The 116,231-nt window shown below is 26.9% G+C and overlaps 24 protein-coding genes across 25 annotated transcripts, besides 2 other annotated features; 12 read left to right on the top strand and 12 right to left on the bottom strand.

The window, feature by feature from the left end:
- Nucleotides 1-3,776: 3,776 nt before the first annotated feature.
- Nucleotides 3,777-4,271, top strand: OCT59_008045 (uncharacterized protein; the record flags this gene model as incomplete). Its single annotated transcript, XM_066142204.1, has 1 exon — nt 3,777-4,271. One exon carries the CDS (start codon nt 3,777-3,779, stop codon nt 4,269-4,271), a length of 495 nt encoding a protein of 164 aa, XP_065999107.1.
- A 2,687-nt stretch (nt 4,272-6,958) lies between these two features.
- OCT59_008044 (uncharacterized protein) lies at nt 6,959-7,480 on the bottom strand (the record flags this gene model as incomplete). The annotated part of the gene is made up of 1 exon (XM_025315117.2): nt 6,959-7,480. The coding sequence occupies one exon, from the start codon at nt 7,478-7,480 to the stop codon at nt 6,959-6,961; it is 522 nt and encodes a 173-aa protein (XP_025183625.2).
- An 8,245-nt stretch (nt 7,481-15,725) lies between these two features.
- Nucleotides 15,726-17,631, bottom strand: OCT59_008043 (uncharacterized protein; the record flags this gene model as incomplete). Its single annotated transcript, XM_066142202.1, has 3 exons — nt 15,726-17,143; nt 17,269-17,507; nt 17,598-17,631. 2 exons carry the CDS (start codon nt 17,629-17,631, stop codon nt 17,281-17,283), a joined length of 261 nt encoding a protein of 86 aa, XP_065999106.1. The 3' UTR covers nt 15,726-17,143; nt 17,269-17,280.
- A 1,966-nt stretch (nt 17,632-19,597) lies between these two features.
- Nucleotides 19,598-20,378, top strand: OCT59_008042 (uncharacterized protein). Its single transcript, XM_025315116.2, has one exon. It carries the CDS (start codon nt 19,729-19,731, stop codon nt 20,047-20,049), a length of 321 nt encoding a protein of 106 aa, XP_025183624.1. The 5' UTR covers nt 19,598-19,728; the 3' UTR covers nt 20,050-20,378.
- A 4,145-nt stretch (nt 20,379-24,523) lies between these two features.
- Nucleotides 24,524-27,120, bottom strand: OCT59_008041 (uncharacterized protein; the record flags this gene model as incomplete). Its single annotated transcript, XM_066142201.1, has 8 exons — nt 24,524-24,588; nt 24,665-24,735; nt 24,808-24,850; nt 24,923-25,217; nt 25,617-25,677; nt 25,744-25,943; nt 26,015-26,616; nt 26,973-27,120. 8 exons carry the CDS (start codon nt 27,118-27,120, stop codon nt 24,524-24,526), a joined length of 1,485 nt encoding a protein of 494 aa, XP_065999105.1.
- Nucleotides 27,121-28,708: 1,588 nt separating this feature from the next.
- OCT59_008040 (uncharacterized protein) lies at nt 28,709-29,042 on the bottom strand (the record flags this gene model as incomplete). The annotated part of the gene is made up of 2 exons (XM_066142200.1): nt 28,709-28,803; nt 28,865-29,042. 2 exons carry the CDS (start codon nt 29,040-29,042, stop codon nt 28,709-28,711), a joined length of 273 nt encoding a protein of 90 aa, XP_065999104.1.
- A 10,130-nt stretch (nt 29,043-39,172) lies between these two features.
- On the top strand, nt 39,173-40,426 carry OCT59_008039 (uncharacterized protein; the record flags this gene model as incomplete). The annotated part of the gene is made up of 4 exons (XM_066142199.1): nt 39,173-39,198; nt 39,261-39,459; nt 39,536-39,647; nt 40,083-40,426. 4 exons carry the CDS (start codon nt 39,173-39,175, stop codon nt 40,424-40,426), a joined length of 681 nt encoding a protein of 226 aa, XP_065999103.1.
- Nucleotides 40,427-44,680: 4,254 nt separating this feature from the next.
- Nucleotides 44,681-45,224, top strand: OCT59_008038 (uncharacterized protein; the record flags this gene model as incomplete). Its single annotated transcript, XM_025310310.1, has 2 exons — nt 44,681-44,891; nt 44,974-45,224. The coding sequence occupies 2 exons, from the start codon at nt 44,681-44,683 to the stop codon at nt 45,222-45,224; spliced, it is 462 nt and encodes a 153-aa protein (XP_025183621.1).
- Nucleotides 45,225-49,426: 4,202 nt separating this feature from the next.
- On the top strand, nt 49,427-50,369 carry OCT59_008037 (uncharacterized protein; the record flags this gene model as incomplete). 2 transcript variants are annotated; one of them, XM_066142198.1, is made up of 4 exons in its annotated part: nt 49,427-49,480; nt 49,570-49,757; nt 49,826-49,950; nt 50,032-50,369. In XM_066142198.1, 4 exons carry the CDS (start codon nt 49,427-49,429, stop codon nt 50,367-50,369), a joined length of 705 nt encoding a protein of 234 aa, XP_065999102.1. The 2 variants fall into 2 exon arrangements, with proteins under 2 accessions (XP_065999102.1, XP_065999101.1); XM_066142197.1 differs by lacking the exons at nt 49,427-49,480; nt 49,570-49,757; nt 49,826-49,950 and adding an exon at nt 49,960-49,973 and having other exon boundaries at nt 50,051-50,369.
- A 2,240-nt stretch (nt 50,370-52,609) lies between these two features.
- Nucleotides 52,610-53,053, top strand: OCT59_008036 (uncharacterized protein; the record flags this gene model as incomplete). Its single annotated transcript, XM_066142196.1, has 1 exon — nt 52,610-53,053. The coding sequence occupies one exon, from the start codon at nt 52,610-52,612 to the stop codon at nt 53,051-53,053; it is 444 nt and encodes a 147-aa protein (XP_065999100.1).
- A 464-nt stretch (nt 53,054-53,517) lies between these two features.
- On the bottom strand, nt 53,518-54,301 carry OCT59_008035 (uncharacterized protein; the record flags this gene model as incomplete). Its single annotated transcript, XM_025310309.1, has 2 exons — nt 53,518-53,588; nt 53,656-54,301. The coding sequence occupies 2 exons, from the start codon at nt 54,299-54,301 to the stop codon at nt 53,518-53,520; spliced, it is 717 nt and encodes a 238-aa protein (XP_025183620.1).
- A 1,050-nt stretch (nt 54,302-55,351) lies between these two features.
- OCT59_008034 (uncharacterized protein) lies at nt 55,352-55,804 on the top strand (the record flags this gene model as incomplete). The annotated part of the gene is made up of 1 exon (XM_025310308.1): nt 55,352-55,804. One exon carries the CDS (start codon nt 55,352-55,354, stop codon nt 55,802-55,804), a length of 453 nt encoding a protein of 150 aa, XP_025183619.1.
- A 2,155-nt stretch (nt 55,805-57,959) lies between these two features.
- Nucleotides 57,960-60,056, bottom strand: OCT59_008033 (uncharacterized protein; the record flags this gene model as incomplete). The annotated part of the gene is made up of 9 exons (XM_066142194.1): nt 57,960-58,148; nt 58,221-58,278; nt 58,388-58,416; nt 58,472-58,489; nt 58,597-58,762; nt 59,062-59,091; nt 59,159-59,319; nt 59,385-59,524; nt 59,774-60,056. 9 exons carry the CDS (start codon nt 60,054-60,056, stop codon nt 57,960-57,962), a joined length of 1,074 nt encoding a protein of 357 aa, XP_065999099.1.
- Nucleotides 60,057-63,193: 3,137 nt separating this feature from the next.
- OCT59_008032 (uncharacterized protein) lies at nt 63,194-63,646 on the top strand (the record flags this gene model as incomplete). The annotated part of the gene is made up of 1 exon (XM_025310307.1): nt 63,194-63,646. One exon carries the CDS (start codon nt 63,194-63,196, stop codon nt 63,644-63,646), a length of 453 nt encoding a protein of 150 aa, XP_025183617.1.
- Nucleotides 63,647-66,038: 2,392 nt separating this feature from the next.
- OCT59_008031 (uncharacterized protein) lies at nt 66,039-67,895 on the bottom strand (the record flags this gene model as incomplete). The annotated part of the gene is made up of 1 exon (XM_025315115.2): nt 66,039-67,895. The coding sequence occupies one exon, from the start codon at nt 67,893-67,895 to the stop codon at nt 66,039-66,041; it is 1,857 nt and encodes a 618-aa protein (XP_025183616.2).
- A 773-nt stretch (nt 67,896-68,668) lies between these two features.
- On the top strand, nt 68,669-69,852 carry OCT59_008030 (uncharacterized protein; the record flags this gene model as incomplete). Its single annotated transcript, XM_066142193.1, has 6 exons — nt 68,669-68,764; nt 68,853-69,020; nt 69,087-69,151; nt 69,393-69,609; nt 69,671-69,740; nt 69,809-69,852. The coding sequence occupies 6 exons, from the start codon at nt 68,669-68,671 to the stop codon at nt 69,850-69,852; spliced, it is 660 nt and encodes a 219-aa protein (XP_065999098.1).
- A 344-nt stretch (nt 69,853-70,196) lies between these two features.
- OCT59_008029 (uncharacterized protein) lies at nt 70,197-71,692 on the top strand (the record flags this gene model as incomplete). The annotated part of the gene is made up of 6 exons (XM_066142192.1): nt 70,197-70,284; nt 70,386-70,547; nt 70,639-70,653; nt 70,731-70,869; nt 71,146-71,161; nt 71,570-71,692. The coding sequence occupies 6 exons, from the start codon at nt 70,197-70,199 to the stop codon at nt 71,690-71,692; spliced, it is 543 nt and encodes a 180-aa protein (XP_065999097.1).
- A 2,275-nt stretch (nt 71,693-73,967) lies between these two features.
- Nucleotides 73,968-74,357, bottom strand: OCT59_008028 (uncharacterized protein; the record flags this gene model as incomplete). Its single annotated transcript, XM_066142191.1, has 1 exon — nt 73,968-74,357. One exon carries the CDS (start codon nt 74,355-74,357, stop codon nt 73,968-73,970), a length of 390 nt encoding a protein of 129 aa, XP_065999096.1.
- Nucleotides 74,358-78,139: 3,782 nt separating this feature from the next.
- Nucleotides 78,140-78,179: a sequence feature (Short protein (OCT59_008027, UZO16646.1) was converted to a misc_feature.).
- Nucleotides 78,180-81,459: 3,280 nt separating this feature from the next.
- Nucleotides 81,460-81,464: a sequence feature (Short protein (OCT59_008027, UZO16646.1) was converted to a misc_feature.).
- Nucleotides 81,465-87,380: 5,916 nt separating this feature from the next.
- On the bottom strand, nt 87,381-91,014 carry OCT59_008026 (uncharacterized protein; the record flags this gene model as incomplete). The annotated part of the gene is made up of 13 exons (XM_025315113.2): nt 87,381-87,874; nt 87,964-88,098; nt 88,178-88,244; nt 88,313-88,527; nt 88,608-88,813; nt 88,883-89,111; nt 89,182-89,326; nt 89,395-89,465; nt 89,547-89,681; nt 89,762-89,898; nt 89,971-90,193; nt 90,379-90,480; nt 90,550-91,014. The coding sequence occupies 13 exons, from the start codon at nt 91,012-91,014 to the stop codon at nt 87,644-87,646; spliced, it is 2,361 nt and encodes a 786-aa protein (XP_025183614.2). The 3' UTR covers nt 87,381-87,643.
- A 41-nt stretch (nt 91,015-91,055) lies between these two features.
- Nucleotides 91,056-92,239, bottom strand: OCT59_008025 (uncharacterized protein; the record flags this gene model as incomplete). Its single annotated transcript, XM_066142190.1, has 5 exons — nt 91,056-91,289; nt 91,366-91,571; nt 91,645-91,747; nt 91,840-91,916; nt 92,080-92,239. The coding sequence occupies 5 exons, from the start codon at nt 92,237-92,239 to the stop codon at nt 91,056-91,058; spliced, it is 780 nt and encodes a 259-aa protein (XP_065999095.1).
- A 250-nt stretch (nt 92,240-92,489) lies between these two features.
- On the top strand, nt 92,490-94,341 carry OCT59_008024 (uncharacterized protein; the record flags this gene model as incomplete). Its single annotated transcript, XM_025315112.2, has 7 exons — nt 92,490-92,545; nt 92,608-92,672; nt 92,746-92,830; nt 92,897-93,058; nt 93,125-93,262; nt 93,332-93,490; nt 93,572-94,341. 7 exons carry the CDS (start codon nt 92,490-92,492, stop codon nt 94,122-94,124), a joined length of 1,218 nt encoding a protein of 405 aa, XP_025183613.1. The 3' UTR covers nt 94,125-94,341.
- On the bottom strand, nt 94,242-96,823 carry OCT59_008023 (uncharacterized protein; the record flags this gene model as incomplete). The annotated part of the gene is made up of 10 exons (XM_066142188.1): nt 94,242-94,406; nt 94,517-95,022; nt 95,080-95,134; nt 95,208-95,300; nt 95,393-95,525; nt 95,597-95,648; nt 95,720-95,924; nt 96,000-96,070; nt 96,153-96,256; nt 96,351-96,823. The coding sequence occupies 9 exons, from the start codon at nt 96,821-96,823 to the stop codon at nt 94,745-94,747; spliced, it is 1,464 nt and encodes a 487-aa protein (XP_065999094.1). The 3' UTR covers nt 94,242-94,406; nt 94,517-94,744.
- Nucleotides 96,824-97,642: 819 nt separating this feature from the next.
- OCT59_008022 (uncharacterized protein) lies at nt 97,643-100,557 on the bottom strand (the record flags this gene model as incomplete). Its single annotated transcript, XM_066142187.1, has 11 exons — nt 97,643-97,794; nt 97,915-98,111; nt 98,173-98,590; nt 98,883-99,026; nt 99,109-99,247; nt 99,348-99,582; nt 99,664-99,843; nt 99,923-99,992; nt 100,074-100,237; nt 100,324-100,374; nt 100,451-100,557. 11 exons carry the CDS (start codon nt 100,555-100,557, stop codon nt 97,643-97,645), a joined length of 1,857 nt encoding a protein of 618 aa, XP_065999093.1.
- Nucleotides 100,558-100,763: 206 nt separating this feature from the next.
- Nucleotides 100,764-112,833, top strand: OCT59_008021 (uncharacterized protein; the record flags this gene model as incomplete). The annotated part of the gene is made up of 22 exons (XM_066142186.1): nt 100,764-100,786; nt 100,860-101,002; nt 101,143-101,313; nt 101,381-101,539; nt 101,616-101,794; nt 101,861-101,973; nt 102,059-102,162; nt 102,236-102,352; nt 102,427-102,568; nt 102,640-102,799; nt 102,880-103,113; nt 103,201-103,474; nt 103,548-103,645; nt 103,718-103,891; nt 103,959-104,126; nt 104,195-104,345; nt 104,419-104,538; nt 104,621-105,271; nt 105,354-105,519; nt 105,612-105,939; nt 106,017-106,265; nt 106,345-112,833. 22 exons carry the CDS (start codon nt 100,764-100,766, stop codon nt 112,831-112,833), a joined length of 10,413 nt encoding a protein of 3,470 aa, XP_065999092.1.
- Nucleotides 112,834-116,231: the final 3,398 nt, after the last annotated feature.

Below are 116,231 nucleotides of genomic sequence, written 5' to 3'. Positions count from 1 at the left end.
ATTTTTACACATATAGTTATAGTATTTTTGATATAATAAAGTAATATAGTAATATATACATGATGTTAAAAGTTCTAAATGAATTCCATGCATTATATATCATAGTATATTATTATATAATAAATAAGTAGTATAAAGTTATATTAAATCATGCTAATCTCCATATTATTATAATAGATCAAAATAGAAATTTTATTATTTCCTTTGAATTTAGCTTACCAAAAATTTATAATGTAATGAAATTAATGTGGTAAAAAACTAAAAACAAATTACATTGAAAATAAATACTACAAATTGTATTATTAAAGCAATAGGATTATTACTTTTTACAAAAAAAAGATTTCAATATCATTTACTTGTAGCTTCAGTGGTATATCACGCTTTAATATAATGAAATGGATGATATACTAGAATTTCTATGGAATTGGCCAAGATTAATTATATAATAATTATAGATATCAGAAATTAACAAATTTTACATAAATATAAGGCAATAAAATTCTTATCGAATTTTTTAATTTACAAATTTAATTCTTTTAACACAATTTTTATTTTATAACCCAAATATTTTAAATCTTAATATAAATAACGTAGTATCAATCTGGCTAAATGATGCCACTCAGACATTAATAAGGTAAATTTGTATTAATCTTACAATGAAATTATCTATAAAAAAAATTGGAAAAATAGTAACTTTATTTATACTAATTAGATACTATCAGCAATATCTTGATCTTTTTGAAGATCATTCAATTCGTGACCATTTGATATGAATGAAAATTGTGACAAGAATAAATAATAACTATAATTTTATCATAACCCAAAACCAGTGTTGCAATAAATGGAATGCGCTAAAAAGAGGTGAATCTTTTAACATTTGTAATTTAATTTGTGAATATTAGTAAATACTTTATTAATATATATAATTAATAATAGGATATGAAAACTTGTCCAGAATAATTAATGGTTTGTAGTATATTTGAGGTTAATGTTAGATTTCTCAAACAATTCACATAAAATCAATTTTATTTATTTTAGGAAATCCCAAGGGATACCCATTCACTCTCCCAACAACTATGACATTCATTTTTTTAACATAAAATATATCAAGTTGGGTGACATTCAATCCATTATTCTGTATTTGACTAAAAGTTTTATTAAGTTTTGACATTAATAATATAATATTCTGATGGAAATACATTTTAATATTATCTTTATCAACATTATTGTTCTATAAAGTTCCCATTAATATTATTTTTTTATATGGTTTACTCAGATTAGCTGTAAAAAAAAGAGAGATAAAAAGTATAATCAATAAGTTACTAAGTGGTAAAATAAGTTATAAAGAGAGTAGCAATAAATAGGCAAGAGAGTAATAAATTATGTCTCTTTACTTTTTATAAAGGTAACTTTTTTATTTGATTTATTGGTAGTCCATTTTGATTATGATGGACTGATATTTTCTCATTAATGGCTAAATATTTAATAAATTATTTATTACATTTTAACCTAAAATGTTATAAATATAAACTGGTAAAATTTTTTTTTGAAATTCTGTGGGAAAATCTGATATATATTAAATGCAGATAGAGTAAGTGGCTAGAGTATGCATCAATGTTAATCAAAATAATCAGATTTCTCGAGATTACTGCTTATACTATACGTAACTGTCATGGCTTGTATTACTTCTGAATTCTGATCATGAATTAATGAATTAGACTTCCCATTTTCTAATTCATCAAAAAAAGAATAAAATATTCTTCAAAGTCACAATTCATCTTAATTTTAATTTTATGATATTCAAAAAGAATATATTTTTTTGAAATTACAATATATATTTTTTTTGCTTTAGTAATGTTAATGTAAAATTTAATATATATAATTATTCATTGTTCCCAGTTTAAGCATGCTATTTATTAGGTTTAAAAGTTACATTTAAAGGTTAATTAAATTCAATTTGCACCTTCACTTTTTTTAAATTAAATAAAAATGTATTGTCCGGACTTTTGTTAAATTTACTAATATATTTATTTCATCATTTTCTTAACTCGCCTTCTCTTTCTTCATTCTATTATATTTATTTGAATATGACATTCAATAATCAATATTGCTTGCTATTTTTTATCGACAACTTTTTGACTAACACTTATTTGTATAAAGAAATGTGATTTGTTATTTTTTACGATCGGTAGTCAACAAATCTTTTATGGTGTAATTAATATTTACTCGTGATAATTACTTATGTCATGCTATCATTTCTTTCGCTACTGATAAACTTATAACATAAAAAAAATATTTTGACAATATTTTTCATCACATTTTCTCTGATAATTAAGTTTGGTCAAAATTTGTGAATCGTAATGTTGGCCGACCTTGAATAATTCTGACCAAATCACAGAATTTCACATGATTAACTTTATCACACGCAGAATTCATCCTCAGTGATGTTACTCACAATCACTAATTGTGCGTCAGTTAATTAATTAATATAAATAGACACAATAGTAAAATGTGATACACAAATACCTCTCTTTCTCTTTTCAACTTACAATATGTCATGTTCAAAATTATTTTCAGGAGATTTTCCCGAATTAACTTATGAAGTTATAAAATATTTATAGAATGATCATTCAACTTTACATTCATGTATTTTAGTTAACAGATTTTGGTGTCGTTTAACTATTCCATTATTATGGGAAAATCCATTTTCTATTTCTACTAGAAACCATAAATTTATTATTGATATTTATTTACATAATTTTAAAACAAAATTAAATGTATATAAAATTAATAAAAATTTATTACCTTCAAATACACTATTCAATTATCTTAGCTTTTTAAAATATTTGAATACATATAAATTTATTACTTCTGTTTAATGAATGGAAAATCTTTAACCTTCAAAAATAAACATTTAAAAAGTTCAATAATTGATATATGTTTATTACTATTTAAAATGTTTATTGAAAATGAAGTAAATTTACATACCTTCGAAATTGAGAACTCACCTACTATTAAATATTCTAGTATATATCTTGATAGTATTCTTGAGTTAATTTTACAAAATCCAAATTTCATTTACAATATTAGAAATTTAAAACTTTATAGTATATATTATATAGAATTGATATAATCAAAGATCGTTTATCACAAATAATTCACATTAAAATCTAAAAAAAAAATTTACTTGGTTATAATTTACCTTTATATCAATTATTATTTTTATCAAAAGATTATAATTTTTCAAATACTTTAAATACAATCATTTTCTATTGCGTCAAGATAAAGTATTTAAACAATTAAATGTTTTAGAATCTGTTCATATTGTTTATTGTTCATCTTTAAATGATAGTTTTATTCAACAAATTATTACTTTAACTAAACCATTTATGGGCAAGATATTACAAATTGAATCACTACAATTATTATTACAAAAATCTGGTGGTTATTTAGAAAATTTTGATTTGGTTTTGGTTTTAGGGGATCATTAGATCAACAGTTAATAGAATTAATTACAAAATATTGTAAGAATATCAAATTCCTTGATTTGAGTAGAATTGATAATCCGATTATTTATCTAAGGCCATACAAACTTGATTTTATGGTTTTCATAATATAAAAATTTCATCAATAACCCGGCAACCCGGCTTTTAATTTTTTTTTTCAAAAATTTTATATGTGAAATTTTTTTTCAATTTTTAAAAAATTCTCACCCGGCATAGTAACAATATAAAAATTTTTTTTTAAGACCTAACAAAAACTGACCCGGCCGGACTATGAAAACCATTTTTACCACTTTGTGTCGCCTAATAATCAATTTAATTGAAAATATTAAACAAAAACTTAATCATCTTGCAATTCGTATATTGGATGGTATTTATTATTACTCGAATGGTAATATTGAACATGGTTCAAATATATTGCAAAATTTAGGACAAGCTCTCCCTTCTAAATTAGAATACTTAAGTTTGACTGTTTCTATTAAAAACAGTGATTTTAGAACATTCTTAGAAAATTCTCAAGATATTCTTATTAATAAATTGTTAATTGAGCAAAGAAGTAGTTACGATATTTTACATTATATAAAGGAATATATTATGAAGAAAAAAAGAGTAAAGTATTTGTCTATTATGTATTTTAAAGTTCAAATAGATTTGTATGATTTGAAAGATGAAGCGGAGGAATTTAAACTATATAATATTAGAGTTCGAAGTTGGAATGATTTATCTTTTGCTGGTAATATTTATAATTTATTAAAGGAAGTTGATTAATTATTACATAATATTTGACAACTGAATAATTTTAAAAGTTGCTTCATATCATTTATTATTGAGATATATTGAGAAATTTTTTTACGTTATGTTTACATTAAGATTTTGAATCCTAACGTTAACGTTAAAGTTAACGTTAAAATGGTTTCCTTTTTCGGCATACCTCTATTTCAATTTTCGATCTAAATTTCAATCTTCACTTTTTTAAACAATCGCCATTCAAGTAATCTTTTATTGTATTAATTACTAAACACTATGGAAATAAATCAAGAGTTTGCAATGAGCATTGGTTTTATTGGATAATCATATGATTATGACAGTATTATGACGTTTAATTTCATATCAAGCATGCAATATTCTGTCTCATCAATCATATTTACAATTATTGGTCTATAACACATCGAAAATAAACACATTTTTTAAAAATATCATGACTAAAAAATTCAAAGCAACACTCTTCTTTTGTCTAATACTATATAAGAAAATTAACATTTGATCTATCTGAAATTTAGTAAATTTTTATTAGTAAAATTGGTCAAGTGAGTTTATCATTTCAAATTTCAATCGACTGTTACGAATTGAATTGTAATATTTGAGCAACATCTTCAATCACATTGAGGGAGACGGTGAAACAATAATTTAATGGATCACATGATCATTTATCACGTGGTTTATCGCTCAAATTTCAAGTTTACGCAACATATCAAAAAGTTCAAATAGTTTTAGTTTTACAAATCCTAATTCTGTCTTTATTTGAAAAACGTGATATTTGTGTAGCTTTCTGATGGGTTTATGATACAGACAAGACTTTCATATTATTTGTATATATTAAATATAGTAACTATTTTTATTTGTGTTTAACCCTTGGAGAATTTTTTCTTAATAAGACAATTTTTTTTAACAGGATTTTTTTTTTGATAGAGAATTCATTGAGAAATTTTTTTTTTGTAGAAAATTCTTTGGAGAATTTTGTTAATAGGAAAGATTTTTTTTGATAAAAATTTTTTTTTGATAGAGAATTTTGTTAAGAATTTTTTTTTTAATAGAAGGGAGTTTTCCTTGATAAAGAATTTCTTTTGGGAATTTTTTTAATAGGTGAAAGTATTTTTTGACGGAGTATTTATTAGAGAATTTTTTTTTGATATAAGATTTTTTTTTTGATAGATCGTTAGTAAATTTTTTTAACAGGGCCACAGGGGAGATTTTTTTTTGATAGAGAATTATGGTAAAGAATTTTTTTTTTTTAATAGGTAAAGAATCTTTGAATTTTTTTTAATAGGGAAAATGTGTTTTTTGATGGAAGATTTTCGTTAGAAATTTTTCTTAATCGGGATATTTTTTTTGATTGAGAATTTCATTAGAGAATTGTTGGTTGAAAAGTTTTTTATTTTTTGATGGAGAATTTTGTTAGAAGTCTCAATAGAAAATTTTATTGAAAATAGTTTTTTTTTAATAAGGGTATCGAGAATTTTGGCTTGAAATTTTTTTTTTAATAAAGATTTTCATTAGAGATCTTTTTTTTATAAAAAATTGATTGAAAATTTATTAAATTTCACAATTTTAATAAATTTTTTTTTTGTTTTATTTGTTTCATTTTAATAATTTCAGGTTTCTAGAATTTGTTTTTATTTAACTTACTTTATTAATAAACTGTTCGAGCTTTTCTACAATAAGCTCCCCGGAGTGTAATATAGAATTCTCACATATCACATGAACACGGTCAATAGAGTCCATGGTTGACAAGAGCGGGCGCTTAACTAATCTTATGCTTACCCTAACCCTAAGCAACTCTAAAACGTCAGTGTCAACAAGTATTTCAGGTACATTCTATATAGATTTTTAATTTATACGTAAAGCAATTTAAAATTAAATGTAATAATGAATTATTGATTAAACAATTCAATACTAAATAAAATAGTAAATTTATACTGTATTAAAAAAGTGTTATTAGTATAATTAATATCCCAACTAATTTATACTTTATATTACAGAAGTAGAAGAGAATTCTTTTTTAAAATAAAATTCCATTATAAAGAAATCAAGTCAACTTTTCATTTTAAAAATAATTTTATATTCTTGGTAATGTAGACGCGAAAATAATAACTTACAGTAAATAATATATTTAGTAGATCAGTTGCCACAACTGCGCCGTATACTCCATAGTTGAGAAGATTCCTAGGGTGAAACAGACTTTCATGCATAATAATAAACCTTTAAATGTTTTAAAAATTCTTTTTTTTAAAAACGACGTAAGCAGTTTTCGAATTAGTGTCTGATCATCTAAATAATACGGTATATAATACATTCGGATAAAGCACTAGTTCAAAAATTGCATATATCTTTTTTTAGGTAAAGTAATTAAGAACACAGTACTTAAAAGAATAATAGCATCAGTATAGTGCCAAGAGAATTTAGTGATTATACTACTATACGATCACAAAATTATCTTTCTATTTTGGTGTTGACAAGTTGTAATTGGCTTCTCGGATACCGGGTACCAACGAGATAATATTTATAAAATATTTCACATTTAATATTTTAAACGCAAAAAAAGAATTTATTTATTTATTTAATAAATATAAAAAAAAAATTAAAATAAAATAAAAATAAAATTGTTATTAATCAATTAACTAATTAATTTACTTATTAATAATTAAAGATTCGTGTAAAATAAGTACATCAAGCACTTATAAAAAACCCCAAAAGTCCAAATCTGCAGGTACAGCAGGAGGTTCACTAGCACCAAAAATAGCAGCTGAACAGGCTAATGCTACACTATCAGGTGGATTTCCATGTTCAATTGCAATTACAATAGCGTATGATTTAGGCAACTCTTCTGCGCCTGGTGCAATGTATTTCTGCGTTGTAGAAAATGTAGTTCCGGCTTTAATCGGACAAGTAACTCCAGGTAATGAACAAATATCCACAATGAGGGGACCTCCTACGGGATGTTTCTCGGCAAGATTGATGAATGCAATACCAAGCAAATCTCCAGTGATAATATCATTTTTCAATGTTCCTTTAATGTCGAACGTTTCTTCTTGTCCAGGAGCGAAGGGATCAGGTGTCATTTTTACATCGAGTCCCACTGCATCTGGTGGCAAATCGGGACATGGTGGAAATGAAGTTTCTCTTTTTTCAAGTGGTGCTGCATTGACCGCAAAAAGCGTAGCAAATAAAACGAATGCAAAAATAAAAATTCGACTCATGATTACTTAAATTTTCTTGTAATTAAATTTTTATTAAAATAAATGTTTATTAATTTTTTTTTTTTTGAATTCGGATTAAATCAGTTACTTCTTTTATAAGAAAAAAACAACAACCAAAAGATTTACTTTGTTTCATCTTTTCTTTTTCTTCGTATTAATTTTATTAATCTGCAAATCACGATTATCATCATGCTATACATCAAGTCATCAAAGAAAATCATACTAAATAATAATTATGTATTACTGCGTTGGATAACTTAACTAAGTTCGTTTTTGTTTAAAAAAAAAAAAAATTTTAGACATCTTCGGTCGTTGATTCCTTAGATAAGAAAGCGACTGTGCTTTGTTTATGACATAAGTTTAAGAATTAAATAATGATGAAATTTCAGCCGTCAGAATTTAAAAAAAGGATATGAAATTTGAGATCACATGAGGAATACAACTAAATTAATATATTTCAAGGGGCTTGTATTTAAGTTTCGTTTTAAATTAGTTTAAAACGAAATTGTGTCATTCAAAATGGGATCTCCCAAAATCCCTGACAGAATCCTGGTGATCTAAAATCTTGACAGCTAAAATCCTGACTGGATTAGTTAATTTTTAATGCAATTCTAATTTCAAAAGATTAGTAATTTAGTAATATACTGTACATAGTCCTTTTAGTTAAAATAAAAAATTTTTCCTTTTAATTTCATTAATAATATAGTAACGTTAGTTAATTTGCATTAATATTAATAAAATTTGCAAACAATTTGCATTGGTATTGATAAAATTTATAAATATTTTCGTTAATACTAATCAAATAATTCAAATTATATTTTTAACTAGATTAGTTTGATGTGTGGTGACTTCGTCGCCACCAGATAAATTGTTGAAAATTATATGTGATTTGGTTTGTGAAAGTTCTAATGAATGAATATTATTTAATGGCTTTTTTTATTATGTAAAATAGAGATTCAAACAATACTAGAGTCTCGCTCGTGGAAAAGGCGAAACCAGCTTAGGGATGACTTTTAAATGTGACGAATATTCATTACATATTATCACTTTTCATTTGGTTCGTCTATTAGAATCATTAATTTATGATGGACTGATATATTTTATATGGCTTAATTTAATTTTTTATGCATTTTGTAGTGTCAGAAAATGTGATAGTATAATATTATTTTTAGGCGCAAATTTTATTTTAAATTTTACTGCGGTTTGCAACGACTTTAAACTATTGGTTAGATTATACTGCGGCCCGAAATGACCTTAAACTATTGGATGATTTGTTTTAGTAGGGGATTTGCGTTCAGGTGATCTATCATTTTGTCGGTACCCTAATGACAAGGGGTCGGGTCAATTATCGCCATTTTCGGAAATACGCAAAAGTGTGGAATGTGGATATAACAAATCTGCTAGATGATTTTGCACGTGCACCAATCATTTTATTCAGAGAATGCACGGAACAATTCACAGAACAGAATTCTATAAATCAGAAAATTATTTGAAGAGTTCATCGCATTTATTTATATGAAACAAACTATATTTTTTTTCACTTTTTCTTGGATCATGTTCATACTGTATTTTTTGAAAACGATGATAACCCCACCAATGTCAATCACAACAGAACAGTTAATTCAGAGATACAGTATACTAATAATGATATATAAATGAAAATTGCAACGCTGGTCACATTTTAATATTGTAATAGGTCAAATTCTTCTTCCTGATACCTGGGTGAAGTTGCTTCTGATTGCTGGTTGAACATAAGTAGTATTTGACATTGATGGATTTGGATGTGTATCATCTTGAGGTTTTGAATGACATTCATTTTTAATGATCTTACTTTTATTTTTAAATATTCAATGTAACTGTCTTTACCTTTTTCAATGAATTCAATTAAACTAAAAAAAAGTACTAATTATAAAGTCAACTAAGTGAGCGTAATGCAGTAGCTTCAATTTAATAGGTTGGTCTAATCTAACATTTCTGACCTTTCTAAGCTTTTAATCTTTTCATCCTTTTTGTCTAATTCCTTTTCCAGCTTTCTATTTCCATGAACCCTTTTATAATAAAAAAAAAGTTTATTTTTCAAAAATAAAAATCCATTATCCAATTATAAAAAAAAATACCAATTATTTTTTCGAGAATGAGTTTTTGAGTCACTATAATATCATTTTTTATTTCAAGATGAAAATTTTTTAACCATGATTTTTAGGTGTAAAATGAAAAATATCTAGTTTGAGGAATAACTTGTCGATAAAACTTTTTTATCCCTGATTATTATATTAAAAGAAAATTAAATGTTTTACATTAAAATAAAATTTTTATTAATAAGTTGTAAAGAAAAGTTGAGTATTATTAAAAGAAAATCAGGATGGTAGTCAACTTTACAGTATAGTCTAACATAAATTGTCTCATAACATGTAACGCGTCTTTTATAAGTTTGCGTAAAAGATGTAATTTAACTTATTAAAATTCTGAAATGATATTGGTTAGTGATTTTGACGGACTGATATACAGTTAATTGTACCTTTTATGTCAAATATTTTTTATAACACAAGCCACTGATTTTATTAATGCGCAGTTTAAATTGTTATATGGTAATAAAATAATATGTAAGTGATGACTCATAATTATATAAGATAATATGATTATTATTGTAAAAGATGTAAAATTGAAGTAAAATTCCGAAATGATATTGGTTGGTGATTTTGAAGGACTGATATTATGTAATTCCGAAATGATATTGGTTAGTGATTTTGATGAACTGATATTTAAATATAGACTATTACAGTTTAATTATACTTTTTATTGTTATTGATGCGCAGTATAAAGTATTTTTTTTATTAAATCAATTAAAATATCAACAATAGACTATTTTTTACTATTTTTCTATTTTTGCGAGTCCGCAAGAGTTGATTACAAATATTAATATCATTTATACTTTTTATATGAAAAGCTTGTGCAACAAAAAATAATATTTATACAGTCCTTTTTTCTTTCTTTTTTTTTTTATTACACATCCTCTTATTCCAAACATCCTCCTATTTCCTATTTCACACATACACATCCACTTATTCTTTCCCTCTTTTAGAGAGAAAGGTAACAAACTTTTTTCGCGCAAATAAATATTTTTATTTTTTTTTTGCACGAAAAAATAATATCCTCTTATTCTTTTTCTCTTTTAGAGAAAGGAAACCTTTTTTCGCGCAAATAAATATTTTTATTTTTTTTTTACGCGAAAAAATAATATTCTTCCTTTCTATTATTCTTGAGAAGGTAACAAACTCTTTTTTGCGCAAATAAATATTCTTATTTTTTTATTGCGCGAAGAAATAAATATTCTTTCCTCAAATATTCTTATTTTCATATACGTATTTTTTTTCATTCATTCAAATAAATATTTTTTTTTTTAAACAAATAATTATCTAGGGTATACCATTTATTCCAAGATCAGGACAACAAATGTTGAACAAGAAATTAGTATTACTCCTAATATATCAGCATAGAAACGTTAGACTAGACTAACCTACTCAAGTGAAGTCAACCAAAGAATAACATCTCCAAATCATTGTCAAGACCCAGGTTCTATAACAAAATCAACAGGAATTTATTTATCACATTTGGTACATTTGGTGAGTTATTGTGTTTAAATTTAAAAAGTTTGGGCTTTAATTGCAATGAAGGCTTTTTTACGATTTAGTTCATGGGTCTGCTCACGTATGTATATGTCTAAGGTTTTCCAGATTTGCTTGTGCTTATTTGTCGGGATTCTTTGTGAGTCTAGATGAAATCTGGTATATGTGCCTGAGTAAGCGTGGATGAGCGTTCTGATATCAGCCTAGTAATTTAATAACTCATTTATCTGAGTGATCATAGGATAACCTTTCTCTTTATTCTAGATTATTATTCTCCTTGCACAAGAAATCGGATTTAATTTAATTTATAACATTTGGTACATTTGGTGAGTTGTTGTGTTTAAATTTAAAAAGTTTGGGCTTTAATTGCAATGAAGGCTTTTTTACGATTTAGTTCATGGGTCTGCTCACGTATATATATGTCTAAGGTTTTCCAAATTTGCTTGTGCTTATTTGTCGGGATTCTTTGTGAGTCTAGATGAAATCTGGTATATGTGCCTGAGTAAGCGTGGATGAGCGTTCTGATATCAGCCTAGTAATTCAATAACTCATTTATCTGAGTGATCATAGGATAACCTTTCTCTTTATTCTAGATTATTATTCTCCTTGCACAAGAAATCGGATTTAATTTAATTTATACCATTTGGTACATTTGGTGAGTTGTTGTGTTTAAATTTAAAAAGTTTGGGCTTTAATTGCAATGAAGGCTTTTTTACGATTTAGTTCATGGGTCTGCTCACGTATGTATATGTCTAAGGTTTTCCAAATTTGCTTATGCTTATTTGTCGGGATTCTTTGTGAGTCTAGATGAAATCTGGTATATGTGCCTGAGTAAGCGTGGATGAGCGTTCTGATATCAGCCTAGTAATTCAATAACTCATTTATCTGAGTGATCATAGGATAACCTTTCTCTTTATTATCATTAAGGTTCTCCTTACACAAGAAATCCACTATATATTCGTCTATAAATTCATTAAAAATTTCCGCGTATTCTTCATCATTATCATCATTTTGATTCAATAATAAATGGTGAACTAAACATTGACATTATCAATTCAAAATTCGACTTATTAACGTTAAGTAATGTCATATCTTTTTCAATCATTTAATTTTTTTCATTGTGTAATCTAAACCATGGAATTTTTTCTTTATCCTTCATTTTGGCCTATACAGGTGATGCTAATTCCATTGCTAGAGTGCGTTCGATTTTTTCTGCTTCACAATGCATATTATGATATGCCTCCGTAAAACACAGAAAAGCATTTTGGAACATTTTTTTAGCGGACTTTTTTTTTTTTGACGTGGCATTATTTTAAAGAGATTAAATATTAATCCTGTAATTCTTGTAGTTAATTCTTTTTTTTAATAAAATTTTCTGAATGATTATCGTTCGAAACTTATCTGCTTTTATAATTCATTTTTTCCAAGTAAAATATTTCCAAAAGAGCATAAAAATAAAAATTATTATTTCCTTGAAACGCATTTAGAACTGAAAAGATTCTCCTTGAATCGCATTTAGAACTGAAAAGATTCTTTTCGAAAAGCACTAAGAACCGCAAAAAGGTTCATTTTTTTTAATTCTGAAACACATTTAATGCCATAAATCCTTTCAAAAAAAAAAACACGGAGTTTACATCAAATGACGTTAAATAAATTAATTATCGGAATTTTATCTAGTAAATGACAGATAAGAAGAATAAAACAACTTCTTTAAGAATTGTAAGCGTTTTTTATTTTACACGTGAATCATTTGTTTATTGTTCATTTGTTTAGCTAAAAAAGATAGATTAATACATTTTTTTATCCTATAACGATAATTATTTACTTATTCATTTTTATTTTATTTTATTTGTTTTTATTATTATTCGATTTCATGACATTTGTAATAATTGGAAGAATTTATATAAATTTGACTTGCCCATTATTGCCTTATCTAAAATTATCTATGGCGGATGTGGCTTGCTTACTTCTACACATATCGATATTAAATTACTCGGATCTTGGGTGTGGCTGGAATAAAAACCGATTCAATATTTAATCCGGACACTCGGTCAAATTAAAGCCGTACAAACGGTATAAACATTTTTCATATGGAATTTGTGCAAGTGAACATTATCTAATATGCATAATGTACATTGTTTGATTGTTTCTTTAAAAAAAAAATTTGGTGTAACGGATGATTTTACTTTCAATTTCTGCGCAGGAATCAAAAAAAAAATAAAAGATAACTTTACTGCATAAATACTGATTAGTTGTTTAAATGTTCCTTCATGTATTCAATATACGAGTACATTTCTTCATTTACCATTTAAATTATTTGAAGAAAGACTTCTTGGCCGTGACCATATAACGCTCATAATGGACATAAAGATGCATAAACGCCAAGCTAATATTTTTTGAATTTTTTTTTTAAACTTTACCATATTTGGTTACCGTACAACTTTATCTTGTTAATATGGTAATAATTAGTTAACAAAAAATAATAAAATAATATGTATTAAATTACTATTAAATTATATTTATAAGATATAAATTATATTTAGTATATTTTTTTTTGACGACTTTGACGTTTGTAGAATGAAATTCGGATTAATTAAGGAATAACCTAGGGTGATCATTATTAAATTTGTACACCCAATTAAATTTTATTGGCTAATTAATGTGCTGATCATTTCTTATGTTTTTTTTAAACGTACTCGAATAATCTTATTTTCTTTAGGTCCTTTCATACGGTGTACCATTTGCACGGCACTCAAGGTACGTTTTCTTTCTTTTTTTTTCATTTTTGCTTCTTGCATTTTGTTTCCTACTAACTTTATTTCGTTTTTTTAGGTCCTTTGGCTCTTTCGATTTTGCAATTAAGATATGATCAGCACTATATGGCCGTTTCTTATTCCATTCTTAATATTTCGTTTTTACATTTTGTATTTCATTCTTTTTAGGTCTTTCGATTCTTCTCTGTAACTACTAAGGTATTTTTTTTATTTTTTTTTTGTTTATTTATTACGTGTAAATTTCTGTTCCCTACTAACTTTATTTCTTCTTTTATTTTATGGGTTTGGTTTTTACTTGGTCCCCTGTTTATCTCATTTTCGCCCTTCTCCATTTTTTTGTTTGTCTCTTTATTTCTTTTGCTCTTTTTATTCTTCCCTTCCTTCATTTTTCCGTTGTTTTTTATTTCTTCTTCGTTCCTTTCGTCTTTTTCATTCTTTTACATTACCCTTCGTTCCTTTCATTTTTATTTCATTCCCATTTCATCTTTTCGTTCCTTTATACTGTCCTTTGTTATTTCATTTTTTTTTCCATTCCCACTTATCTTTACACTACCCTTTGTTCCTTTCATTTTTTATTCTCCTTTGCTCTATTTCGTCCCCCTTCATTCTTTTCATTTTTTTTTTATTCCCACTTGATCTTTTTCGTTCCTTTTTGTTTCTTTTATTCCCCCTTTGCTCCATTTCGTTCCTCCCTCACTCCCCCTTCGTTTTTTTTTATTCCCTTTTACTCTCCCTATTTTTTCATTCACCCTCATTTTTGATTAATTTTTTAGAAGTATTTTCGAAAAAACTTTAATATTATGAAAATATTACAAATATTTTTATTAATTAATTATAAATTTAATTATTTCTTATTTTATATTACGTTAATCTTAAACTTATAACCAACTTAGGAAAATATTTGAATAATTAAATGTATTAAGAATCTATTCATTTCATTTATTATTATTCTTTTAGTACCCATTTTACTCAATAAATTATTAATTTAGCTAAACCATTTGAATTAAAATCTTTATTCAAAAATCTGGTGATTATTTAGAGAATTTCGGATATGGATTTGGTTATAATAATCTATTATTAATTCAACAATTTCTATCAAAAAAAAATGATATTTTATAATTAATTGATTGATTTTTTATGAATTTGAATATCAAACTATTTATTCTAGCGTTCAATTTAATTGAAAAAATCTTACTCATCTTTCTATCAACGTCGATTAATTTCCTTATATCTGATATGTTATATTGATTTTTTTTAAAAAAATAACAATTTTGTAAATATATTAATTTAATATTTTATTTTTTATTTAATAATAATAAAAAATTGAAAGAAAAAGAAAAAAAATTTTAAAAAAAATTGGGAGGAAGAAAAAGGATAAGAAAGAAATCAGTTTAAAAAAAGGAATCCGAAAAAAAAATAAGTACGAAAAAAATTCTGACAAAAAAAAGGACAATAATGATCCAAAAAGAGTGAAAAAAAAAATTTCAGTTTGGGAAAAAAAAAATAAACCTAAACGGAGAAAAAATTTTTTTTTTTTTTTTTTTAAAAAAAAAAAGCTATTAGTATCATTAGTATGAATTTTTCGGTTTTGAAAAAAAAACTAAACTGAACCAAAAAAAGTTAAAAATATTTGGAAAAAAAAAATCGGACAAAAAAATTAAAAAAAATTCCGATTAAGATAACTGAAATTGGATTAGTTGATTGGAATAAATAGTTTTTGACCACAAATAGATCAGGCGGAGGAATGTCACGGGTTTTAATTATAGCATGGGATTCAAGTTACACAATTCAAATAATTCAAATAATTTATACGGAGACTAATCCAAACGTCAGACAAATTTTTTTGATTAAGAAATTATTACACGTAATAATTATTATTTATATATTTATATATAATTGTGAATTCTTCCATTGATTTTTATAATAACAATTATATTAGATAGAAGCTAATGATTAAGCATAATATTATTTGCTACACTAAAGGGACTAAAGGGACTAAAGGTGTGAAGGTTTGCGATCTTATCTATTGCTATTTCTGTAAATATCAGGTAAACTTTTTGGCTTTAAATGTTTTCTGATGCAAGTTTACATCAGTAATATATTCCGAATTTGATGCTCATATGCATTATAGTAGCAATATCAGCCTTTTGTCTGACACTCTGACCTTGATTGCTTACCCAAAATCTAAATAGATCAACTATATTTTGCACTGTAAGTTCGCTAGATCCCGTCAGAATTGCTCCTAAGAGAGTTCAGGAATCTGAATATCACCTTTAGTGCAAGCAAGAGGATAGTTCCTGTCTCAAGCTTGCTCCACTTTTTGATTATAGTGAATCTTTTTTATCAACAATCATTTGCTCTGATTCAACAGGAATTGAGCCCTGTTTATTTTCTTTGTTTAAAAGGATTGTAGAATTCTGGAAATTATATTAGAGGTAACAGCTATGAGCGCCCTAAATCCAAAATTTTCTGAGAAGTTACCAATGGACCATCATCTTTAAGTCTTTTCTCTGTTTCTTTTGCCTTATTTAATTACTACCCCTTTTCTCATGCCAAGAAAGTGTCCACCTCCCTATGGCACTAGACTTGAGTTGAGCATTCTCAGCATAACGCTTGGCATTCTCCTCCATAACTTGCTTTAGAAGCTCAACATTTTACGCCTCAATCTCGGCTTTCTCAGTCTCAAGCTTAGCATTCTTAACTTCAAACTCATAAATGCGTTGTCTCAATAATTCATTAATGACATGATCTATAAAACCTTGACAAATTCAAGTAAATGTTACAATTTGTAACGCCGATCACTTTTGCCAAGAAAAAATTTTTTATTAATGTACGTAAAAAATTAATACAATGGTCGGAACTTTGCCCGCGATACATGGCGAAAATTTCTATTCTATGTCTGCGGACTAATATTACACGATTATTTTTTTGGACGATAACCCTCTATTCTAGCTTTTTTCTTTGAGTGAGAATCATCTTCTGCACATGGCCCGTCCTTTAATATACCCACGATTATTTCCAAAACCTCTTTCACAGCACTACGCAATGATTGAGATGCGTTGTCCAAGGCCTTCTTGTTAAATTAGGAGTTCATTCGCCTGAAAAATTTCACCTGGAGGATAAAGCAAGAAACGCCGATCCTTAGCAGTTGTCCTAATACCATAAAGGTAGTCAAAATCATCATCATTTCGTTTTCGTTTTCTCCTGTTCGTTTCTGATAATTTGGGCAAAACTTTCGAGAATGTTACGCTGGACCGTATCTTCTGTAACATAAAAAAGAAAAAAAAATCCTCAGCTCACGAAAACATTTTTTAGCTATGATATATTATATTCCGGATTGGCTATGTTAACGAGGGATTCCCATGCCTTGATTGCATAATCGACTCACCCGCAACTTTCATCACCAAATTATTTCGTATTCAGGTCTCATACTAAATTCCTTATTCGTAGCATCACCCGCCGTGTGAAGAATGATCGAAACGTACTCATTACGCATGTCTTCCAAGCTATCCACGACCAAAGACCCATAACTGACTAAAATTTCCGTCATACAATGCTCGAAGTGTTCGTTCGTTGGGGTCTTGAATTTCGTGGGTTTGTAGAGAGAATAATGGGATGGTGTCAGTTCTATTGGAGTCAATGCCACATCTCGTTAACACTTCCTTCAAACTGCGTAAGACAAAAAGGCCCTCAACATTTTTTCATAGCGAACTTCACCAGTCTCATAGCTGGTCCACCCGGCATTCCCCATTTCTCAAGCCTTTCTTCGATTAAGTCAAAGAAGTTCCCGCCATTAATTTCTCTCCTTCTCGATTATCTTTCGTCTTATATTTTTTAATGTCGTCTGCTAGCGTAACGTCTCATCTTCAGTTGCTGTAGCAGAAGTGATTGGATAAAAAAATAGTTACATTCCAGAGTGAGATAAAATTAAAAAAAGCGTCATTTACGGTAAAAGGTTAATAAACATATTGATACTTCGGACTAAAATTTTATACCTGATTGTGACTTCGTAGTTCGTACCAAACCCGCTTTATGCACAGTGAAATTCGATATAATGGAACCATCAGTTCCGTTAGTAAAATTTGTCAAAAATCCGTTATATCGAGAAATCCGTTATATCGAAAGTAAATTAATTATAGATTATGATAATCTGTTCCAGGCCCCAATTCCGATATATCATTATGTTCCGTCATATCAAGACTGTGTATAAAAGAACTTATTTATTAAAAATGAAAATTATCCATGCAAAGTATTTTGGGTGTAATTGTTTTTGAAGTTCCGTCATGATATCTACACTTGGGAACACAAAAAATTACCTCGTATTACTTTCTTGACCCGGTCAAGATATGCATGATTATGTATGACAAACATATTCTTTTCTTGATTCGAAAAGAAATATTTAATAAAAAAAACTTTGTTCATATTTTTTAAGTTTTATAATCTATAATAATGTAATGATATAAAATAAATAAAATAATTTATTTTTGTACCATATTATTTTTTCATTAAGTATTATAAATCTATTTATTAATATTAATGTCTTGCAAAAAATTCTTTTTGTGTCTACACTCTCGTAAAAGAAGAGAAACAATGAAATGACGTTTTTCCATTTTCATAAGAATATGCTTGTTATACATAATCATGCATATTTTGACCGGGTTAGGGAACGGGTACCGTCAAGTTCGGAATAACTAAAATAAGAAATCGTTAGAACTGTGTAACGGGGAGAACCGAAAAATTCATGTGACATCATTTTATTCGTTGTCTTTTATTTCTTTAAAAACTCCGTAAAAATGAGCCTTTCACGGATCCATTCATGGAAAATGAAAATAATTCCCGTGATAAATATGGTAAGCCAGATACTTTCAACAAAATTTACCACTTATTTAACATTTATTATGTGAAATTTAGCATTTAATAAACGCATAATTTAGTGTACCACAAAATATTTACTATTTTAACTATTTTAAGAAATCTATTACATAATTTATTTATTAAGAAGTAAATTTCTTGTTTGATTATACAGAAAAAGGTAATAAAAAAATTTGATGTATAAATTAAACGCTTATATTATAACTATATGCTTATTAACCGCATAATAGGTGTGAGAATAAGCGGAGATAGGTGCAGATTGATCCGCTTCAGCTTGCCATAAAATATAGGGTCATCATTGCCTTTTATGGAAAAAAGTATGGAATATAAAAGATGGATATAAAAAAGATCGACTTTTTTTTGCTCCGGACAATTATCGATTTCTGTAGCACTGCAGTACAAAAAATCATATACCCCTGATTCGGGTCATCTCATTATTAAACTTTTAATGGAAAATTTTCAATGTTTAATTTCTTTATTTCTGTTTTAAGTAAAAAAAAAAATTCTGGGACACAATAAATTAGTCTAGTGGTATTATTTTGACTTCTATTTTAATCATTATAAGATTCCTCTTTGCGATTAGTAATGTTTCGCAATTAATTTCAACAAGTTAAATTTGTTTGGTGGTGATTTCTTAGTCTTTATAATATTTCTTATTTAATCATTTCATTTACTACATCTAAAGTGAATGATATTTAGATTTATTTGATGATAATTTTTTTCTTTATTTATATCCCCAATCTAATCAGTTACTCCAAGAATGTTCGATCTAACTTAAAGTGTTTAAATAATAAATACGTAACAGAATAATCATTAACGTGTCTGCTATTGAAAATTTTTTTATAAATTTGCTCTATTTTTCCCTTTCCAAAGTAAAAATAAAAAAACAAAAAAACGAAAAATATAAAAAATAAGAAACACGTCTTTTCTCCTTAATTACGAAAACTCATTAATTCTTTAATAATCTTCAAAAATCATGAATAAAAAAATTATCCTAATACTCGCTATAATTGTAGCCTTTATCGCATTCGCTTCTGCTACACCTTCTACTTGGAAAAGAGATGATGCTAGTAGAGTTACTAAAGAGAACTCCATAGATAAAAGACGGCCGGAAGAAAAAGGAAGGACAAGTGGTCCACACCGTTTGTCGAAAAGACAGTCGTGTTCGTCCCAAGGACTAGTTCCATGTGCAGTCGGATGCTGTCACCCCTATGGATGCGGTGCTAGTGGTGTATCTTGCGGTGATGGAACTTGTTGCCCTTCGGGAACTTCTTGCACCGCAACGTCTTGCGCGTAAAATTTTCTTGTAGTTAATAAACAAGATAGTATTAACTCATTTTAAGAATTTTTGTAATTTTTATTTGTTTTTTTCTTTTTCTTTCTGTTATGAATATTTTTTTATTGGCTGTTGTAATACTTTTTCGCGTTGTAGTCAGCTTCTTTATATTTAGATCTATAAATAAACGCGTTTATATTTTATAAATTACAAATTACAATTTTCAATAATGATTTTTTGTCAACTTTAGTTGATTAAATGTGTCGAAACGTAATAGCAAATCAATAAATAATCTTTTTTTTAAAAAAAAAAAGATCCAATTTGAATGGTTTTTTAATTTGTTCATGTCAAAATACATTAATTCAGATTTGATACAAACGTTATATTTCACTGTGATGAATTTTGTTAACATTTACATTATGCATAAAATTTAATGATTTATTCATCGCGCATGCGATGATTCCTTTTGGGGTTGTCTAAAGCCGATCTTCCCCAACAAATTTTCTTCCCTACGTGACTTGTGTGGCGCGATCAGCCCTATTAATTTATTTGTTTATTGTTTACCGTTTTATGGACAACAACGACAAAATTCTCTAAGTTAAAACCAATTTTTAAAAATCTGTTAAAACAATATAAAACTAAATATTTGTGATAACATAAATATGGAATATTGTTATAATAAATGCGTTTTTTTTATAGATTTTATTGTCCGAAGCAAAGCGAAAGATTAAACTTTTAATTTATAATCATTCAACCTTTTAATGAACTGCAATTTTAATGCTATACAATATTAGAATTTCAGATTTTTTATAAATTAAATATATTACAATTTTTTTTTTTTGAATTAAAAAATCGATTGTGAGACAAAGAAATAACGACACATTTGGCAACAAATCTACAAATTTTGAAGCAATTTCAATCACTGGTTTCTCATTTGTCGCATTTTTTTGTAATTCCGATTACTTTTTGCCAGCACTGTATTTATTCCTATAGAAATTATGATTATAAAAGTTGAATAATATTTGGTTCAAAAAAATCATGATCTGCAGAATATGTCACGTGCCAGAGCTACGCTGGGGAAGTTTAAACCAGTTGACGTTATTATCAGCTATTTTGAGGTATGTTCATTAATAATTTAGTATTATTGTATAATATTATCAAATAACTGTAAAATTTTTTTTATAAAGAGGAAAACAATTTTGAATCCATAATAAATCAAGAGTACCTTACAATCATCGTGATAGAAGTGAGATTAAAAGAACACGAGGCAATAACACGCAAATGCATATATGTAAAAATTATTATCTTTTATTGATTTTTGTGTAATTCCAAGTTTTTTTTATTGTATTGATTGTACATAGTGTCTCGTAACCAAAAAAAACAAAGAATCCGTTATTGATTTAACAGATGATGAGTTGTCTACTAAACCATCATTAAAAGTAATCTATTATTCTTCCATTAATAGAAACAAATCATCAAAGAAAGGTATAAGAGAAAAGAATGAAGAAACATCAACCATAAATGAAATATCTGAATTAAGAAATTGAGAAAAGAAAAATAGCATTAAGGAAGCGTGCAGCTGAAGCTAGGAAAAAAGAAGCAGAGGCCGAGGCATTAGAAATAGCTAATGCTAAAAAAAAAAAGAAAATGACATTTATTTAAACAAATAATAATAACATGTTACTTTATAATAATAACACCTACAATTAAAGCGAGCTCAAACAAATACAACAATATTGGCGAGTTAGAACCACCAATAAATGGGAGGTTAATACATTAATTCTAATAAAGTTTAATATTTAGCAGTATAAATTCGTTTTTTACAAACATCTCAAAGTTTTTTTATAATAAATAAATATCTTAAACAATTTCATATATAAAAGATAGAATTCGGAGCATCACTGTAAATATTCTTTTTTGGTATTTATATATATTAGTATTACTGTATCAAGTTGACAAGTTTATTATAAAAAAAAGAAAATTTTTGTTTAAAAAATCTATGTACTGTACGTACGTTGGTCTCATGACTTCTTCCATACGTACGTACGTTTTATTTAATATGTTTAAGAGTTGAAGAACCAATCATCTGAAAAAAAGAAAGATGATGACCATTCGTTAAAAGAAAAAATTAAAGAAAAAAAAGTTAAAAACTTACGAAATCCGCGTCTAAATTCTAAGGATATCAAAGAGTCAGCCGTCTATAAAGGAAAAAAAAAGTTAGTAGTCGTTCGTTAAAGAAAATAATTAGGAAAAAAATATCTTACCGGAATCCCGTAATTAATAAATATTCATATACGTTGTAGCGTCTGAACTTATCTAGTGAATTTATTAATTGTGAGGCGCAGTATTATATTTAGCTTAAGTAGTGTATAAAATTTTATTTTATTTCCAGTAGTGAACTCCAAGTCACGAGTATAAACTGATTAATAACTCCTGTCACATGAGAATAAACTGTACACGTGATTAGAAGATCTACAAACCAGTTACATAGATGAAAATGAGGCTTAGTAGAAACATTATTTGAATGAAGGAAAGAGATCAACATTCATATAAGAAAGGTCAAGTAAACAAGGACAATTATAAAAAGGAGATTATTTCGACCATCTCAGACAGAAGTTGAATTTTCCTATTTTACCCATTATATTATTTTTCGATTCTTTTTGCCCTTTTCTTATGATGAAAAAGTGCCACCTTAATTAATTTAAGGGTTGATAGAATTTACATATGAGGGAGTTTGATTTAGTTTAATAGAATAGTGTAGTATGATTATTTTGTATAGTGTGAATATTTTATTATTGAATAAAGGAATATTTTGTTAACAACTTGATGTGGCAAGAACCCATACCACAGGATCGAGTGTTACAATGTAAAATTTTGTAAAATAAATTAAAATATTTTTTACAATGAATATATAATAATACATTCAATAAATATGGTTATCATTTTTTTCAATTACATCTTTCTGGCCAAAATAATCATTAATGGCCCAAGATAATAAAGATAATAGATAATATTAGAAGCAAGGCGTTACAAGTGTTACATGCGTATTTCTTTTATGCTACATATGCTACATAGTTAATTATATTTATTTCTTATGAAACGTATGTGTATATATATGATCGGATAAACCACTAAAAATACGCAAAATAAACCCCTTATTAAAAAAAACCTGTTAAAAATACTAAAAATACGCATTTTAATAATCTGATCACCACGCAAATCAGTATCTAACCCTGTAAAATTTTTCTATGATGGCGACGCAATAATGCACCTTGCCCCTACATATATATTTCGGGTCCTATTTTACAAATAAAATCACCCCCCGGATTAAAATTTCGATATGCTCAATTAAATATCTAATTTTCGAAGTGAAATATTCCGAACATTTTTAGAACGTTTCGTCACTTCATTATTTTTTACTTTATATTAATTAGTAATCACGTTATGGAAGTGATTATTATATAAGTTAAATATAGGCTTTATCCTCCACCTCCATTTAAGATATAGCAAAATCACAAATTTTTACTAAGGTCAATTACTGTATATAACGTTAACGTTAAGATTAGGAATTAATTCAAGGAATGATTTATTTAATTAGTTTATTTTATTTATTTATTTATTAATTAATTTTTACACGGATTACCATGTAATAATAAATAAATTACAATACCTGTTTTTTATATAATAAATTGCGTAAAAAATTTCTGTTTCTTGTTATTTCATACTCTTTGATCAATTCGATTGACTCGAAATTTTATATATCATTATTAAGATAATATACATAAGCTAATCAAAAAAATAGGTGAGACGAATAGTTGTGGCGTCCGGTGGAGGTGTTGAGACGAATAGTTGTAGAGTCCGGTGAGGATGTTGAGTGGAGTACGGCGACATTTGTACTCAGGTGATGAATAGCATCTTGGCCCACTCCGAATCACGTGTTTGGCCCGTCGTGTTATTTATCACTTGAGTAAACTGTCACATAGGGACCGGACTCCACAACTTTCCGTATCACTCCAAAAAATACTGCGTCGTTTCTTTGACCCTTTTTTTGACGCAGAAACTAGCGAGCGAAATTCGTTCAACAAGAAAAATTGAACATTAATTTACTTTAATGAGAAATTTTTAAACAAACATCATGAATTTCTTTAAAACGTTTATTATATATATTTAGCACACTTTACAAAATCCTACATTTTTTTCATGCGCTTTTAAATAAGTTAAATTTTATATACGAAACAACTCTTTCGAAAATTTGTCAATCGGTTCAAATTATGATTTAATTTTTATATTTATTTATGATTTTAACTGCGCCTTAGGATTAAAATTTAAGCTATTTCGTCCTAATTCTCACTTTGCATTTCACCAAAGCTAATTGAATAATACTGCATAATAATAAAAAAAAAAATAAAGAAGAAAAAAATCGGTAAATCTAATATTAAAAATAAAATATATTATTATATCTGTATGAAATTTCCATCCATTTCTTATTTCCTCATTATTGTCTATTGAAAGATGCGAGAGTTGTCCTTGAATAACCAGAACTAACTTTAATTCGTTTTCCTATTTTTAAATTTGAGAAATAGATAAATATAAACAACAAATTTTAATATTATTTAAAATCGAATAAAACATTTACCACTATTTTCACAAGAATTAATATTTAATTCTTCAATATTTCGCTTAATTCCAAGTGAGGTGAGTCTATCACTAATATTTTATTGAAGACTTTCATTGTTGGATTTAAATTATAATTAACAAATATTTTTAATTTTAAAATACCTTTTAATATCTATGTCTAATTCTAATTCTTCTGAAGTGTAATCTATAAAAAAAAAAAAAGAATTTTAAAATTATCTATCCAAAGATTACTTTTATTAAAATATCAAGTACATACCGTTTGATGAATTGATAAATGAACATTTAGAAAATATAGATGAACATTTAGAAAATATAGATGAACGTTTAGAAAATATAGATGAACGTTTAGAAAATATAGATGAACGTTTAGAAAATATAAATGAACGTTTAGAAATGTAAGAGTTTAATGATCTACTTGTATAAATAGCTTTTGGGTGAGACTTTTCACTAAACTCGGGACCAAGCTTCTTCGAGACTATTAAATCTTTCCATTTTAATTCAGCTTGGCTAAATTGAGCTACGAAATCGAATCCATATTTATTTTCAATAAACTGATTATAATATTTATACCATGGAATACAAGTATTCCGAATTTCACATATAGAAGGTCTTTTTTTGGGATCAGAATCCCAACAACTTTTCATTAAATTAGCATAACATTCTGGTGTATCTTTTGTAATTTCAGGTCGTACACCATCAATAATATTAAAAATAAGACTATGATCATGTTCAACATTAGCAAAAGGTTTACAACCTGTTGTAAGTTCCCACATAATCATACCTAGACTATAAATATCAGATTCTTTGGAAAATGCCGACCCTTTAAATATTTCTGGTGCAATATAAGGTATTACTCCATATATTTCATCATCCAATGAGGTATCGTTTGCAGATCGTGATAATCCTAGATCTCCTATTTTATAACAAATATAAATATTTAAATTATTTACCAATATATTTCCACTATGTAAATCTCGATGTATGAAATTTGAATCATGGACAGCAAAAAGTCTAAAATAAGATTATTAAATTAGAATCACAAATTAATCATTATCAATATATTTAAAATATAAATACCCTAATGAAATATCATTTAAAATTCTTATCTTTTGTTTCCAATCAATTACTGGAAATTCCTTTTGTAAATATTTATGTAAATCTCCTTCTGATGCATATTGCATAACTAATATATAATCGTCCAATTTGGGATCTTTTGTAAAACCAAAAGTTTCATTAACAGTACAACCTAATTTATAACAGCGATGATTCGACTCCAGCTATAAATTTCGACATTAAATTAAGATATTTTGCGAACATTAAATAAAAATACGAATTTTTAAATATTTACCTCTTTAAAAAAATATTTTTTAGCATATTGAAGATTTTTAAATCTTTTTAAAATGACAATTGAATTATAGTTTGGACTATCTAACCAGGTTGCTTGATATATGATGCTAAATCCTCCTTCTTCTATTTTTTTTACATTTATAAGTTGAGAATATGGTATATATCTTATTAATCTTCTTCTAATTTTAGTACGTAAAGTTTTAGTATATATCTGGGATGGAATGAGATACTTATTACTTTTTAAATCGTAAACGAATTTAGTTATGTTCAATTGATTCAATTGATTATTTCTTATATTAAAAAGAAAATTATCTAAAACACTATCTCCACTGTTAATACTAATAATCTTTGTAATATCAAAAATTGATACTCTTTTGCATTTTTTGCATTGTGATCGATTTGTAACCCCAAAAATAATATTTGTTGTTAAACAATATCTACATCCAATAAAAAATATGAAACAATTTTCACAATACTTTTGACAGTTTGATGTAAATACCAATTTTTCAAGACAAAAACAAGTACTTGTATTTTCCCAAAATGGTAAATAAATAATTGAAATAAACTTTTTAGTTAAGGTTGATTCTATACATCCAGAAGAGACTAAATAACAAGTTGAACATAGTTTAAATATTTCTGTAATACAATTGCGATATAATAATTTTCCACATAGTTTACAATATTTTTCACCTGTAATCACGTATTCGTATAAATCGTATGAATCTCTAATACCTCTAATAAACCCAAGAAGTTATTTAGTAGATATTTGTTTAAAATATAATACTATCAAGCAATTTATACAGCATTCTTGAATATTTTGTGGTATTTTGGTTCTACTTATTTTATGATCATTACATTCCAAATCCTTTGTGAATAAATATACGTCCAAGTAAAGATTAATATCAGTTATATTAGTTAAATAACTCGATAAACATTTTTGCAGTATTTTTGGTATTCACTGATAGTCGTCTTTGTGTATTCTTCTCCACAATGAAAACAATAATTATCTTCCCAGTTAAAAGAAATAAAAAAAATCGGTACGGGATTAGATTTTAATTTGGGGGTTGGATCAAAAGAATTTTCATCATTTAATTTTACAAGTTCCATTTTATAATATTACAGTATAGAAAATTCAACTTATTTATAGTTTTCATAATGAACCCGTAGAATGTAGAATTTTCTGTCGATGAATTCTTCCAGTACTACGGAAAATTCGATTTGTATTTATTTGGAAGTACTTTGCAAAACAAAAATGCGATGTTGATCTGAGAATCTTCTTTATCGTAGAGTAAAAAACTTTTTCCTGTTTGGTAATTTGTTGTACTCTTTAAAATACTGTATTACAATTTTTTTTTAAATTTTCAAAATAAAGTGACCCATGGTAAACGATCATCAAAACACTTGCAACGTATACTCTTTTTTGGTTTTGATCTACATGAAAACTTTGCCCGCGAATTTAATATCTTAGAGTTTGGTTATTAGAATTAAGAATAATCCTAAATCTAAGAGTATAACGCCCACCCTCCCTTCCTGTGAATAGGAGACATTTATATATTTTTCCATAAATCAAAAAAAAAAAAAAATTTTTTAACCCATGTTACGCAAAATTTCAGATGATGTGGCCCAAAATAGATTTTTGATTATCAATAGAAACTTCTTACATTAATTAGAATATTCTAAAAAAATCAAAAAATGTTTTTTCATATCAAATTCATGCAGCTTGCATTTTTTCTTTGATTAAGCCCCGATTATCACTCATCGTAGTATAAAAAACCTGATATGTTTTTTCCTATTTTTGTATTATACTGCGCATTGTTCTACAATTCTTTTATTTTATTTTTATCATGAAAATTCTTGAGCCAAAATAGGAAAAAAATTTTGGTGAAAATTTATTAAATTTATTTTTTATTTCTTAGAATAGCCAATCTGTCTAAATATTAGGATTTTTACTCCATTTGGATCATAAATAAAAAAAAAAATTTTAGAATCGAATTTTTTGTTTGTATAAATAAAATTATCTGATACTTTTTTTGGAAAAAATCATCTTATCATTTCTACCTTAGGAATGATATGTGGCAGTGCCTCGATTATTTAAGCTCATTGTAAATAAAAATGCCAAGAAATGCCATGAAATATTTTTTTTTCTTTCTTTCATATAACTAACCTGCTTTTTACTTGTAAGTTATATGAGTTTGACCTATTTTAAGAATTATTTCTTTTTTTTCTATTTTTTTTTTTAATAACATCTTTTTTTCGTATGATATTTTGTAATTTTATTTTTCATGGATAAAAAATAACATGAAAAAAATTTTTCTTATTTCGTAAATGTAAATAAATGTAAAATATACATTTGTATTGAAAATGATAGTAATGGTAAAAAAAAATTATTTTATGAAAGAATTTTTTATCATTCAATTATTCACTTTGCTAACAGAATTCCCACCATGCCTGCTAAAATCTCAACTGTTTCCTACGTATATGATTCTACAGAATGTCTGACTCAAGATTACATGGTCAAAGAAATCATAGCAGTTTCAAGAACTGATGATAATGATGTGACCAAGGTCAAATTTTTCAATATGTGAATGATTATCTCTTCCTTTGCTGATTTCATAAATTTTTAGTTAAAATCTCTTTATCAAATGTTTGATAAGTAAATTTGAATATATTAAATATATTGTTAAATGGTATGATATCATAAAAAGATCCTATAACAAAAGAACTTAGATTTATAATGAAATATGCAAATGTTATTGTTTGATTCTTCAATTAATGCTTCAAGTCTATTATCTAAAATGATAACGATAATAATTATTAATTGTTAAAATGTATAAAATTAATATTTACATACTTTGTTTTGTAACAAACGGAATAATTGAAGGTGAACCAATTAAGGAACTTAATAAACTACTTGTATAAATTGCTTTTGGGTAAGATTTCTCACTAAAATCAGGTCCAAGCATTTTTGATTTTATTAATTCTAATCTTATTTCTTCAGCTTGATTAAAATATTTGGCGTTCATTCTCATATTTTACCAAGAATTAAAAATTTCACAACCATTCGTTGCTGAAGGTCTTTTTTTAGGATCAGAATTCCAATTTTTTTCATTAAGTTGGTAAAATATTCAGGTATATCATCAGTAATATTAGGTCGTTTTCCATTAATAATTTTATAAATTAAATCAATATCTTGTTTAACATTAGAAGAGAGAGCAGATTAAAATTTTATTGATTAACTAAAGACTAGAAACTAAAGGACCCCAGAAATATATATAAAAAGATCAGATACAGCTAAAAAAATTTTACTATTATTATCTGTAGTCTGTACGCATTTTTTCAGGGCTGGAATTATGATAATTTCGGTCAGTATTTCAAAAAAGGGAATAGCTTTCCTCTATAAAAGGAAAATTTTTCATGATTTTTTTGACTGGTTGTCAAACCTGACCTTTTTCTGAAGATATCGTGATACAGTAATTATAAGATTTACTGATAAAAGTAGTTTGAGAAGTATTCCCTTAAATAATTTTAATAAATTAATATAGAAAGATGAAATTTATTTATTATATCATTTATTAATAGGATTAGAAGAGTTACATAAATTAGAATGTTAGGTATTATTTAGAATAATTTGTAAATTATGATTTAATAATTAGCCAAAGTGATTGATTATCATGTTCTGACCTATAAATGGCCGAATTCGAAAGGTTCGAAAGAACCCTGGCCGAAATTTTTGGTAATTCTGGTAATTCCGGCCAATTTGCGGTGCAGGCTAGAATTATAGATCACGTGACATAGGATAAACAAAAATTCATAATGCGGGCCAAATTATATAATGTTGGCCAGACAATTTCTGCCTGAATTTTGACTTTCGGTAGAGTTTCAATGGCTGGCTGAAACCGAAACCTGAAATTATGCCGAAATTACTGAGTTTCGGCAACATGTATAATATCCATGTTAGAGAGATGAAATTTTTCATGATTTAAAGCATGAAAATGATACATCCACGGAAAAAACATGGAAATATCAAACACGGATCTGTCAGATCAACATCTTTTATGTGACTATCTGAATTAATCCTTACTGAACTATTTGAAGGGAACTGTTAACAATGTACAAATAATTGCTGTTAATTCAGATTTGATCTCAGAATAAATGACTGTTTGAATAAACCACATGTCATGTTATATCTTTCTTTACTTAATCTATAAGCGACCCGTCCATATAAAATTCAAATTTATTAATATGTCAAAAAATTTTTAAGAGATTATCACATTAACTAGAATATGCGATTTGCTGGGGGACTTCGTCCCCCAAATATAACATTTATAATTAAAAAAATTCTTTGATATAAATAAATTGAATTGTTACTGAATAATAAAATTTTATTATAATTAGACCCTATAAAAAATCATGTTTTAATAAGATTTATACAATTTTTTCTTAAAAATAATGTATCTAAACTATATATAAGGATATATGAAAATGCACAATTCCATATCACAAAAATGCACCATGTGTATGATTGACCATAATTTATACTGAATTTATATTGATTTGATCAAAGAAATTACATAATTTGAGCATAGAATTTACAAGAATTGGTCAATGAATTTACTGATTAAATTATAATTATTAATATTAGTTGCATTTATATGAATTTAATTTTAAATAATAATATTTTATTAAATTATTAAATCAAATAGTATCATATGATTATAATTAGCCAATAATATAAATTAATTTTTATAATTTAAAATAATGACATAAGCTGTAATAAGTGTTCTAAAGTTAATACAGCTACAAAAAAATGAAATCTTATGAAAACTAATATTCAAGTAGTTTCAACTTGCCTGAACAACTTTCATTTAATAAATAAAGTTGATTTCATTTGCCCAAAGTGGAAATATTACGCTCTAAATTAAAAAACAGAAAAGAGAGTTAATATCATCAAGAAAAATGCAATTTTCTCTAAGCACTACACCTACATTCATGAAAATTAATATTCAAGTGGTTTCAACCTGCCTGAACAACTTTCATTTAATAAATAAAGTTGATTTCATTTGCCCAAAGTGGAAATATTACGCTCTAAATTAAAAAACAGAAAAGAGAGTTAATATCATCAAGAAAAATGCAATTTTCTCTAAGCACTACACCTACATTCATGAAAATTAATATTCAAGTGGTTTCAACCTGCCTGAACAACTTTCATTTAATAAATAAAGTTGATTTCATTTGTCTAAAGTGGAAATATTACGCTCTAAATTAAAAAACAGAAAAGAGAGTTAATATCATCAAGAAAAATGCAATTTTCTCTAAGCACTACACCTACATTCATGAAAATTAATATTCAAGTAGTTTCAACCTGCCTGAACAACTTTCAATTAATAAATAAAGTTGATTTCATTTGCCCAAAGTGGAAATATTACGCTCTAAATTAAAACACAAAAAAGAGAGTTAATATCATCAAGAAAAATGCAATTTTCTCTGAGCACTACACCTACATTCATGAAAATTAATATTCAAGTGGTTTCAACCTGCCTGAACAACTTTCAATTAATAAATAAAGTTGATTTCATTTGTCTAAAGTGGAAATATTACGCTCTAAATTAAAAAACAGAAAAGAGAGTTAATATCATCAAGAAATGCAATTTTCTCTAAGCACTATACCTATATTCATGAAAATTAATATTCAAGTGGTTTCAACATGCCTGAACAACTTTTAATTAATAAATGAAGTTGATTTCATTTGGCCAAAGTGGAGATTATAGTATATTTGGAAAAAGAAGTTTAATTTAAAAAAATTTTATATAAAAAATAAATGTAATATAAAAATTAAGAACTGAGATGATAAAAATTTGAAAATGACCTGACATAAATTTTTAATTAATTTTTTCATTAATTATAAATTCAAGTAGTTTAAAAATAAAAATAGTAAGAAAAAATATTTTTTATGAAATATCACATTATTTTCTAAAAGAAATACACTTAAATACGCTTATAAATTTAATTAGTGATTATGTAATATCCAAATATTTAATCTTACAAATAGAAAAAAATGTAAAAAAATTTATAAAAAAAAGATAAATTTTTGAAAAAAATTTTCGTCTAACACTTTTTTATTTTGATTATCACAAGATCTACATGATCATCTACACGTTTCAATTTTTTTAACGAAAAAGAAATATATTTGAATCTATTTTTATTGAAAATCAATAAAGATCAACAAAATCAAATACAAATATAAAACTTATTGTTTGATGCCTCAAGTTAATATGTAGCGAAAGTGGCACAAAAATGAATATTTTGTAATTTTATTCTAATGATATCAAAGAAGCAATATTGCAATAACAACGTCTATAGCTATATAGCTATTGCAATTGCAATTGCAATAGCAATAGCAATAGCAATAGCAATAGCAATAGCAATTGCAATTAGCAATATATATAGCTATATAAAATTGAATCAAAAAAGTTCACATTGAGCATTTCCGAAATTATGAAAAAATGCATGTAGATCGTATGACAAACTACAAATTAAGCGAAAAAGTGAATAAATTTGGAAGATGATCGTCAGAAATTTATCATCCAAAAGCATACTATCGCTAAATAATTTTAATAAATTGTAGTAATAATGTAGAACTTTAATCTATATAATCACCACTTTGGATGTGTCCGATCATTTCCAAGTTGGTTTTAATGAGAAAATCAAAATTTTGATATTCAAAACTACCTTTACCAATTTAAATAAACTTGCAAAGTAGCTAAAGATAGTACACTTACTTAATGACATTATGTAATATGTATTCCCTGTTTTGTGATTTTTGCTACGCAACAATGAGGCTTGATGATTGACACATGTAAATTTTTGTTTGTCGTACATGCAATGCTTGTACAATGCATTTTGCTCAAATATTATTATCATGCTTACCCATAATAATAAAGGCGTTTCAAAAAAAAGAAAAAAATAATTACTTTATTTTGTCCAGTTAGGGAGAATTTTTGATATAATATATAATAATAACACACAGTAGTGATGAAGGTAAAATCATATATAGCATGAACATTTAATACAATTAGAATTCTAAAATTTTTAACCAAATTTGCAATATAATAAAACTAGTTTCCAGTAGTATTTAAAGAATTTGAAGGAAGTGGTACTGAAGAATTTGAAGGAAGTAGCACTGAGGAATCCAAAGGTATATCAAATTATTCAAATAAGCTGGAATATTAAATTTTTATTTGTAAATAATTTAAATACTATTCATAACCATACTTTAAACTAACCATATAAAATAAATTATATTAACAATTTAGCTCGTAAGTTAATGTTATCTTATAATTAAATAATAATGGAATTAATTATTATTTTTTGTTATATATTACATTTAACTAAATAATTTATCTAATGATGTATAATATCCTAGTTAGTAAGTTATCACTTATTTAAAACTTTATTTCTTTACTTTATTTATTTTACATAATATTCAAATAACTAAATTCTTTAATTAAATAACTATTTAAATATTAATTATATTTCAGATGGTAAGTTACAATATTACATTTATTTGTTTAATATTTTGTAACTCAACTAATTATATTCCTAATTTAAATAAATAGATTGTAAGTGATATATTTAATCTACAGTAAATATTTTTATTATATTTATATCTAACTAATTAATAATTAATAATACCACAGGGTGTAAGTTATATGATATCTATATTTCTACTATATTTATAGTTTAAACTTTAAACTAAATTCTTTATTTAAAAAACTATTCTGTAATTTCTTTTAGTTGGTAAGTTATAAGTTATTTATTTAATTCAACTATTACTTATTTACATATAATTAAAACTAACCAAATTCTTTATTTAAATAGATCGTAAGTTATAAGTTATTTATACAATATTTACATAAAATTTAAATTATTAAATTCTTTATTTATATTATATAACCATATATATAGGGTGTAAGATATTTATTTAATGCTATTATTACTTATATAATATTCACATAAAATTTAAACTAACTAAATTCTTTATTTAAAAAATTATTTAATAACATAGGGCGTAAGTTATTTATTTTGCTTATTTATATAATACTTATTCACATATTTAAACTTATTAAATTCTTTATTTAAAAAATTATTTAATAACATAGCTAGTAAACTAATTATTTAATTTGATTATTAATTATTTATATAATATTTACCTATAATTTAAACTAATTTAAAAAACTATTTAATAATATAGAGCGTAAGTTATTTATTTAATTCTATTATTACTCATTTATACTACATTTACATATAATTAAACTAACTAAATTCTTTATTTAAAAATTATTTAATAATATAGCTCGTAAGTTATTTATTTTAATTGGATTATAATATTTACATATAATTAAACTTAACCATATTTTTTTTTATTTAAAAAATTATTTAATAATATAGAGTGTAAGTTATTTATTTAATTATTTATATAATATTTACATATAATTTAAACTAAGTAAATTTTTTATTTAAATAGATCGTAAGTTATGAGTTATTTATTTTCTAATACTTATTTATATAATATTCAACTAAATTCTTTGTTTAAAAAATTATTTAATAATATAGGAAGTGAGTTATTTATTATTACTTATTTAAATGATATAATTAAAACTAACTAAATTATTAATTTAAAAAATTATTTGTAATTTCTTTTAGTTAGTAAGTTATAAATTATTTATTTAATTTTACTATTACTTATTTATGTAATATTTACATATAATTTAAACTAATTAAATTCTTTATTTAAAAAAAAATTATCTAATAATATAGGGAGTAAGTTATTTGTTTAATTCTATTATTACTTATTTACATAATATTTATATAAGTTAAACTAAATGAATTTTTTATTTAAAAAATTATTTCATAATTTCTTTTAGTTGGTAAGTTATAAGTTATTTATTTAATTTTATTATTACTTTATATAATATTTACATATAATTTAAACTTACTAAATTTTTTATTTAAATAGATTGTAAGTTATAGGTTATCTAATTGATTCCATTATTACGCGATTATATAATATTTTACATAAATTTAAACTAACTAAATTGTTCATTTAAAAAATTAATTTGTAATTTCTTTTAGTTGGTAAGTTATAAATTATTTATTTAATTATATTGTTACTTATTTATATAATATTTACATATAATTTAAACTAACTAAATTTTTTATTTTAATAATATAGGGCGTAAGTTATTTATTTAATTCTATTATTACTTATATACAATTTAAACTAACTAAATACTTTATTTAAAATTTATTTTGTAATTTATTTAGCTGGTAAGTTATAAATTATAAATTTAATTCTATATTACTTTATATATATAATGATTAAATATAATTTAAAAAATTTTTTGGCAATTTTTTTAGTTGGTAAGTGATGAGTTATTATTTAATTTTATTATTTATCACTTATTTATATAATATCTACATATAAATTAAATTAACTAAATAAATTATTTAATAATATAGGCTGTAAGTTATTCATTTAATTCTATTATTACTTAGTATTTATATAATACTTAAATATAGTTTATATTAATAATCAACGCTTTATTTAAAAACTTATTTAATAATATAGGGTGTAAGTTATTTATTTAATTTTATTATTACCTATTTATATAACATTTAAATATAATTTGAACTAAATAAATCCTTTACTCAAAAAATCATTTTGTAATTTCTTTTAGTTAGTAAGTTATAAGTGTTTTATTTAATTCTATTATTACTTATTTATATAATATTTAAATATAATTTAAACTAACTATAATTTTCATTTAAAAATTATTTAATAATATAGTTCGTAAGTTATTTATTCTATTATTATTTATTTATTTAATATTTACATGTAATTTAAACTAACTAAATTCTTTATTTAAAAAATTTTTATTATTTTAGCTTGTTAGATATTTATTTAATTCTATTATTACTTAGTATTTATAATACTTAAATATAATTTATATTAATCAAAGCTTTATTTAAAAAATTATTTAATAATATAGGCCGTAAGTTATTTTATTTAATTTTATTATTACTTACTTATATAATATTTACATATAATTAAACTAACTAAATTTTTTATTTAAAAATTATTTAATAAAATAGGATGTAAGTTATTTGTTTGATTCTATTATTACTTATTTAAACTAACTAAAATTTTATTTAAATTATTTAATAATGTAGCTCGTAAGTTATTTAATATTCTATTATTATCTATATACATAATAATTACATATTGTTTAAACTAACTAAATTATTTATTTAAAAAATTATTTTGAAAGTTGGTAAGTTATAATTTAATTCTATTATTGCTTATTTATATGATACTTATATATAATTTAAACTAACAAAATTTTTTTATATGAAAAAATTATTTAATAATATAGGATGTAAGTTATTTATTTAATCCTATTATTACTTATTTAAACTAACTAAATTTTTTATTTTAAAAAATTATTTTATAATTTCTTTTAGTTGGTAAGTTATAAATTATTTATTTAATTTTATATTACTAATTTATATAATATTTGTTTATATTTAAATTAACTAAATTCTTTATTCAAAAAATTAATTTGTAATTTCTTTTAGTTAGTAAGTTATGAGTTACTTATTTAATTATATTACTTAATTATATAATATTTGCATATAATTTAAACTAACTACTATATTCTTTATTTTAAATAATTTTGTAATTTCTTTTAGTTGGTAAGTTATGAATTATTTATTTAATTCTATTATTATTTCTTATTTATATAATACTTGTACATAATTTAAAATAATTAAATTCTTATTTAAAAAATTATCTAATAATATAGGACGTAAGTTATTTATTTAATTCTGTTATGAATTATTTATATAATATTTACATACAATTTCAACTAACTAAATTCTTTAATAATATAGTTTGTAAGCTATTTATTTTAATTCTATTATTACTTATTTATATAATATTTAAGTATACTTTAAACTAACTACATTTTTATTAAAAATTGATCAATAACATAGGGCGTAAGTTACTATTATTTATTTACTATATAATATTCACATATAGTTTAAACTAACTACATTCTTTATTTAAAAAATTATTTAATAACATAGGGCGTAAGTTATTTATTTTATTCTATTATTAATTATTATATAATGTTTGCATATAATTTAAACTAACTAAATTCTTTATTTAAAAAATTATTTAATAACATAGGACGTAAGTTATTTATTTATATAATATCTACATATAATTTAACTAACTGTATTCTTTATTTATTTAATAACACAGGACGTAAGTTATTTATTTAATTCTATTATTATTTATTTATATAATAATTACATATAATTTAAACTAACTAAATTCTTTATTTAAATAGATTGTAAGTTATAAGTAATTTATTTAATTCTATTATTACTTATTTATATAATATTTACTAATTAAATTCTTTATTTTAATAATATAGCTTGTAAGTTATCTATTATTACTTATTTATAAATATTTACATATATTTTAAACCAATTATATTTTTTATTTAAAAATTACTTAATAACATAGGGTGTAAGTTATTTATTTAATTTTAATTCCATTATTACCCATTTATATAATATTATATAATTTAAACTAACTATATTTTTTATTTAAAATTTATTTAACAATATAGGGCGTAAGTTAATTATTTAATTCTATTATTACTTATTCATGCAATATTAACATATAATTTAATTTTGTAATTGATAAGTTATAAGTTATTTATTTAATTTATATAATATTTACATATAATTTAAACTGACTAAATTCTCTATTTAAAAAAATTATTTAATAATATATAGCTCGTAAGTTATTTATTTAATTCTATTATTGCTTATTTATTTAATATTTACATGTAATTTAAACTAACTAAATTCTTTATTTAACAATTATTTAATAACATAGGATGTAAGTTATTTATTTAATTCTATTATTACATATTTATATAATATTTGAACTAAACCCATCATTAAAAAATTATTTTGCAACTTCCTATAGTTAGTAAGTTATAAGTTGTTTATTTAACTTATTTATATAATATTTGCATAATTTGAACTAAATCCATTATTAAAAAATTATTTTTCCATTTCCTATAGTTAGTAAGTCATAAATTATTTATTTAATTCTATTATTACTAATTATTTATATAATATTCACAAATAATTTAAACTAACTTAATTCTTTATTTGAAAAATTATTTAATAACATAGGGCGTAAGTAATTTATTTAATGCTATTATTACTTTATTTATATAATATTTGTATATAATTTAATATAAATAAATTCTTTATTTAATAGGGTGTAAGTTATTTATTTAGTTCTATTATTACTTATTTATATAATAATATTTACATATAATTTTATAATTTAAAACTAAATCTTTTACTTAAAAAATTATTTTATAATTTCTTTTAGGTGGTAAGTTAAGTTATAAGTTAATTATTTAATTCCATTATTACTTATTTATATAATATTCAAATTAACTAAAATTTTTTATTTAAAAAATTATTTAATAATATAGGGCGTAAGTTAATTATTTAATTATATTATTACCTATTTACATAATATTCCATATAATTTAAACTAACTAAAATTTTTATTTAAAAAATTATTTAATAATATAGAGGGTAAGTTATTCATTTAATTCCATTATTACTTATTTATATAATATTCACATATAATTTAAACTAACTAAAATTTTTATTTGAAAATTATTTAATAATAAAGGGCGTAAGTTATTTATTTAATTTTATTATTATTTGTTTATATAATATTACTAACTTAAATCTTTATTTAATAAATTATTTAATAATATAGGGCGTAAGTTATTTATTTAATTTTATTATTATTAATTTATATAATATTAATAACTTAAATCTTTATTTAATAAATTATTTATATAGCTTGTAGGTTATTTGTTATTTTTATTGTTATATGTTTTATATAATATTTACTATTTATTAATTGAATTCTTTAATTTAAAAATTTCTGTTATTTTTAGTTGGTAAGTTGTAAAATATAAGTTATTATTGTATTTATTTATACAAAAACTTAAGATATGCGTTATATTAAATTCCTATTTAAAATTTAGAGTAAATGTTAATTTTATTCTTAAATTTTTAGTGTTTAATATAAACTTTAATATAATTTAATTATTTATTTAAATTTATAGATTTGGAAAAAGTGGAGATTCACTTTTGGATGACTTTATTCTTAAAAAGAATTTAAAATGGATTCCTTATAATAAATTTATAAATGTTGAATATCTTGATGAAGGTGGATTTGGTATTATATACAAAGCTATTTGGTTAAATAATAATAAAGAAGTAATTCTTAAATGTCATAATAATTTAAATGAAAATTTAAATGAATTTTTAAATGAAGTATGATAGTAAATTATTTATTTTTTTTAATTCAAATTATAATTTACTTATACTAATGGATTATTATTTTTTATAGTGGAATTATCATGAAATTTGTTTAGATTCATGTAATATTATTTATTTTTATGGATTTACAAAAGATCCAGATACTTTGAAATATATGGTAGTAATGGATTATGCAAGCAAAGGTAATTTAAGGGGAAACTTAACAAGAATAGTCAAAAATGATTGGTATCAAAAGTTATATATGCTATATGAAATTATTTTAGGACTTAATAATATGCATAAGCAAAATCTCATTCATTGTGATTTTCATGATGGCAATATTTTAAATGGAATTGATGGAACCGTTTATATTAGTGATTTAGGATTATGTCGACCTGTAAAATCATTTTTGAAAAAATATGATATTTATGGTGTTATACCATTTATTGCACCTGAAGTTTTAAGAGGCAAATCTTATACTCCAGCTAGTGATATATATAGTTTTTCTATGATTATGTGGGAATTTACATCTGGAATGCCACCATTTAATGATAGAAAGCATGATCTTCAACTTAGTTTAAGTATTTGTGAAGGTGAACGCCCTAAAATTATTGAAAATACTCCACAATGTTATGTAGATTTGATGAAAAAATGTTGGAATGAAGATCCTTTAAAAAGGCCATCTGCTGGAGAAGTTTTAAATATTATTTTGAAATGGATTTTTCTTCCAGATAGAGCAAAAGTTAAAGATATTGATAAAGAATTAAAATGCAATGTTATGGAATTTATAAATGCACCAATTATGTATAACAATCTTGCTACTGAATCTCATTCACAAGCATGCTATACAAGTCGTTTACTTAATTTTACTAGTAAAAAATTAAATGAAATTCTTGAAAGTGAAGATTCACAAGCTTATCATGCAAGTTCTTCTACTGGTATAACTGAAGATTTGGATGATTGCATAATTGTAGACAAATAATTAGGTATGTAATATTGGTATAAAAGAAAATTAATTTTGCAAATTATTTATGTGAAATTAATTTTATTTATTTAATAATTATTAGATATTAAAACAGATGAAAATTATAATTATTTGCGTTTTAAGAAAATGATTTGTAGTTTTTTTTAAATAATATTTGATATCATGCATTCAACAAAAGTTATTCTTTATTTTATTCTTTTTTAGCTTTATTTAAACACTAAGACTAGAATAGTAGAATATTCTAAAGATTCTTAGTTTGTAATTTAAATAATTCTTTTTTTTTATATTTTATCTAAATATTAATCACCTGCATTAGCTGTCATCTTATAGGTATTTTCTTCTTAGAATTATTTAAACACTAAGGCTAGAGTAGTAAAAAATATTCTACAAATTTCTTAGTTTGTAATTTAAATAAATCTTTTTTTACTTTTCCAATTATAAATCACTAAAACACCACTTGGTGCTCAACACCATAGAAATATAGAATGTGTTTTCACAAAACTATGACCTAAATCAAGAAATCGCTCTAATTAAATTTCTCAGCCCAATAAAATTATATACTCGACAATCACGTGATTTTGTTTAGCGATTCTATATCATGTGATCTGAAATTCAGCCAATAAAAAACCAGGATTTCTTGTGTAAAGTACTAATAAAATGCAGTTTTTGAAAATTCTTTTATTACAAATAAGAAAAAACATAAAAAAAAGTGAATTTCAGTAATAAAAACGCACCTACCATTTTATAAAAGTCATACATTAATAAAATTTTTTTTTAAAAAAAAAATTACATTCGATTCAGATTATGATAATTCGGGCTGGCATTATCACAATGCATGAAGTTGGCCCGAATTATCATAAGTACTGGCCAACATATTTTGTTTCAAATTGCAATTTCAAATGCTTATAATAGATCTTCTTTTAAAACCTGACCGGTAATTTGATAGAGTTTATCTCAAAGAAAGTTACCCGTCAAATTGTATTTTTTGTAAGGAGTTGAAAGATTTTTAAGTGTTGCATTTTTATTGTTGAGTATAGACTTCCAGCACCATATCATCAATAAAAATGATCATGTTAAGCCATTTTAGCAAAAAATCATGATATAGCCAATGATGGAGACAATGCTACAGTTACTACACATTACACAATTCAAAATGTTTTTAATTATATACATGTAAATGATGTAAATTTTAAAAAAACCTTTCTCTTCTATATTAAATATGGTAAGCTAAACAATAGAATTTAAATTTGGTAGAGAATCTTGCGTTCATTCCTTGTTCCTCTTATTACCATATTTCCAAAATAAATCAAATTAAATAAGAGTAAATGAGAAAATTTGTTTTAAAAATAATTCAATTAATCATTATTGCTCAGTCAATACAATTGGGAATATGTGGGATTTTACTGGACAATATTTTTATGAGACATCCAATATTGAAATCAGTATTAGTAGCATTAATTCCGCAGTATTCTTAATGATGATTACCCCAGCGTAACGTCACAAAATGGCAAACTTGACTGAAACTAGGTGTAGCGCACATGTGTGTGACAAGTAGATTTTGTTACATAAAAAATTCCCCCATCCCCCAGATACTTATGAAAAATGGAAACAAGGAACGACTGTGACGCTGGTGATGAAAATGTCATGTGATTGTTCATAACATTTTTTCAGGTTACGCTGGGAAAATCTCCTAATGACCGTTAGTTATTGGATAGGGAATATCAGTCTTTGACCGATATCTCTATTCCCCCATCCAATATCTATTTATTAAATTTATTTTTATGCTAATCCAGAAATATATCTTAGCTTCTATTATTAAGTAAATTTTTATGAATTATTTCGCTACATTCATTATACTGTTGCAAAAATATTTAAATATTACATATATTGATTAATGATAATTCTTTTAAAAACCAAAATAATTTAAAAAAATATTTGTATTTCATTTTTTAATATTAAACCATGTTTAAAGGATTATATAACCACCAAGAATTTCTTCTGTTTCTTTTACTTTAATAAACGTAATAATAGTAGGTCTATTGTCACATAATTTATCAAACATTTTAGAAGTAAATCCATCTCGGCTTCCTTTTAATAATTATACAGTAAATATAATTCACTTAAATGAGTAAATTTATTATTATCTGACTTATTAATCCCACTTGAATTAACTGACAAGAATTAAATCAAATCAATATTCTCATAATTTTTAATAGTGCTTAAAAAGTTAAAAAAGTAAAATAATTTAAATGAGAACTTAATAAATCTTCATAAAATTGTTTTATTAGTTTCTTATAAAAATACATTGTTAAATGGTATGGTATCATAAAAAGATCCTATAATAAAAGAACTTAAATCAGAAATCTTTATTCGTTTGCTTGCTAATATAGGTCACAATTATTAAAACTATAATAACACCATGAAACAAAGGTAAAGACTATCAAATGGGCATTATAGGTAAGCTTCATATAAAATTATTTGGGCAAAAGAAATACTTTTTGGGTTTTGCTAGTGTGTGATATTTTTTTTTTTTTGAAGCCCTGATCCTTTATAAGATTTTATGCTATGGTTTCCAGCAGAATCCCTGCTTATTTTACATCATACTAAAATAGTTTAGTTATACTTAAAGTTGCCTGCCAAAACTCTACAGGCTATTGTCAAAATGTCAAAACTAAAACCTGTCAAAATGCCAAAATGCTGAAATAGTTTCGACATGTCAAAATTGTCGAAACCTAAAAATATTACGTTTCACGTAATAACTTGGCATCCAATGATCGTAGAAAAATGCACCATAGCTCGTTGGAATCGTCTCATAACAACGAGTCGAATGGTGGTTAGATCGTCTTTCTACAATTACTGGATGCCGAGATATTGAGCGAAACGTGAAAAATTAGCATTTTGTATTTTGTGATACTGCGCCATTTGATGTTTCGCCTATTATCTCAGCATCCAGTGATCGTAAAAAAGATGATTTAACCACCATTCAACTCGTCATTATGAGACGATTCCAATGAGTTATGGTGCATCTTTCTACGATTATTGGATGCTGAGTTATTACATGAAACGTCAAACGGTGCAATATCGCAAAATACAAATGCCGATTTTTGACGTTTCGCTTAATATCTCGGCATCTAGTGATCATAAAAAGATGATTTAACCACCATTCGACTCGTCGTTATGAGACGATTCTAACGAGCTATGGTGCATCTTTCTACGATCATTGGATGCCGAGTTATTATGTGAAACGTCAAATAGCGTAGTATCGCAAAATACAAAATGCCGATTTTTGACGTTTCGCTCAATATCTTGGTATCCAGTGATCATAGAAAGATGATCTAACCACCATTCGACTCATCATTATGAGACGATTCCAACACGATCATTGAATGCCAAGTTATTATGTGAAACGTAATATTTTTAGGTTTTGACAATTTCGATATGCTGAAACTCCCTAATTTTGGCAGGCAACTTTAACCATATCCTATAAAATATTAACCCCCGAATATCTGGATTGGTATGCTAAATTGACTGGTTTACCAAGTATTTTGACAAATAAGTTTCGATCCAAATTATATAAAATATATAAGAAAGAAACTGGACATGAACCATGGTAATTATCAAAAGGCCATCTTTTTATAAATTCGAAGCTAGACCCGATCCAGAATTAATTATAAATCCATGTTAGAGCATTTCACATACTTGAAATTCTGAAATAGTTTTAGAGGGATTGATAATTATAATTTTGCATCACCCACAGCCGTGAAGCTCACCATGTCCTATTTGCGATGGAAATATGAAAATTACGGATTACATGGCGAATGGTATAAAAATGGAACAGAATATTGTCTTACTTGCTTCACTTCAAGCAATAAATTCAGGTTCGTAATCGTAGCATAGACCGGTTATGTGAGATTGATGCACAGTATAACAAAAGAATGTGTAATTTTTTTTCCCTCTAACACTGAAGTTTCGCATTCGCTACTTCTCGCAGTGTAAAATAGTTGCCGGCCAATGATATTGGAGATGAAACTTAGACTATGCATTTTAGGTAAACCGTAGAATAATTACGTAAAACTAGGATTAACTAATATAAGAAAATCGTGCAATGGTAGTAACGCTGACTCATTTATTCTTGTGTTCCTATACATGATTACTTAGTTTGTATTACATTAAATTTTCCAGTACAAAAATCACATTATTGATGTCACATTCATAATATTCATAATCAACCTTTAAGAAAAACTCTTAAATATGTCTGAAACTCAGTTTTCTTGGTCTCAGTTTCCTCAATATACTGAAGAACAACTAAAAAGAGCAAGTAAAAGTTTTAAGTCTTCCGTAAATTGGGCCAAATACAAAGAGTGGGTAGAAGCTGGGAAGCCTTTCAAAGAACACAATGAATTATTGTCCATAGATCAGGCAGATCAGAAACTTGAGAATAGTTCTTACAACAGACCAGTTGGTAAGTCTATTATTGAATTTGTATTCATTCTACTATCTCATTTTTATGTATATATTTGGTTAATAATAAATTTTTTTTTAAGAAACCAAACGATGTAACGTTATCAGACAAAGAGAACAAAGAAATGGATTTAGCTCTTACAAAAGTGTCGGGAAGGCCAACCGAATCACTGGGAAAAGAAGCAATGACATTTCTTCCACTAACAGAACTAAAACCACCTCTTGTAACGAGGGTGAATATTGTAGTGAAACTTTTGAATCCAATCCAATTTCTGACACTATTGAACTACACAAAAAAGATGATTCAAGACCTAGAAAGAGACAATATCTTTAATACTGTAATTGGTCTTAACATTTAGGGAATTTAAATTTGATTAAAAATTTAACGAAATGAAACTAGTTGTAAAAAAAATTGGATCTTATGAGGTTGTACCAAAAGAGTCATATATGTTGTGCGTCAAGTGTCGATTTGCGTCAGATGCAGCTGACGCGCGTCAGATGTAAATCAACACTTGACGCGCGTCAGTTAATAATTGACAACTGAGGCGCGTTGGCTGTCATCTGACGCATTAATAATCAATAAATTACTATTGTTACACCATCTACTCTACGCTCTGCTCTTTACCTTTTAACGTCCTTTTTACATTTTAATTATATCAACATTTAATCTTTTAATTTTTTAATGGAATACAACTTTATTAGCAAGGCTACACTTGATAATATAGTTAATAATTATATAAGCTCTCTGCCAGAATGTCGACAAGAAAAAGCTTTAGTTAATGAAAATCTTTTTGAAAGAATAAAAAAAATATTACTTGATCCTTCCAACAAAGAAATTGATACAAAGACTACACGTGAGTGGGCAAGAAAACGTTTTATCCTTGAAGAGATTACTCCAGGAGATTATAGGATTATGGCCAAGCGTGATAATAAACCTGTTTTAATTGTTGAAAATATGTATGAAGTATTATGCAGGATACATGCTGAAATTGATAATCACGCTGGTCAGAAACAGTTATGGGAATCAGTTAAACAAAATTGGAGTTTTGTAAGACAGGAAATTGTTGAAAAGTTTGTCAACAACTGCACTATATGTGCCACCCGAAAGCCTTCTTTCCATCCTTTAGCAAGTAAACCAATAATTGCAAAAAACTATCTGTCTCGTGTCCAGGTAAATTATTTATATTGATTATGAAAAAATTCATTTTAATTTAAGAGTATTTCTTTTCTACAGATAGATTTGATTGATTTGTCATATGACGCTGACGGGGATTACAAATACATTTGTCACGTTCGTGATCACTTTACAAGATTCTCTTGGGCGAGACCACTAACTTCCAAACGAGCTATTGAAGTGGCAGCCTTTTTATTTGATTTATTTTTTTTTATTGGCTCTCCTCCAACCATTTTACAATCTGATAATGGGAAGGAGTTTTGCGCAGAAATAATAAAGGAACTTGTTGGCCTTTGGCCATCTGTAAAAATTATTAATGGAAGGCCTCGTCATCCGCAGTCCCAAGGTTTGGTAGAAAGGGGAAATGGTATTTTACAACAAAAATTGGGGAAGTGGAGAGAAACTTCCGGAAGAAAAGATTGGTCATATGGGCTTCGTTTAGTAGTCTTGTCCATGAATAATTCCATTTGTAGATCACATAAAAAAACTCCTTACGAACTAGTTTATGGTGATAAACCTCGTGGAAATTGTAGTTTAATTGATGAACTATTTGCCCGAGGCATTTATGACGAAGAAAACATTCCTGAAATGATCAAAATTGCAGATTTTGAAAGTTCAGATGAAAATTTAGATAATGATTTTGATTTTAATGAAAATTTACTTGGTAAATAAGTTGTTATTATTACTAATTATATTTAACTTAATATTTAATATAGCTTTTTTTATTTTTTTTAGATTCTCCAGCATCATCTCATATGGTAATATCTTTATTTTACTTATTTGATTTTTCAGTTATTATAATTTTTATTAATTTTTATCGTAAATTTTATTAGTTTTATATTATAATTTATTAATTTTAATTGTAAATTTTATTAAATAATTTTTATTGATTTTTAAATAAAATTTTTATTGATTTTTAACGAAATTTTCAATGATTTTTAATGAAATTTTTAGTGTAATTTTTAATTAATTAAATGATTTAACAATATTTTATATAATTTTATCAACTTTCATTATTTTAGGTTTCACAAAACCAAGATAAAGCAGTATATTTTGAAACCAGGGAGAATGAGACGTCAGAACAGCCTATTCCTATTGACCCCGTTCTTATTGACATTACAAATGAAGCTTCATCACAAGAGAGAGTTACAAACCATAAAATATTAAGAGAAGCTGCTCGGCGAGACCTTGAAAATTATACTGAAAAGATGGTTAACCAAATGAATAAGGGAAAGAAAAGACCAAACAACTATGAAGTTGGAGATTTAGTACGAATCTCTGTTCCAAAAATTGATCGCTTTGGTACTGACCGACCTATGCTCCCATGCAAAATCCTGGAAAAAATTAATAATCAATATCGGTTAGGTTCTCAATTTGGAGTCATTAATGTCTTCTATTCAGCAGGAGAAATTAGCCCCCTTGGTGTTAACCAATTTCCGGAACTTGAAATAATACCTACAAGTACAATTACTGTTAGAGAGGCTGCACGTCTCCAAAATATAGGTTCAACCACAGGTACAATATGTAATTGTAAAGGAAATTGCAACAGTAATAGGTGCTATTGTAGAAAAATGGGAAATAACTGTGGAAGCAGATGTCATGGTGGTCGACAATGCCAAAACAAAAATGAAGTTAATTAAGTAAGTAAAATTTTACTATCTGTTTATTATTTTTATTATATAATTATCATTCGTAATAATAGTATTTTTAAAAAAATTGTATATTTAGAGTATTTACCAAAGAATAATTAAAGGAAGAGATTGTATAAACTTTTAGTTCATTTGAAAAATAAAACAATAAAATTTCTTAATTTGATGAATAAAAAAGTACCAATTGTAATTAAAAGAAATTGCGTCAGACGACAGCTGACTTGCGTCAGATGACAGCCAACGCGCCTCAGTTGTCAATTATTAACTGACGCGCGTCAAGTGTCGATTTACATCTGACGCGCGTCAGCTGCATCTGACGCAAATCAACACTTGACGCACAACATATATATACACATTAACTTTACCGAATTATCATTTTCTAATGTTGCATCATTTAAAGGGAAGGTGGTTTAGATGCTTGGCTTATTTCTGTGATTATGATTCTTACACAAATTTTCTCAAACATATTTTTTTACAAATAAGACCTTTAAAGAACCGTAATATTTTTTATTACATAGTATGAAATAATATGTAATTTTTTATACAAATAATAAATCAAAGCGCGTTTTTTGCATGATAGCTACTATATATTTTTTTGCGTGATGTGGCGAGTGTCGGATTGTGATCAATCATCTTTACACAATAAATCTATTCCACAATTTTAGGTTCACTACAAAACTTATACAGTAAAAGGTAAGTCCTCCTGGTTAATGATTCTTTTATCTGCTTTGTGCAAATTTAGTGAATCTAAGAAATCTTACCTCTATATCAAGATCAAATCATGGAATACGTGAAAATTTCAGATATTCTTCTTGTTATATATCGACACATTGATTTTCTTTGAGTAAATTATGACTCCAGCACATGGAACTAAACTTCAGTGTAGATAAGAAAGGTGAGCATCAAATAGATTGCTATGAGATCTTTGACTCCAGAATCTACCCTATATGTATTGGTATTTGCATGGCAATAGTCAAAGAAATAAAAAGTATTGTGTGCTCTGCGATGAAATCAGAGAGCCCAAAATCCTGCTTAATGAGGTGTTAGAATTATGTTCTGAGTCAAGTCCGAATACCTGAAAGCATCTCCAGTTAAAAGTATAGAAGAGAAGACTAGGTCAGGTTAAATGATCAAGAGTTACATCACCTGAAAAATGCGTAGTGCAATATCAGGAAAAAATTTTCTTGGCTAAATTCTTTCCAGAGTTTGTGATGCAATGACTTATATCATCCCACCTCTTCACCCTAAAGATCTTCGATCGTATATATGTTATCCATTCAATAGTCTTGAAATTCTAACATTTCCTGGGATCAGCTAATGCATCCATAAGTGCATTATGTTCTATTGGCCAAAATGCAGTGAACTTGGGAATATATTAAATAGTTTGTTTTTTTATCTTTCAGATATATTAGGGAGGCGCCTGGTAAATTCCCTAAATACAATGTTACGAGGTTGTGAATTAGTTTCAGTATATGTGACTATATGTTGTATACTAAGCTTAAATATATTTTATCACATTATAAATTAACTTTATAAACGTTTCAAACTGACATAAACTTAATAAATATGGAAAAAATCAAAACCAAGTACTTTTATAATTATTATTATATTAATTATATTATTTACGCAAAGTATTAAGTATTTTTATTATATAATAATAAGAATTAACGTTATTTTTGTTATTTTTTTAATTAGTTATAGAATTTAACAAAAATGATGATGAATGAAGCCTTATTGAAAATAATGGCGAACGAAACATTGATGTATGTACAGTATGATGATTTTATTATATATATTAGTAACAATCTGCGGTCCATTTAAATTTATTCTAATTGTACAGTTTATTGTTTTTATAGAAATTTGAAACTGATGATAATTTATTTAATGATCAAGAATCTAAGTTGCCTAATCATAACAAACCTATTTTTATTTGTGATTATCCAACAAGTTCTATTATTGAACTTATCTATTATGAGGCTAATAGAAAACAACATGAAAGGAGTTACAATATTTTATCACTAGGAAATTATCCTTTAAATGTCAAGTATACACAGCATAGTAAAAAAAATTTGCCTGTATATAAAATTCCAGATAAATATAAAGTTGAAACAGTTTTGGGGGATTTTTAATTATTTGTGAATCTAATTATTTACCTAATGGAAAAATTAAATATTCAATTGAATGGAAAGATCATAATAATATATCCAAAATTATTTCAAATACTCGATCATCTTCAGGTGTAGCAAATGAATTTTATAAGGTAATTTTTATTTAATAAAATTTTTTTTTTTTTTTTTTTTAATCAATAATAAAATCAGATAATTGGAATGAAGCTAGCTCAAAAGTTTCAGGAGTTTTACTATTTGACTTTAATATACCTGATTTAATTGAAGTAAGAGAAAATGTTGATGTACCTATTATAATAAATAGAAAGCATCCATATACTGAAGTTTCAACATCACAGAAAAATAGATGTTTACATTCACTGGCTAAGGATTTTAAAACTCAATCAACTGTTATATTAAAAAATAACAACATTAATAATAGTCAGTTAAGATTGATTGAACTTGAAATTGATGGGAAAATAGTAGTTATTGATTTTCAATCTCATTGTGATGCTGTACTTCGAGCAATTGATGAATGTTTGATTTCATGACAAGGATATTGACGTCTTGCAATGGTTGATCCAAATATTGAAAAAGGATATCATATTGAAGAGCGAAAACATCAAATCAACAAATTATGAATTCTCTAATTCCAATACATAATTATACTATTAAAATTACTTCATCAACTTTAGATCAATCGAGAGAAAATCTAGATCCTCCTAATATTAATAGTAATAATGCTCAAAATAATAATAATGATCAAAATGGATTATGTTCTTTTCGATCTATTAAAGATCTTTTAAATATTTTAGTTCCTATATGGAAGAAAGGTTCTTCACCTATTTTGGTTTTTGGAGATACAATTAAATTAAAATTAGGAGGAGATGAACATATTGTAATTTACCAATATTCACATGTAATGTTAACAGTATGTCTATTAAATGAAAAAGATGAGGTTTTAAAACCAAGCAATCAATATTGGTAAGCTTATTATTAATTAATTATTTAATCATATCCGCCAATTTGCGGAATTTGCCGATCATCAGTTATGTGGCGCAGTACCGATTAAAATTGATCAAAACCCGTTCCTATGTAAGAAAAAATGTCAAAAATATATAAAAAAACTTTTAAGACCTCTCCCAAAATATTTACCTCTTTAACCCAAAACCAGTAAAAGGAGTTTCTAGAAAAAAAAGGAAAAAAATATTATAAAGTTAGTTTATTAAAAAAAACAAAAGAAAACTTTACAAAATTCAGAATATTTAATGATTTAATGAAAAAAAATTAACTGAAAAATAATTAATAATAAATATCAAATAGATTTTAATTAAACAACTAATCAATACATAATCTAAATTCGCTAAAACATCGTTATAAATATTTAGAGTTATTTATTTATTGAAAAGATTTTTTTTGAATAATTTTGCTTTCTAAATAAATTTTTTCTATAAACTATAAAAAAAAATAAAAAAACAGCTCCAAGTTGTATCTAATATAAAATAATTACAAATATACTTGCAAAAATTCTCAACTTACTTGATGTAAAAACTGTTTGAAAAGTTGATGGGGGAGTTGATGGGGAGTTTAATAGGGAGTTTACGAAAGAAAAAAATTTTTTTAACGCTACTTTTTGTTGAAGTAATTTCTTAATATCTGTCATATGATCATGTAACACAAGTGTGATCATTTTTGCAAAACTTAATTTACCTAATTTTTATTAAATTATTGTCAAATTCCTTAATTTAGACGAATTTTGTTAATTCCGCAGATCGGTGGATATGTTGATTATTATTTATTAATTTAAATGTTTGAATTTTTTTTAAGTATTCTTTTATATATTAGAAAAGAGAAATATGAATATTTGTCACTTGCAGTATCTCAAATTATTAATGAATTAGATGAAATAAAAGATGGATTTAAAGATTGTGATGATGTTATTTGGACAGTTGAATTGTTTTTTTCTGGTGACTGGAAATTTATGGCATTGGTTATGAGAATTAAGGCTGCAAATTCAAATTTTTTTTGTTTATATTGTGAATGTCTACGCTCCAATATGAACCATTCATGGAATATTACTGGAAACAAAATGGGTAAGTAATATTATTTTAAAGCGAAAAATAAATTGTTTAGTATTTAATAATGAATTACTATATATTATTTATTAGGACACGCAAATCCTTGCTTATTTCCTATGATTAACACAGGTCGAAAAGTAAAAAATCAGGCATCAATCAGTCACCAATTGGTGACTGATTGGCATTTTCGCCAAATATCATTACCAATCAGGCAGTTTGCTAACTTTTGATCCAGTGATCAGAAAAGGACGAAATATAGCTCATTGGAATCGTCTCAACAAGACGAATCTAATGGTAGTAAAATCGCATTTCTAGGATTAGTACTTGATGAGAAATTAAGTAAAATGTAAAAATAAAAATATATCATTTATATTTTATTTAATATTTTATTAACTATTAATTCTAGAAATGTGATTTTACTACCATTAGATTCGTCTTGTTGAGACGATTCCAATGAGCTATATTTCGTCCTTTTCTGATCACTGGATCAAAAGTTAGCAAACTGCCTGATTGGTAATGGTATTTGGCAAAAATGCCAATCAGTCACCAATCGGTCACCAATCAGGTACCTGATTAGTGACCGATTGGTGACTGATTGATGCCTGATTTTTCACTTTTCGACCTGTGATAAAACTGGAAATTGGGTGCCCGATGAATTACACATCATGTTATGAATTACTGATGTTTTATTTGGTTGCTTTTTTTATCAACTTATGGAAGACATAAATCAATTTAAAAAAAGTACTTCTACTTTAATTGAACAAGAAATGCATCGGATAGGATTAACTCACTTTCAATTTTATGAATCAAAAACAAAAAGCAAATATGATTGGACTACGTTAAATGGTACTGAAAAATTAAATGTACTTGAAAATTTTGAAGTATCTAAATTTGTTTCTGGTGAGCGTGGCAAGAAAATGGAATTTTTATGGCGTGAATTTTTACATTTATATTTATTTTTACGTCAAGATCACATTACTGATGAAGAGATTGATTCATTTGAACAAGCAGCTAAAAGTTGGATTTTAAAATTCTGTGAACCAACTGTTGGAAAATCAAACAGTACTAATCAAAAAAGAGGAATGTTTAATCCAACTGATATTACCCATATATGTATATACTTACATGTCATATTCCTCAATTTCTTCATATTTTAAAAAGTAAAAACTTACAATTCTGACATTTTTCTACTTCTAGTCTTGAAAAGAAAAATCATATGCATGTAAGTAATAGTTATTATATTTATTTTGTATTATGTGTTGCAGTATAATTATTAATAATTTATAGGTTCGTATATTTTTTGGTGCAACAACAATGGGTGGTGGTAATAAAGCAAATTCTGTCGTTCATGATATATTAATTTATGAAAATCGACAGCTTTATTTTTTAATGAATGATACACCAAAATCCATTGTACAAAAAACAATTGTTTTAAAAGAATGATTAAAATCAAATTTAATCCACAATGGACGTGAAATTTATTGGAAAAAAGAATTACACGCTAAAAAAGAAGCTAAAGGTAATAAATATATCTTTTTTATTGCTATATTTTCGCTCTAAGTTTTCATTTATGTTTTTTATTTACATTAAAAAAAAAAAAAATTTAATCTATATTTACCATTCATTTATACCAATAGAAAAGCAATTTTAAAGAAAGAAAAAATTGAACAAACATTTCTAAGCTAGAATTTCCTGTGTAAAATAATGTAAATTAGTTAATAAGTATGAATTAATATAAATAAAATTATGTGTAAATCACCTTCACTCGTGCAATTTTCATCAATATTATTATCTTGAAAGTAACCAGTTAAAATATTAAAAGAAACTGCTAATTTCGGACTATTTAAAGTTAAAGGTTCTTTACCATCATGGTTTCTAGTAACTATAATGTCTGACCAAACAAAAGAGACCTCCTTTTGCTTTTCTTCATATTCCATAAATACATATGCTTTGGTGCGACTTACATGCTTTTTTTCACCCCAATCTTCACAATCAAATAAAAATCCCAAGCGTTTATACCCTAGTTCTCCAGTAAAAACACATTTGTATTTATTCAAGTAAGAAATAAATGTAAAGTTCTCTTCTTGTGAAAAAATTTTGACAAATAATTCTTCACTAAAAGGTTCAAATATTATTTTTCTACTTCCACTTCCTGATCTATGATATGAAAGCTTCTTTTCTATTCTTAACAATAGTGAGTTCCAAAAATTCTTGACTTGAATCTCTGGAATGTTATTTAAAGACGACTGTTGAATATGAGGAATGATACAGTTGTTTGGGTGAAACTTTCGCTGATGTGAAGAAAGTTTATTTTTTGTGTAAAGAGTATTTATATTATTTGAAAATTGGCATAATGAACAAGGAAATTTCTTTGACGTAGACGACAATGATGGCGACGTAGACATTTTTTATTCTTTTTGACTTTTTGATGTTTCACAATTCACAAATATTGTCAAATGTCGATCATATTCAAATTTAAAATAATCATGATTTGATTTTATCACGTGACATCTGGCTAATGCGTCTGATTAGCCCATATGCATTTTACCGACAATCATTTTACCAACACTTATTTTACCTAGTCTCATTTTACCATCAACACTTGCAGTATTTATTTACTATTTCACTACCCACTTCAGTTATGAAAATTAAAATACATATTTAATATATACATCAAAAAAAAATTTTATTCTTATTTATACATATTTGACAAGAAATGTTGGTATTATAATTAGTATATGTATTATATGTTTAATATATAACAAAATGTGAAATACTATGATATTTATATATACTAATAAAATAAATTGAATTCAATGTTTAATTTTATCAATTTTATTTTTTAAAAAATTTATTTCAGCTTCAGCTTCATAATATAATGTACTTAAAATTGTTCTTAATAATTTTCTTAATTCAGTTTATATAATTTGCTTTTTTTGTAAGCATTCTAGAGTATTTCAAAATGCTAATTGAATATAATAATGTACTGTACTATATTATTTAATTAATAATAAATAATAAACTAATAAAAGTTTTATTTTAAATAATTATTTCAATCTTACTTTATTTTATTACATACTTAAAATTATGTTATTATTTTGTTGGTAAAATGATTGTCGGTAATGTGAACAGACCCCCCCCAGTTGTACATTGACAACCGGCGGAAATCAATGAGTTAATCCCGGGTTGATCGATTCATATTTTTAATTTAGTATGAACATTGAATTAGACAAATTATATTTGATACTTTTGCTTGAATTAGATAGGAACGGATCATTAAATGTTTTAAAAAAGGAAGAAATGCGAAATCCAGGAGTCTGGTATTTTTCTTATAAAAAGAAAGTAGTAACTCTGAAGCTAAAATTATTAATAAACACATTTAATAATTAATATTCACAAAAGAAATAATTCAACCCAGCAGATATTTTTCAAACTATCTTCTTCGCAAAGTAATCATGAACCGAAATTTGATATTTGCATTCCTTTTATTGGCTGCACTTGCCATGGTCAATGCCGTTCCATATCAACTTCTTAAAAGAGCTGGAGACGTAGGTGACCAATGTCCAGCTCCTGAAGGCTCTTACATCTATGCAAACCTTAATCCTTTCCCTCCTGTGTCTAATCAACCCGTTAATTATACAGTTGAAGGAGGAATGTTAGGTTATGAAATCACTCCTTATAAAACCGAAATTTTAATTGCGTATACTGATGAGCATATCATAGAACTTTACACTAAGGTTTTGGATTTTTATTATGCGAAAGGAGCTCCATTTTCAATTGATGTACCAGATGTTCCGACACCACAACTTCCTAGTACATACGCGATTATGGTAATAATTGCAGATAAAACCGATGATCCAAAGAAACCAGAAATCCATGCCTGTTCATATGCTACTTTTGGTTTCTGATTTTGCTGGTACTATAGAATAACGCGGCCTCCCTACAAAAAAAATTCATGCAGTTTTTGTGCTGATAATATAAATTTTATTTTGTATGTTTTTCATAGTGCAGATAGTTATATTATACTTTGGAAATTACGCTGGACGTTATTTTCGTATTGAAAATCAAAAAAGCATTAACAATCATTGAATAATAAATTTTTCTCATTTACATTATGTAATAAGCGATTTTTCGCAATTTTATTTTTTGTAATAGTTCGTAAATAATAAAGTACTACTTACCCATCAAGTAAGAAAGTAATAATAACACACTTATATTTTATTTGCCATGCAGTGTGAATAGGTCTAGTTTTTTACTATTATTATGATGGTATTAGTAAAAAATAAATGTAACAAATTACACAATTTATATAATTATACAAATAACAATGAATTGTGTGCGAGTGTCATACAGTATATGAAATATTATTATTAAATGCAAATTTTATTTCTCACATGAAACAAAATGTTGCAGTAGTGCAATACTGTGAAATTAATAAATTCATTACCAAAAAAAATTTTGTATAAGTAGTTTATTGTTACATTAGTTGTTACAAAAAAAATCATTTTTTTTTTTATCTTAAAAAAATTCCATTGTAGATTTAAAAAAATTACATCTTCTGTTGAAAAAAAATACATATATATTGTTACCATATCTAAATTCATTATATTTATAGAAATCTATCGTTCTATTGTTACAATAAATAAAATAAGTAAATTATGTTAGTTTATTATTGAGTTTGATACAACCTAAAAAATATTATTATTATTATTATTAAGAATCGGGAAAAAACGCAATTGCATGGATCTAAATGGTGAAAGAATGTATTCGGGAAAAAAAAATTGGAAAAGGTGAAAAAAAAATTTTGGATTGGAAAAAAAGCCAACCGGAAAAAAACTGATAAAAAAATTCGAAAAAATAAAAACGAAAAAAAAAATTTGGGAAGGGACAAAGAGAAAAATCGGGTTGAAAAAAGAAACCGAAAAGGAAAAAGAAAAAAAGAACAAAAAAAAGAATTCGAAAGAAAAAGAACAAAAAACGAAAAAAAAAATTTAGGGAAAAGAATAAAGAAAGAAATCGGTTTAAAAAAGGGAAATTTTCGAAAAAAAAAGAATCCGAAAAAAAATAAGTACCGAAAAAAATTCGGTCCGGAAACACTGAAAAATTCAAAAAAAAATTTATAATACGGTCTAAAAAAAAAGACCGAAAAGAAATAATATAAAAAAAAATCGGTCTTAAAAGACCGATACAACCGATACAATAGGATTATTTAATAAAAATATAATAATTTTTCGGTTTTGGAAAAAAACCAAATAAATATAAACGGGGAAAGAATTGAAAAAAAAAATTTCGGTTTGGAAAAAAAATCAAACCGAAAAAGAAAGAGGAAAAAAAAAGAAAATTTTTTAAAGAAAAAGGTGTTTGAAAGAGAAAAGAGGAAATTTGAAAAAAAAGAAAGAACCGAAAGTAAAAGATCGGTTCAAGAAAAAAAAACGAAAATTAAAAAAAAGGGGAACCGAAAAAATTCAGGTCGGTTCGAAAGAAAAGAAAAAAATAATTATTTTGAAAAAAAAAAAAAATTCCGATTAAAATTTCAATTAACCGGAATTGGATTAGATATACAACATGACTTGCCGATCAAGCGGTCTTAACTATAAAGAATACAAATCAGCAATTCAAAATTAGGCTAATCTAAACGTTACTAAATTTTTTATTATATTACATATTATTTTTTTTAAAAAAAATAATAACGGTTATCGAAAAACCGTTATAATCGAAAAAAGTCAAAAAAGTGATAACAAAAAAAAAAAATAATAATTCAAAAAGGTTCAGTCTATAAAAAAAATATAACTGATTCGTCTAACTAAAAGGAATATAATTTTCTATTAATTATATAATTAAAATTAGTAATCAACTAGGTGTAAAAATTATTTCAACTATCACATGATTTTGCGTTATATCGTCACAATCTTTAAGGAAAACTAGTATAAAAGGTACATTATATAATAAAATTATCTATAATAGCATTATCAAGTTATTAACGGAATATATATAATTAATAATATACAAAAAAATAAAATAAAGTGAATAAAATAAAATGATAATAATAACTTAATGGTATCTTTAACATGTTAACATGATCCTACGAAATAATGATTGTATATCTTTCCCACCTTCAGTTTTAGCTAATTCATCAACTATAAGACCTGAAACTTTCAACAAATTATAAATAATCATACCATACTGCGCCCGATACACTATTACTTTTGTGTGTGGAAATACTTCATGTCCTTTAATATAGTCTAACGCAGTCTAAAAGAATTAAATACCTTGTAATTATAAGAATTTACACAAGTATAAAACGAATAAGTGCACATGACTTACTTGAGCCTCTATTTTAAATCCTTTCTCTGAGGGAGAACCTTCACTAAAGCCATATCTGCTGATTATAAGATTCAAAATATTTTAATCATAATTACAATTGAATAAATATTTGTATTCCATACCCTCTATATTAAAGCATAACTATATTACATCTGAGTTGATTATACAATCTCTCCGCAACTGGCAAACAATGCCCCTATATAAGTACTTCAATATCGTTAAATTAAATTATCCACCTTGAAACATTTTACCATATTCCCTGCATTTCCCTAAGGATAATTTTTTGAATTATTTTATTAGTGGTCCTATTGATACAGAAGAAAGAGAATGAAAGAAAATTAATGACTCACGTGAAATGAACCAACAAAAACAACACCAGTTTTAAAATATTTGGTAAAGGATTCTTTACAGGATTCCATTTTCTAATTACATCATTCCAACATCGTATACCGAAAATAAGCACCCATAACTCATAAACAAGTTCATTTACAATTTTGTTATAACAAAAAGGAAAAGGGTGCATAATATCGTGAATTACATGACTGAAATTAAAGAAAATGATCAAGATAAACATCATTGAACATATTCTGAAATCTAGTCACATGATTTTGTCGCGGACACCTAACAGGTATATAATCTATAATAACATTCATGACGAAATACATTAAAATTTGGGATCCCACAGACATATATTAGATCTCCATAAAATTGTTTTATTATTTATTAATAAATTATTTTACTACTCTTGTTTCATTTTATATTCATTATCATCATCAAATACTTATTATGTATTCTATCAAATATGAAATAAATATCTTCCGAACTATTGGATAATATTAACCATTTTGATGTATCACTTATAGTTGCAGCCCTGAAATATCATCATCATTAGCAACAAATAAGACTTTTGCAATAAAATTATTTATGTGTATACATACTCTCGAGTAACATCAGCAAGTTCAAAGCGTTTGTTGGATTTTTGTATTAAATATTCCTCTAGATAGGATTTGGTTACGTCCCGCGGCAGTCCTGCTAAAATAATACATTTGCCAACACGATAATTTAATGGATCCATTTGAATTTCCTTAGGAATATATTTCTGTAAAATAAGTATGTATTTAATTACTATTTATTGAAAAAAAAGGATTAAAAAAATTTGATTACCATTAATTCAACATTTAATTTGTTTCCATAAAAAGTTTTTTGATTAACATATTTAGCAAATAGCGAAGCATTTATAGAGTGGTTGAATTGTACACATGCAGATCCGGTTGGTTTATAATAATCATTGTATATCATAAAAACTATATAAATGAAGTATATAAGATTAATCCGATAATTTTTTTTAGAAAATTCACATTGATGGGGTTTTCATTGTCAGGATAAATTCCTTGAATTAACATTTCAATATCTTGATGAGTAACAGAAATAGGGAGTTTAGAAATATGAATATTTTGAAAAAACATTATATATATATAATAATAATGATTTTTTAATCCACCTTTCCAAAAATTCAAATGTAACTTTTTTGGGGGATTTTCCAATTTCTTAACATAGAAGAAGGTGGAAGTACAGATTTTTGGTCAAGCGTTCGAGATAGAGCTTGATTTCTATCCTATCACGAATAGCCCTACGTCTATTTGCAAATGAGTAACTCTTGGTATCGCTAGTGTTAGTAATAGGCTTGTCCTTTACACTGGCGTTCATTTGTATATTATTTGCTTGTATTACATTCACTTTTGTGGAATATCTTCTTATCGAAGTCAATCTATATAAACTTGCAAATTGCAAACCATAATTCGACCTAGAAGTCCTCAGCAGATTTTGAATTGACATTTTGAATATTAGTTTCATCTGTGTTATAGACTTTTTTATTTTATAATTAATAGATAAAAAAAAATAGAAAATGAGGATTACATACGGTGTACCATCCTTCACAGCTTCCCCTTTAAGAAGATTGCCTGACCGACTTCAAAATCTTCAATTTTCGTTTCAATATTCCGATCCGAAGGTATAAACGCCTTGATTTTTAAATAGATAACAACACCTGTGATCTCCTTGACAGTATATTCTTGAGCCAATCGCTTGGTAGAGTCGTGAGCATAACAAAAGGTTGCAAGTTTTGCGGGAATTGTTTTTTTTTTGGATTTAGAATTTTTTTTTTCGATTTAAAATTTTTTATTTATCAAAGATGGTTAATTATTATTATTATTTAATAATTAATTTTTTTTACGAAAAAATTTGGAACTTTTTTATTTTTATAAATATTTTTTACTACAAAAAAAAATACATATATACGCAATATAAGTATAATTTTTCTTTTTTTCTCAAGCTAAAAATTTCTAAATCTCTCATTCTTTGTATGTGAACTTTTATTTATTCTATATTCTTTCTCAGACTAAATAATAATATTTTTTTCGTACTATTCGCTTTTTTTTTTCCAAAATTAAATAAGCAGAGGTAATTTATATACTGTACAAGTCATTTTCGCGTAAATAATTATGAAAAAATTATAGATTATTTACATAGTTTACGTTGTGTTATTAGAGAAGTGCGTGAGATGTTCAGAAAATATTACGTATGTATCTTATGATTTGTGTCATGATTTGATCATAAAATTCTTTTTTTTCCTTCTTACTTTTTTAGTTTTAATTAATTTTATTATTTATAAATTAAAAATTTTTTTAAAAAATATAAATAAGTCACGAATTCACAAGGAGGGAGGGTGGCGCTAATCTATAATCGAATCGATTAGGAGTACGATTAGGATTAGGATTAGAATTAGGATTATTAAAAGATTACTAAATATAGTAAAATCAAATCAAAAAAGAGTATAATACCTTTTTATTAAAAACACTACATGATATACCATACATAATAGGAAAAAGTAGTAGCTGATTTCTATACTACGATAACAAATGATCTAATTTCGGTAATGTAATGCCGTGACTTACCAGTTGCCACCAAGTGAATTTATTAGTTATGAGGCGCAGCATCATATTTAGTTTTAGTATATAAATTTTTATAGTATTTTATTTAATGTGGGTCCGGAATGACCTTAAACTATCAAATAGTGTGTTTAAAAGGATATATTTAACTCAGTACAAACTGAGCCATACTGTATGTAATGTTTAGTATTACATAGTTCTTATATTTATCTACATATGAAAATCATCATATTTAATTGATATTTGAATAGGATTTATTATGATCAAGAATGGTACAACTTAATTATTTATAAAAAGGAAACTTAATTTGACCATCTAGAAAGGAGAATAATTAATTATCTTATTTTACCTTTAGATTATTTTTATTTCGATTCTTTTTGCCTTTTTCTTATAATGAAAAAGAGCCACATTAATTAATTTAATGGTATAATATTAAAGAGAAATTATCATATTTTGATTTTTTAGTATTTAATTTAATGATTAGATGGGTTCATCAATGTTTTAGCATATTGTACAATTGAACCTGAAAATTTTAAGATCTTTTTCAATTGTAGAGTATTAATACTATCTCTATTGTTTACAATCCAAAATTTTACCTATAACAAAAAAAAAAAAAAATATTTTTCAATTCATATTTAGAAAGATTTTTTGTTAAGTCAAGTTATTTATCCCAGATAATCTAAAAAATAAAAAAAATATGATAAAAGTATATTAGAAGACTCGAGTACTCTAAGTAAGCTTTGTAGAAAAGACAGATTCAAGCCCCCATGCCTACTATCAACTGACATTAACGATATATCGTGAGTGATCAAACTCTTGCAGAGGTACTGTCACATTGATAATAAGACATGAGACCCACCACACCAAAGGGAAGGGCCCCACATACAGAAATCTGCGACATAGCTTGAGATATTATTTTCTCATTTAAGGTAACCAGACTTCTAGAAGAGGAGGATAACCAAAGCACTCTAGGTGCACCAACCCTTATACATCCCAGCTTAGCCATTTCCACTTACCAAAATAATAAAAACCCCAAGATATTTATCTTCACTATTTAATGTTTAAGTAGAAATCTTCCAAGGCTTTTTTTATTTAATAAATAAAAATATAAGTTTAAGAAAGTTATACTATAATAAATATTAAAAGAAAATGATGAGTATTGAAGAAGTGATAAATGTTTAAAAGAAAAGATAAGATTAAAATTAAAGGGAAAAAATTTTCGAAAACTAAAAAAGTCTAATGAGAAAAAAAGCGACTTTATAGATAATTAGTATATTAGTATGATGTAAGATTGTTTACGCGCTATATCCATTACACGAATTACGCGTATGTTGATCACGTTGGTTAATATTAATTAACTTACTCAAAGTTGAATTAAATTAGAATAGAGTAAATATACATTTTTAATTTTTTTTTTAATAACACAAGGAAAAAACAAGTCCACAGACGAAGGATCTCGGTAATAACCTCCATATAAAAACTGAAAAAATGACGAATGATGTTGCAAGGGTTTATTTTCTTTCCAAATAACAAAAGTAATAATAATAATAACAATCTTTCTTTGTTTGACCTTGAATAAAAAACAAATAACCAATAAAAATGTCAAGAGCAATTTCTATCTCATCTCAATTTCGAAGAATTCGATACTTTTTCGTAGACATCCAAGGAAATCCAGCGGGTACTGTTTGTACATGTTCATCAATTGGAGAGATTATACAATCGGCGGAAATAAATGGGTTAATCCATTTACACCCCGGGTTGATCGATTCATAGTTTTAATTTAGTATGAACATTGAATTAGACAAATTATATTTGATACTTTTGCTTGAATTAGATAGGAACGGATCATTAAATGTTTTAAAAAAGGAAGAAATACGAAATCCAGGGGTCTGGTATTTTCTTATAAAAAGAAGTAGTAACTCTGAAGTTAAAATTATTAATAAACACATTTAATAATTAATATTCACAAAAGAAATAATTCAACCCAGCAGATATTTTTCAAACTATCTTCTTCACAAAGTAATCATGAACCGAAATTTGATGTTTGCATTCCTTTTATTGGCTGCACTTGCCATGGTCAATGCCGTTCCATATCAACTCCTTAAAAGAGATAGAGACATAGGTTATCCATGTCCAACAAATCCTGAAGGCTCTTACATCTATGCAAACCTTAATCCTTTCCCTCCTGTGTCTAATCAACCCATTAATTATACAATTGAAGGAGGAATGTTAGGTTATGAAATCACTCCTTATAAAACCGCAATTACAATTGCGTATACTGATGAGCACAGTGAGGTTTATACTAAGGGTTTGGATTTTTATTATGCGAAAGGAGCTCCATTTTCAATTGATGTACCAGATGTTCCGACACCACAACTTCCTAGTACATACGCGATTATGGTAATAATTGCAGATAAAACCGATGATCCAAATAAAGCAGTACTCCATGCCTGTTCATATGCTACTTTTGGTTTATGATTTTGCTGGTACTATAGAATAACGCGGCCTCCCTATAAAAAAAATTCATGCAGTTTTGTGTTGATAATATAAACTTTTATTTTGTATGTTTTCATAGTGCAGTTAGTTATATTATACTTTGGATGTATAGTTATGAAATTACGCTGGACGTTATTTCCGTATTGGAAATCAAAAACAACAAGCATTAACAGTCATTGAATAATATATTTTTCTCATTTACATTATGTAAGCGATCTATTCGCAATTTTATATTTTTTGTAATAGTTCGTAAATAATAAAGTACAGTGAAATTTATAAATTCATTACAAAACAATTTTGTATAAGTTGTTTTTATCTTAAAAAATTCCATTTTAGCATTAAAAAAAATTACATCCTCTAGAAATAAAAATATCTCAATAATTAATATGAAAAAAAAAAAATTCTCCAGAAAAATTAATTATAACGATTTATTATTACAAAAGATAAATAAATGGGGAAATAAATAAGTAATTATGTTAGTCTATTATTGGGCTTGATACAAAAAAATAATAATAATATTAATAATAAGAATCGGGAAAAAGGCAATTCCGATCCCAACCTAAATGGTGAAGAATGTATTCGGGAAAAGAAGGGATTCGTACAAAATCCAAATGGGTCAAAATCCCGAATGGTACGAAATCCCGACAAATGGACTGCTTATGCAGAATTATGTGATGTATTTGACCAGCATTAGAGTTCAGGATTTCGTACCAGGCCCTTGTAAAAGATCGATCCAAGAAAAAAAAAATGAAAATTAAAAAAAAGGGGAATTCGACTAAAATTTCAGTAACCGGAATTGGATTAGATGTACAACATGACTTGCCGATCAAGCGAGTCTTAACTATAAAGAATACGGATCAGCCATTCAAAATTAATTTATACAGGCTAATCTAAACGTTGGTCACACAAACACCATTTTTTTTGATTATATAGAAGATATATACGGAATACGGATACTTTTCATCAGCGGGTTGTCATAGTACTGAAAATAACATATTTTCACTTAATAATAACCGAATGAAAATCTCGCCTTTTTTGTGATCTCTCTATCAAGGTTGTTATGACTAGCCCTATTCCGCACGTTATCTAACTGTTTCCTTTATAGATAAGTTTATCAATTTGTACGCATAAATTTTTACCGAACATTCTTTAAGATTAAATCTTTTTTATTCAAGTATTTATAATATCACTTAAAAAATTTTTACCCATAAGACTATGATTATTGTACAAGTATTAGACGTATTAGACATCAATATTGTACAACTCTTGAAATGTAACATTGTCAATTAGCTAAATTTTGGCATTATTTCTTCATAAATTTGTGTCCCTTTTTTTTTATCTCATAAAAATATCAGCTAGAAATGATTAATATTAATTCATTTTATAGGTGGTTGGTAGGATAACTTAATTATAAATTACTAATGTACCAATCATCATTTGTCTATTATTTAATTGCTAATAATTGAAACCCCATTTTAAACTTAAAAATCTAAAAATAAATACTTTGTATTATATTCAGAATATGTAATTTAGGGCGATGCAAATTTGATTTTTGCGAAGTTGTTTAGCTTGAAAAATCAAAAAAATTGGAAAATTTCAAAAAAAAAAAAAATGAAATTTGCGTACTAATTTTTGCTGTTTTTAACGCTATTAAAACATAAATAAAAACTTTTCTACTTAATTTTTTTAAAGAATATAGTGGCAGATATTCAAAAGTATATATATACTGTATATATATATAATTTAAGGAAAAACATTATAAAGTGGCAAAAAAAATTTTTAAACTTTATAATCAATTAAGACCGCAAGTAATTTCAAGTGGATCACTGGTTTGGTGATCCGGATCCCGTAAGGCATAACCTTTTAACTTGACATGGTCCAAATTTACAAAATGATAAATTGATGCATAAATTCATGTCAAGTTTTTATAATGCTAGCAAATGTTTCATTATATAAATCGTAGATATTTCTCCGGTAATTAACTATATAACCCCATATTTCACTCTGCAATCTTAAATTTTTATTCATTGTTCATAAACGGCAACAATAAAACAGAATAAACGATGAAAAAAAAGTTAAATTATAGATCAGATTAGTGTATCACATGATCCATTTGTGCGCGATAGGCCGCGCGCTTTAATACTATTGACGTATATTTAATCTGAACGGCCTTATAAATTGATTCAAGATAGGCCTTTATTTTAAAATGTTTATAAAATGATAACTTTATATATATTATATATCATCACAGTTTTTATTTTATCACTTTAATCGCCATTTGGTGAAAAATTTAATAAAATATCGAAAATTTCAGATAATTTATTTCTTCAAAAAAAATTTATAAACTAATATTATATGACAATATTTCTGATAATCAATACTTTATGGATAATCCATTATTAATAAGTTTTAATTTTAGTTGTTTACAAATATCATTACATCTATGATTTGCCAAGAACAACTGATTGATTCCCTTTTTGCCAAAATTAGTTCTTCCAAATCTTAAAGAATCAATACAATGTATTGCTGGATCAGTTAATAAGAACTCATTAGTAAGTTCAATTCCTTGAAGATCACAAACCACTAAGTATCCTTTGGTGTATTCATATGTGAAATGGACAAAAGCTTCAAGAATAGGCCGAAGTTCTGTAATTACACCAGTATTTGCATTAAATCGTTTATATTCCATATTATGAAGTTTTGGTTCAATAGTATAATATCGAGTATTAAAGTTAATAGTTCCACAACGTAAAAGTTTTACATTGAGAAATTTTACTCTAGGAAGATCTTTTCGTTCTGCAATCAAATTAAATTCTGTAGAGAGAAAAGATGCAATTGTAGAGATTTCTATCGCTACAATATACTTTTTGAAAGAATCATTACGCACAACACGATGGTATTCTTTTATCACCATTTTCTTTGTTGAACAACTTCCGATATCAAGAGCAAAGTAAGCATATCTTTCAACACCTGCAGAAAATGGTTGTGAAGCAATCTTAAAGGAGAAACTTCTAGAAAAGAGATTCGATTTGTTGAAATAATTTGGGTCTTTAAGTTTGTTCAAAGTATCAAGAATAGGATACCACATAACTATTCCTTCTTGCAACGGAAGAATAATCCAATCAGGCTCATTTGGATTCATATCAAGTTTTTTTCGTTGCAAAGAATACATATCCTTGGTGTCGCTTCCAATAGTACTGGTCATTGAAACAGCATAAGTAATAGATGTTGAGGTAGCTTTAATAAAATTTTCAATTAATTTAATTGGATCTCCTCCTATAAGATCAAATACTGGAAATTCACCAATTATACCACGGAATATTTCAAGCATTTTATCAGTTTCATCTGTAATTTTTCCAAAAAAGTAAAGGATATTTTTTGATTGCATCTTTTTTAGGACATTTTTTGCGGTTAGGCCATATGGATCACCTTTTGGACAACTATCTGCCAAATCTGTAAAATTTTTACCATGTGGTGGAGAATCACCAATATGAAGAAGAACACGAGTACCATTTTTCCAATTCATTTTGGCTATTGCTTCATTAAGACCTCCGAGAACATCTTCTGGAATATCGTCACCACCGAAAGGTAATACACTTTGCAAATATGTTGTAAATTGCTCATATTGATCGGTAAAATCTAAAGATTGTAGACGATCATGTCCATCACTATGATCTCGATAACCACAAAAGCCGACCCGAAGTTCAATGCTTGGGTTTGTATGTTTAATGTAGTTTGTCACCTGTAAGATACAATCTCTAGCAGCAGCAATATAAGGCTCCATAGAATCAGTGCAGTCTAAAACAAAGCAAAGATCAACTTTCATTGAAAGTTTGATATTATTGAGCGTTTTGGATATAGCCTTTTCTCGCAAAAATGTATTAACTTTAGTCTTTAATTCATTTTCTGTATTAGAAGTTAATGTTATATCAGAAGACAGTGTATCCGTCTCATAAGCATAACGTTTCAAACGTTCTTCAGTGAGATTTGATTTTTCTAAATCAGATGCGAATGAAGAGGGGATAGCTTTAACCTTTATGTTTATTGGCTTTTCTTCAAAAGAAAAAGTATTTATCTCATCAGCACATAATTTCAGACGTTCTTCAGTGAGGTTTAGTTTCTCGGTATCATTAGAACGTGAAGGGGTAATGGAAGTAGTAGTTATAGTATCATCACTTTTGGCTTTCGCCCGTTTTTTTGACTTTTTTTTCAGACAGAACCACTTTGACATAATTTCTTATATGTTAAATAAAAAATAAAAATTATTTTTTTAAAAAAAAAATTCTCAGGATTTGAAAATAATTTCCAAATTAGTTAGTTAAAATGAATTTCCAAATTTATTTAAATTAGTTTCCAAATCAATGCAGATAAAAAAGATTGGCGCATGTGCAATGAGGTTATATCGGTCACAGGAGCAAATATACCCACTGCATGCACGTTGTCGATCACATATATTTTACAATACACAATGAATAGGATCGACAACGTGCATGCAGGTGGTCAAGTTTTACGTACGTGACGGGTCAAGACTCAAGATTCATATATTTGCGTCACAGGGACCTTCATTGATTGGTGAAAATGGCCCATTTTCATCCGGTGTTTCCAAAACATGTATTGTATACTTGGCGTTGTATGTATTGTATATTGATTTTTTCTGTTTGTATGAAATACCGAATGTATGGGTATATAACAAACATGTAGTGCATAATTAAAATATAGTATATTATAATTTTCAACGTATGTAATGTATGGTTCAGTAATTCAGTGTAAAGTTAGTTGTGTCTGTATTGTATAACAAGTGTAGCAATTTCATGTATTGTTTAATAAATATGGTAACTCACACTGTCACACACACAATTACTGTTACTAAATTTAATTTTTTTTTTTTGTAAAAATAATAAAGCATTATGTGAATTATCTATATCATTTGATTTATTACATAATTTGTATTTTGCTTTTCTTTTCTATTTTATTTCTTCTAATATTTACAACGCGATTATTACTATGTCCAAAATAAATCCAATTATTCTCTCAGATATCAAGACTATATCTGATGATGAAACTATATCTGAAGATGAATATTCTGAAAAAGATGAACAGGTTTACTTTTTGTCCTTTTTTTGTTTTATTAATTTGATATTATTAAGGTTTAATATAATTATTTGAATAACTTTTAATTTTTATTTAGAATATTAATGAAGATGAGGAACCAATAGCATTTTTTACAAAATATCTCTCAGTTCCAGAAGTTATACATTCAGCTCTTCCAATTGAATATCCAAAAACTTCACCACAAGGAGTGGCCACAATATTTAATATTACTGGCTGGGCAAATTCAATGGCCTGTTTTAATGATGTAAGTATTTTTCATCATTAAAATTATTTTTACTTTGTTACTTTATTTAATTTATTATCATATTAGATTCAGTATTCTAATAATGGAACAGGTGGATCAACCACAATACAAAATTGTCCTTATTTTGGAGTGTCAGTAAAAAAGGATGTGTGAAAATGCCAAGGGATCAAACATTGTTCTTTTTCCGATCCAAATTTTATTAATGAGCAGCATAATGAAGTTGATATGGAATCAGAAACATTTATTAAATTAAATCAACATAAATATAATAATAATAAAAAAGTTAAAACTTATATGTAAGTTTATTGATATTTGCTTTATGTTAATTTTTTTATTTGTTAATATTAATCAGTTTATATATATTTAAATTAGTTTTTATCTTGCTGCCAAATCAACGACCTGTAAATATAAAGTTAATAATCAATTTTGCAATGACCAAGCAAAATTAAGAAAAATTATTATAAATGGAGGTGAAGAGTTTTTTATTGGATGTGACAAATGGATTAGAGGAGAAAAATGGCATCGATACATTAAAGTCCAAGAAGAAATTGATTTGGAATTATTGCGAGATCTTTTTCAAGGACGAGATGTAAGTATTACTCTATAATTATTTATTTAATTTACATATTACTAATAATTGTATAATTCAGATTGATGTAAATAATAAGGAAAACCAATGCTGTACCTTGGTTCCACGAGCCTCAAGAATAAAATCATGTGGTTAGTAAATTAATTAAAATTCAATATACATAATAAATATAATTATAATGACTTTTATTTTTGTTAAGAATTCCACATGTTAAAGATAATCAAGTCATACAAGGAACTATAATTGAGTGAACATGCAATGTGCAGTTTATTGAATTCATTCCATATGATTTAGCTGCATGTCCTTATATTGCATTAGTATGCATAGGTACACATAACCACCCAGAATGCACACCAGTAGGCATTAGGGATGAATTACAAACAATGATTCAAAATATTATTACTTAAGATGATAGTGTAACTCCACGCTCAATTATAGCAAGTAGGTTTTTTTTAAAAAATTAATAATACAATTAAATACTAAAATACTAACAATTTTATACTATATTTTATTTAAATAGAAAATAATAGCATTAAGGCAATCTTTGATAAAGATACTTTATCAGAGGTGCTAAATGTTATAAAAATATGCATCCCTATGTACAGGGAAATTTGGGCGTTATGCATAGTGTTCAGTGCAAGAAATTTGATATGCATAACTATGTATTTTGTATAGGTAAGCATTACTGTATATTTAATTTTTTTACTTTTACATGTATTACATTTTACTGAGATTTGTTATATAAAATTATAATTTATTATTATCTTTTTTAATAGAGCAATTTGGGGATGGATTAACTTTGATTTTATGTATGCTTGATTTTCAAGCAAAATCATTGCAAAATTTAAAGTGCTTCCAAATTGACTTAACATTTAAAAGAGTACAAGGGGATATTAATAAATTCGAAGTTAACTCTTATGATGTAATGCATAAACTAAGTAAATATATTAATTAAATTATATATGCTTATATCATTATATTTTTATAAAAATAATTAATATTGTCATATTTATACTAACATATTTACAGCTAACGCATATCAATGTTTATTTACTCAGCTTTTTGAAGTAATTGAAAATTTAAGTGAAAAGCCTGTAAAATTTTATCATATTATGGAACAGGTTGGGAATGCATACTTGGAGATCTTGATCCTGGGCAAGCAAAGAGATTGGGATTGGTTTTAGAAAAACGAGATCCTAGTAGAAATTGGGAAGAGCATTTGACATATATTTTTAAATCATGTCTTGTCCATTTTAATCGGTAAGAACACTTTTAGAATTATTATAAAATATTTAAATTTTAAAATTATGAAATTTTAATATATCTTATTTTTAGTAATTTAATAGCTAAAAAATTTGATAATGAAGTACATCTATTAGCAAAATTCAATTCCAACCAAATCTAGTGTTGAAGAAGTTTATGAATGCTTTAAAAATTAGAGTTATATAATAATAAACGTATAATAGGTAAATGATAATTAATATTTTTTTTATTAATTGTAATTTTAATTTTTAATTTTTTTTAAACCATTTTTAGAGGTAGACGACTTAATGTAAGACTTTTAAGATAGCCGAAATTAATGATAAATTTGGTGTTCCATATACCAGAAGAAATAAAGTGAAATTTAACGAAAAGCAAAAGAAAAGGCAAGTAATTATAAAGTAATAATTATAATTAAATTATTTATTCTAAATTACTTTAATAGATACTAATGCTAATAAAAAAAGCCAAAAGGATACATCAGAAGAATCAAAAAGCTATTTATTATAAAAGTACATTAACATAAATTAATTATTAATTAATTAATTAATCTCATTTAATTATTTAAAATAGTACCAATGCAGGATATAACAAATAGAAAACAACCAAAAAGAGGAAAAAGAAAGAATACTACAAGTGAAAATAATTTGAAATCAAAAAAAATTAAAATTGACAAATTCAAAAACAAAAAAACATAAAGCTAGAAATTGAAGAATGCAAAATGAAATTAGCTGAAAGGCGAACAGCAGATCGTAAAGCCCAAGCAGAAATCGAAAAATTAGAGTTAGAAAATCTTAAATTGCGTAAAGAACTTAATATGTAATTTGTGTTAAAGCACAATAAGACTGCGCGTATAATTGTTATTATTATATAAAAGTGAAGCACAATAAGATTGCGCGTTAATTGTTTTATTATTACTACATAAATTATGTAATAAATCAAATAAATCATGTAAAAAACCTGATATAGATAATTTACATAATGCTTATTAATAGTATAATAGTAATTGTGTGTGACAGTGTGAGTTACCATATTTATCAAACAATACATGAAATTGCTACACTTGTTATACAATACAGACACACTGAACCATACATTACATACGTTGAACAGTGTTAATCATACACTACATGTTTGCTATATACCGAAAATCATGTGATCATCAACGTTGATTAGTATGTAGATGAGCTAAAAATAAAAATAGTCAAGGCGACCATGGTCGAAAGAAAAATCCGGATCTTTAATTTTTTTTTTTTTAGATTGTTTGATATATTAGCGTAGTCCTAGTATTTTGAATAGTTTGTCCGAAGGGTGAGGTCCCGTAGGGGATTAATTCCCAAAATTCTATACACGTATATTAGTTGTCAACATGTAAATGCAGTCTTACTTTTATTTTGTAATAGTTTTGGGAGTACTACTCTTCTAGTAATAAAATAAAATAAAAAATAAAAAATAAAAAAAAATAGTCAAGGTTTTTTAAATTTTATAAATAATTATTTAAAGTAACTCATAATGGTAAAATGATTTGGAAGTAGTTTTTTTAAAACATTTTTTTTTTTATTTGAGTTATGAACAAATAACAGGATGGTAATGTATCCATAAAAACAGTTTTATAATTAATTATTAATGAGAATTTTTTTTTCATTTTTAAATGTCACGTTTAGATTAACTGAATTGTGTAACAGGAAAACACTGATACGTCTGCGCCTGAATTTTATGAAATTTTAATGCTAACGAAAATTTTCTTCGGAATGATGCGATCGGACGTCCTTTAATTCCAACCCGATTTTTTAAATATTAAGTATTTTTTTTATTATTAAATTTTTTTCCATTTTTTTTTTGTGTTATTAATATTCAGATTTTTTTTTTTTTGATCTTTTCCAAACTGATTTTTTTTTAAATTTTTTTTCCCTTTATAATCTATTTAGTGATAATTTTTTCTTAATTGTTTTTTTTTTCTCATTCTAATAAATTATTGTAAATTTTTCAATTATCAATTTAATTTATAAATTTATTTTAACTTTTTTTTTTTAAAAAAAAAGGAATTGTAGTAAGAAAAATATATTCCGATTTTGTTTAATTACGGGCACAACTTATTGAAGCTCAGCCCAAATATCGTAAACTTATACCAAATTTACCACCTAAAAAATTGTGAGTAAATTTAGTAAATTTGCGTAAAGATATGGAATATTTTTTGACTTGGGTCTGGTTCATTTCATATGATAAAATTAAGATACTAAAAAATTAACTCAATTATAGTTAAAAAATATTTATTATAAATTCGAATGTCATGATTTTATTAGAAATGAACGAGTTCAAAATAAATCACATTTCATATATTTTACATTTTATAGTCCTAACTCCCCTTTAAACATGAACACTTGTTATTAAGAAATTTACTAGAAAATATTCCTTAAATTATGTAGGTTAGGCAAAATTTCGTCAGTTCTGGAACAAACATAGGGCTAAGCACCATTATGATAGAACCAATAGGTCCTAATCTAAAATCGTATTTCTACATTCAATATGACCGTAGTTCATCCCCTCTGTATGTACACATTGTACATCTATCATCAGACGTAAATCTATTAATAACAACTTTGAGCCTGTTCAAAAAGAAAGATAAAATTTTGGGCCTGCGAGATCCTCAAATAATCACGTATTCTTTGCCTACGTGAACATATGAAACAATGGGCATAAATCATACGTCTACAAATATACAATGTGAGTGTTAGGACCAGCCTAAGCAAGCATTTTGCGAAGCTAAAGTGGGTAAGTGACTCTGCAGCACCATATAGTTTTCTATGAAGTGACCATACAGATGGTGGTTGTATGGTATACTTGTAGTGACCATACATACGGTAGTGACCAAAGTGGTATACCTCGGCCACCCTTATGCTCATGACCACTTTATCGCAACTACGGAATAACGGAGACTAGGTAACCTTCGTCTCAACATCCAAATTTACTCACCTGCGATGATGGTCACTTATGATCTCGCTTCTTAAAGCTTGTTCACGTAAGTAACTGGCATTGTTGTTACGATTTTTCCTCTTTTTACCCTCATCATTTTTTTCCACGTGTTAATTGATCAAAATCTAAGTGAATTGGGTAACGTCTTGTATCTGTCTATGCACTATGTCTTTTTTAATACGCAAAATTTTCGAATGTAGTTTAGGATCAAGCACTAGTAAGTCATATTTTGTTGTGTAAAGGACAAGTTCACCAGGTAATTCTAAATCTGGACAACAATCCGATTGAGATGAGCCAAGCGGTTGTATACGAACATGAGATCGGACATGGTGATCATTTGAAGTCCTTAATGAGGTATTGATACTACCTTCGCGTGAAGATGAAGGTAAAGGCGGTGTACGTGAGTCAATCGTAAACGAGTCGTGCGAACATATGGTATCATTATCATGCAAATCCAAGTGACCTGTCTGATTGAGAAATTGGTTCAATTTAATGCCTTTCGGACAATGAATCATATCTTATATTTGGACTAGATAATGACGATGCCTGCTGTAAACCATTTATAACATCTTCGATAGACGGAGATAGTTCGCGGTTCGCTGGAATATATTCCGGAGACACTGAAGAAGACGAATGTTGCAAAACAATTGATGAGTATGAGTGATGTATGTTTGAAAACCACGAAGGATGATGGTAAATAACTTGGAGAATGATGTGACGAATATTGTGTCGTATGTTGAGGGGAAGTATTATAAGATGGTGTATATGCGCAACATAAAGAACTTTGGATAGAGTGAATTTTCGTCAGCCATCGGAGAAGTAGATTTCAGCGCGAGTTTATATCAATACTTATGATAATCAAATGTGACTCATCCTTTAATTATTACGTCAGATCACCATTTTTAACTATTTTAGAATAGTTCACTAATTGAAATGGCGACAATTTTTTGGTCACAAATTAATAAGATGTGAAGTTTATGTAATGTTTAGTTGGTTTTTATTAAGAATTTAAACAACTTAATTCAACGGAAAATATTACTTAAGCGTTAACTCATAGAAAATTGTTATTTTTCATGACACAGTTGACACACAGTAATAGAAATTATTATATAATCTAGTTATACAAATATTTTATGATTTATTAAGAATTTAAAGATAGTAATTAGTGGATTGCGTGAATTACACTTATACCTACCATTTTTTTTTAATTTTACATCAAATTTTCAGATCCGAATATCCGATCGTACAACAAGCGTGACAACCGTCTTTACCAGCAAAAAGACTTATAATATAGGTAGGAGCGAACCTCAATTATAGTTTGATATACAGTTCGTTATTTGCTTCTTCCAGATGAACTTGAAGAGAGAGACATAGCAAACAAACACACTATAATAGAGGAGAATTGGAAGGGGAACGTGGCAAATGATCATGTAAAAATTGCAATGGAAATGAAGCGTAATAATTTCTTTTATCCCAAGTTTCGTCCTCAATTTAGACGATAAATATTTTATTTTTCATCCCCAGTTAAACTAGAAGTTTGATTATTCAAGTAGATTTCATAGTACATAATGTTCTTTGTCGTCATTTTTTTCTTGGTGGTGGACTGGTGGTGTGATGGTTAGTCAATGTGGTGATCAATGTGGTGGTAGCTTCACTGAAAATATTTTTAAAAAAAGGATGTTATTTCAAATTATTCACCTAAATTTTTGAAATTTCTCCTAACATTTTATTTCTATTGATGTATCTGATGTGAGGAAAGCATCTGAGTTTAGTACTATAAGGGACTCCATAAGTTTTTTTCCTGTGGGAATCTATGTTTTGGGCATATCATTAGGTGATAATTACTGTAAATGAAGGAACAAAAATTTGTCTAAATGCAAAAACATAGTTGATCACATGTTTATCTCGATGTTTTTTACTTTAATGTACTTATTGTACATTCAAAAAACAATTTTATATTAGGATGTTTACTATAGAATCTTGTGGCGCAGAATTGACACTACAAACGGACAATAACATATATCTTTTTGTGAATAATTTTATTATTAATTGATAAAAAATGCTAATGCATTTAATAAAAATCATGAACAATTAATTTATTGACAATTGGTTTTACTATACGGAAGAATTGAGAAACATCTTCTAGAATCGATTACGTATTCGTCAATAGAGATTTTTGGAAACAATTAACGAACACGAAATTATTAATGACGAGAAATTAATTACAGATCACAATATTGATACAATCAATATGAAAATTAATGAAGAGTGAAAAAATACAGAAAATTAAAAATCAGCACTACAATTTTCGATGTACTTGCTGATTGTGAAGAAATATAGTTAAACGTAAAATGTGGAATTAAATAGTCGAATTATTTACAGAGAAGCAAAAGAGAGAGATCGAATTAGTTAAAGAACAAATGATGAAGTGAGACTCAAAATGGAAATAAGTCGTAAATTCTAAACGAAATATAAGTTTATGAATCTTTAGAATTGTTAACAAGAATTTTAGATAAAATAATTCGAGAGATCAAACTGAACAAAACCAACAAACGGCGTAGAGTAAAAAAGAAAAAAATACAAAAATAAAACTGTAATGAAGAATAAAATCATAAATTTGAAACTTAAAAAAAAGAGTACAAATCCTAATATCGTAATAAAAGATATAATAAACTAGTGAACGATAAAGAACAAAATTAAACAAGATCGTAATTTGAAATAGATTATAATATTCAGCAACGTGAAAATTGTATGAAAAAAGATATTGGAATAACTTTAAATAAAATTCTAGAAAAGAAACGAAATAAAATAGAATTAAATGAAGTTATTAGGAAGGATGATAATGATAGAAGGGTTATGGAAACAAATTCTATCTCCTCTTTCTCATACTTTAATAAAAAACATATTTTATATAGAATATTAAATGAAGCAAGGAATTAATATATATTTCTAATAGCAGGGAATATGTGATGAAGCTAAAATACAGTGCATTCTTCAATAAAGATTCATCTATCAGAATTTTGAAAAAATCCTAGTTAATACAAATTCTTCTTTTTTTTATGAATATGATCAATTATTCTTAAGCTTGCTGCTGACAAGTCAAAAATTAAACATTTTTTTATAAGAAAATTAGAGTATATTCGAAAAAAAAAATCGAAAAAAAAAATCATACATTCACCCTAAAATTAGACGTAAACCAGAAGTCTTCATTTTATCACTACTTAAATTTGTGAAGTCATGGTAAAACATACTTTCTATAATTTTCTTTCATTGCTTGATAGCTCAAAACTTCTAAAACTTGCCTAGATTACCACAAGTGGTAAATTTAATTCCATTTTCCTCAAATTACTTATATTTTACACTTTTTTTTTGTCTTTGTAACCACAATAAAAAATTTATTTCGACAAAAAAAAAGCACAAAGAAATTTAATAACTAAATAAAAAAAATTTTGCGCTAGGTATATAAAAGCAAATTCTACAGTAGAAGTAACACAAAAAGCAATATTGCTAAATCCGGAAACAATCCTACTATATTTAAACCAGTTATATTTTATACCGGTTCCAGCTGATGATTAGTTATATTTAAGCCAGAATTAAACCGATTATAACTGAATAAAAATTTGGTCCAACCGACGAACCGGGTTTAACCCGGTTTTTTACAACCGGTTCCAATTTCCGAACTCTACTATGAAATTTTACATTAATTCTTTAGTAAACAGTAAAAAAAAAAATTTTCAACGTGAAATCAACTAGGAAAAAGAGTTTGGTGAATTGACGGAAGAATGGTATTTGTCCTTGTTATTTTTTTTTTTAAAAAAAAAGAATGTTAAGTAGGAATTATGTTTGTATGCATTTTGTTTTAGCGAAGTTTTAGAAAAATATTAAATTGTAATAGTAAATTATAAAAGCAGAAATCACTTTTTTTATAGGGCAATAATTAGATTCTTTATTAAATTTTTATCTTGTTTAGGAGAAATATGTCATATTCATATATATACTTTATATAATATGTCATAAAAAACAAAGTAAAAAACATTTTTTCATTTACAAAAACATGAATATATTAACGTACTACTTTATTGGTAATTTGTTCAATTACAGACTGACTTTATTTATGTAAAAGTAAAATTTTACATACTACTCTATTATCAGCGTTGAACAAAAACTATACATCAAAAGAAAAAATATATATATATAGTTACATATATTGTTACATATCAAATATATAAAATGTTCTTGAATAAATAAATATTCATTTACTATCATACAAAAAACATAAAAAAAAATAAAAAATATTTTACAAAATAAACATAATAAATTTTCCTCTTTTTTCAAGCCTAATAATTATTTAATTAGTCATTATATTAAAAATATATATATATATTTATAAATATATAAAATAGAAACCAATTAAATAACCGTACCTGTTGAATGCTTTATTTGACATTATCATCAATAAATTTTGGAGTAAAAGGATTAAGTAATCTAGATGTATAAATAGCTTGAGGATGAACAGTTGGTAAATAATTATCACTATTTGTTCTTCTGTATCTTTCAGCTTCTTTGAATTGTTCTTCAATTTCATCATCATCTTGTTCTGTTTCAATTGGACAATATGAATCATGGAATAATTTAATCAATTTTTCTATTTCACTAGCTTTTAATCTATTATTTGGATCTGAATCCCAACACTTTTTCATCAAGTCACGATAACATTTCGGCATTTCTTGATCACTTGTTTCGGGTCTAACTCCTTCACATATATCTAATGCAAGGTTTTGATCATGTTCACGATTGGCGAAAGGTTGTTTTCCAGTTGCTACAAAATACATAATCATACCAAAACTATATATGTCTGCTGCTTGAGTATAAGGTTTTCCTTTTAATACTTCAGGAGCCAAATAAGGCATAACTCCATAAATTTTTGTTTCATCTTCATTACTAATATCCCCACAAAATCCTACATCTGAAATATACGTACTCGCATTTGAAGAAACCCAATAAATTTCCTTAAATAATATATTTCCTGTATGTAAGTCGGAATGAACCATCTTCTTTTGATGAATTTCGTTAAGACCTCTAATAGTATTATCCAATACTTTCAATTTAATCAACCAATTGAAATATTTGAAATTATTATTGTTGTTTATCCAATAATTAAAATTTCCACCTTCTGTATATCGAAGAACAAAAATATAATCCTTTGTAATCGGATTTTGGGTTAACCCATACATTTTAAGGACTTTACCAGATTTTTCAAAATCATTAGTTAAGTATAATTTAATCTAAAAACAAATATATATATATACGTCATTATAATGAAAATAAAAGTATTTAAATAAAATATTAATTTCATACCTTATTTAAAAATTTATCAGTAATATTTTGCGAATTAAATAAACATTTTAAAACAACTATCTTATCTGAATCTCTTGACCATTTTCCTTTTGTTCCATCATAACATAATGGACCATTCTTCCATATTGCAGAATATACTGTAGAAAAACCACCTTTACTCATTTCTTTAATACCAACAAACTGATTATATGGTATCCATTCAAATGCTAAATAAAGATTATAATGTTGTATTTCTTTAATTAATTTATCAATTTTTTCATTTCCACTCCAATTTGGAAAACTAATTATTTGACATTGTTTACACCATTTATAATTGATATCTGTATATTCTTTACAACATCTTTTACAATACTTTTCACAATATCTATCCTCAAGAACCATAGCATAACATTTTGTATCAGGATTTTGAGAAATTCCATATATTTTAAAAGCAGTAGCACTAATATTTATTGAATATTCTCTAACCTATATAATATATTGAAAAATTATGTGTCATTATTAAAAAAAGTATTAATAAGAATTTATAAAGAAATATAGTTATACCTTATTTGTTATATTTTGTGAGGAATTTAAACATATCAAAGCAAAAACTTGATTTGGATACCTTACGTATTTCCTTTTGTCTGTATTATATTTTAATGGACCATCTTTCCATGTTGCCGAATATACTGTAATGTGCTCATCTTTGCCCACTTTTCTAATATTACTAAATTGATTGAATAATATCCATTCAAATACTATATCAGTTGGGTAATTGACTTTTAATTGCATTTCTTTAATTAAATCAACAATTCTTTCATTTCCAATATTCAAATCCATGAAATTTTTTGTTAAATAATCTACTTGACATAACTTACACCATTTATAATTATCTATGTATAATTTATCACAATTTACACAATATTTATCATGATATTTACTTTCAAAAACCAAAACGTAATCTTTTGTAGTCGTCATCTGAGACATTCCATATAATTTAATATTACTATCTAAATAATTAATCGAATACTTTTTAACCTATTAAAAAAATAAAAAGTACGTTAAATAAAATAAATAAAATATTTAATAAATTCAAAAAGAAATTTCATAATTTCATACCTTATTCAAATCATCAGTCATAATTTGTGAATTACCTAAACATTTTAAAGAAACTTTTTTACTCTTAGAAATTTGACTATCCGATCTATCAAATCCTCTCGTCCATTTCTTATTATTCCAATATAATGGACCACCTTTCCATTTTGCCGAATATACAATAGAGAAACCATTATCTATTTCTATATTAACCTCACTAAACTGATTATATGATATCCATTCAAATACTGTATCTTTTGGATTATTGATTTTCGATTGCATTTCCTGAATTAAACCATTAATTTGTTCATTTTCGCAAGTAACCTTTCCTTTCAAGTAAATTAATTGACATTTTTTACACCATTTATACATATTTGTATATATTTTACCACATCTTTCACAATATTTTTCATAATAATTGCTTTCAAAGACCATTATATATTCTTTTGTATTTGGATTTTGGGATATTCCATATATATTGAGAATGTTATTATTATTATCTATCGAATATTCCTCAATCTATTAAAATATTAATAAAATATTATTAGTATATTAGATTTAAATTAAAATTCGATAAAGAAAAAAAATTTCGTACCTCATTCGATAACTCATTAATCACGTTTTGTGTGTTATTAAAATATTTCAAAGTAAATAATTTATTTGAACATCTTTCATATTTCTTTGTATTAGTATCATACACTAATGGACCATCTTTCCATACTGCGGAATATAAATTGACGAGACCCATTCCTACACCCTTAATATTATTAAACTGAGCAAATTGGTTATATGGTATCCATTCAAATACTATATCTTTATAATCATTGATTTTTAATTGCATATTTTGAATTAAATCATCAATTTCATCATTTCTACTGGATATAAAATTCCTTTCAAAATAATCTAATTGACATTTTTTGCACCATTTATATTGAGCGTTATCATAAATTATACTACATTTTACACAATATCCTTTAAAGTAATCATCAAAGTATTTATTAGTAAGAACCAAAATATAATCTTTAGTATCAGGATTTTGAGTCATTCCATATATTTTAAGATCGATATACCACTTTGATGATTGATCATTCCTCTATTAATTAATTAATATATAAATTCTTTATACGTTAACAAACAAAATATTAACAATTTGGCGTATAAGTAACGTGACATCGTGACACATACCTCATTTAGAGTCACACTTTGTGAGTTACCAAGACTCTTTAAAACGACCGTTTTATCGGAATCCCTTTCGTATTCATCTTTACCCCAGTATAAAGGACCATCCTTCCATGTCACTAAGTAAACTGTAGAAAGACCATCTTTACCAGTTTCTTTAACATTAAATTGATCGTATGGTATCCATTCAAATATTATATCGTTTGGGCCATCAATCTTTATTTGCATTCTTTGAATTAATTTATCAATTTTCTCATCTCCGCTGGTCCAATCAGGAAATTTTTGTTTTAAATAATTTATTTGACATGATTTACACCATTTATATTGTTTGTTTGTATACGTTTCATAACATACTACACATTTATTATTTGATATACCAAATAAGCTTCGCATGTTTTAAACGGTTATAACTAACTACCAAACGTTTATTTTTCAATAATTTTTTATTTCGAAAACTTTGGGTAACCTTATATTATGGACGATATTTTTTTTTTTTTAGTCAATCATGGCTAAATTTGGTAAACGCCGACAGAAATCACAAGAACGCCGTATTGCATCACAGCATCAAGTCAGGTAACCTTGGTAACTTTAAAAAAATAAATAAAAAAAAAAATAGAAAATGATTCAAATGATTTTTTTATTGAAAAAATCAATTAATAATTCTTCCGTCATAATAATAATTATTTAGAACAATTGAAATTTGATAAAACATTATACAAAAAACGATTACATGTAGTATACAGCATATAATATTATCTATAATATCAGTAAAAATCAATTAATAAAAATCGGTAAATGAACCGTTATTTTAATAATTGTAATTATTAATTCCGTTCTTTTATTCTTAAAATGATTTTTATTCTTTGTTCTTAAAATAATTCTTACATAGTTCTTAAAACAATTCATTCTTTGTTCTTTAACTTAATCGTTTCTTTTAAATTAAGATAAATCTTTTATACAATCGTCCATTGTTCTTTTTAAAATAACTTATTCTTAAATAGGTTGGGTATTACAATGCACGGAACTTATTTTTCTTCAGTTTTTAAATTATGAAATCCAATCAAAACGAAGAAATTTGTCAGAAGTAAATATTTTGAAGATATACCGCAACAAATTCCGTATTTTACCTATTTGGCCATAGCACGTTTTATACATTTTATATAAGAATAAATAAAAGATTTTAACCAATGAATACATTTATAGTATTTAAAAGAGAGATTCTTTTTTAAAATTAATATTTTTTATTTTTTAATAAGATCTACTTATTTGTACATCAATAGTTCTACTTTGAGAATTTCTGTAATCATGATACCACGTGATTACTAATTTTGTCTGATAATAGTCCCAAATGATCCAGTAATTTTAAATTGTTTGCTCACGTTCGCATAATTTTCGAGTTTGATAATCTTTTTGAATTTAAGGTTTGTATTATTTAAAATTTATCCAATCATAATGTGACGCTTATAAATTTTTTTATTTTTTTTAGTCATATTTTTATTTTTTTATATTATGAAAAATAATGCATAATTACAATCAACTTTATTTTTTATATTATTTTTATTGTTACAAAATGGAAAATAAAATTTCTTTGACGAAATATTTCGTTCAGAAAATCCGTGATTTTCAAAAAAATATTTTTAATTATTTAGTTAATTTGAAATTCAAAGTACTTTTAATTTTTTTTCTCTCTTTTATTCTTTTTATTTCTTTTTATTTCTTCTTTTTTTTTTTTTTTTTTTTTTTTTCAGACAATATTATATTTTAATAATTAACCTAAATTTTAAATTTACATCAAAAACAGCTGACCTTTATCATACATATCAAAGTGCATCAATAAAAAGGGTATTATTGTATAAAAAATTTTTTAAAAAGCCATTTTTTTTTTTCGTTATTATTGATTTCATTGCGATTATTAAAAATGTCCTAATAAACATTGTACTCTAGATGCTACATTGCACAAGCGTACGTAATGATGCTGATCATTCGTTAATCGTGTGACATTCTTTTGAGATTTTACAATCCAAACTTCTCTTTTATTCTCTCATAGACAATGTGCAAGTTGAAAGCATGACGATCTTTGCCGTCACCTGACATCACGTCTCGCATATTCGCATATTTACATGTGTATAAACATTAATCGAGAAAAATTGGTTTGAGGCACTAATGATTTTATTATTACATACCACAAAATATTCACGCGTTATGAATATCGAAGATATCTCAGATTATTAAATATTACTTTAACGATAAATTAACTGCGATAAGAACGAGATCATGATTGATAACCTTGATATATATTTTGTATTACGAAAAAAAAACTGGAAATCGTATTAATTAAAGAAGTTCACTTATTCGTTACCATAAGGTAATTAAGGTATGTAATGACTAATGATTATTCAAAACTCAAATTTTATTTCACAAAAACAATATTTTCTTTGGCATAGACCTTTAGTTGATCTAGTAAACTTTATAGTAATCAACTAATCATAGTAATCATAGTCAATAAAATATGATGTTACACGTGTAAGCTATGGGAATGATAATTTGTCAATCATTTTTTGAAATTGGGATTAATAACCGCGACCAATCGTTTTTGAACGTTATGCATTAAGACAGATTGTATGTTTTTCATTTTTGTTGCTCCGGTTATAGCTTCAGATATATTTTTCGTTTTTTCGTTCACAGTTTTCAGTTTTATCTGACACCTTCTCTTTTTGAAAATTTCAATTTCAATGAATGAGAAATATATTTCTGTTTCATACGATCTGCGGAGATAGTATTTTACTGTGCCATAACGAATTTAACGAACTATGGTAATTGCTAAAATATCGATCTAACATTATGAGATGTAGATATTTTGTTATGTATAAGTAATTTTAATTCTCAATTATTAAATAAAAGAAATTTTTTTAACAAATTAGACATTAAATGGCAAATTTTTTTAACAAGTTAGCATTAAAGCAAATTTTTTTTAACAAAGTTAGGCATTAAATGGCAAATTTTTTTTTTCTCTTTGAATTAATAAAGTCAACGCCCTTAGATTAAGTTATTGATACTTTAAGAGGTTTAATACGCTTTAAGAAATAAAACTAAATTAAGTGATAGTATATTTGACGATTAGCTAGTAGTATTTCTCCAAAGTTAAATTATTCCTGCTTCTTAGTGAAATGCAAATTTTGGAAATTTTGGCTCTTTTATCTGTTTTATCTATTAAATATATTAATAGCGATGTTAAATTTCTTGTTTACTTTTGAATAAAAACATGAAAATAATTTCTGATTAGAACTCGTCTGTTGGAACTATATACTGTACACGTGATCATCGTGACATTTCAACTTGCGCTGATGCAAACATTAATTATCTTTCACAACATCTTGTTCTCATAATTATATTGTACAATACAAGACTAAATTTTAATCTCTTATCACATTCACCTGACGAAAGTTGGAAAAGACTGTAATAAGCGTCCGTCGTGTATAAAATTCGGAGGTATTATTTGCGTTTGCAATTTTACATATTAGTCTCAATTTTTTAGGTAAAATTAATTTGAATTTTCCTGTTACAAATCTGGAATTATAAAAAATTGATATAAAATATAAATTATTTAGATTTCTAAAATTTCTAAATTGTTTTTATTTCATGATAAAAATAATATTCTCATAATTACAGATTCAATAAAAATTTTTTTATTTTTTTTATATTATATAAAGCTCCATTATACTATTTTGATTGATGTTTTGTTTTGGTTCACGTGCATTTTCAAAAAGTTATAAAATAGATAGTGTGTCATTATAATACTAATGTCTTTGGTCAAACACATTTTACTAATATATATATAAATTTTTTAGATTTATCTAGTCTCGTATCTGGTTAATTATTTCATATGGTCTTTAACCTTGTTCAATTATTTCATTTTATGATTAAATGGACATTAATTAAATATAATGCCCTCTCAATTTTTTTTATATCTTTGCTAGATTATTACTTTGAATAATTTTAAACATTCCTTTAGTAAAATTTAATAATCATACAATTATTGAAGCGCTCGAAAAAGATAAAACTTTGCTAATAGTTCGTAAGTAACTTACTTATACACGCGTAATATTAAAAATAATTTTATAAAATGTCTGTTATATTTACATATATTTATATATTATGATACAGTTATTAGAAATACAAACCTAAAAAACATAAAAAACATAAAAGATTTGGCCTTTTATTAAATCAATTATATTGTGTATAGATTTACTTTTTTCAAACATATTAAGTATAAATTCCTCATAAAATCTCTCAATGTTCCTTAACTAACTGTACTTTCATTCTCGAATTGATGTTTTTTTTATCAAAAATCATTCATGTTATCATCTTAGACATCAAATATGCTACAAATCATTCAAAGGTTAATTAGATTCATTGTTACGTATTTCTTTCAATTGATCATATTATGCTTGAAAAATATCTTCCTTCAAACTTGATTACTTCTCAGTATTCCTAGATATTTCATTTTGTGTAGGAAAAGGTTCGAAATTGTCGATTGGCACATCATAAATAAATTTATTGGAAGCTTTATCATTATTTTTTTTTTTCAGAATTGTGCTATTAGAAAGTAAGGCAGTTACCGGAAAAGTTAAGATTACAGAATACGGGATTCCGAAAACAATTATAAACCGAGAAAGATCATAATCTGAAAGTATCATATAAAATGTAATCAGAATCAAGTGATACAGATTTAATTATATGAAATGCATGAACGTATATAAATATATTCGCAACGTCAGTGGTCATGCTCTACGATCGGTACAGTTCTAATATTCACATCACCTTTTTCGAATTTTCTTTGCAGATGTTGAAGTCTGTTGAATATGTTAATATTTGGTATACGTTATGCTTCAGATGATGATTTGCGTCAGGTGATAACTAACGCGTGTCAGAGATCGATTTTGAATAGTTTCTCAATTAATACAGCTTAGTAAACTTGTACACCATAACGAACTGCATATATTCTTTGAATACTGAATTATATATTGCAGATACCACATTTGTAAATATGCATTCTTAACATTTCAAGTTGCCCAAATATCCTTAAAAAATACGGTTAACATCTGACTTAAATTGCCGTCACCTGAGGAGCTATACATTACACGAAAAAAAGAGTTGCTCTTAGTAATCATAATATATTGCCTTTAAATTTTTCGTCATTTTTTAAAAAGATTTATAATAACTGTTAATGATATCAACTTTTTCACTTTTCATCATATCCAAAATTTTACAGAAAAATGTTATTAGTGGACATTTACGAGAATTTAAAAGAAGCCGGAGTGAATTTAAATTAAATTTCCTCCTGATTATGAAATATTTTTTTTGTAATAAAAAGTTATCACTTTTTGAAAAGATTTTAGCCAAAGGAAGGAATATAACTAGTGGGAAAAAAACACTAGAAATTCGAAAAAACAAATAATAATAAGACTAATGATTGACTGTTCAATTATAGATTTATTAGATTTTTCATCGGGATTCAAAATATTACTCGAATCAAAGCTTTACTCGGAAATTGTAAAATAAATATCAAATCTAAGTTATCTATTATCAATTTTGTATGTTTAATTTAACAATGAAATGATTTTTTATAATTAAAGACTAGCATGACAATTTCATTAATAATTTGATCGTGATTCTCAAGAAAACAAAATTCTGGAGAAAGATATTGAAAATGTTTTACAAAAATTTTTCCTGAAAAGGGTAGAACTCGCAAACGAGTTTAAAAAGAAAATGAGATATGAATAACAATTTTTTTTTTTAATACTCAAAATATATAAATCAAATCGTAAAATTTTAATTGGTAATTGATTAAAAAAACTTTAATTCTCGATCATCAATGTATAATAAACTTTTAATAATCTACACTTTTCCTATAATGAGCACGAATCATTTATAAAACTTTTTTATTTTGCTACTGGCACAATATTACAATGAATGACAAATAGGATTTCACCCATCAAAAACATTGTTGTCTTCAGATACTAAATAAAAAGCCAGTTAATGAATTTAAACCCATTCAATATAATATAGAACTATTAATTCCCAAAACTTTTTAAGTTTACTTTATACAATATACAATTCAAAACATTTTTCTAATCTATTTAAAAAAATAAGTTATTATTATACAGACAAATAGTATATAGTTTTTTTTTTAAATATTATTGCTTAAGGGATCCGAAACTGTTGCAGTACCGTTAACGCCATTAGTGTTATTTATATCCTCTCTTTGTTCAAAATTACACTGAACATGTTCAATATCACCATTTGGTTGCCTCATGAAATTTGATCCGCTGATATACTTTTTACATTTTGAGCATAATCTATTTTGATCTATTACAGTTGGTCCAATTTTTTGATAGGCCTGGTATAACTCAAAACTTGTCTATAAAATGAAGAAATTGAAATCAGTTAAGCGTTAAAAGACGGTAAAAGGTTAAATACAATTAAAAAATATATATATATATAAATTACTATGGTGTTTTGGCCACGACATAACCCTTTTAGAACTTGTCCTTCTCTATAATCATGATAATTTTGTCTTAATGAACGAATCAAGAATTCGTTTAACATTTCAACTGACCAACATTCTGGTAATAATCCCATAACCTGCATATATTATCGGAAAATAAAAATTATTTCATAAATCGCCTTACAATACTTTTTATTACATTAATTCTTCACTAACCTCTGTGGTATCTAAATACACTGCTTGCGCATTCAACAAATTTATTATTTCTTCAACCATTCCATTCCTAATAAATTTTTTTTTTAATAAAAATTTAAAAATAATATGCATATAGATAACAAATGTTATACTTACTCATTTTGTATTTGTAGATAAACTTTTAATAACATTAGAAATAAAGTACGTCTTGTAGCAACCAAATTCTTATCTTCCACGATTTTTTTATCTGCCTGTTTTTTAGATGATAATTTACAGACCATCCGACCGGCATATAAGCAATAAACTTCCGCTCCACGAAAATCTTTTAAATCATTAATCAATATACATAAAGCTTTCTCGTGTTCATTCAACTATATAAGATAAATAGAATAGTAAATATAAGAGCTAAAACTATAAATATATTTCAATTACTAAATTAATTCAAACTTACTTTCCCATATACAATAGCTAATTCAGCTTTTAACACTGGAATTTCAAGCAATTTATTCAAAACTACTTCTGCATCATATCGTATATAAGTTTGTAAGAAACTCATTAATTTGGCTCTTTCGTGTGATAATAAATCTTCCGTTGGTTGATTTTGTAAGAACGACAAATATGTCTTCGCCGGATCTTTCAAGCTTATAAAATCATTTGCTATTATAAAACGATATGTTCAATGATTTGTTCATATTTAAATTAATTTAATTATCTTTAATCACTTACTTATTTCTTCAATCTTCGCTTTTGCTTCATCTGATTGCAATAAATTTTTTAATTCTTCTATATACAAGAATGCCAGTTCTGTATGATGCTTTTCCTCATTGCTTTTTCGTTGTGTAACCAAGTATTCCAAGTACATTTTTAACCCTTTCTTTCCAATCGATCTTAAATGATCCAAAACCAAACCAGGTTCGATCAACGAAGGACGTCTTAAATTTGGTTGCATAAATATCTAAATAAATTAAATCTGAGTATTGGTTTATTAATTACCAAATATTATTAATATCCAGATAAATTCATACCTTAGCTCCAATAACTTCATCTAGCTTTGCAACCCAACTTGCATATTCCCATATTAAGTCAGGGTCAACTAACTTTCCGAGTATATTTGCCATTTGTTGTAAACCATACGGAATGTCTTGATCTGAGTTATTCTCTTCGATAATCCTATATTATACAAATTTATAAATATATAAAATAAATCACTAAATTTTAAGAACATCATAAATACTCACCGTTTCCATATTTCCAAAGCTTTTCTGAATTCTTTGTTATCTTTATAAAGTAAGGTTAAAGGATAATATTTCTAAATAAACGAAAAAATTTAAAAGATTAAATTTGCTCGTTCTTATTATTATTTTTAAACTGTTTGTATTAAAAATCCCACCTTGTTCACTAATAGAATATTTTCACTAAGTTCTAACACACATTCATTAGGATTTTCTAATAAAGAATTTAATGGCTTATCCAATTCAGGCTTATCAGAACTAGCGTATAACCTTAATAAAGCATTATCAACAGCCTAATCAAATCATTAAAAAATTATTTAGACCGGTGTACAAATTAAATTAATTTGATTTTCAAGTAGAATGATATCAATACCCTCAAAATGCATCTTTCATCCGGCTTCAAAGCTTTCCCTTTAACTACTCGCTTCTCGCGATCATTTGTTAAAAACATTAGTAGCATTTCTTTCGCATTCGTAATTAGAGTTTTACAATCAACCGAATCACGTGATACTACATAAAGTGCATTAAAAAAATTCAATCTTTCGATTAAAGTTTAATTAAAATAAACAGATGCACACATACCAATATTATCGATGCTGATAAGACGTTCAATAACTGCTTTTACACCGGAATAGACTGTAAAATTATCGTCATTTCTGATAATATCTTTCATGTCTTCAAATAATTGAATCAATAACCTAGGATCAGTATTTCCTTCTTCGAAAAGCGGAAGAGCCATATCGAAAAACGTTTCTCCAAGATAGAGGAAACCGGATTTTTGTTGAATATAATTGAACTCATGACGCTATAAAATATGCCAATCGTGAAAGTTATAATTGTTAAATAAAAAATAAATAGCCGTTTACAACCACTAAGGGTTAGAATAAGTTTGGTGATGATTTTAACATTTTTGTATAGTAGTAAAATATCCGAAACGAGATCTATTAAAAAAGAAATATTATTATCGTTTAAAATTACACGATAACTCACCATTCTTTCACTATGGACATTCTCTGGAGTTGCTGTTGTCATCATTCGTTTAGACGATTCTATAGCTTCTTCTACGCGAGAAGCATCGAGCATTGAATCAATCTTAATAAATAAAGCAACTTTTAGAATATATTATACAAGGAAAATAAATAATCACATAATTTATCAAACCTGGACTGCAAAAGGTGTTGCTGCTAAAGCAACAACAGATTCGCTTCCTGCGATTATAAGTCGAGTGGGAACTGTTGCTAAAAAGTTGGATTGGTTATTATTTGATTTAGCCTTGTCATTATCTACATTTGAAAAAATATTATTATCTAAATGGGAATTATTGTCTTCATTAAATAAATATCCATTTTCCAATTTCAACCTATCCATTAATCCGGCGACCTGAACTTTAATACCAGGTCCAGTTGAAATTGTCCTTAGCCTTGACTTAAGTTTTATACTCTGAACAAGTTTTTGCTCAATTATATTATGAACTTCTATCACATTGTTACGCAATAACGCAACAACGAAAGGAAATTCAACACTGATCGCTCTTGGAAAATTTTCCCATTGTAATGTTCCGCGAACAGCATCCCCTGTGTATGCAATAAAATGTCCAATTGTCACCTGTAAAATCATAATCAACATTAAGGATATTTAAAACAAATTACTTCTTTAAAGAACAAATATCAATGAGCAAGGATATGGTCAGCATTGGCCGGCGCGGTCAACAAAAATTCTCCTTCTCTAATAACAGTAATTATAGGTCTAAACATATCGCCATTAACAGATGATTCATACGGAATTAATTCTTCCATCCGTTTGGCTAACAAATTAATCATCTTATAACGACGCGTGTCCGCTACACATACATATGGTCCATATTGACATGCCGTAATTGCACCATCCGGAACTTGCATAGACTATTGAATTGTTACAATATTTTATTAATGAAATTTATTTTATTCGATATAAAACCATAAAACCATTATAGCTTACTGTCACTTCAGTGCATCTCTCTGATGTCAACGAGTAAATATGTAACATCCTTTTCTTCATTACGCATATTCTTACTGATCCATCTTCTTCAGTTTTTCCTTCCATCGAAATATCATGACAAAAACATGTAACACCTCTAATCGGTTGAAAGTCTGGTGTCGGCAATGCAATAATCTCGGGAAGCGAGTAAAAAGATAAGGTCGAATCTAATTATTCCCAAATATTATTTATTAAGAGACCAAAAATTCATAATAAATTCAATAAATCACTTTTACTTGCCACACAATATAACGGCAGTTCTGATTTGAGGAAAAAGCATTATACGCTCAACTATCCTTTTCCCAAGAGGTTGTTTACTAAGACGAAAGTTACTCGATACATTCTTTATTGAAATTTTAAGAAAAAAATAAACCATCACATTTACGAATACAAATATCATTCTTTATTATTGAATTTGCTTTATTCTATACATACATTATCGGATGAAACCTGACCATCGATTAAATAATGAATTAAATATCCATCCGAAGTGCCTAAATATAAATTATTTTCTGGCACAAGAATAATATACAAGAAAAAAAAAATTATTTATCTAATAGTAAAGTTTATTTATTAAATAAATATTATAATAAACTATTTGATAACGCTAATTTATACAACGATAATATTTCTCTGCTACTTTGTGTCAGAACATTGGAAAATATTTCAACTTACCCCAAGCCTCAACCGACTCTACTGTAACTTGAGTATCTTTAATTCCCCATCCCGTTCCAAATAATCTACTTCCACCTCCAGAATTTTGAGAAGCCTGTTGGCTATCTTCGAGGTGTAACGCATTAATGAGAGTCTGTAAAGAAAAAGGTGAGAAAGTCATTGACAATTGTTAAAAAAAGGCCTTTCGATATCGAATGTAAAATCAAAGGTGAATTAGAAGATATAAGATATTGTTCATTAAAAAAATTGCCTTCGGAAAAATCATGTGATTGATGGACTATTTTTAGTAAATGACATCATATCAAAATTTCGAAACCTTTCCTGTATAGTACTAGATAACTAAAACTAAACGCTAATAAAATAAATAAATCTTTCGCCGAAATTGGTTTTTTTAAATCTATTTTCAACTAATGGAAGATAATAAAATACGAGAAGCAGTTCAATTCTTGTCAGAAGGCGATAAGGCGTTAGTAATTATTAATTAGCAGTCCTTTATTATGCATTACCTTAATTCGGTTTTCTATTCAGGACTCGAAAGGGTTGGTTTAAAAAACCTGAATGGGACGTAGCCGGGCAAAATTACGAAAAAGCTGGTATCTAAATATTTTAACTTAGTTTTGTTTTAGCGATTCTCTGATTTAATATTTTATAAATTACTATTTCAAGCTTCGTGTTTCAAGGCGGCTCGTTCATATGATCAAGCTATTCAAGCATATCAAAAAGCTTCTGACGCGCTTTTTAAGTCTGATTCGTATGTATAACTTTTTTTTTTCGAGTTGTCTTATTCTCCTTTTTTACCAAATCATCCTATATTTAGCTTATACATGGCTGCAAAAACAATGGAGTCTGCTGCAAACTTAGCAGCTCAACAGCTTAAACAACCTGAACGAGCTAGTGAAATGTACAAAAAAGCTAGCGATTTATATCAAGCTCATATGACTCCAGATCGAGCAGGTGAAATGTTAGAAAAGGCTGCAAGGTAATTTTCTTATATCTCCTAATATTAATTTATTCAAAGTATCTAACATCATTATTTAATAAAAAGAGCTTTGGAACCAGTTTCTGTTGATGGCGCCATAGATTATTACGTTGCTGCATGTAACTTATTTGAATCGGAAGACCGTGGAAGGTTTGCAGTTGATACATTCAAGAAAACAATAGCAATCATGATTAAAAATAAGCGGTAAATTTTTATTAAGAAATTATAGAACATTTTATATATTTCAAATTTCTAATAATCATAAATTCAAAGATATGCAGAAGCAGTAGATATTATGCATCGACTTTCTAAAATATATCTGGGCATTAATCATCAACAGGGATTGAATAAAACATATTTAAGTATTATCATAACTTTACTAGCGTTAGAAGATGAAGTTGAAGCGAAGAAACAATTTCAATTGTTTTGCCAGTGATTATTAATTTTATATTATTGTTTAACATTTTTGAATGGTCAACTATTTACATAATGCATTTAAATTTTTTTTTTTAGAAATGCTTTTATCCAATCAGAGGAGTCAGCTATTTCAAGTTCGCTTTTGGATGCCTTTGAGCAAGGTGATCAGGATCTTTTGGATCAAGTTGTACGTAGACCAATTGTAACTTATTTGGACAATAATGTTGCTAAACTCTCTAGAGAAATACAAGTTCCTGGAGGTTTAAGTAAGCCACCTCCAACTACTTATATTCCTCCACCAAAGCCCATTACCTCGAATAATGATAGACTTCAAGGACATGAGCAAAAGAATGATTTCCCCATTTATAATCAACATCAAAATGATTCTTATTTCCTACATAATCAAGAACAAAAAGGGAATTTAAATGATTTTGCGGAAAAGAAAAGTAATTCTTTACATGATCAGTTGCAAAAAAATGATAAGCGGTTACCTGATGAGAATGCGCCATACAATATTAGTGATAAGGCTGAAGTACTTCCCACAGGAGACCAAATACACTTACCTTCATCAACTACGCCTGTACCACCATCTCATTCAAATTCTAATCAAAATACTTCCATAGAAGAAGATAACGGTGAACTATGTTAGATTTGGGGATATAGATACGATTTTTTTTAGATTATTTCTTTTTTGTAAACTAGTAATAATATAAGTCACAGAACATTGAGGTATTTAAGGCACGATTGAGAGTTGTAAAAATTTTAACTTAAAAGTTAACTAAACTTTAATATTTATTTCTGTCCATCTTTTACCCAACGTGATCAACTTAATAAATATTTTCTATAATAATTTTAAACTATATAAAATATAATTATCAATTCAATTGCAAATAATAATTTCTATAATAATTATACAATATCCTATATTATACTACAAATATTAAAGAAGAAAAATATTATAAATATTTTAATTATAAAATAAAAAACACCAGCTGGATTAAATCAAGAATTAATTAAAGGAGCTTAAAACTAACAATATACCTATCTCTAACCCGACCGTTAACTATAATTTATCTGGTTACAGTATTTACATGTCGAATTTCCCGACGCGGATCCACACAGCATTACCTTTTTATTAGAGTATATTGGAATATCATCCTTCTTTCAGAAAGATTACTGATGATCATATTGAGCTAAAAAGGATAAAGTATTTCATATTTCATTGAATCTTAGGATTAATCATCAATATTCAATCAACTATTTATTGTGTCAAGATCCTCCAGTTGCACTTTTTTCTGGCATCGTAAGATCGCTATTCATCTCTTTTTCTTCCTGGCTTGAATTTAATTTAATTCCGTTTTGTTCCAACGCTTGTTGAATTCTATCTAATGTAATCTGATTTTGCTGTGATAATTTTATTAATGTTCTTACTTGTTGCAATAACGTATCTTGATTAGCAACCCATTCTTCGCTCATTGAAGAATATCCTTGAGGCGCATGAGATACAAAAGAGCGCGTACTTTCAAAACTTGCTCGCAAATCAGGACCTAAACATTACATATAATTAATAACATTGAATAATGATTAACAAGTTTAAAACTTACCCATAGTATATCCGCTACTACTGTCGTCTTCAGACTCATTTACGTTGTTGTTTGCCTTTAATGTTATTGCAAATGATTAGTCGATATTTTTTTATGTAAGATAATTTTTTTAAAAAAAAAATATTTACCTGAGCGTTACCAGTTGAGCGACGATATTGTCTCATTGCCTCCCATACTATTGTAAAATTTCTCCCGACAATAATTGATGGTAACGCAATTAGCTAAATAATTTTAACTACGTGTTAAGTAATAGCTTCATTAACAGTTCATACTTTAATGCAAAAAAAAAAAAATTCGTAATAAGTTAACTCACAAGAATCCCACACATCATCGCTGGAAAAGCTATTAATTTTCCTATAAATGTTGTGGGAACCATGTCGCCATATCCCGTAGTAGTTATAGTAACCATAACAAACCAAAATGCTGATGGAATACTATCAAAAGAGCTAAATGAATGCAAAACAAGAAAATTAGATATTAACAAATTTATAATATGAAGAAGTACATCTTTTCATACCTAGGATATCCTTTACTATCAACAAATACTTGTTTTTCTTGATCCCACGTACCTTGTAAGTCGATAAGAATAAATTAAAATTCAACAAATTTACTAAACAATTATAAAAAACAAATCACATACCACGTTCTGCAAAATATAATAAAGTTGAAAAAAGTACAATACTAGTCACCATGAAGAAAAACAGTGCACCTAAGGCATCCATACTTCGTTTCACAGCAACTATCATCACCTCAATTGTCATGATGATCGTGGAAGAATATTTGAATGCTTTGAAAACACGAAGAAGACGAAACAAACGAAGGATAGTAAAACGAAAGTCATAGGTCTAATTGGAAATAAAAAAAAAGTTTTTCATATATAGTCGTAATTTGTATTTGAAACGAAAGCTTTAATTACTTACTGTATCATGATGAAACATCAATTCAATATAATAAGGTGTAATGGCAATAAAGTCTATGAGAGCAAGAGGAGCTAATTTCAATAGATAAAAAAAGAAAAGAAAATTTCAGTTTATAAAAATCCAGAAAGAACTATATCATACTATTTTCTTTACCTTTCACAAAACGCCATAATTGACGTATTGAATCTGAATGTGCGACTAAACGCAACAAGTATTCTAACGTGAAGAAAGCAACAATGGCCGTTTCAAAATTAAACCTAATCAAATTAAAAAAAAAAGTGTCACGAAAATTACTAATTCACGGATCAACTTCAATATCACACAAATTTTAGAATATAATAAATCAATTACCACACAGAACTCGATGTGGACCTAAATGAAGGTATCGTCTCGATAGTAGTAAGTACTGCACTCAGTATAATTGAAAAAGATACGAAAACGTTCACCATAAAAGCAGCGTTACTCGAGGAAGGGTCTTCTAATAAAAGAAATAAACTCCTCTTCCAATCGGTTCGCATTGAATTAGCTTCTGTATTATTTGCCGCATTTGTGTCATAATCGGCTGATGTTCTAAGTTCTTGTGGAATCTCGGTAAGAGGCCATTGATCTTCCGGGCCAATACCTGGAATGGAACTCCTCCTGATTGGAGACATTGTAGTAAAATTGACTACATGAGGATTTACATCAGAACTTACGGGACTAGTAAGCGAATCAGAAGCAGCAGCTTGGCTAGATGTCATTGCTTGTAAAGGTATAGCTGGTTGTGACGTGAGATTAGGCTCACTATCTGTTGCAAGTCTTGTAAACTGTTGATGTTTTGTCATTTGTTAAAACAGTTTTCGCAACGTTGAAGATAGTATAGCGGATCTTATCAACCACCATTTTCTTGATCCATGCAGATCACACCATAAAAGTTTATACCTATATATGATTGATTGACACAATGACACAACGTTTATATTGACACACGGTCCTTTTTTTATGCATTAATTAGATAATAAAATCAAACGAAAATTACCTTCCATCTTAATATAGGGAGAAATGCATTTAATGTATTATACCGATGACAAAGGGAATCGTATTTACACTCTCAAGGTATTTCATATTAAAAGTAAATCTTTATTTACAGACAAGTAGAAAACGAAAACTTAAATAATTTACTATTAATATAGAAACTCAACCAGTATGGTGGAATCACAAAATCAGCTCACCCTGCAAGATTCTCACCGGACGATAAATTCTCTCGTCATCGAGTTACATTAAAAAAACGATTCAAGATTTTATTAACACAAACACCCGCAAAACCTTTGTAAATTACCAATGATAGAAAGAGAAAAGGTTGTATTGACTTCTCTCCAATAACACTCACTTTCTTATGTTGAATACGTGGTGAATCAGATCACAACAGCTTTTTAATCAAAATAAAATTTGAGATTTTATTTAAATTTTAAATATTCTATTATCTGCTTTATCTTAAAGTTATGTGGTCTTTTATGCGAATAAAAAAATGATATTAATTAAATATATATATATATGTGCTAAAAATTTTAAATCGTCAGAGAATAGAAATTAATTATATATTGGGTCTAAAGTAACAAAGAAATTTCAACATTAATAATTAATTAAATTATATACAAATAAAATCATCTTTCGTTTCGCCATAAATTGCGAGTCAAATTATATAAGGGGTATAATAAATTAATTACATTTGTAAATAAAAAGGATAAAAAGAATGGTATGTTATAAACGATCCGAATGCAAGTTTCCTTCATTTCCAATGGCAGAATGCGATTACCTATATATAAATATATTAAAGTATTATACATCCATCCATTGAATTAAATCCGAAAGCAACAACAAGTATCTTCTATTGAAGAGAACAAATTAGAACAAAATTGAATTAATATATTGCAACCTTTTCCCACCACTTCAATTTTTTTCCCAAAATAAATATCGGCCAATTCTTTAACAAAGGCACCATCATCTTGTGGATCGAGACCAAGCTGAATCAAATTATCAGGATAGAGAATTATGGTTTCTTCTTCTACTTCATTAGGCGTGACCATTGGTCGCAAAGTGTTAAAAAGATTTGTTGTTAAAGCCTGAAAAAACCTATAAGAAAAAGAGTTAATCAAAATTACAAATGTTTCAATTAAATTCATTAAATTCAAACCTTATCATTTCCACTTCAATTTCTGAAGCCTCGACATTTGATGAATTACCACTAGACGATTCGTTCTGATTATTTAACGTGATTTCTTCTCCATTTTCTTCATCCTCTTCATCATCATTTAGCCTTTGATAACCATCACGTCCATACCACCAGAACCATCCACCAAACATCATCTTGCGCCAAGTGTCAGTAATATCACCACCGTCTTCTTCTCCGGTATAATTATTTACACCATAAGATGCCAATAACTTGAGTAAAACTCTATATCGTCGAATATCTGTTGCGTTGATCTTAGTGGATAATTGTGAACCAGGTGGTGTAATCAATTCTGGATGTTGATGATGATTATCTTCATGTGGTAAAATTACAAGTAGATCATACAGACTCTTTTTGTGTTGAAAAATTAAGTCACTTGTGCCTGTAAATATTGTAAATAGGTGGAATTAATAAAGAATCTCATAAGTAATAGTTATTTCACGGGAAGCCGTAGATATCATAGAACATCACGGAAGAGCCGTGATGATAATGAGATTGAGGCTGATCCGTGAAATAACTGGTTTATACCACAGAGACTGATGTCCTTCAATTTTAGACTACTAATAGACTTTTAGCTTATCCTTTTAAATAAACATCACCCAATAACAATATCAATAAGAAAAATAACGGACGACTATCAGGAAACGTGGTATAATAATGGTTATAAAACTTACATGCAGCATATCCACCCTCCGTAGCTTCAACCATAGGAATATCGCTAACGCCAACATTAAATAACGGTCTCATCTTGTCAACTTTGTTTCGTAAAGTTCTACTAACGGTTGATGGTATATTGGCAATTAAACACGTCCCATAAACTTTTTTTAAAAATACAAATAATAAATATATAGATAAATAGATAAATTCCATGAAAAATATAAATTATAAATAACGAAGTACCAGAGTAACAAGCTTCTTCCACCGGAGGTGGGGAATAGAACAAAATGCGTTTCTTAAGTAAAGCAGCTTTCCACAATAAGAAAATGGTAGGACCACACGAACGAACGAAATCTGGGAAATGGTGAGCAGGATGAAAAGGCTTTTTTTAAAAGAAAAATATTTTAATTAAATTATTCAAAAAAAAAAAAGAAAAAGAAAAATAATAAGTGCAATAATAATTAATTTGAGATTCAACTTACTGTAACAGGAACTTGATAGCTAGCTGTGCTCATTTCAGAAGTTGATAAACATCTATTTCGTGAATATTGAAATTTACTATTTGATCCGCTCGACAAAGCACGTCGTCGTAAAGTAGATGGTCCACTTTCAGATTCAAGTGATAACAAATCATTATCTACCGAATTTAATCGTATTCCACGTTTTTCGAAATAATCAACAAGACTTGAATAATCATCTGAGAAATTGACATGCTGTCTGAAACGGATAAAACATTTTTGAAAATTTAAATTATAATGATAATTATGCCTTTGCATTACACTCATTAAAAAGACATACAATATTTCATTTTGTAAAAACTCTAAATGATTCCAGGGACGACCACATAAGCCAGTTTCGGCTGTAGGTGTCACTAATACACCCACAGCGGCCATATGAGCTCCTCGATCTAATGACTGATCAAAAGTAGGTTCATTCCGAAATACACATACCCCAATAAAGGGAGGCCTGGTAAAATATCTGTAAATAGCAATTTGTGGATTCCAATTATGATATTGTTTGGCTATTTATATGACCAATCTTTGCATTTAACACATACATTATATCCTGGTTTACGGCATGTAACCCGCTAGGTAATGCTTGAAATTCAATTCCTTTAAGATCAAAATCTGTATTTTGACTATAATTAGTAAAACGAATTAATTTATATATATTAAACATAAATAAATTGATATATGATTGTTCGTTACCTTCCGGATACTGCCATTCAATCACATTTCCTCTCTTCGTATCGAATCGAACAATATATATAGCAACCACGTTAGGTACGTGGTCGCTTTGATAATCGTTCATGGTTGGTGTGTCAGAAATTTTTGGGGATATAGATTCATTATTTTCTAAATTTCGAGACTCTCTATTAAGATTCCAATATATATTTAATATATATATATATATATAAATAGATAGATACTTCTTACAAAATAATTCTTTTGTACATACGTGTTTTTCGCGTCTGAGTCTATACTTATAGTATTTACAATTTTGTCTTTTCTATATAAACAGACCTAGATTAGTTACGCATATATCCTTTTTTTCTTTTTCATTAGTTTTTAAAAAGTAATATTACGTTTGTAAGTTTTTTGTCAAAACTTTGTCAGCATCTTCTACTGGTTCCAAAATCTCATTTGATAGAGTAGCATTGTTTGAAGAGACAATGTGCTCAGAATTCGACATTTTTAAGTAAGGTAGATTGATGAATCCAAAAATGAAACGGTTAAAAAATTGTGGCGACGTTGTGATACATAGGCAATTCGCTGATCATTTACGTTACTAGATTTGATTCACTCGTACAACAGTGTAACATTGGATTTTGGAACCTGCATTTTCAGTTATAAGTGACTTTGGGGCTTGGTATTTAATTTATTAATATATCGGGAAGTATGGCACAAGAAGATGGAAACTGGTAAGTGCAATATAAAACGCAAATATTTTTCTTTAATTTGTTTAATAAGTTAATATACATTAAATTATTATAGGGTCGATTTTTTGATTGTTTGTTTATTAGTAGCAATTCTAGTGTTATTTTTTCTATTTTATATCAATCGGATATTTGCAATCCTTTTATCTCGATTGATACGAGTATATACTTGGAGAAAGTATCGTGCTTATATTGAAATTGGTGAGGGTTTATAGGGAGTTGCAAAAAGTTCCATGATCTTTTGTATTCAACTATTTTCTGTATTTGCTTTTAAATTTTAATAAAGTAATTCAATTAACAAATACAATATTTTTTTAATCTGATGCTATATCTATGATTAGAGTCATTACAATTTGCTCCACTTGCTGGGCGAATATTGTTTAAAAATTTAAAATATCGGTCAATAAATCAATCATTTTCAATATTGAAAGGACACATAACCGTACAATATTGGCTATGGAATGTTCGCAAAGAGTATCAAAGCCAAGATAATAATGGTAGCATTGCTACCGGTAATAATTTTTTTTATTAAAACCTTTCCGTTATGAATTATATTTTGACTTCAATTTTCAATCATAGATATGGATCTACCTTGTCGAATCGTATGTCATTTAGATGGTGTTGAATGGTTTGCATATAACAGAACACCCGCATATGAAGCTTTAGCAAATATCATCAAAACGTTTGATAGCGACAATTCTTCGAATGTGGCACAAAGTGAAGCTGAAGATATTGTTGGTAAATCATTATAAGTATTTATGAGCCTTATATTAAAATGATCATTTGGTTGATAAGCAATTCAATTTATCTTAAGTTAATCTCGATGGCAACGATATACCTGAAATAAATTATTCCGAAGAATCATTTTTTCAAAGGTTATTACCGATTCGGATAGATCTTGAGAGGGGAGCAATCGTATTCGGAAATACAAATACACCTTCACTTCTTATTGCAGAGTTTTCTCAAGCAAGTGGCATATATGCCGCAAGAAAAGTAACTAATTAATCTGGAATTAATTTCATCTTGAGTATATTCTCTAAGTTTATTTTCTAATTATAGTCGCGATCAAAATTTGATTACTACAAATCAGTTCTTGATCTTGGATTTCGAGAGCCTAAAATCCATATAAGAACGAATGTTGATTATAAAGAGCCAGAAAATATATCTCCAGAGCATGTATCAATTTTAAGAAAAATCAGTCACATAAGAATTTGAAATATGCAAAAGTACTGAATTCATTCTATTTCTGTACATAAGGCTTACAAGAAAGAAAAGTTTTTTATCTAAGCTTAAAAACTTTTATACGAATTATATCACTTTTTGGAAAAAATCTCGACCTGCTAATACCCCAGAATGGCATGGTCTTCCTAGATATCCTTTTATTTTCATTAACTTAATTTATATTATAAACATATATAAATTATCCTTAATAAGTTCACACATATCGAGCGGGTGATGATAGCAAAGGCAAAGCCACAAATGAATACGCTAAAGTTTCGACCATATTGGTTTGTCATTTATTGGAGATGACTTACTATGCCGATGTAGCAGGTATGAATGTACATAAAGAATAGAAACTGAATTGTTTACGCTTAGGGTTTAATTTAATTAAATAAACTTTATAGGCAAGGTCCCTCGTACCCCTATCCCGATTACAGATTCCGAGGAAATAGATATTGGAAATGGAGACTTGTCGCCAGAATGGGGAGTAGATTTAGTATTTACTGGAGTTCACTTAGATTATGGGCCTTGGGCAGATCGCCAAAGGTGAATTTGATTATTATATTAACATCGTTATCAGAATATATTCAAATTTTAAATTTTTATCGCCTAAATAGGAGTATACTACAGAATTTTTTCTTTCCACCTATATACCGTAACGCAAATCAAACAAAGAAACTAAGTCCTGGACAGGATAGGATACATACCACATTTAAGATATTTATTCAATTCGAGGATCAAGTTACGTTAAGAATTCCTACGAAGGAGCCATCAAAGGTTTTATTACATTTTTATTTCATGTATAATTTTTTTTAGTTTTATAATATCATATTCATTTATTTATTCATATATCTTAGGATTTAAAATATACTAATTCTGAGGGAAGGATGGATGAATCACACCCACTTGGAAATAATAGACCTTATGGATGGCTAGAATTCAAAGTTGATGAGGATTCGATCATTAACATGACATTACCTATGGTATACACAGAAGAAGGGTATTCTAACTCTTTGGATGTTACATTAAAAAATGTTGTAGCTCAGTCGAGTGTTAATTTCTCTGACTTATTAACCGCAAAGCAATGCAGAGTGAGTTGCATATGCAATAGCTTATAGTTTCAAATAATAATATGTTTGTTTGTTATTTGTGTACTCATATAATGTTTCTTTTTATAGATAAGATGTGATTTACCAAATCCCATAATATGGAATCAAGCTCGCAGATGGGATTTTGATATACATTTTACAGACGCAAGAATTTATTTGTTAAGAGATCATATCACATTATTACAGGATTTGATAAAGGATTGGACATCTGGACCTTCTCCAGATCAATTACATTTTATTCCTATGGAATATTATCTTAAACCGCGATTCACAAATTTCGAATTACTTCTTTATGTTAATGAACACAATATAATTAATAACCCAATAAACATCGAGGACAATGGTATACATTATATTAATCTGATATTATTTCTATAATTTTCAGCTTTGTTTATTTTCTCTTTTTTTTTCGTAAGCGTTCATTATTATAAGGGGGACACAGTTAGTTGCAGATATTGTGATCCCGTTATTACAATATAACCAAGAAATTACTAAAATTCGCTTTGATATTGAGGTTTGAATTCTTAATAATATTTTTGCATTTATTATTTATAACTAATTGTTCTGTAATAAATTTGTACTGTAGATCACTAATGGTAGATTTGTTATGTCGCCTCAAGTTTCTCAAACCCTTGGTGCTTTTTTGACGGATGATAGTAAGGAAGCTGTAGAAGTGCCGAATTTTGCCATCGAAGGAAACTATCAATATTATAGCTTTGTTGATCCTAACCATGTGGAGTCATTAACATTAATAATGAAGGTATAGTATATGTAAAAATCGATTTCTTTAAAATATAAAAAATATCTTAAAACTTTTTTTTTTAAAGGGAAAAAAAGTCAATTTAAAGCTTTTTGGATTTGTTATAAGATACTTCTTGATCCTTCAAATGAACTATTTTGGTAATTATATTAATTTTATGACATCGGATGAGTATCTTACTAGGCATGATCCAAAAAGAGCAGTGAATAATATATTGTCACAAGAAATTGCAAAGGTAATTTATTTTATATTAATACTCATAAATACGAAAAAAAATTAATAAACTTCGGATCGCACTTTTAGCCTCCTGCAAATCCTTTTGAAGTGTATATGATATTAGTTATTGAAGATGGTACTTTAATATTGCCCGAGAATTTATATAGTGCTGATAATTTTTCAACGGTGCAATTTCATGAACTACAGATAGAATTAAGAAATCTTGATGTTTATATGGGTAAGTTACTATAAAATGAGGTGATGAGACTTAATAATATGCATGAAATAATTTATTATTCCCGATTTTTTAGATATGGATGTTACTGTTAGTCCATTAACGTGGACACTTGGTTCAGATGCTAGTAATAGAAAGAATACAATTAAGTCAAAATTGTCAAGGGACGATAATTACAATTGTTTGTATATTGATGGTATGCATATATATTAATTTTTATTTCCTTTCTTAATGATAGATTGATTTACTTATAATAATTTTTTTTTTTTTTTTTTTAGATTTGAATATTCATGCTCACAGATTGTTTGGTCCATCACCTAAAACTGCCACATATGTTTGCAATTGGGATATAAATATCGGCACAATATCTGGACAATTAAAACCATCACTTTTACTAAGTGCGACTTCATTCGCAAAGACATTTGCTTATCATTATGTTGATAAAGAAAACGTGTTACCTGCAATTCCCCTTGATCCAGATGTCACTTTTTTATCCGTTAGTGTCAAAGAAGTCGATGTATCAATATGGGGTGGAGGTAGCGTAACACAAATTCTGCTTAAAGAGGGGTTGAGCATTAAATTTGATGATTTAGCAAACAAGAAATATACACTCAAAGTGATGTTTAATCTACCGGATTTAATTATAAGAAGTTTAGCTAAGTCAGTTACGACCTTATCATTAATTAAAGATTCTGAAAATCATCCTTGGGTAGAAGTTGCGAGTTTTGAATCTGCTTTTGATATCACTTTATATCACACAACTTCTGGATGGCGTGAAAGAATTGAAAGTCAACAAGCATTTATAAAGCAAGAAGACCGAGAAACTTTAAGGATTCCATTCCTTTACGGAGGGAATCAAGATTTGCTAGGATCTAATGGTTATCACTTTGGTTCTCTTTACACTCCACCAATGCCTCCACCATTACCAGGTATTCATTATCTAAAATTTTACTTATGACCAGCAATTGTGTTTTAAAAGAGACTTAAAAAGAAGGTCTATTATTTTACTAGATGATATGGATGCCAATTCTGTATTATATAACGAAAGTGTGAATTCATCTATGGATGATCTTTCCGCAAATAATGGTAGAAAAAATATGATGGACTTTTTTAGTAATAGATTCGATTTTTATAATGATAATGACGACGAAAGTTATATAAGAACGGATGCAGACAGGTTCATCTCTTAGTTGCTTAGAATTATTATCTTTCGAAAAGTAGTTAAATTAATACTTTTCCTTTTTTTAAAAATATAAATTCTTTATTTAGTATAATTACCGAATCTGGTGTCAGTGTGTCTAATTCTTCATTTGTAACTGCCCAAAGTGATGATTCCCAATACAGCGATGAAAGCGACATTGACAATCTTTGTAAAACCAATGTTAAAATCAGTGGAGATTCTGATAGTGAATACGAAGAAAACGAATCAGATCAATCACCTATTGCTGAACAAAATCCAATGTCACCGCTAACGACACGATCTATTCCCTACGAAAGTTACCTGAAAAGTTATCGGTTAACTTATAAAAGACCTTATGCTGCCCCCTTTTCAAGCTCATTTCTTCGACCTTCACGCATATTATTTATTCCGGCTAGAGTATTCGTCATTTTATTATTATTGTTTATTAGCTTAACTAAGTAATTTACTCATTAACTTTTGAATTTTTTTTAAAGGATGAGGTTTTGTCTCCTGATGATGAAAACAGCCAAAGTTATAAATCTTTCCCATTTACAAAGACAAAGAGTGCAAGCACCGAATCATTCAACGAACTCGAACCCGAAGATGAAACAACGTCGTCTATGAATAATGATGTCGAAGAAAAATTTACGATAGTTTTTGAGACAGCAAAATGTATCAAAATATTATTGACCCCAATTTTCTTAAAGATTGTTGAAGAATTTCTTGAAGCAATCATAGATAAGGTTCGTGAAGGAAGCTTTTCGTTTTTTTAAGATAACTCTTATAACATGAATTAATTACTTCTATAACTATTTGTCATAGAATTGGCATTTAGAAGCTATGCTCGATAGAATACAAATTGATTATGTCAAAAAACTTACCAATTTGATTTCATTCAAATATACAACTGTAAGATTTGCTGCTTCAATTCCTCGTGTGCATCTTCGTTTCATACAAGATGTTCTTCTTCCCGACGATTTAACAAATGTAAATGATGAGCACCCTGGTATTAGAACAAGATATGATTTAACGGATACCATTTTATGTGCAGCTGCAGACTTGATTTTAGATCAGACTCTATTAACAGGTCTAATAAAATTTGAAGATAAAAAATTTGATAACAAGGATAAAATAAGAAACTTTCGTCCATCTTTAGAGTTGGTTGAATCTCGGGCTAATATTGATTTTGATACATTAAAGCTTAGCGTTCGATTTGTCACTGGTTCGAATTCTATTGCTATCTTCGGAATTCCAGAATGCCTGCATCATTTTAAAGAATCTGGATTTATTCCATCTGATACTCTAGATAATGAACCTGTTGTTTTGATTGTTGCTCTAGAACAGCTTAAACTGCAGTGGATGGGATGTATGCAGCCTAATTATTTTTCTTTTGATATCGATAGAGTTGCTGGTATTTTTATAAGTCAGTCTGTGGAAATTTTATTAGGTGGTATTTATTGGTGGTTGGTTTTTGCAGAAGATCTAGTAAATTTATTAAAGAAATTTCAGATGCATCGAACACGACAGTTACAAGTTTTAGTTTATGAAATTGCTAAATTCTCAGAAAAAACTACAATTGAAAATGATCCACCATACTTAACGCGACCGTCTCATGTTTTAAGATTAGGAATTACTAGGAATTTTAAAAATGATGATGGTTGGAAAATTCTTGGTCGTGTTAGACATTGTAAGACGCTAATGCAAACTGAACGAATTGATGAATTACACGCCACATTAAAGAATAATGCTCACCTATTATCAGTGAGTCCAGGTGAAATGTATGAACAAGTTTTGTGCGTTTTTTCGAAATGGAGACATTGGGAAATGGAAGAAGATTTATCTAACTGTCATTTATTTACGGATCTTTTTAAACAATACGATAATTCAAATAAATCACCTGTCGATGATATTAATGATATTTATCGATTCTTGACAACATCAACGAATTTTGCTAAAGTACGGATTGGAATTATAGCTTTATCTGTCTGGGATGGACAAAAAGAGAATTCAGTGGCTATTTCTCCCATTGAATTGGATTTTGAAACAATATTTCATAAAGATAGTTTGCCACCATCTGAAGTTATTCTTACTGGAAATTTGGATGTAATATTACGAATTGGAATAGACAAAATAGGCCTCGATGTAAATCCGGACATGCTCGCTTTTGCAAAACATTGGCTCAAGGTACACAGAGTATTCAGTTCGAAGTTTCGATCTTTGTCAGGCAAAGAACCCGTCGTTCAATCTGAAGAGATCGTTCCTTCTACAAAAGTACATAAACATAAACAAACACCTACAATCACAAGTTTACATGATATAAAATCAAAAACAAAAGACAAGAAACGTAAAGATGCTATCACGGATTCAATTTCATCTGATCCGATAAAAGATTTGTCATCTCGTCTTAATATTAATGCACGTGGAATAATTATTCTCAAAAGTATCACTATTAAGGCATCAGCTCAAAATCTTATAGCACAAACTCAGTTAACGAATCTTAAAATCTCTAGTTGGTTTGACAATCCTCAAATTTTAAATTCTGCCGATAAGCCGGATTTAGAAAATGTGTCAGTTAGTAAAAACCCAGGGTCGAGGAGCAGTGGTAGTAAAAGATCAGATAGTTTGATTTTTTCAACTATTTTAGGTATTGAAGATATACAAGCAAGTATCAGCAATTCATCCGGAAACAATACTTTGTTATCAATAGGATTGTCTAGAATAAGTTCGAATATGTCACTTAGTTTACTATCTACCGGACGACCAAAGAGTAAAATCGAAATTGAACCACGTAAAGTTTTAAACATTTTATTGACGCTTGAAAAAATATCTGTTAGATTGCCACAAAGTCTTTTAAAACTATACAATTTTATTGAAGAATGGAGGGCTGAAAACCTAGCAAGTTATGACTTTTTATATAAAAAGTTATTAGATGAATTGGAAGAACAACGAAAGTTAACACCAAAATCTACTACTCATTCTGACCCTCGCGAAATCCGTACATCATCAGAAAAGAATGTACGGAATTCTTTGGAAATTAAATTTCAATTCTTGATGAAAAAATTATCAATAAAAACTCATATGCTGCCATCTTTAGAATTTCAATATGATGCATGGAACTTATTTATAATGTTAGAAAAAAGTATTACACTTCTTGGTGATAGTTTGATTAATTATTCTGGACAGTTATCAAAACAAGTTATTCATTTTGTTACGCGACAAAAACACAAAAATAAAATCGAAAAATTCATTGACGATGAAACTGATGATAGCCATCATCAAAAAGGAGCCTTTACTATCCCAGCAATAAGGGCGACAGGTAACATCAAATCATGTGAGCCTCGAAAATCCGGCGTGCCTAACAAGAAAATGGCAATTTCTTCTACTAGTTCAGTTGCACCTTATAAGTATTCAAAACTTGAATCTTCAGTAACATTAGACTTTGTTAAATTAAGTTTGAATGTAAATATTATAGACAATTTATTGACAGCGCATTCAACTATCGGAAGTGAATTGAATGATATATTAGACGTATTTTTATTTTCATCTAAGAAACTTAAGGAACGTGGTGATACTTCAAAAGAAAAAACATCTATTTCTTCTAAAGATAATGCTATGCTATTTTATAATCTTAAAATATCTTTAAGAGGTCTTAGAATTTCAGCAATGAGCCCAAATGCTGTTGGATTTTTTGAGACAAATATTCTTAATGGTCTTATTACGAATGTTCCTACAGATTTTGAAAAGTCGCCAAAGGTTCAGTGGAAATTTTCAGCACAGAACTTTTCTTTATCATTAAACCATAAAACAGGAATTATGAGCCAAGTAGACGCTGATGATGATATACGTAAATATCGAATTGCTTATATCATGATTGATTTAGCACTACAAAATTTCAAAAATCAACAAGAATGTAATAATAAATCTAGCGAAGGCGATGAATCTATTGAATCATACTTCCTCAAATTATTAAAAGTTCATGCTGTAATGCAACCAATTGCACTTGGTCGTTTAATGGATTTGTACGTTTACTATAGTGGTGAATTAGAGCGTAGAAAAAAGATGAAGGCCTCCGAAATTGATAAATTAACCATTAAAGCGCAAAGAATTTTAAATTCACTTGATGTTGAGATGCCTAAATATAAGTCAAAGAGCAAATCATTTTTGGATGAGAAGGTTTTGTCACTTGAAATAACAAGATTTGCTATTGCACTTCCTCTTGATTTACACGAAGATTTAATATCTACAACCACAAGCGAAAATTCATCACCTGTTCCTCAAATTCCCGCATTTCTTTTTTCAATTTCATCGATGAATTTTCTCACAAGAAAATTGAAATTTAATTGTGCGATTCTCAAGGATTTGAGCCTTCAATTTGTTACTCAATTCGATCAGGGAAATGAGAATCACTTTTCATCTTATTTTCATCCTAATATGAATAGAATATTTGTTCCTGAAATTTCTTGTGAAGGGCATACTATTGGCACAATAGATAAGAAAAAGATTTATGTTGAATCAAGAGTAGAAGGTTTTAAAGTAGATGTTGGAGGAAACATCGTTAATCATATAAATAGTCTTAGTGAAATATATGCTGCAAGTCGAGAAAGATTAGAAACTTTCACCGCCGAGACTAATTTCAATCTTGGGTCTCAAAATCAATCGACAAAATCTTCAAATAATGAAGAATTAGATGATGATTCGAGCTCTTCTAATGTTGTTGAATTAGAAATAGAGGCTATATTTACAGCTAAAAGTGGTACGATAAAATTATATCCAAAGAATTATTTTACAAAGCATCATAAAAGATCAACCGAAAACAAAGTTAATGATCGTTCAAGATCAACACGTGGTTCTCGTGGAAGCATTGCATCTATTTCTCTTCCCCGTCTTAATTTAGAAGGAATCCCCAATTATACTCCTACGAATTTGGATGATTTAACAAGACAAGGAGAACATGGTATAGACAATATAGTGATACCAGGTCTTAGTTTAAATACTTTTTACCGTACAACAATTGGACAGAGAGCTGTTCCTTCCTCGGGTATATCGACAAAGAGAGTTCACGTTGAACTTATAATTCATCCAAGTGAAAATATATTTTACCCGTCATTGGTGCCATTTATCAAAGATATTATTGACGGTCTAAAGATTGGAGTTCAACGATCTAGTGATAAAAAAGCAATCGCAGTTCAAGAAAGTTCATCCCCAATTCAAGGAGTTAATTTTACGTGTTATTTCAGACTTTCACGTACTACGTTTGACCTTAGTTGTCAACCCGCTTCTAAAGTTGCTTGTTCTCTAAAATGGGAAGAAGGAAATTTTCTTATTTCATTTAATACTGCTGATGAAGCATCTCAAAGTATAACATGCGTTGGAAAGATTAGAGGTGCTTCTGGAAATATTCGTCATGCATTTTCTCCTGAAGATTGTGTTAGAGCTGAAACAAAAAATATTTCATTCAATGCAACTTTAATGAGCAGGAGGACGGAAAGTGTTTCTGATGATTCTATTTCCATTATCGTTGAATTGCCACAAATTACAGCAGATTTAAATATTCGTCATCTTCAAGATTTGTTACTTTTAAAGATAATTTGGATAGATCAAGCTACGAAATTATATGAAGTTAGTGGTCTGAGTTCTCAACAATCTTCTCGACCTGTAAGCGGTGAATATATTAATTCTGATAAAGCATCCTTATCTCCAGCTTCACTGTCACGTTCTGCAACTCCATTATCAGAAAATGAAACAAAGGTCAAACCTTATTCTGTATATATAATGGTTAGGTTGAATCAATTAGATTTATCCTGCGATTTGGGTCAGGCTATTGGAAAAGTTCAATTTACCACCAAAAACATTCAAGTTCGTACAAAAAATGTTCCAGGAGTGTTAAAAAGAGCTACTGCATCTACAGATTATCTTGATATTAAATGCGAAGGTCGTCTTTCCGGTTCCGCTAACATGGAAGGACTTGCATTTACAACAATTTTAGGAATTCCTCCTAAATCAGAGACCGATGGAACGATTTGTGTGACAAATTTATTGTTCAAAACCGAGAAAATTCAATCTTTTCTGGAATACGAATATCAAAAAATTTTGATATTGGAAGTTGATCCAATTCAGTTTAAACTAATGGACTATTGGACAATCATTTCACCAGAAAAAGCATCTGTTTTAGTACATGCAAATGTTTCTGTTAAACGTATTCAAGCAATTGTTGCTATAAAAACAATACCAAGTTTCCTTCATATGACTAACAAACTTTTAGCCTTGATAGAAGAAAAAAGAATTTCTGCATCTAATGTAATTTCAGATTCCAAAAGATCGCATTATTTGGATCCGAATTCTCAATCACAAACATATTCAGCATCGGATAATAGACTTTCGCCACAAGCAACGAATGATTCTCATTCTTATAAAGAGTTATTAATTGGTGGATTGTTAGTTCATCCAGTAGGAAAGATTACTATAGCAATGGAGAGAGCATGTTTAACTATTTTTCCAAATCACTTTCATGATACTGATTGCGTTCAGACAAAATTTGATGGACTTCTTGTGGATATGAAAAGATCAATTGGAGATGATGAACGTGTTAATAGAGAGCTCGATATGCAGCTTAATAGTATTGCACTATTAAAAAGCAGCTGTAAGAAACTAAATCATAAAAATGATTCACTTACTTTTCAGGATTGGTTTGATCGTGTTGAAAACTCCTCTTCAAAGAACATTTTCACTCTTCCAAGTACACATTTAATAATGGACACTTCACAGGGCATTGGAAGTAATATTGTGGATCATAAATTTACTGTTGACTTTAGGGGTAAAGTCGATGTAGCATTAAATTTTGGGTTAATAAGGTATCTTCAAGAATTAGGAGTACTGTACAAAGAACAATTAAGAAAGAATACAGTCAGTGCATCTGGAGATTTTCCAAAATCACCAATTGTTTCTCCTTCAACTCCAGGTTCACCACCTGTTGATTACTTCAAACCTAATCCTTCGATACAAGTTCAGCAACCTAATTCACCAGCAATACCTATTTCACCAACAACAGAAACAAAAGTAGTCCAGTCAAATGAGAATGAGGACTCAAAAGAAACAAAAAACAAAGATACTATAATTTTTAATCCAGTTAAACAAGTAAAATTGGAACCACAGTTAAGAATTTTAGGGGATGCTACGCCACCATTAGAATGGGTCGGTGTTCAAAGAGCCAAAGTTCCAGGGTTCGTTCATACAGCAATTACAATGAATTTGGATGAAATCATAAACAAAATTACTAATGAATCATTCAAGGCAGCTCAAGCATTATTATAACTATTAGTTTGGCATTACGCAATTTTGATTTAATCCTTTAGTTTTTTATTTAGATTACTTTTTTTTAATAATAATAATAATGATAATGATAATTTTATTTTGAATATTTGACAAACTTATTTGACTTTAATAATTAATATAAAAAAAAATCAATCATTCTCATCGTTTAGAGCATTAATTTCAAGTGAATTAATATATATATAATACGTGAACTATGTTACTTTACATTGAAGGTATAATGAAAATTTAAAAAATCTTTCGTAACATGTCTTGGTCAGTTCAATTTATTTAACGCAGAATAATCCATATTGCTACAAAATTATCTCTCAAAAAATCAATCATTCAACTTGTAATTTCAATTTTAATCTTTCACTTGCTCATCATTTCAAATCGATATTCCAAGACGAGAAAAAATTAGCACTTTAAAAAGGAATATTTTTAAGTTTGAACTTATAAGATGTGGCATCACTTATTTACAGTATTTCATCCTATTAAAATTTTTTTTTATCTACAAGATAAATTTTTTTTTCTTGTCATTCGCGTAAAATTTTTTTGTCATCATTACAAGCTTTTTGGTCAGTTTTCGATGGGTCATTCAGTCTAATAATATGTTCTGCCGTGAACTAATATATTAATATTACGAAGAATATTCATTATGGCATTGCAGCACTAACGAGTGATATTAACGAGATCTAATTACGAAACTTTTGAAATAATACAAAACAAATAAACGGTCTCTTTTCAACCAGTCAAATTTAAAACTAATAAACAATTGATAAGGGTCGAGTAGATGGGACTTCAGTGGTCTTTCAACCAATCGAATTTGCGAATAGGTAAAAAAAAAAAAATTACCGTTTATGGTAATAGAAATAGTAATGAGTTTGTGTGATTTTATTGATCCAATCAAATATCTTTATACTTATTATATGCAGAATATAAAGAATTTTGCCCCGATTTTTGCATTATAAACCTTTTTTACCTTCTTTTATAAATAATATAATGCCATATCGTAAAAACACAATAAGTGAAGGACCTATAGGACAATGTGTATTTTGTTCTAAAGCAGGGTTTAGGTTTACATGTAAATCGTGCCAAATGAATTATTTGAAAAAAAATTTTAAAAATTGGACCAGTGGAAATAAAAAAATTAATAATTTTATTCAACAAAAGCAATTAAAAAAAAGTCAACGTGAAATAATATTCGAGTGGATACCATATGATGGTTTTAGCGATATTAAAGGAATAGGAAAAGATGATATTGTTACAGTATATTCAGCAATATGGAAAGATGGTCAACTAAGATATGATAAGTATGATTTGTTTACAAGAGGATTTATAAGAGTACCCAATGAAAAAGTTGCCCTAAAGTGTTTAGATAATCCACAAAATGGGATTGATAAAATTCTAAATAAAGTATGTGAATTTATATTTTTATTTAGTTATTTTTTTTTTAAAATAAAAAATTTTTTAAATATATATATAATTATATAATGATAGATCGATGAATTTTCAATTAATAATAGAGATCTTAAAATATATGGTTTATCACAAAATCCAAATACAAAAGAATATATCATAGTTTTACAGAATGGATACTGTAAAGAATGTGGTGAAAAATATACAAATATAATGTATACTTGGTGTAAACCATGTCATATAAAAATTTTTACAAGTGGAAATGAAGAAATTGATGATTTTATTCATGAAATACAATCACAAATTCATGATTCATCTGATATAGTGGTTGAATGGATACCATACAATCAGTTTAATAAAATTGAAGAGATAGGAAAAAGCGATTTTGCTACAATATGTTTAGCAGTATGGAAAGACGGTCCGTTACATTATGATAATGAGTCATGGAACTGGACAAGAAATTCTGGTAAAAAAGTTGCTTTAAAATGTTTAAACAATTCACGAAATGACATTAACAGAGTTCTAAATGAGGTATGAACTATATAAATAATTAAAATGATTTTTTTTTTGATTATAGCAATAACAATATTTTTTTGATTTTAATAGGCTAAAAAATATTCAGTAAAAAATAATGACTGCCGTGAAAATAAAATATATGGAATATCTCAAAATCCAAACACAAAAAATTATATTATGGTTCTCAATAAATATGACAAGTATTGTGTGAAATGTGATAAAATATATACAGAGACAGAGTATAAATGGTGTAAACCATGTCAGATAAATCACTTAAAAGAAAATTTTATGAATTGGACCAGCGAAAATAAAGAAATTGATAATTTCATTCAAAAGATGCAATTAAAAATAAGTTACAAAAATATAACACTTGAATGGATCCCATATAATCAATTTTGCGATATTGAGGAAATATGTAAAGGTTGGTTCGCCACCGTATACTCAGCAATATGGAAGGATGGTCCATTATGTTATAATTCGAAAGAAAAGAAATATTTAAGAGAATCAGATAAGGCGATTACTCTGAAATATTTTAATTGCTCACAAAATGTGATTAATGAATTTTTAAATGAGGTATGAAATTTCTTTATAAATATAAATTCTTCTTTTTTAATTATAATTAGATTTATTTTTTTTTTCATCGATAGGCTAAAAATTATTCAATAAAAAAAGATATTTTGTCTAAAGATAAAATATATGGGATATCTCGAAAACCAAATACAGAAGATTATATTCTAATTCTATATAATGAATATTCTCAAGAATATTTTAAAGAGTGTTATGTAAAATATGGTGAAATTGTTGGATATAGAAAAATTTTTACAAACTGGATCAGTGGGAATGAAAAAATTGACAACTTAATTCAAGAAATGCAATCAAAAATTAATCTTTACGGAGATATTTTATTTGAATGGATACCATATAATCAGTTTATTGATATTGAAAAAATCGGGCAAGGTGGTTTTGCTACAGTATATTCTGCAACATGGAAGAATGGCCCATTACGTTATTATAAGGATAAAAATGAGTGGATAAGAAGTTCAGATAAGAAAGTTGCGTTAAAGTGTTTAAATAATTCACAAAATATCAACAATGAATTTTTAAATGAGGTAATTTATTCAATTTAATCATCAAAACATTTATGATATGTAATAATATTTATATATACAGTATATATATTTTAGGTTAAAGCATATTCAGTTAATAATTTTGATAGTCAGATTATAGGAGTATACGGAATATCTCAAAATCCACTCACAAAAGATTATATTATGGTTCTTCAATATGCGGAAGGTAGAAATTTTAATTATTGGATGAATAATAATTCTAAATATTTTAGCTGGTTAATTAAATTAAAAGTGTTAAGTAATATTATTAATGGCCTTAAAGAAATTCATCAAAAACAGATGGTTCATCGTGATTTTCATATAGGAAATATATTATTTAAAGAAATACATTTATTCACT

The sequence above is a fragment of the Rhizophagus irregularis genome, chromosome 16 (assembly GCF_026210795.1).
Source record: "Rhizophagus irregularis chromosome 16, complete sequence".
In the NCBI taxonomy this organism is placed as follows: Eukaryota; Fungi; Glomeromycota; class Glomeromycetes; order Glomerales; family Glomeraceae; genus Rhizophagus; species Rhizophagus irregularis.
Note: the sequence above shows the minus strand (reverse complement) of the source record. Positions and strands in the feature narration are given on the sequence as shown.

Coding starts and splice junctions, on each gene's coding strand:
- OCT59_008042 (XM_025315116.2), top strand. CDS start 19,729: ATGAATAAAAAAATTATCCTAATACTCGCTATAATTGTAGCCTTTATC.